This window comes from Maniola hyperantus, chromosome 2, assembly GCF_902806685.2.
Source record: "Maniola hyperantus chromosome 2, iAphHyp1.2, whole genome shotgun sequence".
Classification (NCBI taxonomy): Eukaryota; Metazoa; Arthropoda; class Insecta; order Lepidoptera; family Nymphalidae; genus Maniola; species Maniola hyperantus.
In genome coordinates this window covers 11,309,615-11,419,244 of record NC_048537.1, presented here as the reverse complement: position 1 = coordinate 11,419,244, position 109,630 = coordinate 11,309,615, and the positions used below count along the sequence as shown (strand labels likewise).

Genomic DNA, 109,630 nt, shown 5'->3' with positions numbered 1-109,630 from the left:
CTTCCGCCCTTCACTCCGTATTCGACCAATAATTATGTAGCACTTAATCGTAAGACTATTAAACGATCACAATTCTTTTGGTTTTCCCTTTGATATTTTTTATTGAAGTTCCTTTATAGGGACTAGGACGTAGATACCTAACTTCTTTAAAAAGTATCAAGCAGAAAAAATAGATAAAAAAAGATTTTTATTCAAATAAACTTATACAAGTTTTGTACGCCAGTACGCAAGTAGTGCAACGCACCGCACCGCAGTGCAACGCACTGCACCGTAGCGCACCACACTGCAACGTACCGCATACCGCCGCATCGCACCGCACCGCACGCACCGCACTGCAGCACACTGCACTGCACCACACCGCATCGCAGCGCACAGCAGCACAGCGCACCGTAGCGTACCACACAGCAGCGCACCGCAGTGCACGCACTGCAACGCAGCGCTCCGCAGCGCACCGCACCGCACCTCATCGCAGTGCACCGCACCGCAGCGCACTGTACTGTATCCGTACAATAGTACAAAAATAACACTTTTTGATTTATTGTTATTTTCACGGCGGCCTTTTTAAAATTTATATTCTTTGTCGTTATAACGAAGGCCCAATAGAAATACGCTTCACGAGATCTAGCAGACAGACGGACGGACAGAATACGGGCAGCGGAGGCTTATAGGGTCCCGTTGGCACTCCTTGGGTACGGAACCCTAAAAATGGCATCTCCATACAATTTTGGCTTCGAATAGATACCTACCTACACTAGGGCAGTATTAGTCAATTTCTCTCTTTCTCTTTTTTGTATGCACGCCAGCAATACGGACGTGAAATCATTGTGACGTCACATGTCAATATTTCATAGAAACACGCATACTAAGTGTTGGTTGTTTCAAAAGTTGTGTGTGTTTAAAAAGAATCGTTGTCTAATTACTGTACAAACTGCAATGTTCGTTTTTTCTTGATTAATAATTTGTTTATTGTTTCTTCGCAAATGGGAAAAAATTACTATACAAACCTCGGTGGAAATACCAATAATTATCGACATCGTTTGGTTTAAAAATCTTCGCGTCGGCAAATGCTTTATTTCCGGACTGAACAGTATCGTACAAATTATCTCTCAGTACAGGCCGACAAAAAGGAGATCATTACTAAGCATACTAAGCATCATTGCTATCCATTTAAAATATTTTTATATCGATAATAATAAACACAATTGGGAAGTTTCAGTATTAACAAAATATGTGTGTTTAATCGATGTAATAAGTGAGTGATGGATAATCGATTTTTTAATCACAACACTATTTTTTTCATTAGAAACTGTTAACACTGTAAACGTCAGTTTAGTTCACTGAATTTTTGATTCGACTTTAGTCTTTGATAGTGTTACAAAAACGAAGGACACTTTTAGCCTTTCTTAATGTGATATTATTATTTTGTTGATAATTGCTTTTTAGGGTTCCGTTCCTCAAAAGAAATCTCAAAAAACTCAAAAATCAAAATATTCAAATAATAGATATTGAACAAAGATCGATGGCGCCGTCCTATTGTCATCGCTCGTGTGATGATGCGTGCGTCCGACTAAATGATCTCGCGTCCCGTGCGTTCAAACAAACTGTGTTCTACTGAATGTCCTATTGAAGATCGCGCGATCGTGCGATGCGTTCATATTGTATTTCATCCAAAGAAGTTGGAATCAACGCACGATGAAATCGCATCGCATCATCGCGCGAGCGATGACAATAGGACGGCGCCGATGGCTCAATGGAAATTTTTTGAGCTATCGATTTACAATGTTTGTTACTTTTACAATGTTACCCGTGGCAACTAGTACAGTTTCCTGCTTCCAGGCTTAATCTGTCTATGGATTATTGACAATCAGTAAGTGTTTCCACTTTTAGAGATTTCGCTTTATTTTGGGGTGAAACGAGTGAAATGAATATTCGATACGAGTGGCTCAGGGTTTTTTAATTTTAATAGGAATCAAAGGTGGGGGTAAATTAGAACTCCAGATGGTAATAAAATTATTGTGTTACTAGATGATGCCCGCGACTTCGTCCGCGTGGATTTAGGTTTTAAAAATCTCGTGGGAACTCTTTTTATTTTCCGGGATAAAAAGTAGCCTATGTCCTTCCCCGGGATGCAAGCTATATCTGTACCAAATTTCGTCAAAATCTGTTGAACGGATGGGCCGTGAAAGGCTAGCAGTCAGACAGACAGACGGACAGACAGACAGACACACTTTCGCATTTATAATATTAGTATTGTTAGCGACATTGCTTTGCCTACAGTTGAATTTAAAAAAAGAATTATGAGGAGAGGTAAAAAATGGCGGCAATAAGAGCGGGAGCTATTGATTTGAAGCAGGGAAAATTAGAATTTATAATTATGTCTTGAAGAAGTTAATAGTTTAGAACTAAGATTGAAGTTTATTAAGTATTGTCTAAATGGAATAAAGTCAGTTCCTATAAGTTGAGGATATTTTTATTAGTTCCGAAGTGAAGATTACTCATCGCCCACAATTTTGTGAGTACCTATTTTTATTCGTTTATTAAAGTACCTATGTACTTTGAGTGTTAAATTGAGTTTTGATTTTGTCTCGACTAAAATGCAGAACATAGATATTATAATAATTTATATTTTAAAATATTCAAATGGACTTTAGGAAAAGTCCGGAATAGAGTTATCACTCGCGGAAAATATTATACGAAACCATCAAGGAAATCAGCGCTCCTAGTAGTTGGTGTACGAACTAATTTTCTTAGATATACCCATAACTATGGTTCTGTTGTTCTGCTATATATAGCCCTTATCCTACACCTATTGTTGTTATAATTTTTCGAGGTTATTTTGATACAAGTTTATCTCTTTCATTGTTGTTGCTTAATATTTAACATAGTAACAATGAAAGAGGTAAAACTTGTGTCTAAGTTGAGTGTGAACTATTTAAAACAAAAGTAATATCATCACAATATCTTTGTTTTATTAAACTTAATAAAGTATAACATAGCATTTTAAATTTAAAAAAAAAAAACCAGTAACGTCGTGTCTAGTGTTTACTGTCCAAATTCTGGACGAATCCGAATGAAAAATGTAGTAAAACACACCGACCAAAAAAAAAGGGTAAAAAAAAAAAAAACTGGGTGAAACATAAAATAAAGGTTTATTTATTTACTTTTTTTAGTTTACGGCCCTGGATAACAGTCCTTTAAGGCCTTTATTTATTAACTACACTTCATTGACCACAGATCGATAACTTTTTTTTACTGGTTTTACGGCTCTGGGTTCTAGCTCTTTTGAGCCTACCAATAACTTATAGGATAACAATATACTTAGTAGATAATCTATGGGATAACCTAACCCGGGAGAATCGGGAAGTGAGAAAAGTTGTATGATGTCAAACTAATTAATGTCGATTTATTATTTCATCAAAATGTAGAAATTTAATAATTTTAAAATGAATAGGGCATTAGGAGGCAATCAATCAGTTTATTGATTTATAAAATGTTTATAAGAATTTATATTACAGTCGAAATTATTAAAATAATACACTAGGTATATTTTGATTATTTTGACAAAAAAAATATATATATGCGTGTAGCGAAACGTGTGACGATTCTAGAGAAAAAGTGTGCCGGCATTAAAAAATAATCTTTGGTATTGTTACTACAAATATTATTGGCTGTTGATGTACGGGCTACCTATGTCAGTTCATATTTCCATAGTTTTGTTCGAAGTAGAAAGCACCGTGACATAAACGTCGTTAGCACTTTTCCCGATGATAAAACAGTTTAAAACACTCACTGACGCCTTGTGGTCCACGAACAACGTATCAAATATACCTACACGTAGAATTCGTTCTTTTTATCCATGATTTAAGCAAAATTTTTATTAAAAATGAGATGAGAACAAAATTAAGATCCACAGAGTAAACTAAAATGCTAGTTTGACGTTTCGCATTCTTTAATTTCTTTAGACATTGCAACCACAGACGAAAAATGTATGAATGTTAGGGACCGTACACATCGATAATTCGTTCAGAATCGGAAATTGATCGAGTTATTTAAATCAAATTATTTTAATATAGCATTGTGTACAACAGAATCGGCCCATTGTTTACGAACCATCAATAGATATATAAAGTTATTTTATATTGCGTTCTCGTAATAATGTTTACGGACTTATAAGTTTTGCAAGTACATAAAATGAAAATATAATTCTTTACATCAGAGTTAATTCATTCAAACGTCCACATTCCCAATATAGTTAGTTCAGCAATAGCGCATCACTAGAGGTCAAGTCAAAATAAAGTCACGTGATCAGTATCGCCATATTTGTTATCTTTTTGGATCAATCATAAATTGGAATGCAGCTGTATAGGTGTAGTATGCATATTTCGATTCGTTCCTCGAAAAGGCAAAGGTCGTAGATCATGCAGCCTGGTGAATCGTAGATGACTTAAAATATTTTAATTGTGATATAATTTTTTGTAAAATTAAAAAAAAATTACTAAACAGCACATTAAAAAAAAAAATCTGAAAAAATATATATTTGCGCAAAAAATTATGCGCGGGAATCGTAATAAAAAAATTAATCTTTTACTCTTGAAAGTTAAACGTTTTTAAAACACGACAATTAACAATAATAAATTATGTACCACCTTTTAATGGTGATTTTGTTGCTGCTTTGTTTTTATTTCTGTTTCAGCAAGAATCTGTAATGATGATCAAGATGTAAATGCGGTACAATTTAAAGATCATAGTTTGATAAAGAGATTGATGTCATACAAGAAACAAAATTTATAAGCTATTGAAATATGCAGAAGATATTACTTATAGCAAAATGTGCCATGTTATTGCCAGGACGTTGTGGATAATATGATGACGATCACGATAAGACAATGAGACTATTAGTTTGCGGCCATCAGGTTGGTGAGCGGGCCACCATGGCGTAAATGATATAATTAATTAAGATGATGATTAAGATGATGATTAAAATGATGATTAAGATGATAAGAGAATGAGACTATTAAGTTTGCGACCATAGGCTAGTGAGCGGGCTGCCATGGCGTAAATGATATAGTTAGTTAAAGATGACAATTAATAATAAGTGAGTATATCTCTTAAGTTACACTGCATTTACACATTTAAAGAACTCAGATACTGCTTAATTGTTTTTATTTTGTTCCTTTCAGGCATCATTGACGTAACGATCGTGGATATTTTACTGATGTCATGACGTTGTGGATATGATGACGATCACCATAAGAGAATGAGACTATTAGTTTGCGGCCATCAGGATGGTGAGCGGGCCACCATGGCGTAAATGATATAGTTAATTAAGATGATGATTAAGATGATGATTAAAATGATGATTAAAATAATGATTAAAATGATGATTAAGATGATAAGAGAATGAGACTATTAAGTTTGCGACCATAGGCTAGTGAGCGGGCTGCCATGGCGTAAATGATACAGTTAGTTAAAGATGACAATTAATAATAAGTGAGTATATCTCTTAAGTTACACTGCATTTACACATTTAAAGAACTCAGATACTGCTTAATTGTTTTTATTTTGTTCCTTTCAGGCATCATTGACGTAACGATCGTGGATATTTTACTGATGTCATGACGTTGTGGATATGATGACGATCACCATAAGAGAATGAGACTATTAGTTTGCGGCCATCAGGATGGTGAGCGGGCCACCATGGCGTAAATGATATAGTTAATTAAGATGATGATTAAAATAATGATTAAAATGATGATTAAGATGATAAGAGAATGAGACTATTAAGTTTGCGACCATAGGCTAGTGAGCGGGCTGCCATGGCGTAAATGATATAGTTAGTTAAAGATGACAATTAATAATAAGTGAGTATATCTCTTAAGTTACACTGCATTTACACATTTAAAGAACTCAGATACTGCTTAATTGTTTTTATTTTGTTCCTTTCAGGCATCATTGACGTAACGATCGTGGATATTTTACTGATGTCATGACGTTGTGGATATGATGACGATCACCATAAGAGAATGAGACTATTAGTTTGCGGCCATCAGGATGGTGAGCGGGCCACCATGGCGTAAATGATATAGTTAATTAAGATGATGATTAAGATGATGATTAAAATAATGATTAAAATGATGATTAAGATGATAAGAGAATGAGACTATTAAGTTTGCGACCATAGGCTAGTGAGCGGGCTGCCATGGCGTAAATGATATAGTTAGTTAAAGATGACAAGTAATAATAAGTGAGTATATCTCTTAAGTTACACTGCATATTTTACACATTTAAAGAACTCAGATACTGCTTAATTGTTTTTATTTTGTTCCTTTCAGGCATCATTGACGTAACGATCGTGGATATTTTACTGATGTCATGACGTTGTGGATATGATGACGATCACCATAAGAGAATGAGACTATTAGTTTGCGGCCATCAGGATGGTGAGCGGGCCACCATGGCGTAAATGATATAGTTAATTAAGATGATGATTAAAATAATGATTAAAATGATGATTAAGATGATAAGAGAATGAGACTATTAAGTTTGCGACCATAGGCTAGTGAGCGGGCTGCCATGGCGTAAATGATATAGTTAGTTAAAGATGACAATTAATAATAAGTGAGTATATCTCTTAAGTTACACTGCATTTACACATTTAAAGAACTCAGATACTGCTTAATTGTTTTTATTTTGTTCCTTTCAGGCATCATTGACGTAACGATCGTGGATATTTTACTGATGTCATGACGTTGTGGATATGATGACGATCACCATAAGAGAATGAGACTATTAGTTTGCGGCCATCAGGATGGTGAGCGGGCCACCATGGCGTAAATGATATAATTAATTAAGATGATGATTAAGATGATAAGAGAATGACCATAGGCTAGTGAGCGGGCTGTCATGGCGTAAATGATATAGTTAATTAAGGTGACAAGTAATAATAAGCATTATTGACGAACGATCATGGATGTTTTACTGATGTCATGACGTTGGGGATATGATGACGATCATAATAAGAGACTGAGACTATTAGTTTGCGGCCATTAGGCATCATTGACAATGATCATGAATATTAAACTGATGTCTATGTCTGTCTGATGTGTGAATGAGGACATTCTAAGAAAAGGATGGCCGAAACGAAATAATTGTTCGAATGTAACAATCATCCAAAGAAGTGGTTTGGTTTAAACAAAGATGGTGATTATGAGATTAAGATATAAGTATGAGTTTGATCAAATGAGAACCCCTGCCAAGAAAAGATGAAATTCTTCGAATGCAACAATCAACCAAAGAAGCGGTTTAGTTTAAGCAAAGGTGATGATTATGAGATTAAGATAAAACTATGAGTTTGATGGAATGAGAACCCTTGTCAAAAAAAGACGAAATTCTTCGAATGCAACAATCAACCAAAGAAATAGTTTGGTTGAAGTAAAGATGGTGATTATGAAATTAATATTAAACTATGAGTTTGATGAAATAAGAACCCCTGACAAGTTCGAATGTAACAATCATCCAAAGAAGAGGTTTGGTTAAACAAAGATGGTGATTATGAGATTAAGATATAAGTATGAGTTTGATGAAATGAGAACCCCTGCCAAGAAAAGATGAAATTCTTCGAATGCAACAATCAACCAAAAAAGCGGTTTAGTTTTAAGCAAAGGTGATGATTATGAGATTAAGATAAAACTATGAGTTTGATGGAATGAGAACCCTTGTCAAGAAAAGACGAAATTCTTCGAATGCAACAATCAACCAAAGAAATAGTTTGGTTGAAGTAAAGATGGTGATTATGAAATTAATATTAAACTATGAGTTTGATGAAATAAGAACCCCTGACAAGTTCGAATGTAACAATCATCCAAAGAAGAGGTTTGGTTAAACAAAGATGGTGATTATGAGATTAAGATATAAGTATGAGTTTGATGAAATGAGAACCCCTGCCAAGAAAAGATGAAATACTTCGAATGCAACAATCAACCAAAGAAATAGTTTGGTTTAAGTAATTATGTTTAGGTGATTATGAAATTAATATAAATTTTGATAAAATAAGAAACCCTCACAAGAAAAGATGAAATTTTTCGAATTCAACCAAAGAAGTGGTTTGATTAATGAAAAGTTAGTGATCATGAAATCGAGATAAAACTATGAGTTTGATATAATGAGAATCTCTTTCAATTGAGCCTGAATGTCTGAGGACAGACATGAAGTCAGAATGGCCGATTGTTAGCGACATTGCTTTGCCTACAGTTGAATTTAAAAAAAGAATTATGAGGAGAGGTAAAAAATGGCGGCAATAAGAGCGGGAGCTATTGATTTGAAGCAGGGAAAATTAGAATTTATAATTATGTCTTGAAGAAGTTAATAGTTTAGAACTAAGATTGAAGTTTATTAAGTATTGTCTAAATGGAATAAAGTCAGTTCCTATAAGTTGAGGATATTTTTATTAGTATGGATTTTATTTACCTAATTATTAGTTTATTTTGTGTATTTTAAATATCTATCAAAAGTGATAGGCTAAAAAGGTTTAGAAAAAGGCAGAATAAAAAAGATTCTTTAATATGGTAGTGATTAGTGCATTAATATGTATATAGATATAATTACTTATTCGCTACCTGGTAATTATGAGACTGCGAATTATTATAATATTGAAAATGGAAGAAAAAACAAGCAAATGCCTTTCTTAGCCACTAGAGTCAAAATTTAGGATTGCGTAATAATAAAAACGTAAAATGATGTTCTTTATTACAATAACTAGTTGACCCACCCCGACTACGCACGGAAAGCCTAACTATTCCATCGGCGAAATATGGGTATGAATGTGTTATACCTATTACAATCTACCTAACTAGGTACTTATTAACATTACTTTTGAAATGTTCTGAATACAATGAAATCCGTATTGATTTGCACTGAGAAATTTAGGTGCGTACCAAAATTTAGGACCTATAGATTATTTAACTATTATTGCGCTATTATCTAAATACCTTTTTAAAAAACCAGCCAAGTGTGAGTTGGACTCGCGAACAGGTTCTGTAAAAACTCCAATCTATAAAAAAATACGTTTGTTATATGGGAGCCCCCTTAAATAATTGGTTTGTTCCATATTTTTAATGTAAATATAGTTAATACAATAAAACTTAAAGCTAGCCTTATCTAGTAATTACTATACAAATCATGTCCACATGGAATATTGCCAAGAATACTGGCTGTATTTCCGTGCTGGACGTAGGCTGACCCGTTGCGTAAAATATGAGCCAGCCCTTCTGTCACCAGATGAGGCTATTAATCACCGTGAAGTTTCACCTAAAAAAAATTAGCACTAAAACTCCATGGCACCAGGGTCTCCAAGACAATGGGAACAAAAATGTTTTTAATATTTGTTGTTATAGCGGCAACAGAAATACCTACATCATCTGTGAAAATTTCAACTGTCTAGCTATCACGGTTCATGAGATATAGCTAGTGACAGACGGACGGACAGTGGAGTCTTAGAAATAGGGTCCCGTTTTACACATTTTGTACGGAACCTTAAAAATTATGGTAATTAAGAGCGAATTCCTACAGAAGCTAGAGTAAAACCAAAATTGTAGCTGGAAACACTGGTTGACATGGCATAAACAAAAGTTGTCAGTTGTCGTCTGTCGATATCACTTGTCAGATGTCAAAGTTTTGAATTTGAAGAGTGAAGTGGTTGTGACTTTTGAATTTGACAAAATTCATGAAATTAATTGTTTTCGTTTCGTGAAGAGAAGAGAACTAAGTCTAGAGAATCAGAGAATCTTCGCACGTAAAACATACCTCAAGGAAAATATTTACTACTGCTTAGGCCACTAATTATTATTGCTCAATTTTACTATTCAGTTGGTGTGTCATCATAATTATTGATTATGTTTATTGGACTTCATGAGTGAAAAAAAATCGATTTTTCCTGTGATGTGTTATTGTTGAAATTTGGCAAAAAATGAATCCTGCCATCGGTTCTGCCTCTTTTTTATTTTTGTATTTGATTCCAAAATGCCAAGGGTCGGGAACAGATATAGCACTGGATGCAAAGGCGACTCTCCTCCACCGTATAGATAGTTTAAACCTTTTAATTTATACATGCCTGTTAACGTTAACCGTTTTAACTATATGGGTTTTCAAACATCGTCGTGTGAGCTGGCTGCACGAAACTGGTCTGGCTGTCATATATGGTAAGTTTCTCAATTTAACTGAAATCAATAATACTTATTTATATTTGATGTATTTATTTGATTTGATTGAATTATCATCATGTGATGTTTGATTGTGGCCTTGGTTCAATAAGTACTCTGCTTTTTGTGATATTTTGTAGGAGTGTCTTAGCCACATTACATTAATTCTGAGTTTAGATTATACAGTGTCTGTAGATTAAATAATTTGTATTATTACACTTGAGATGTTAATTGATTTAAGCTTTACTATTTTCAATTTTCAGTAAATAATTAAAATACTTATTGCCTTAAAATATGCTATGAATTGAGAGAAGTGTCAGCCAATCAAATATGATTGCAATATTTATAGTGTCACTGTCTAAGTGTGGTGTTTTGAGCCTTAAGCTGGATGCATACTAGAAATCATAATAGGCTTGCAACTCCTGTGCTCAGCCTCAAGAAAGTCTTTAAGTCTTTTGTAGGAATGAGTGTAATCTTTTATAAAAAAAATCTACAATTAATTTCAAATAAATTATCAAAAGTAGCATACTTTACACCTGAAAAAAGCATAATTAGTAATTACTCAATTGAAGATTATGTAAATGATAAAAGTGCATGGATTTAACTCACAGCTCTCTCCAGTAATTTGCAGGACTGCAATTACTTTTATACCTTTACCAGTTTATACCTGTGACTTTGTCGCGTGAACTAAACAAATTTCAAACCCCAGTTTTACCCCTTTATGGATTGAATTTTCAAAAACCCTTTCTTAGCGGATTTCTACATCATAATAGCTATTATACGTGCCAACGTGCATTGATAGATCAGTCAATCAGTCAGCTTTTCCTTTTATATAAATTTATATATTTTATTTACTTATAGAAGATGGCATAATATTGTAAATTGAATCTTTGAAAAGAGCAACAGCAGAGATTCTTACTTGTTCTTTTTTAGCATTTAAACTACCGTGAGTGATTTCTATTATAAATAATATCTGTCCCGGCTGTACTCACGTGTTTACCCGTTACTCACGTTAGCCCGACTAGTTTCGAACCCATCCGGGGTCCTTTTTGAAGGGAGTCAGTTTGCGCACGCGCTGCGATTTTGACTGCGGGCCGCGCGTGCCGCTGCTTGTAGAGCCCGTGTGAGGGTGGCTGGGGGGGGGAGACAGCTGCCGATCGTCTCCCGACAGTTCTTGCTGATCTTCATCGCTGACGTCGACTAAACACGTGAGTACAGCCGGGACAGATATTACTTACTTGTTCTTCTCAATAGGAAGGCCATTCCAAACCATTTAACAATATAAAAGTACTTCTCAAAGTTAATTTGAATAAAAAATCTGTCTGTTCCTATTTCTTGTTAGATAAAAATATTAATCACCAATTTCATTCCCAGGTCTTATAGTGGGTGCAATCATCAGATATGCAAGCAGTACAAATCAAGTCACCTATATTGATGCTCATCCAGACGCAGATGCCAAATACAACTTGTCTGTTCCACCAGACATTGTGCGATTTCATTTCCCTGACAAAATACAAATATCCTCTGGTGGTGAGTTACCTTTTAAATTACTGGGAAATCATTATCCAGCCAATGCGTATTGTGGCAATAATTTGTACCATACTGCATACAGAAAAATTATCATTATATAATTATATTATTATTATTAAGTACCTGATGATGCCTGCGACTTCGTCCGCATGTCTTTAGGTTTTTAAAATCCTGTGGGAACTCTTTAATTTTCCGGTATAAAATGTAGACTTTGTCCTTCCCCAAGATGCAAGCTATCTCTGTACCAAATTGCATCAAAATCGGTTGAACAGTTGGGCCGTAAAAAGCAGACAGACACACCTTCGCATTTATAATATTATAGTATGGATATATTATTATAAAAGAAATATTTTTGCAGTCTTAGTAATAATTACCATCTTACTGTTGAATTTAATAAATCAATCCTATCTGTAATCTGTTGATAAGTTACTAACTCTACTCGTTTACTACTCGTTTGTTTTTGCAAATAACTGTAATGTTGCTAAGTAACTTTACAAAGTTTACATATTTCAGATAGGTTCACTATCCATTTTGCCTGTTAGTTGCCAGTGAAATGAAATGCCTATTCTACTATTATTAACTGAATATAAATAACCTACAACTACACAGTATTTTATTTCAACAATAATATTATATTTTACTTTGAAAATAGCAAAAAAATGCAACAAAAGGTAATAGGAGAGTAGGAAATTAATGATTAAGTATAATACATAATATTACATGGAGGGCTCGCATGTTATAAATTATCAATGATATTATGCACAAAACAAGTGTTTAGATATAAATAAACATAAGAATAATGATCATTAATTATAAGATGTGAAGTTGTACCATTATAAATGTTTATTTTTTTGTACTAAACTTACTGAAAAATCTTATAGAAGCGCCTGTACCAAACAAGACTTACGCATATATCTTCAGAGGTGAGATAGTCAATCTGGAGCAAAATGAAATTGACCTGAAAGCAACATTTGACCCTGAGATATTTTTCAATATAATCCTACCTCCTATCATATTCCATGCTGGATATTGTCTGAAAAGAGTGAGTTTTTATTATGTTTTTATAGTTACCTTATTTCTGAAAATTTTAAAAATAACGTTCTTTAATTGTTGCAAAGACAATCCGTTGATAAGATTGATATTTCAAATACAAAATCTAGAGTGGAGAACTTAGTGTTATGTAACTTCATATTTATTTTCTTTTCATCAGAAATGATTGAAGACAAGCACAACAAGAACAACAACAAGCCCAAAAAGTAGAGAAATAAACATTTAAAGGCTGATATTTTTTTTCTGATTTAAAAACTATTATTGACTAAATGATGCCCGCGGCTTCGTCTGCTCTTTGCTTTTCCGAGATAAAAAATACATATGTTTGTCCCTGGGATGCAAGCTATTTCTGTACCAAATTTCATCAAAATCGGTAGAACGGATGGGCCGTGAAAAGCTAGCAGAATGACACTTTCGCATTAATATAAATATAGATTAAATAATCTGTTTAATATGAACATTTTATTTCAGAAATATTTCTTTCGCAACCTGGGTGCAATACTGACATTTGCTATGGTGGGCACAGCTCTTTCCGCTCTAGTCATTGGTTCTCTAATGTATGGCTTCGTGCAACTGATGCCAGCATCTCTAGCTGCTAGTTTCACATTTCTGGACACCTTGTACTTTGGTGCTTTGATCTCACCCACGGATCCGTTAACTGTTCTCGCTATTTTCTCGCAGTTGAAGGTAAGTCCAAAAAGTACAGTGTTTATTTAGATGGACTTCAAATGATCTTCGAGATTATATTCTTGCTTTAATTTTCATAGAAAAATCATCAAAATAACCTAAGCTTTCTGGACGCTAGGATATGGAACGCCCTTCCGGTATCAGTTTTCCCCTCCACTTTTAATATGGGTAACTAAGTTAAAGCGTGTTCCATCTTAGGCTGCATCATCACTTGTCAGTGGGTGTCAAGCTATAGCTTGGCTGCAATCAGACCATATGAATGTTTGCAAATGTCATACCTACCTTAATATTGTAGGTAATATTAGTAGTAGTTAAGCTATAAAATAAAAAAATAAAAAAAATAAAAACTGTTCCCTGCTACTGTACGCATGTGGATTTAAGTTTTTAAAAAATCCCATGGGATTTCTTAAAATTTCCGGGATAAAAAGTATCGTAATTTCTTAAGAGTGTAAGTAAATAATACGTATTTTTCTTAGTCTTATATTAATTAGAACCATCATTATCAAAGATTTTATCATCATCATCATCATGATCAACCCACCACTGGGCTCACAATGGGTGTGCTGTCACTATGGTTGCTCAGTATGGGTCTCCTCTCAGAGAGATGGCTTTGGCTATAGTTCATCGTGCTGGTCAAGTGGGAATTGGCGGACTTCATACTCCTTTGAGAACATTATGGAGAACTCTCAGACATGCAGATTTCATCATGATGTTTTCCTTCACCTTTAAAGCAAGTGATATTTAATTGAAAAAATCAAAGGTGCGTGCTCGAACCCTTGACCTCCCGAATAGGAGGCGGACGTCTTCACCACTAGGCTTTCACGGCTCATGAGCATGTAAAAGAACAAAATTGAATGTTCTCATTTTAATACTTATTAAAACAATAATGGTAAGTATAAGTTATGAAATCACTTGGTTACATATTTGCACATATTGAAGTGTCACCTTTCAGAAGGTGAAACAGACACATAAGCGAAAATATAACAAAATGTAATACGACTAGGCTGCAATACGTACGTAATATGATACTTACATGAGCAATTGTTTATATTGTAAATTGTAATCTTTTAACTAAGATAAAACCATAATTGTTATCACTACCAAGGATAATACCTACATACCTACATGTCCTATTCTATACTCCCTCTACAACCTCTCGCTGCCAAGGGTCACTGGTAGAGATCTCACATAGAGATAAGTGCTTCCCTGTCCACTTTACTCTCTTTTTAACCGACTTCTCTTTATTGTAAATGTTTTTGGTACAAATTAAATTAAAATGTCACATACTTGAAAACTTACACTATCCCTTGGTCGTAAAACTACCGTGCACCGTTTCACTGAGACGCTCGTGACGCTCACCCTCACCTCATACAATATCGTTATTGTATGAGGTGAGGGTGACAGTTGACTTAGATATCAAGGCATTCAACATTACTGTCACTCACCCTCAACCTGGAGTACCCCACGAGCCGTCTCAGTCAAGCGGTACCACCATACAAATCTTACTAACGTGTTAACCATCTATAAAATCATACATTCCACAGGTGGACGTCAATCTGTATGCTATGATATTCGGCGAGAGTGTTCTCAACGACGCAGTGGCTTTAGTACTGAGCGGGTAATTATAATATTTTCCATTAGTACTCCTGCTTTTTGATATTATTGACTCAGCTTTATTCTATCAGTCGACTGACTGACTGACTGACTGACTGACTGATTTATCAACGCACAGCCAAAGTGAACTAGAGTGAGGAAACTCTCGTTTTGATCCTGAATCGATGATATGACAAATGTTAGGCAATTTTGACGGAAAATCATAGAAAAATAGGACTTCATTAGGACTGCCTGCGTCAAATGTGCTAACATGTGACAACTGCCAGTGACGTCGAAGCCTCGACATTTTGTTAGAAGTTCTCTAACTGTCGTGAACTTTGGCAGAGCTCAAACTACTGGACGTATCGAGCTGAAATTTGGCATGCAGATAGCTATTATAACGTAAACATCCGCTAAGAAAGGATTTTTGATAACCCCTAAAGGGGTAAAATAGGGGTTTGAAATTTGTGTAGTCCACGCGGATGAACTCGCGGAAATGAGCTAGTCATAGATAGAAATATTTATGAGTAGACTACTCAGATGTTAACGGTAGCAGCTCTCGTCCGTTAGGCATAAGGAAAATATCGTCTATAAGGAAAGTATTAACAAATGAGCAGGTATTTATCGTTATAATATTATGTTGAACTTTTGGAAAACAAATGTTACAAATGTTAATTTTCTATAAATAACCATCCAACAGTTTTCTTCATTACTTGATTGCGTTGATATAATGTAAAGTTCAAAAACTAAAGGACTGCGCGGCAAATAGCCGTGATTTCCTTTCTATATACTACAGCTCATTCGCTTCTTAGTATAAATCCTGTAGATCGAAGTCTCCCAAGGTTTACTGATAATAGTACAAAACAGTTAAAATAAACAATGGATCAAGTGCGAGTCGGTTTCGCATACGAAGGGTTCCGTATCAACGTACAAGACGGTTTTATGGTAGCCATTTTGAAATTTTTATTATTTGTTGTTATAGCGGCAATAGATATACATATTCTGTAAAAAATTCAACTCCCTACCTATTATGGTTCACGAGATTACAGCCCGCTGACAGACAGACGGACGGACAGCGGAGTCTTAGTAATAATAGGGCCCGTTGGCACCCTTCGGGTATGGAACCGTAAAAAGGAAGGCATTGTCAACGATATTTTAATTAGTTCAGGATAAAGTGAAGCCTACTAAGTAATAAGCGTCCCACTTAGATGTAATTAGGAATTATACACCAGCTTTCCCCCTTTTCAAACTTAACCCTTCGTTAAAAAAAATCGAATAAACCGTTGTATTCGCATTCACTTTTAACAACCTCCGATGTCTAAAGAGTAATTGTCTTTCAAGTGTTTGTAAAATTCTTTGATGTCAGGCGACGTTTCAGTTTCAGTACTGAATGAAAATATATATCTCAAATTTCGGCACTGGCAGCAAGTGAACTGTGGCCTAGAGGTTAGGCACTCCAGGCGCGATACCCAGGGAGACACAGGTTCGAACTTCGAATCCTGCTGGTTCTGCAATTTTTAGGGTTCCCAACCTCAAAAAGGAAAAAGAAACCGTTATAAAATCACTTCGTTGTATGCCTGTCTGTCTGTGAGAAACCTATAGGATACTTCCCGTGCACCAAGAATCGTAAAATTTGATCAGGTAGGTAGGTATATAGAATTATATAGCGTATAGAAGGGGAAAAATCCGAAAACTGTGAATTTGTGGTTACATCACAAAAAAAATTAAAATATGTTCACGAAAAATAATGAGTATTTTCGACTTTCAAAGTAAGATTAATATACAAGATGGAAGCTGGCTTTACCTATACATTCTAAAACAGATTTTTATTTATTTTTATGTATAATAGTTTTTGATGTATCGTGCAAAATGTCGAAAAAATACTTTTGTGGTACGGAACCCTCGGTGCGCGAGTCTGACTCGCACTTGGCCGGTTTTTGATATGTATTTAAAACTATATATTAAATAAAGTACGGTGTACCAATTTCAGAGCCATACAAAACTACGAGAAGAGGTACTCTGTCGATGGTGGATTCGAAATAACTGCATTCCTTGCGGCGATCGGCGACTTTATTGGAATTTTCAGTCTCTCGTTGCTGGTTGGCGCTCTAATTGGATGTTTGACTGCATTGATATCCTTTTAATATTTAGTAAGACTGAGGCCACACGATGCGTTTTTGGTGCGTTGTGGCTCCGCACCGCTGTGAATTTGAGTATTGGGTACCACACGGGCACTGCATTGCCGCACCGGCAAAAAGTATGGCGATATACCGCACAACCCGTCTCTCTGCTCTCAAGTCCGTTGCACGTGCGGCGCGGCGCCGCACGACGTAGTCACGCATCGTGTGGCATGGTACAGCGATTTCTATGTAGGATGACGCAGCGGCATCACTCAGGCGCCGCACCGCGAACGTAACGCATCGTGTGGCTTCACTCTAAGTAGTAAGTTTTCAACTGAAGAGTACTTTGAATAAATTAATTTATATCACGACTCACTGACTGGAGATTGAGGGAATTTATCAACTCAAGTACCTATTTAAACGGTTTTTTCTTGGAGTACCTACGTATTTAATAATGAAGAAAAACATCGTGAGGAAACCTGAGAGTCCTCCATAATGTTGTTTGTCAAAAATATGAGAAGTTTGCCAATCCGCACTTGGCTAGCGTGGCGGACTATGGCCTAAACCCTCCTCATTCTGAGAGAATATGCAGGCGATGGGTTGAGGATGACGGTCTACTTAAAAAACCGATTTGCTTAAAAAAACCTTTTAGAAAAAATTTGCATGAGTCAGTTAAGGTCTTATAAAGGTTTGCATTTATCTAATTTGTACTGTATGCGGCAGAAAATATTGTACATCGACGTTTAGAAAGAGATAGCAGTTTCGTAGAGCGTTGTCTCTATCGTTGATACCGACAAAACGTCACAAATAGACCGCAATAAGCTGAGATGACAATCGGGGTATGACGCGGGAGCTGTGCGGGTGTGCGGGGCGTCCTCTCCCCGATTGCCATTGCAACCTTTGTACTATAGGTATGAGTGACAGAGACAACGCTCCACAAAGCCGAAACCTAAAGGTCGATGTACAATATTTGTTGCTGGCTACTGTATGCAATTTTGTACTCCGCTTGCGGTCCAACAGACTGTCTACACCCTACAGTGCTGGAAATCTAGCCATGAAACCCATTACTATGGCCTGATCCATTCATTGCGGCAGTGTGCGATCTATCTAGCTCAAATATTGTCCTTCAATACAATATGTACCTACTAAAAAAATGATTTCTTAACCAAGAAACACATGACTAAATTCACTCATGTGCGAGATTGGCCGCTGCTGGAATCCGCGTTGTTCGTGCTGACGTCATACGCCGCTTTCCTTATCGCCGAAGTCTTTGAACTTACAGGTAAGAATTTCTATATTCACTAGCTTATGCTTGCGACTTCGTCCGCGTGGTCTACACAAATTTCAAACCCCTATTTCACCCCCTTAGGGTTTAAATTTTCAAAAATCCTTCCTTAGCGGATGCCTACGTCATAATAGATATCTGCATGCAAAATTTCAGCCCGATCCGTCCAGTAGTTTGAGCTGTGCGTTGATAAATCAGGCAGTCAGTCACCTTTTCTTTTTATATATTTAGATTAAGCTGTCTTATATTAGAACTTAGAGATGATGCTCGCGGCTTCGCCCGTGTGAATGTAGGTTTTTAAATAATTCCGTAGAAACTCGTAGGAATTTTCCGGAACAAAAACTTACTTATCTATAATACAAACTTTCGTCTTATAATATTAGTGTGATTTCCAGGTGTAGTGGCCGTACTATTCTGCGGCATATGTCAAGCTCACTACACGTACAACAACCTGTCGGCCGACTCCAGGAACAGGACCAAACAGCTGTTCGAGCTGCTCAACTTCCTAGCCGAGAACTTCATCTTCACGTACATCGGAGTGTCGATGTTCACATTCCCGAAACATCACTTCGATCCGTGGTTCATCATTGCTGGATTTGTATCCTTTGGAAATCAACACTAAATAAAACCCGGCCAAGTGCAAGTCAGGCTCGCGTACCGAGGGTTCCGTACTAGTCGTATTTTTTCGAGATTTTGCACGATAATTCAAAAACTATGATGCATAAAAATAAATAAAAATCTGTTTAAGAATGCACAGGTAAAGCCGTTTCATATGATAACCCACTTGATATATTTATCTTACTTCGAAAATTCGAAATACTAATTATTATTTATTAGTGAGACCACAATTAATTTTTTTTTGTGTGTGATGTATGTCCCTCCCTTATGTCTGCTATAATACCTACCTACCTGCCAAATTTCATGATTCTAAGTGAACGAGAAGTACCCTGTAGGTTTCTTGACAGACCGATAGACAGAGACAACAAAGTGATCCTATAAGGATTCCGTTTTTCATTTTGAGGTACGGAACCCTAGAAATTCAACGAGCTACAGTAGCAGGCAGGAAATATTGTACATCGACGATTAGAAAGAGGTTTCGGCTTTGTAGAGCGCTGTCTCTGTCACTCATACCTATGTGACGTTTAGTCGTTCTCAACGACAGAGACAACGCTCTACGAAACCACTATCTCTTTCTAAAGGCCGGTGTACAATATTTCCTGTCGCGTACTATACTTCAATATTCCCACTTAACCTTACTAGCTGATGCCCGCGACTTTGGGTGGATTTAGGTTTTTTAAAAATACCACTAATATTTGTTGAAAGCTTTAATTAAAAACTAGTGTCTTATTTTTAGTTCTGTTGGGTCGAATTTTATTTCTTTAACTATAACGACAGCTCACTTCCTTGCTCGGCCGTGCAGTGAATATCTACCCGCTATCGTTTCTATTAAATCTAGGACGGAAACCACCAATACCCATGAACTTTCAACACATGCTATTCTTTTCTGGTAAGTTTAGACTCAACTTTATTTAGTTTGATTTTCCTCGATTTAATTTATGTACCATTAACCATATTGAAAAGCATGGACCGTGCAATGCTTCTGCCTTTTCTGATTACGACTCATTCTTTTTAACCGACTTTCAAAAAGGAGGTGGTTCTCAATTCGGCCCGTTTTTTTTTTATCCTACAAATTAAAGCCTCCTTAAACCATAACAAGGATTTTGGAAGATGGACTTGATTGTATTAGATCGATTGCGCGAGGATTTTCTTCTACTTAGATAAAAATAATCCATACCAATATTATAAAGACGTGAAGTTTGTAAGTTTGTTTGTAGGATGTAATCTCTGGAAATACTTAAGCGATTTTGAAAATTCTTTCACCAGTAGAAAGCTACATTGTTCCTGAGTGACATAGGCTATATTTTATTTTCAAAAAATTAGAGATCCTTGCGAAAATTGTAATAAGCTTTCTTATAATCACCTCCATGCGGCATGTGTTTCCTATGCGGATCAAGAATTTTTCCCTTTAAAATCCCGGCAAGTGCGAGTCAGGCTCGCGCAACGAGGGTTCCGTACTACAGTCCTATTTTTTCGACATTATGCACGATAATTCAAAAACTATGATGCATAAAAATAAACAAAAATCTGTTTTAGAATGCACAGGTGAAGCCCTTTCATATGATACCCCACTTGATATAGTTATCGTACGTCGAATATTGAAAATACTAATTATTAGTTCATGACCACAATTTCATTTTTTTTTGTGTGATGTAACCACAAATTCACGGTTTTCAGATTTTTCCCTGAATGTCTGCTATAAGACCTACCTACCTGCCAAATTTCATGATTCTAGGTCAACGGGAAGTACCCTGTAGGTTTCTTGACAGACAGACAGACAACAAAGTGTTCCTATAAGGGTCCCGTTTTTCCTTTTGAGGTACGGAACCCTAAAAATACTTTCCTACGCGTTTAAAGTATCGCTTAAAAATATGCAATTTGCAGGTCTCCGCGGCGCGATGTCGTTCGCGCTGGCTATCCGCAACACGGTGTCGGAGGCGCGGCAGGCCATGCTGACCACCACGTCGCTCATCGTCATCGCCACCGTCGTGCTGCAGGGCGGCGCCGCCACGCACGCGCTTGCCTACTTGCGCATACCCACCGGGTAATCTCTTCTCTCTCTCCCTCTCTCTCTTCCACTAAAGTGTAGGCGCCCTTCCGGCATCCGTGTTTCCTGCCACGTAATAACCTAATGACCTTCAAAGCAAGAGTCAATAGGTATCTTCTATATTCCATCATCGAAAAGAAGTTGGTATAACACATCTGGTTGGTGACTCGAAATGATTAACGCCCACTGTGACTTTTGGCTTTGTCATGTGTATAGGCAAGCGCGCTCCAACCTAGACCTCATCATTGCTTTTTAGCCACTTTTTTCCGAAACTATAAGAGCTATGCTGTTGAAACTTGGTAAGTAGATGTATTCTGTGAACCGCATAAAGATTTTCACACAAAAATAGAAAAAAAACCAATAAATTTTGGTGTTCCCCATACTTAACTCAAATTTTCATCAAGCCCATACGTGGGTATCTATGGATAGGTCTTCAAAAATCATATTGAGGCTTATAATATTATTTTGTAAACTGAGAGACACTTCCAAAGTGGTAAAATGTGTGTTGTCCCCCCCCCCCCCCTAAAATAAGAGAATGATAAAACTAAAAAATCTATGATGTACATTACCATGCAAACTTCCACCGAAAATTAGTTTGAACGAGATCTAGTAAGTAGTTTTTGATTTATCGTGCAAAATGTCGATAAAATACGATTGTAGTACGGAACCATCAGTGCGCGAGTCTGATTCGCACTTGGACGGTTTTTTTAAACATGTTGAGGATATCGCGTTCCTCATTGCCGAGGGTCGTCACCCTTTTCTATTAATCACATTAGTAGGAGTTTTCTCAGAATAATAATTCAGTGGACTCCCAGATCCTTTCGCATACGACTCGACCTACGCTTGAAAGAACTAAAAGTAGTTCAATCTGATTATTATTTTTAGTAAAATTATTGTTTCGAATGCATTTATTATTTTTTAGACAAGGGCAGAATGATGAAAACGAAGCGCTGCCTTACCGCGACGTAAGAAGTGTAAGTAATTATTTGTCTTTGACATAACCATAGCAACTACTGGTTACTACGGTTAATTGCACTGTATGCACCACAATGTAGTATGCGATTCCAATGCAGTGGTTGCTTATAGTTACTTTATTTTAGTTTTGTATAACAATGTAAATTCACTTTTGTATACTAATTTTTTCCCATAATATTTATATTTTTGGGGATACTCATAAAAATCCATTTTTAGCGTTTAGTCTGCACATTTTTCTTTTTAGTATGTTCCAATAATATCGTCTATTTTTTAATCCCGGAGACAAAAATGACGTTTCGTGTGTTGCCTGTTTTTCATGGCTCTTTAATAGTGATGTATGTATGTATATACTTTATTGCACCACAGAAACACAAATGACAGGTTACAAAAAGAAATCTTAATAAGTAGGTACAAAAAGGCGGTCTTATCGCTAAATAGCGATCTCTTCCAGCCAACCTAGTGATGTGGTGCAATCGATACTTAACGATAAATGTTTGTAGGTGTGTATGAAACAGCAAAATTGTTGAAAATATGTAATTCCAATTTAAATGAAATAAGTATGGGCTGATTCTCAATTTATAAGTTTCACATACTATTAAAAAAATCCTTGGGGAATTTGTTACTCACTACTTAGTAATAATTATTCTTTAAGTCTTTCAAATGATACTTTTTAATCTCGTAACTACACATTTTGTATGTTTATTTTACTCGCTATGCACAAAATGTTACTTTACTAAATTTTAACCTGAACCGGAACCATGAGCACAACACTATTTTTGTTAAGCTGGTATTATTTCTAAGTTATTTCTAGCTGTCATTTTAGTATCTGGGATTAAAAAATGACTGTAGTTAGGTAGTAGTTAATCAATCTTTTAATACTTACTTTTTTTCAATTTCTTGGAGAAAATGCTATTGGTCCTTACCGCTTTGTTTTTATTGCTTTTTACTAAAACACGCTGTTTTGCTGACGGTAGTTTAGTGACTCAATATAGTAAACAGTACACACATACAATATACATAATATATTATCTTAGGTTACTTACTACCTTTGTACCATTTTTAAGGCTATTACATTAGATATTAAAAAGTTATATTGTTGTGTCGTTTCTCGCAGTTTTGCAAATCATTATTCCGGACATTTTATTAAATACATAAACCTATTATATATTACACTTCCAAATTAGAAAAAAAAGAACTACTTATTGATTGTAATTTACTTGCTAAGTTTATGAATCGGGAAAAATAATGATTTTGAAACAATGGCATTTGAAAGTACATAACACAGATCCGCCTGCTTTAATATTTTATCCTTTATGATCTAAAAAATATTAAGTATTTGAAACTTTGATTTTTTTTTCTACTTTTTGAATGTACCTACATATATTAATTATATTGAATGTTTCTTCATTAAAACAGAATTCTATTTAATTTCATTGGGCTAACTGAAGTCCTAATATTTCTTCATTTAATTATTATTTATATAATATTTGTCTCCGAAATAATGATTTTAAAGAATTCTAAGGATCAGATATCATGGCAGGTTTTTCCCATAGCGTCAAGTAAAGCGTTCGCGTAACCGCGCATGTGATTAATCAGACCTTATTGTGGCAGCTCTACCAGTCCACGGAAACAAGCAGACCGGTATGTATAGACATGTACACGAAATGGCTTTGACGGTTGTTACGCCCTTGTCCGATCCGAGTCCGTGAAAATACGTTCCTTTTTGTTTTGTGGTAGCTTATGACATATATCGTAGATATTTTTATATCCACATTTTCACGGATTCGGATCGGATGAGTGCGTGATCGCTGTAAGTGTCCCATTATGCTTTCATTTTCATCCCCAACCCCAAATATAATCATAATTTCTAGAGATGTTCACGATTTGACCGTTCAAATACCACCACAGACCTGACTTTAACTTATTAACTAACTTGAAACAGCTAAACAAAAGAATATGGGTAGGTAGCAATTTGAGAGGCAAATAAAATTATTGTAAGCCTATGCAGTCCTAAATCGTTACCGATGTTAGAAGATATTATATAGGTACTTAGTTATAACAAAGAACAATAATTAGGCTGATTCTTTTGTACACAATTTCTAAACTAAACTAAATTAACAGGTCTAAATCTAGTGCTATCCTTTTCCACAAGCAACATTATGACAGGGATAGCAATAGATTTAGACAGGCCATTTTAGTTTAGTTTAGAGTTTGTGTTCAACAGAATTAGCCACAATATGATACAATCATAAAACTTGAAAGTTAAAATAAAAATTTAAGTAGACAAGTATATAAATTCGGTACATCGGTTTAGAACCTTGAAGTCCTAAAGTCTGGTATTGGTACTGATTCTGAGCACAACTAAATTTTAGAGTATTCTCATCCTGTTTCGACTAATGCAATATGAAAAGGACAAACACAATTTTACAGGTTTAAAATTAATTTAGAGACGTCAAGCCCCGTGACTTTAGTTAGTCGCGAGCCTACTGTTTAAATGAAGGCGTGCACTAAAATTTAGAGTCTTTAAATGTAAAATTCATGTTCCGTCATTTTTTAGCGATATTAAAAAGAAAAGGATGCAGATACTCTTAATTTAGTTTAGAGAAAGTCAACAGAATCGGCACCAATGTCTGTGTTAATAATCCTTCTAAGTATCCCTTAAATTCTACTTTGGCCATTGCCTTGATTGATGGATCAATATTTGTGTTCAGCCTGCTGATATAAGTTTCGGCCTCCGAAATTTGGACCCCGCTCAATCGCCCATTAGCGACAGAGCATCAGTAAGAAAAGACTTATTAAGCATATTGACATAGTTTTCGTGCTTACTGCACAATGTTGGCACTTATCCTCCTTGCAAATTACTAACAAAGCATGATCTAACTTTGCAATCAAACTATTGGGCACTGATACTTTTAACATTTAAATCTTAATGCAAGATTTAAACAAAGCATGATAAATAACCAGGAACCATTTGCAGGCTGACTTCTAATATGTCTTTTTAGTTTTGAATTTAACTTGTTTATTTTATAATAATTCTCTTTTAACTAAAGTTTAGAACCAAAAAGGCATTTGGATCACAGTTTAACACCAATAGACCACAAAATGTTGCATGTTACTTTATTTTCTTTTTTATTTGGTTTCAATGTCTAGAACGGCCGCATGGTAGTAAAATGGGGCAAAGGCGAAAATGAAGTGGTTATGCCTTGGCAACTTAACTCTTTCGAAGTATGTAAATTATTATTTCTTGCAACTTTTTTTTATAAATGGGATGGCATGATCATAAGTTTGACATGTGAATGCATGCTAATATGCAATTGTAACAATATAATATACCTTAATTAATAACCTTAACCTTTAATTAATTTTCAAATCTCAAACTTAATTACTTACTAATTTCTCTCCTATTTTCTTACATATACTTGAAGCAGATGGGATATTATGTTGTTACAAGCATCCAGTTTATATTTATACCATATGTATGTTGAAATGTGTACATTGTACATATTGAATCCATCCATACTTAGATATATTATAATAAATCTGAGAGTAAGTCTGTCTGTCTGCTAGCTTTTGACGGTCCATTAGTTTGGCTTGCATTGCGGGGAAGGACATAAATTTATTTTTGTCCCGGAAAATCAAAGAGTTTCCACGGTAATTTTCAATAACCTAACTCCACGCCTATGAAGTCGCGGGCATCATCTATTTAGTACAGAAATAACTTGCATCCCGATAAAGGCTATACTTTTTATTCCGGAAAATAAAGGAGACCTCGAAGGATTTTTAAATAACCTAAAGGTACGCGGATAAAATCAAAAATACTTCAAAATTTACCCTCAGAATTTAGCGAACAGGATAGCACATTTTTCCACTATTTAAAAATGTTTAATTGCATACAAAATAAGATTCTATATTCTTAAAATGAATTATTTTGTTGGTAAATAGGACACCCCGCATGGTAGCGGCGACGGGGGCGGGGAAAAGGCCCGACTAGCTCGACTGTGGGGCGCTGTGGACTCCAAGCTGCTCAAACCGCTGCTTACTCACGCTCGCCCGCCGCTCACTGAGACGCTTCCCTCCTTCCTCAGGCCTTTGGGCAGAGTTTTGACCACTACCAGACAGTACACACAGGCTGTGAGTATATTATAATTTATAATGGCTAAACAGACACGCTAATCTAATCTTAATCACAAATCAAAACCGATTGATTTTTAGGGTTCCGTACCTCAAAAGGAAAAAAGGAACTTTCGACGATCACTTTGTTGTCTGCCTGTCTGTCTGTTTGTCTGTTTGTCAAGAAACCTACAGGTATACTTCCCGTTGACCTAGAATCATGAAATTTGGCAGGTAGGTAGGTCTTATAGCAGACATTAGGCGTTAATCTGAAAAACGTGAAATTGTGGTTACATCACAAAAAAATGTGTTCATGAACAAATAATTAGTATTTTCAACTTTTAAAGTAAGATAACTATAGCAAGTAGGGTATCATATGAAATGGCTTTACTTGTATATTCTAAAACTGATTTTTATTTATTTTTATGCTTAATAGTTTTGATTTATCGTGCAAAATGTCGAAAAAATACGACTGTAATACGGAACCCTCGGTGCGCGAGTCTGACTCCCACTTTGCCGGTTTTTTTCTGTATGAGCAGTTTCACCACTTTTCAGCGACGCAGTAATTATTCGCAAACGTTTTCGAAGGTTATTGATTACTTCCTAGACTTCGATTTGTAGGTCTGAGCAATAAGGCTGAATTCTATAGAGCGTACTTTAATTTGCTCATAATTGTTCGTTTTAACTCTTTAAGTGCGCTCTGTTACAGATCTCAGCAGAATTGATCAGTTTATAGCTGTGTTTGTACCTAATCATATCGGATACGTTCTCTGTGGGTTTCTGAAGAAGAAATCACGTTTATCCCTGTTTTCAAATTATTTTCTTGCGTTTATTTCGTTATTAAATCTTAATTACTTTTTTTTTCAATTTTAGGAAAACAGCCTCCGAAGAACCGATTCAGATTCCGATTTATGTATTGACGAACCACAATCAGTCCCAACGACAATTGACCCACAGGTATATTTGTAATTATTTTTAATTGCAACTTATTTGTTATGTTATAAAAACAAAGATTTCCCACGAATTGAGAACCTCCTCTTTTTTGAAGTCAGTTAAAAATCCTTGCTTAAAATGTATTTTATTCTTTTATTGATGCATAAATATGTAAATATTTCACCTTTTTCTTTAGGAGTCATTTGTTTATTAAAAAATCGTTTAACCCCGTCAAGTTAGGGTTTAGGTTGTTGAGGAACCCCTCTAAACTTTTTAAACACATGTATGCGTAGTCCGTAAAAAATGACTCCTCACGCGCCATATTAACTCTATGGTTCAACTGTCATGTCAATCCATAGAGTATTTAAACTAATAGAGAGGAAATATCTATGGTTTTATCGTGTACTTTTAACACAGAAAATGGCGGCGCTTGTTCCTAGTATCTGTCATAACAAAAGATTATGTTATTTATTTACATGAAAAACAAGTACTTACGCTCGCACAGCAAATGCCGGATTGTGCCGAAACCCTGTTTTTATAGTTATGTTGAAATGTAGTGTTGTCTCTTACACACATACGAAAATTTCAATAAGCTTGAGCTTAGTTTCCGATCCGCTATTTTCTATATGACATTAGGGCAACTCTATATATCTCTATGTGTCAATCGTACTTTTGACATGAAATTTGACACAAAAAGTTAAAATGGCGCGTGAGGAGTTAAATTTTATGCGTTATAACATACTTATTTGAGTCGATGAATAGAAAACGAGATTTTTTTATTCATATATCCTCGAGCATTGAAAAAGCATTTCTCCTAATGCCACTAGCTAAAATGCTACCATGCTATGTTTGCCACATGGACAAAAAGGTCTCGGCCCCACGCATCGTCTAGCAATCGTTGTTACATGCACCATAGTATATTTTGTGTTCACATTTGCTTGTAATGTATCCATAAATAATATTTTGTATTACGAAGTGCTTTATTTGCTAATCTTTTTAATTTTAGTTAGGTACACTTATGACTCTTTTTCATTTCGTTGCAGCTTCCATATAATATACGGAATGGATATGGAAATGTCTAAGCTTTGTAGCATTAGTAATCCTCGGCTGTGATAACAGGTCTAGATCTAGAACTCTAGATGTACATAGGATATTGTTTTAATAGGCAAATTGTTTCTTAATCATTGCACGCAGCAACTGTGGCCCGGACTCGTGGACACGAGAATCTCAGTAGAAGGTATCACCGGGAGTAATATATAGATTTAAGTAGGAAAAAGAAATATGTTATAGTCAGAAGCTGAAACTCCGCTCCTGGGGTCGCTGAGTTGAAAGCTCTTGCTTCCTCAGTCCTCAGGACTGACAAGAAGTCATTCAATCCAGTTTTAACTTTTGACCAACAAAGTTTTACTCAATCCCAGGAGTGTCTGAATTTGTAGTAAAACGGCAAAAGTGTTGTACCGAGAGACCCTATGTTTCTTTGAAGAAATTTTCTTTCAGTGTAGTTTATTTTTAATAATGTAGGTATGTAATTTCGACTTTAGCTTTTACGAGTTCTCTCCTACAATTGGCCAAAAATTCGTCAGTTGAAGATTGAAGATTACGTCTTTGACTAAGACCTCTTATCAGACCTGAGGATTGAGTAGTCAAACTTAATGGGGCGGAGCTTCGACCATTAAACTATGATATAAATACCTACTATGCTCTTTGTGCCACGATAAGAAGTGATGCCGCCAAGAATTTAAATGTATTTTGCTATTCCTAGTGTAGCCTGTAACTACAACCATTTAGGGTGGTATTAAAACTAGAGTATCTTAGTAGAACCTACCACGCGTTATCCTTTAGTATTTATTGCTTCGGTATACTTTTGTTTTAATTTTTGTACTATGTAATGCTTTTGTAGCTGGTAATAAATAGGCACGTTTAAAATTTTTCGCCGCTGTGATCAATAGATTCGAGTGTTAATCTAATTGTATAATTGTTATAAATTTTAACAATATTGTTGTGTTGGTCGTGATAACAAGTTCTTAGGGCTTATTAATAAACTTGTAGTTTTTTGTTAGCAAAACCATGTTTAGTTGTAAACGAAATTCAGCTTATGTTATAGCCACCTAAATTTTTGTAACTATACTGTTCTGATATCTCAGAATTACAGTACAATTACTCTACCTACAAATACAAATGTATATTTGGTACAAATAGAATTAATATAATATCGCATTATTCAGTATTTATTCTTGCTGATTTTGAATGTGACATTTGTTTTGGATGTATTTTAAAAAAAACATCATGAAACTTTCATTACACATACCTATTTGGACATGACGTGACCTTAGATAAAAATATTTTTCTCTAATGCAACGTATGACATAAGAATCATAAGATTATGAACCTATAAGTATATAATTATTAATATGATTACCTATAGTAATAGATACATACTACATTTTCTATCTTCGATATTTTTGTAATATTTATGTATAGTTTTTTATACTAAATTGCTATTTTAAAATCTTAATCTAGTCCATGATTTTCTTTCGAATGTTACGAACATTTTGATAATAAGTTTCAAGCTCGGCTCTCATAAAATGGACTTTACACTAAGTCGCTGATAAAGGGTTGTAATTTACTTAGTATTTGAGTTGTAACCTACTATTTATAATTTTAAATTATTTGTAAATATAATGTGACTCCAAGGTTATGACTGGTTTGTAAAACCACAGTTGTTTAAATTTTAAACAATTTCAATTTGTATCCATTTTACACAACTGTTTGTCTTTGTAGTTATAGTATAATATATATATATATATATATATCGTATAAGTATTATACTTGTAATGTAAACCACATATTACTTATTTAGATAAATGCTTATATTTTGACTTTAGGTAAGTATATGTCATTCAGTGATATGTAAAGAACAATTGTTTATCACGAATTTTAAATGAAAACAAAGATTTCTTATATTATATTATGTGTAATAAAATTTGATCCAAAATCGGAAGTTTTATTTTACAAAAGAATACTCCTAAAGCTTTGTCCGTTGGAGTACCTAGTATTGTCTTGAAGCAAACTCAGGTTGCTTCGTAGGAAGAGTGGCTCATTAGAGCCACCCATCCGACCAGCACCACCTCGTCGTTCGGCCGGCGTCCTCTCGTAGTCGACAGGTGGTCCACGAGTGGACGCCGCGTCCCCAGTTATCCTCACGTGGTCAACGATTGAACATCGCATGGTCCACGAGAGAATATCGCGTGGTTCAACAATTTTCGATTAGTCTCAGCGATTGGCACTAGGTCTGGAATATCCCTAGCGTGAATCAATCGCGGGCAGCGCGACGTCCACTCACTCACTCCACTCAGCTCTGACAGACGGACGGACGGACAAGTGCAATTTCATTCAAACAGACTCAGAGACCTCGCTTTGCTCTGTCAAAAAGCAAGTTGGACAATACTGTCACAGAGGAATAATAAAACAATTCATAAGAGCAAATCATAACATTATTTAAACAATGTTTAATTATTTTGCTATACTTTCATCCAGTTGTGATTTAAGAATTTCTCTGATTTCAACAATAACTTTAAACTGTGGTCCATGTCCTGGCACAATCCAATCAGCCAACTGAGCCACTTTTAATCTGTTTATTCTCTGTCGAGCAGGATCCTCACTTCCAGCCTCCAACCATAGACTTGGGTCCTCAATATCCTCGAACTTTTCAAATAAATCGCCTGTTGTACAAGAAAAACATCCTGAGATAGATAATTAAGTTTTATGGGCTTGAACACACTTTTAACAGACTAGCCCACACTAATCAAATCGAATTGTCGTAGTTTTTAGGGTTCCGTACCTCAAAAGGAAAAACGGAACCCTTATAGGATCACTTTGTTGTCTGTCTGTCTGTCAAGAAACCTACAGGGTAGGTACTTCCCGTTGACCTAGAATTATGAAATTTGGCAGGTAGGTAGATATAGCTCATAGCTGACATTTGGGGAAAAATCTGAAAACCGCGAATTTGTGGTTACATCACACAAAAAAATTAAATTGTGGTCATGAACTAATAATTAGTATTTTAAATTTTCTAAGTAAGATAACTATATCAAGTGGGGTATCATATGAAAGGTTATTTATTTTATGTATCATAGTTTTTGAATTATCCTGCAAAATGTCAAAAAAATACGACTGTAGTATGGAACCCTCATTGCGCGAGCCTGACTCGCACTTGGCCGGTTTTTTTACACAAAAGCATAATAAGCATTGTGGTGGAAACACCACGGTGGAACCTAAGTATATAATTATTAATATGATTACCTATAGTAATAGATACATACTACATTTTCTATCTTCGATATTTTTGTAATATTTATGTATAGTTTTTTATACTAAATTGCTATTTTAAAATCTTAATCTAGTCCATGATTTTCTTTCGAATGTTACGAACATTTTGATAATAAGTTTCAAGCTCGGCTCTCATAAAATGGACTTTACACTAAGTCGCTGGTAAAGCATAATAAGCATTGTGGTGGAAACACCACGATGAAATTAATAGAAATATTAACAATAGAAAATATTATGTGCATAATATTTTATTATATAAAACTTTTTATTATATAAAGCTATTTTCTGATTATATTTTAAATTCTATGAGTTCCCAAGGGATTTTTAAAAAGCTAAATCCACATGTATTTCTATTGTCACTATAACAACAAATAATAAATTTCTAAATGATCGCCATGCAAGAAAATTAAAAGTACATATAGTGTTATATCTTGAACTGTGGTATGGAACCCTTCATGTGCACTTTCAGTTTTTAAAGGAATACTAATATTATAAATGCGAAAGTGTGTCTGTCTGTCTGCTAGCTTTTCATGGCTTATCCTTTAGTTGATTTATATGAAATTTGGTACAGAGGTAGCTTGCATCGCGGAAATTGACATAGGCAACTTTTTATCCTGGAAAATCAAAGAGTTCCCACAGGATTTTTTTAAACCGTAAATCCACACAGATGAAGTCGCGGGCATCCTCTAGTATAAAATATACCTGTAATAGCAAATGTTTCCCTATTAACTGACGTAACCAAAACAGTGACATCTGTGAGTGTATGTCCTGGTGTTGGGATGATTTTCACATTTTCATCTATTAAATACTCCTTTCCTGTAATAAATAATTTATAATTTGAAATAAGTTACATATTATATAGGTACTGTATTTGCAAACTATCAGATACTAATTTTTTATCTTTTATAATCAAGTTTCAAATTCAAGTAGAAGTAGGTAGTAATATTTAAGATTATCGATAAAGTTATGTTTGCTTATCATGATTTCACACGAAACAATATATTACCTTCCTCAAAGGGATGTATGTAATAAGTGTCCTTAAATGAGACACTGAAACCAACAATATGTTTAGCCTTCAGGAATAGATTGTTGTTGCCTATGTGATCTGAATGTCCGTGGGTAGAAACAACATAACTGACATCTTCCACAGTAAGGTTTTGCAGCTTCAAGGCTGAAAATTATGGTTGTGATTATTTTGAAGAAAAAAAAAACAATACAGGTAAATAGGATAAAGGCACACACAGACAGAAATTTAGGTGGCCCTTCTTATGCACTTCTCCATACAAATGTACTACGCCTATTATTCTATTCTTTGTTGTTCTATCTGTTACTAATGGACTAAGAGCCAGAGCGTGCCAGATCTTCGGTATTTTATAAAATCTGAAAGTTTCTCTGTGTATTGTCCCCGACACTGAGAAAAATTTGTTTTGATCATGGTGGCTTTGGGAAATAACAGGTAATAAAGGTGTTAAAAATTTACTTATTTACTTATTTTCTTCAGAATAGTATTAGAAATCACGTCGTGCATTGCCAGACACTTAGTATCATGGAAACCCCCCTGCTAGACATCCTCAAAATTTAAAAGTTTAAGGGTGTCTAGCTAGCAGCGGGTTGCCCGACAGTCCGACACAAGTTTTAAAGCGACAAAAGTTCGAGGAAACGGGCTAAACTAATTAATAGTTCGAGGTAGGTACATATTCAATTTATATAAATATTTACCTACTAACCACTTACAATTTTATCAGCGTCCCATGAAGTCATTGTATCTATGATTATATTACTTTGGCCCATTATCAGGGTACAACTACAATTTGCTCTCATTTCGTCTTTGCTTCTTAGTATGGAATAACCATCATACAGTACTACTATATCACACATATTTTTAAGTAAATTTTATAGTAATGATAAAATAGTAATGATAATCTGAGAATCAGCTGAGACTGAGGCACTATTAATCTGTGGACTGAGGCTGAGAATACATCCATCCTACTCTATGCTGAGAATGATAGTATTTCAGTAGGTACCTAGGTATTCAAAAGATTCAAATAGTTCACAAAGGTTTCACAATAGTGTTCTGTGGTTTCACAGATACCTCAAGGCCATAGATTATCTACTATATACTAGAGCTCAAGGCCAAGCGAAGGCCTTATTCATGCCGTGTTCATGCCTTATTCTTATTCAACTGGCTTTACTGCTCTGGGTTCTGACATCACAGACCATAGTCCTATGAATCACAGATAAACAATCAACTCGTGTACCATAGAACAATTCCTCAGAATCTGTGAACTTCTCGTATTGTAACTGAGTATTGTACAATTTGTACATATGATTGTACACCATTTTTACCCCTCTCAAGTCTCACCCCCCGGCATCCCCCTGTTCCTCTATTATTTGCTGTCTCTTTTCCCAGCTGTCTTCGCCGGTTATTTTTAGGTTAAATTCTAAAATAAATTCAAGAAACGAGCAGTGATACCTACTTTGTTATGTAGGTTATTTTAATATTTCGACGTGAGCCAATACAAGTCTATATATTCATGAAAATTGCGCATTTGGACGAATTCACATTCCGTGCCTTGTTTGCAAGTTCATCGTACTCCCATTGTTTACACAGGGTTATGAAACAATAAAGGAAGTATCTTCTGCCGCCTAAAGAGCGTCAGAACATAGCAAATCATGTCAGGTGACGTACAACCAAGAAAACGTAAGGACAAAAAGAAAAAGAAAGGTAAGAAATTGTCTCTAAATATACCTTGAGAATGTGACTCTTGGATATACATATATATGTATTTCTTTCTTCAGATGAATTAGGTGTAGAGGAACCTCGTGGTACGGCAGCTGCGCTAGGCGAGGGCGACGTGTTCATACACACTCAGCAAGACAATGGCACAGGCGGACATTGGTGTGCAAAGATCATATTCTTCTCTCTCTTGGCTATACTAATTACTCTTATCGGATTGATTATACTGGAAAATAGAGGATTAACTGAATGTAAGCATAACAATTTCTGGAACTTCTATAATTTCAGCATTTTATCAAAGTTGTGTGATATTATAATAATATACCTAGCTAACATGAATGCCTCTTCAATACCAAACATTTTATTTCCTTAAGTGCAAATTTTAAATTTAATTTGTCAAAAAAAATCTATTTATTTAGTCATTTTAATGGCTACTTATTAAGATTAACTTACTTAGGTAAGTACCTGAAAAATTCATCTTAATCTTAAAAATAGTTTAAAAAAAATATATTCCATTTTTCAGTGGAAGCCAATTCAGTGGAGTCGCGATATTCTGGCGTTCTGGAAGGCTGGCTAGAAGATGCACCTGACGATGACCATCATGATGAGCATACATTAGATTTGAAACATCATGTAAGTAAAACCTACTTGGTAGCAATAAGATATCCGTTGAATTATAGCTTAATTGAATAATTATACAATGAATACTAAGCTGTTTACATACCCATATTATATAATCTTAATGGAAGATTAAAAATACTTACTTGAAGGCTTTAGCAACAGTCTAAAAAATATTTTTCAGAGAATGTTCTCAGAACAATGATTGAACTTAATTCTTCACTGATTTTGATGAACTGTAAATACACAATTCAGTGTCCACAATGTTTATATTATTATGTAGGTATGATAAATCTAAAACTAAAAAATTAATGAAATTTAATGCCCATCTTGAAGTTATGAATACATAATCATTACTCATTTTGCCTAGCATTCGAAATTGCTGATACAATTTGTTGTATTAAACCATTTCAGAACAACCTTTTGATTTGAACTAAACCTAATCAAATACATTTCACATGGTAGAAACATAAGCCAGATTGATATTCATTCTACTAGCACATCAATCTCATTAACCTATACAGAAATAGTTAATGTACTCATTAACTACAGCTTTACAGTTTAAAGATTTAATATGACATGATCTAAAATTATGTATATTCATTTCAAAGTAATTTTTCACACAGTTTTTACATTAAGGCTGACTGAATCGAATTACAAATGCTTGGTGGTAAACTGAAAGAAAAGGAAATATCAAATAATATATTATTATTATTAAAATGATGTAATTATTTACCACACCCCGATACAGCCCATAATGTTTGAATTTTGAATAAAACAACTAGTGAGTACAAATTAAGTAATGTACAATTTTGCATAAGAAAAAAATTTATAGGGAAATAATATTCTAATAATTGAAATTATTTTTGTAAGTTTTTGTTTATAATTACTAAACATAGGATGATGAGGAAGGCGAGGACGAACATAATATTGAAGAATCAGACCATGAAGATGAAGATGAAGATGAAGACGACCATGAAGATGAAGATCATGACGACGAAGAAGATCATGAAGACGAAGAATCCCTTGAAGACACTGAAGCTGATGCAGATGATGTAGACCAGGACGAATCTCAAGAAGATAACATTGAAGCAGATGAGGATGAAGAAGAAAATGTTGCTAGCAATGAAGTAGATAGTAATGAGGAAGATGATAACCAAAGTGAAGAGAATTTACAAGATAATGAGGTGTAGTGTTCTATAAAGAGTCATATCTTTGTTAAACAGATTTTGTTTCTTAAGGCAATCGCACATGGCTGCAAGGGGTGTGTGTATTTTTCAATACTGAAAATGTGAGTGATGCCAATCGAATCATACATGCAAAAAAATGGAGATGACGCCAGCAAAGCTCTGCGTTGATTTAAACTATTCACGCAACTTTTCTGGGTTTCCAGTGCTGCTGATGCTACTCGCATTTACAGAAATGAAAAATTTGTTGCTACTCTGGTGGCTCTTGTAGCAGTGTCCGATCACCTTAAGAAAGTAATCAATTTTATATTTGAGGGTGGTGTGTTCCAATGGCGACAGCATATATCAATCGATTTCGCCTGTTGCAATGTTGACCCAAGTCGGTAACTGCATGGGCGACTGAACTTTGGACGTTCTATTTTGGCCCTTTTCCTTCCCTCCGTGTCTTGGAGAGCACGTTACCGTTGATCCCGGTTATTATTACTAACGTCCGAATTAACTTAATAGGAAACAAATACTCGCAAAATAAACTTCTCGTTCAAATAGGAAACAAATACTCGCAAAATAAACTTCTCGTTCAGCTTTAAACGGCTGCGGAAAAGTTAATCACTCCGTTAAAAAAAATGGTCACACCTTGTATTAGGTATAATGGTGAAGACTTGAGCAATCAAGAAGAATTTATAAATGTTTATTAGTGCATTTGTAAATGAAAATTTTAAAAAATTAAAAAAAAATTGTAACTTTCAAGTCTAAAATTTATGTACCTATCGATTTATTTTTGAATAACAAAACAATTAAAACAGGATGTTGAAGAAAAAGTTACTTATAAATGGTACCAAGACAACGAAGAAGATGACGAGGACAACGATGGTGACGAAGACGGCGAAATTATTAATGATAACAAAGATGACGATGATGACGATAGCAATAATGAATACTATGGCCAGAATGATGGTGATGATGATGATGATGATGACCAGGATGATGAAAATGATTACCAGAAGGATGACGATGAAGAGAAAAATGATGACCTTGATGAACAAAGTTATAACGACGTTGACCAAAATGATGATCAGAGTGTCGAAGATAATGACCAATACGGTGAAGATGATGATGATAGTAAAGAACTAAATCAAGATAGCGACCTTAGTAATGAAATAACATACGAAAATGATAACGATGATGACGATGATGATAATGAAAGCAATGAGCAGAAGGATAATGAACAGGAAAATGAGGTGCAAACCATTGATAAAGATACGCGTGTGATATTAAAAACGCTAACCGTATAACAAATTGATGTTTTTAATTTGATTGGCAACTAACTTTTCTAAACTTTTAACTGACTTTATAAATGTGTACGAAAATATATTTTTTTATATTGTTGGTTGCTTCTTTTTTTAATCGTTTATGTGTGATATTTTCTAGTATTCTTATTAAATTACTTAATGCATTATGCCTATCCAAATGCATAACAATATGTTGTGTGTGGAAATTGTTGTAATAACGTATGTACGTTAATATAATTTAGCCAACACATGACCTTAATACGCTTTTCTAAATTTCTATACATAATTCTTTATACGCTGACTCGCGATGAAGCAGCGAAGCGGCAGAATATTCTGATTCATGAGATATCCCATCAGTCACAATAAAGCATAATATTATGTATGTGCACTATTCAATGTCCCTTTTGTTTGAACTACTCGCGTGCCGCCTACTGCTCATTGATAATGTTATATTAGAATCTTTCACATAAATGCCAAAAACAACTATACTTCAACTTAGAAGAACTATACACAAACACATAGTTATCATACAGACAGACAAACATGAATTTTTATATAATACTAACTGTTTTGCTATTTTACTATAGAATGTCGCCTGTGAAGAAAATCTTGAAAGCGAATAAAGAACTTAAGTAACTTCCGAATACTAAAAGGCTTCTTAAAATTTAAGAGGCGCTTATGTTTTAATTTAGAGTCAGAATAAAGCTACGCCGCTACATATTTAGAATTCTTTTAACAATTCATTTGTTTGTATAATGTAAAATATTCGGCCGATAGTCTTACATTTTGATGGAACTTACAGGACGAAGAAGAAGACTCACAAGAAGACGACGATGAAGAAATTGAGAAGATAGAAAAAGAGGTCGACGAAGACGATGATTCGAATGAAATTGTTGCTCATACAAATGCTGACGGAGACGAACAGGGTAAAGTTTTATTAATTGCATCTTTGTTTAGGTGTAATTCGGCATAAAATTTCTTTTAGCCGTGAGACTACGATATATTTCTGTGGTAAATAAAAAATAGCTTGACTCAAATTGATATGACTGCCAAATTCTGTCAAGATCAATATTCATCTGTTGAGTCGTCGAGAGAGGAATAACTGTCGTAATTCAGAAACATATAATATTTACATTTAAATACTGTTTAACTCAAATAACTTGGTGAGAATAAATGGTCTAAGAGAACTAGACAGGCAGATTCAACCAAAGTGAAATGCGTGGTTTTTTGAAACTATGATCTTATTTTTGAAATATAGAAGCATCAAAGGAAGATCGAGAAGCCGATGATGATGATGATGATGATGACGACCTTCAGGACCAGGAAGACGACGAAGACGAACCCCCACTCGAACGTATTACAGCGCAGCCGGCTGGAAAACCTTTTGTAGAAGTAAGTGCTATGAAATACTGGATGGGCGGCTTATCTATAATATATAAAAATGAATCGCTGAATGTGTTACTGATCGCGAATCTCGAGAACAGCTGAAACGATATCGCTAACTCTTTTTTCATAATATTCCTTGAAGTACAGGGATTGTTCTTACAGAGAGAAAAATTTAAAAAAAATCCTGAAAAAGAATCGACTGTTAGGCGGTACGAAGTTCGCCGGGGCAGCTAGTGAGATATATTATTAGGTATAAGATTAATACAGAATTAACACTGTCGCCATGGTTCCAGTATTTATTTTCTTTAAAATTGACGCCAGGCATGGCCAGGCTTTCAGTTAAAATTTTTGTCTCACTCACCACTTCCAAAGTTACATTATGTGTATTTAAATGAATATATAAGTAAGGTAACTAGGTATACCGTCTCACTCAAGACGGCTGATGTGGTATGGTACGGATTGCGTAAACCCCGACAGTTGACGTAAAAAGTGTTTGCGTGTAAGTTTAACATTTTTTTCAAAAACCAGTTAAGACCAGTTATTTGGTGGCTGTGCAGCGCTTCTAGACCCTGTATCACGTTGCCCGTTGCCAACGTGATCCAGACCAGACCAGAGAATGTGTTCACGCATAATTTTTCGCAGTAGGATTGTTTTGTAATATGGTTATGTCTATCTCAACAGATAGAAGAAGAAATTATCGAAAAGCCTGTGAACACCTTAGCCGAGGAAGAGGAGTATGAAAGACGCCAGGAACAACTCCGCAGAGAGGAAGAAGACGCAGCCCAGGGTTCGCAAAGTGAGTTGATTTTAATATTTGTTTTATACAGCTTACTATATCCTCATAGTACTAACCGCTTGAAGAAAAGCAACGACTTTGGCTTGCTACTTTAAAAATGTATCTGGTGTGTGTCAGGCGGCAGTCAGCATTTGAACTACAAGATTTGCAATCGAGTACGCGTTCTATTTAGCTGATAACTGCATCGAGACTATCTACCGAATGTGCTAACCGCTCTCAGACAGTATATTAACGACAGGCACGCTTTGTGCATTTTTTGATGAAGTAATAATATCGAACATCGAAATATACTTATACAAGTACGCTAGATGACGCGTGCCATACAAAATGTCAATTTTTTGTGCTGATTCGAAGCGCCTCCCCGAGCGTTGCGGGAAATTAAATTGACACTGCGTCAAATGGTCTCAATATTTACACTATGTTGACCTATGCCTCATCACTAACAGTTCCGCATACGCTCACATGACGCTCACTAATGCTCTAAGCGCACAAAGGCTTCAAAAACAGGTCCAGCGTATCAGTGGTATCGCTACTGTAATTTTATTAAAATACATAATCATAAAAGTGTCAAAGGGAAAATCTAAAACTTTTGCTGAAGTCATGAAGTCAGTGCTTTCTGTTTTTATTATTATTGGTCTATTTGAATTCATCTACTTATTTTGCATGCGCTTTGTGCTTCTACATTTATCAGTAGATGTTTTCTACTATTATACTTCCAACGATTCAAATCCGATGGTGCTAATTCGGTTGTACGCAATCTCTTAACTAAATTGACATGTCTAAAGGTAGAAATAGGAAGGTAGAAATATTTTTATTCTAGTAGAAAAGTTTACAGACGTATCAATTAAAATTACTTCAAAGTTCAGATATTGTGGGCAATTGAATTATTCTTAACATATCCAATTTAACCTTATCAATCTAAAATAGTTTTACAAGTTACAATTTAAAAGTAGCATTGCGGCTCTTTGAATAAAGTTTGTATTGAAATTAAGCCTCTTTTATTTAAACAAAAAATCCTTCTTTTCATGTCAATATCCATTTTCAAATATAATGTCGATATTCTTCTTTATAGCCTTGTTTTATGGTTATTTACTAAGCCACTTGTTGTAAACATAAAGCAACAAGCTTTAATTTTTATTTTAGTAAAACTAAGTGCTGGTGATCCGGAGTTACTTTAAACTGATTTTTTACGGTTCTGTACCTCAAAAGATACCCTTATAGGATCACTTCATTGTCTGTCTGTCGTGTCTGTCAATAAACCTATAGGCTACTTCCCTTTAACCTAGTATCTTGAATTTTGGGTAGGTAGGTCTTATAGCACACGTAAGGGGTAAAATCCGGAAACCGTGAATTTCTAGTTACATCACAAAAAAATAATTAAAATGTGTTCATGAACAAATATTAATATTTTCAACTTTCAAAGTAAGATTAATATACCAAGTGAGGTATCATATGAAAGGCTTTACCCGTCCATTCTAAAACAGATTTTTATTTATTTTTATGTGTGATAGTTTTTGATTTATCATGCAAAATGTCGAAAAAGTACAGAACCCTCAGTGCGCGAGTCTGACTCGCTCTTAGCCGGTTTTTGTTTAGGTAAAAGAACCCTGGTGGTTCTAAAATCTGCCCGAATTTTCACACTTTAAATACTTTTCTTTGACAACTTTACATAATAATTTTAAAAAAATTGTTTAAACACAAATAGTTTATTAGTCACTGTGTGAGGTTCGATTTATACTTTACACAGAGGTGGCGAACAGGTGGTCTACTGCCCAGATACTTGTACCTATTTTATACAGATTTGTATGGCGTGAAGGACACCTCCGTGTCGAAAGTCTGGAACATAAATTATGTATAGTCCACGACAGGTCAAGATGGCAATCGCGGTATAAGGCGGGAAGACACACGTCACCCGCGCACGCCCGCACCGTGTTAGCGCGGGGGCTGCGCGAATGTGCGGGACGTTCCTTCCCCGATTTCTAGCTCGACCTGTCGCGTACTATACCTATTCTTCAGACTTTCGAAGTGGACAGATATGACGTGTCCGCACCACGTCCTCACTACTCCCCGCTTCTGTATAACACGTGTCTAAAAATCACTATCTAACGTATGTTACGTGTACTAAAGCAAAAATATCGTGTCGTAATTTCTCGTCGCCCACGCCTCTTGCTCATTAAACACGCTTATTTGTGTCCACTGCAGCTTCAGCAGTGCACGTATGAATATTTATAATACTTCGCAAACAAACTCGCAAACATGAACTCGATCATTAAAATGGGGTTAGACATGTTGCGTGGCTTCGATCGCTTAGAAGGTAACTGTATGGTGCTCTTACGTAATTTGTTACGCCAGTATCTATGTATATTTTATAAATTGTCTTAATGTTTGGCAACCACGTTACCGGTATTTTCCTAGTTTCGAATTTTGTCTTTTCTTACAAAAATTTAACAGCTCTTTTTTTCTCAGAAACACGATCTGAATCGTGTTTTTCTTTCGGAGCTGAATTCATAATGAACGTTCTTTTCAAATTCCAATGAACATTATAAAATTGCATATTTCATAAACTATCTCGGACCATTCGAATTTTTTTGTTAAGTTTACCGTTAATTAGAATGAATAAAAAATTGTATTTCCATTGTAAAGACTCATATATTATGAGTATGTAAGTACATATATGAATTGCTGATGAGATTTTCTCGATTTCTTGGATAAACTTTAGACATATTCTAAACTACTTTTATGTTTATCATTATGGGGTTATGAGTGGCTTTAACTCTTTCGCCAAATCTATTGTGCTGTTTAAAAGAAACGGATCAAAGATTAGGTACCAGAATTTCTATATCAAGGCTCAATAGCTCAACGGTTTAAGGAGTGGACTGAAAACCGGTCTTCGGTTCAAACCCCGCTCAATACACTATTGTCGTACCTACTCCTAGCACAAGCTTGACGCTTAGCGAAAGGGGAATATTAGTCATTTAAGGCAAGGCTCAAAAAAGTTTGTAGGAGTTATCTCTGGAATTACTGAACCGATTTTGAAAATTCTTTCACCAGTAGAAAGCTACATTATTCCTGATTGACATAGGCTATATTTTATTTCGAATATATTATTTATATATTCGAATATATTATTATATTTATTAATATTTAGATCCCTACGAAAATTGTAGTAAGCTCCCCGTGCGAAGCAGGGGCGGGTCGCTAGTAATAGATAAGAGTTAATCTGATTCTTGTTGTAAGTTATTACTTAGCGTTATGGTTAAAGCGTGCGCGCGTATGTTGCAGTCTGGCTGAAGCTGGCGGTGGGCGGCGCCCTGCTCGTCGCTACGCACGCCGTCGTGCGCCGCGCCACAGCCCCCAGGGGTGCGTATGCCATAATACTAAGTAATAACCTGCCCTACGACACGGTAAACAGAAGGGCCGAATTTCGTCATCCCTTAACTAAAAAGCCGTTAACTGCAAAAAATAATTTTAGTTATGGCCAAAAATATAGAATTCTAACAATAATATAGACGTGATCTATATCTTTATTACTTTCCTAGCTAGACAACCAAATGAAGCAATAGCAATATAACAAAAGATGGTTTATATTACTTCAAACAATTATACATAATATATAGAAAATATTCCAGTATACTTGAACAAAAACACATGAAATAAAAAACAATTTGTTTTTGCGTATTGTTACTTAGTGTATTCCCCGTAACAGATATTCCTGAACCCGAGGAGCATACTAGGGAAGAAACGCCTATAGTTGACCGTCGCATGACTATTGTACCTGAACAGCCTTCTCCAAGAGTGCAAGAAAGTCCACTAACTCAAATAGCCCGTGAAATTGAAGAGGAGGTCTTTAAGAAACCTGCTCCAGTAACTAAATCTGCGCCTATCGTGAAACAAGACAGTGCACCAGTTGTAGAAGTGAGTACATTTCAATCAAACGATTAATACTACATAACATTCACCTTATAAACTTCTATATACAGTTTCAAAATGCCCTGAAAATAAATTGGTAGGTATATAAATAGGCTACTTGACTCATATCTAATTTCATCCAATAAATGATTATTTATTATAGTATTTTGCTTAAGACAACGAAATATATCAATAACAATTATTAAAAACGCAGGATGGATATATAAATCCAATTTAAAAAAATACAGTTTTTATTTTTATTTGAAACGCAGAAAACGCTGTCAGCCATGATGTGACGTCATTAAATACGTAAACAAAGAAATGTCATCTCTATGTCACGCGGGGACTAACGTAGTATCCATATTTATAAAATTTAAAGTCCTGACTAACTTATATATCAACGCACAGCCTAAACATCTAAACAGCTGGTCCTAGATACATGAAAATTTAGTGGGTGTGTTCTTTGTAGGTAAAGAGAAGGTATCCACTAGGAAAAGATTTTTTGAAATTCCACCCCTGAGTGGGTTAATGGGGGTTTGAAATTTATGAAGTCCACGCGGGCGAAGTCAAGAGCATAAGCTAGTTTTTATATATTTCTAAAAACTCATAGTAAACGTAAAAAAATATCGTTTTCTCTTTATAAATTGAATAAGTTATTAAGTAAGACTTACAACAAAGTGATCTTTGCAAAAATAAATTTGGGTTGAAGTCGTTAGTCATATAGGATCCCTTTAAGCAAGTCTTCGCGTGTTACGTATATTTATTTCACTGGGCACTCTAATCCACAACTTTCCTGTGGTCTTTATCGATGCGTTTTTACATTCTCGGATGATACAATAACGATATTTACTATATTTTTCATGTAAACTAGTATAGAAGTCATGTTTATTAAACTTTGGGAGGTTATGCTGTTGTTTACAAATGCATGACATCAGAGCACAGATAATCTATCGGTCAAACATGGCCGACAGTGTTTTCAGCTGTCTAAGAAAAATATATTTTTAAATTAAAGTTTTACGGTTTTTAGGGCGCAAAAAAATATAGTGTTAATTTTTTTGATCTAATAGGACAAATATTAACCATTTAAGACCAACTTAAAAAAAGTGTCAACTAGCCTATTGCATTCTTAGATCAGGCGCATTTGGAACCCGCGAAACTTTAATTTTAAGTTGGCAAAAATAGTTTTCACTTTGACCTAACTACAATGTAAAATTAATGCATTTTTAAAAGTATTTTAGGTACCTATTTTTAATATTTTTTACGTATCATAATAAAAGAACAATATTATGTTAAAGAATTTATGAGTCGCAATTTTTTGTTTAGAAAGCTCCAGTGGATCACACTAAAGATGAAGAAAAAGAGTTATACAGTGAAGAAGAAGAAGCTGAAGACGAAGAGGAAGAACAGGAAGATATTGAGGAACCCCTAAAAGAGTTTATTCAAAAGAAATCACTCCCAGTTGTGGAACAAAAACCCAGTGAAGATTCCGAGCCTGAGGATGTAGAAATAGTAGATGATGAGCAAATTGAAGAAGAACTAGAGGACGAAGAAATTGAAGATGAAGAAGAAATATCAGACGTCGATGACACGGAGCTATTAACCCGACTAGAAGCTAAATATGGTCGTCTACCAGAACCAGAGAGATTTGGCCGGAAACCAGATATGAGTAGTTTCGGACCGAAACATAGTAAACAAGACTTGTTGGAGTTTATGTTTGATTTTTCCAATTTAATAAAGCAAGCATGAGTGAACTAAACCAATTACTACTAATAGTTGGCATGACTAACCGAGTGTGAGTGTAATAGCTAACTTTATTCATAATACTTGTAGGCTTTAAAAACCGGCCATGTGCCAGGCTGGCTCGCGCAATGAGGGTAGTTATAATAGTTTATTAGTTTTAGCGTATCCGCAGGCCTAGCGCCAGAGACGAGATTATCAAATAGCGATTATTGCAATTTGCGGTAGATAATCTTGTTGCAAATGTACATTTTAAATTAAACAAAAGTATATTTATAATTTATTTATCTAACCGATATCAGAAAAGTGTCAACCATCGAAAGAGATTGCGTTCAGCACAGTGGTGATGTTTGCTATGGCTGTTTCCTACGTCTTATGCTTATTTCACACTACGGGATATAAATTATTATATTATAGTCCGGTCAATATTGGTGTTCCCAACATTCGTACCAATTTTCAGCTCTAAAAATTGGTATGAATGTTGGGAACACCAATATTGACCGGACTATAATATAATAATTTATATCCCGTAGTGTGAAATGAGCTTTAGAACAGTTTTCTTGTGTGGTTAATTAAATGCAGTTGGGATAAGATTTGAATGTCATATAGAATTGGAGCTCTGTTCTGCTTGTGAGCTAAATCGTACTTCTTTTCTATAGAAGACGGTGGGAACAGTATAGAAGATGACTGGCCCGGTGAGCCCAGTGAAGCCTATTGGCGTACAGAACTCAACGTCGCCCAGGAAGAACTCCGCCAGGTATATTACATAACTTGATAGCAACAGCAAAATAGAAATTATTATATTATATTATATTATATATATTATCTGTCTGTTTCGCTCACACTTACAGGTCGTAGGATTAGTTAACTTGCCGGACCCGCAAGTCCCAAAAATAAAAACCGGTCAAGTGCGAGTCAGGCTCGCGCAATGAGGGTTCCGTCTGCAGTCTTATTGTTTCGACATTTTGCACGATAATTCAAAATCTATGATGCATAAAAATAAATAAAAATCTGTTTTAGAATGCACAGGTGAAGACCTTTCATATGATACCCCACTTGATATAGTTATGTTACTAAGAAAAATGAAAATACTAATTATTAGTTTATGATTCACGGTTTTCAGATTTTTCCCCGAATACCAGCTATAATACCTACCTACCTACCAAATTTCATGATTCTAGGTCAACGGGAAGTACCCTGTAGGTTTCTTGACAGACAGACAGACAACAAAGTGTAAGGGTTCCGTTTTTCCTTTTGAGGTACGGAACCCTAAAAATGTACAAAGTTTCAACTCAGTCGGATGAACGAACGCGAACGCATCTATACTAACATTAGGTATAAAGAGATTTATTTGTTTGTAATCGATAACCTCTGAAACTTCTTAATCGATTTTAATAATTCATTCATAAATTAGAAAGCTAGATACTTTATCTTTACTTTACTTTACTAAGTTATAGTTAAATTAAGTTAATCATAATCACAAATTACAACAAGTGCTGCGCGCGCCGATCGCAACAAAACTGATTCAATACGGAAAATTTAATGACGTCAGTAGCGAGAGATGAATAGGTAAAGTACGCGACAGGTTGAGATGGCAACCGGGGTATGATGAGAGGGGGGGGGGGGGGGGCACACCCTCACGTCAACCGCGCTCGCCCGCACCAGAATAGCGCGGAGGCTGTGCGCGGCGGTGTACGGAGCGTTCCTTCCCCGACCATACATGACGTTTTTTTGCTGCAAATAAATAATACAAAAAAACTCCCGTGTGATGTTAGTAGTAGGTAGGAACTGTATTTATCGTGGACTCATGCTGTTGATCTTATATTTTTAGCAATAATACGTGGCGTCCGGCACGTGCGGCTGGTGACTCTCTAGTGGCACTAATTTAAACAATTATTCTTCCAGGATTGGCTCGATTAACTTTTAACTAATTTTGTAGTATCTTTGCTCGTTGTGCCATTTTCCCCCCAAATAACTCTTCGACAGAACCGCTAGGTCGAGTTTTGCGCCCGCACCCTGCGTAGATCTCCCCTGGCGATTTTTCGACGACTTTACGATTACCTTAATTATTCGGTTTCCTCTTTTACACACCCTAAATAATGAACTTAATTAGTTTTCATTAGCAAATATTTATAATAATTGCCTTGATAATTTATAGTTATTAATTATTACTTTTTCTAATTTGAATTGATGAAAGCATGTCTAATAATACTTAGTTGGAATATTGATTTGTTGTTGATGTCTGTGAACACTTTCCCCCTAAAACCAGTATTGCAGGTTGCTGGGGCAGGAACCTTACTTGTTCCAAAGCATGTGTTCTTTAAATATTTCGTGAATAAAAAAAATATACCCTACTACCTACCTATTTACTGAGTGTGTGTTTGTGTGAATTTTTGTGTGATCGTTACTAACTTGCGGAGGGTGATTGGAGTTCCTGCGAGCGCCGCGTCAGTGCAGCGGCGCTGGCTGGCAGCGGGCGCGCGCGGTGGCTGGCCGCGCGCGCCGCCGACCTGGCCGCCGAGGCCAAGAGGGACAACAGCCTGCTGTCCCGCGCCATTGCCGCGTACCTGCATCTCCTCAAGATGAACGAGCGTCTGTCGGACAAGAAACTCCTGGAAGTTGCCCAAAGAGCCATCGATAGGATTCAGTTCAGAGGTACGGATCACTTAATTCCATTAAATAAGTATTTGGTAAGAAGTATTATATACAAAAGCAATAAAAATAGATAGGTGTAAAGTGTTGTGTGAACACTGTTTTAAAAATTGTATCTTTTCCAGGTACTTATCTTAACGCGGAACCGATTTATAGACTTTTAATAAGAAGGTTCCCCGACGATGTCCACTATCGGAATAACTTGACGGTTTCGTTTCTAATGGCAAACAGGTAAGCCACTTCATAATTCCGCGGACGATACTATTATTTGTTATGCCGTATATATATTTGCGCTAATGATGCCTCTGTACTATTTCAGAAGTATCATTAGCGCAAGTATATCAATATGTGTAATTAAAATTTATTTTTACAGAGCAGACTTAGCAGATGAAGTTCTAAAAGAAACGCTTCGTCTATGGCCGAATGACCGTGTAGCGTTGGCTCATCACGGATTCGTGTTAAAAACTCAGTACAATAAACTAGAGGAAGCGGTGAAAGCCTTGTATAAAGCTCTCGAAGGAGACGCGGGGCCCGCAAACGAGCCTCGCTTCTACTATCATCTGGGAGACGCTCTGTTGCTGCTCGGTCGGCCCGAAGAAGCTCACGAAGTGCACAAGCGAGGCGCGGCGCTCGGGCACTTTTTATCGCCGGCGCAACGCTCGCTCTACAACGTGCCACGATTGAGAAGCCGGCCTTGGTGGCCGGTAGAGGAAACGCCGTACGTGAATCTAGCTCGAGCACTGGAACGCTCGTGGCGAGATATATTGAAAGAGGGCGAAGCGGCGAAGGAGCTGTACGAGAAAGAAAAGGAAGGTCTGAAGGAGCGCGGCGAGTGGACGCAACTGGATGTATTCGTCCGGGGCGCGGAGATCCCCGGACGCTGCGCACGCGCGCCGGTCACGTGTTCGATCGTACGGAGCGAGGCGGCGGCGGCGCGCTGCCGGCGCGGGCAGGTGAAGTTCAGCGCGATGGAGGCGGGCACGCACGTGCGCGCGCACGTCGGCCCCACCAACTGCCGCCTGCGGATGCACCTGGGCCTCAGCAACACCAAAAATACTTACATACGAGTGGACAAGGAGACTAGGTGAGTTCACTTTTGATTGTGATTTCATAGTCCCAGTTATACTTGGCGGTATTACAAATTTATAATTTACGCCTGTAATAATTTTAAAATTAGGCTTTCCTGTTTTTGCAGGCAGTGGCAGACAGGCAAGACGTTCATTTTCGACGACAGCTTCGAGCACGAGGTGTGGCACAACGGCAGCGGCGCGCGCCTCGTGCTCATCGTCGACGTGTGGCACCCCGACCTCAGCGCGCACGAAAGGCGCACGCTTCCCGCTATCTGATACCGAGGTATCAGAGGTACCTTTAGTGCTGCGGCCCACTAGACTTGACGGGCGGGCGCCGGGAAAAAACCGGCAACTGTGTCGAATGTGAGCGGGAGAAGAGGAAATGTCTCGTCCGCAACTTGTGGTGGCAACGACTAGTGGCTCAGTGTGCAGGAATATCTAGTCTTGAGTGCTCGCTCTAGCTGAGCGTTAGGCGGGGCGGAGCGTGCAGCGTCCGTGTCAATCACGTTCTTGTGTCAGGCATTCTGAGTGGCTGACGCTTCACACTCTCTTGCTGGTCAGCCCGCACGCTGCACGTCTCGCCCAGAACGCGTCTCATTCAAGCATGTTACCCTTCTGGACACATAAGTTGTCTTTCTGTTAAGTCTGTAATTTGAAACGTCTCGAATAGCTGATATTATTAATATGATGATTTTGAATTATCAATATTTCGAACCAGTTGCATAAGTCGTGGTCACAACGGGACCTGCAATTGCATTGAGCGGATGGCAACTGGATTGAAAATCAAAATACATATTGATAATTCAAACTCATCGTAATATTAATCGTGGTACGTACTGCTATTCAGATATTTGTCCACTCAAAATATGAGCAATATTTCACTTTGTATTAAACAGTTTCCTTTAAAAATATTTTTATGCACCAAATTTTTGTGATAGTGGAACTCATCACAAAAATTCATCTGTAATCGTAATCAAAATAGACTACATATCTCTCGATCATCACTACTAAAATAAGGTAAATGTGAAGTATAGTCCGTACAGAATGAGAACTCGCCCGCCATTTTAACTATACGTGTCAACCGTCATTTCAAAAATACGGTTCATCTTTAAAATATGGACTTTTGACATTACAGTTGACACAAAGTTAAGATGGCGAATGAGATATCATTTTGTACACATTATACAATTTAGAAGTAAGTAGTCATTAAGAGTTCATCAAATCAATACACAGTAGAACGCGTAAAATTTAACTTGTCTCGCGCCATTTTAACTTTGTGTCAATTGTCATGTCAAACGTACGACTTTAGTCCTTATTTCAAGGGTGAACGTACTTTTGACATGACAATTGACCCATAGTTAAAATGGCGCGTGAGAAGCCAATTTGTACGAATTATACCCAGCAGTAATGATTACGCATCCAACTTTAGAAAAGATTTCGGTTTCGTAGTGTCTCTGTCACTGTCTACGTGACGTTTCGTCTGCCGTAACGACAGAGACAACGCTCTACGAAATCGTTATATATATCTATCTCTCTCTCTCTCTCTCTCTCTCTCGCTCGCTCTCTAAAGTTAAATGTGTAATCTTTCCTGTCGAGTACTGAAACGGTTTTTAACATAAAATGTCGTTTTTGATGGCAACCACTATGAAAAATGTTGAGTATGATAAGTTTTCGAAATTAATTCAGACTATCTCAATATCAGCTGCATAATACAGGTCCTACTTTACAAATCCATTAGAAATATAGCTAATACCGGCTGTACTCACGTGGTTAGTCAGGCTTACTTCGACCAACCGCCGTTAATAATAGCTATATTTAAATAACAAAAAATTATGCCTCTTATATTGCAGCTACAGCTTTTATTGAAATAGACTTAAAGTGATCTGATATTTTGCATTTGTTATATAAAGACTGTTATCTTGTCGCGTTGACGTCAAAACAGAGGATAAGAAAAGACGTAACCCTCCCATTCCCACTTGTCGTTTGTCGCTTCATATTATTTTGACACTTTCCGACAAGTGTGAATAGCATCATATAAATTGTTCTGCTACTGGAACATAATCATCTTAAATCTGGGCCCGACAAACCACGAGTGGGAACGGGGGGTAAGGTATAAGATCCTTACAAGATTTGCCATCTTGCGACATACTGAAATGTCAATTCGACAAGATAATTGGATCAGAAGAACTGGAGAATATTAATATTATGATTGAATGTTTGTATTGATATATTGTATTGATAGTTTTACAAGTTTTAAGTTACCTTTTGTTACAAGTATTAAGTTAGTAATAAAAAGTTACAACGCTTGAAAGCTGTGGTTTTTTTAGGGTTCCGTACCTCATAAGGAAAAAAGGAACCCTTATAGGATCACTTTGTTGTGTCTGACTGTCTGTCAAGAAAACCTGTAAGGTACTTCCCGTTGACCTAGAATCATGAAATTTGGCCGGTAGGTAGATCTTATAGCACACGTAAAGGAAAAAATCCGAAAATCGTAAATTTGTGGTTACATCACAATTCATGAACAAATAATAAGTATTTTCAAAGTAAGATAAGTATACCAAGTGGGGTATCATATGAAAGGGCTTCACCTGTACATTTTAAAACAGATTTTTATTTATTTTTATGCATAATAGTTTTTGATTAATGGAGCAAAATGTCGAAAAAATACGACTTGCATTGCACGGAACCCTCGGTACGCGAGTCTGACTCGCACTTGGCCAGTTTTTTTAATAAAAAGCAATCTTGTTTTCGTTGACGTGTATTTGGTATAAAATTTCCCAAAAATTCTAACTAAAATTATCTTAATCTAATAAAGCTCATTTTGGATACTTAAAAATATGGGCGGGCCTGTATAAGTCACTAGTCACTGAGAAAATAATCTATAGCTATATATAAAATCTTGCCCGCAGAAAATAGTTATTCTGGACACATACTCTTAAACTAAGGAACGTTGCTGAATGTAACTGTTCAAGTTAACGTTAACTGTGCTCGAATCTACCAAGATTGTGTGGTGACAAACACGACTTTTTCCCGTCCATACTAAATGAGAGATTAACGCACAAGTAACATTAATATTAAAAGTTACTAAAGCCTCGGAGCCCTAAGTATATAACGTAAACCGTAATAAACTAATATACGCGGTCCGCGGAAAGAAGTTAGTAAAGAGCTCTCTCTGTTACGTAATCCCATACAAATGATAGAGGTAAAAAGCTCAGTAGGCGTTAACCATTTTAAGCCACCAATCAATCACAAACATGTATTCGAAATTCAATTCGAAAATATTTTCAAAAAATATTTGAAATACAATAGGAAAACCTGAGGGAGCGTTATACTAACTTCTTTCCGCGGATAGAGTATAGTAAATGGCAGTGACACTAACGCATACATATGTCAAGTTACTCACGAGACTTGCCTATTGTCCATTTTCCTTTGTAAAATTACTGGAATGTAAAACTGCGCAAATATTTACCGCGACCGCGAGTGATTTTATATCTTAAATTTGTACGTTTTTGCTAGGTAAACAGGTATAAAATATTAAGTAAGTTAGTAAGTATATATGTATAATAATATCTAATTTTAGTATACTAGGTTAATATATTTTATACTCTATGGACGGATTAATTTACTGTAGTCAAATAACTGTTCATTTTCAATTTTACATGATAATATTCCTCATGACAACACTCCTTATGACCGTAGTTTCATAAGTAGTACAATTACCTAATATTAACAACGCGACTGCGACTACCTATTAACGAAACGAAATTAAATTAGTAAACTTAAGACTAGGTCCCTACTACAAAAAATGTAAACAAATGGAAAATATAACAAAAATATTAAAGCTTACTTTCTAAACCCTCAAGAAGGAATGTATTTTATACAACCGCATCATCAAAAAAAATTCTATTAAAATACTCCTATAATTATAGGTAATATAAAACGATCCTAATTAAGCGTAAAACTTAACAACCGATTGGGTGAAAATTTAAAGAAACTTCACACAAGATTTTCAACATTGAGCTGCAACTTGAGCATGGCTCGATAAGGCACATAATGAAATGGAATAAATTAATCCCATTGTAACCTTTTCAATTTAGTTTTCTAACCGTGACGTTGTACAACGAGCTTAAAAATTTTTCATATGTGATTTTTAGCTACGCAATATTACGTGTAAAGTTGTAAACATGAGATTTACATAATTATTCGAGGTTATCAACCGGTTCGCATAAATGATTTGTGATGAAGTTAGGACATTTTGAGAATGCTCACAACTTGTATCTTTTCATAAGAACATTCAATCAGGCCAATTCCGTTGTACACAATCTCTAAACTAAACCAAAATAATACGTCCAAATCTATTGCTATCCCTTTCATAATTTTGCCTGCAGAAAAGGATAGCACTAGATTTAGACCTGTTAATTTAGTTTAGTTTAGAGATTATGTACAAGAGAATCGGCCCCAATGTCTTGATAAGACTAAGCGCATCGACCGAGCAACTGAACGCGTTACGGAACGACATTGTAGTTATCAGCAGCGGGTTGGTACGCGGGCGGGCCGGGCGCCTGCGGCGTGGCGCGCGAACACGGCGGCGGCTCCCAGTCGCTGTACCCGCAGCCTCCGGAGTACGCTGGCGATTCACATCCCATCACTGCCTCCCTGTTCTCATAGTTCGGGCCACTGTCGTAACCGCGACTGACGTCATACGAGGGTGAGGCCTCGAAGGTTCTCGGCGGATCGTACCGGTTCGGTTCATTATAGGGGCCGACAACATCGCGACTCACCATCTTGCTCCTTCGTATTGTATCAGATCTGTTAGTGATTATCGGTATCGAGTCGGGAGGTGGCGGCGGAGGGAAGACTTCCTGGGAGCGAGTCGTCTCTCGGTCTGCAGCGTGGTACGACAAGGGCCGAGCCGCGTGGAAGTTGGAGTAGGACGAGTGCGCCGAGGTGGGCCGCGACGGACGGGAGTCGCGAGGGAGGGACGCGGTGGACGCCAGGTAGCCCGCGTTCCGGTAAGAGCGACGCGAGCGCCGCACGGAGGAGCCGGCACCTCTGGAACCGGATCGACGTTTAACTCGACGAGGAGTCATAGGTTTTAAGGTGCTTTCACTTACGTTTGTTTCGGTGGGGCTTAGTTCTATGGTATAAACTTGACGGCGGGACAACGTGCTTTTATCTGAAAATAAAATAAAGTTATTTAAAAAGTAAAATAAGGCATAGTTAAGTCTAATGCACATTGTAAAAAAGGGGACAATATGCAGAAAAACTTTTAGCTTTTACAAAATAACGAAGGTCTGGCATGCGCTGGCTCTCTCTCTCTATAGGTCTTTAATTAAATTTTCATAAATAAATTCTCACCTGAAACAGCTTTGTGTTTCCTAAATGATTTATATGCTAATAGTATAGTTAACGGCAAGGCTGTGGCGGTAAGAAGTGCGGCTATGGCAGACTGGCCCAACTCAACATAGTGCCATTGAAAGAAGCAGCCATCCACCCGAGCTGGTCTCCACGTGCCGGGGCCATCTGCTTCTCCCCAAATAGGCTGGCAACCCCAACCATTTCCCTCCCACCAACTCACACTTCCTGTTCCTAAGGATAGCAATCCACTTTCCTGAAATATTTAAAATATGTTTTGAGTTATTACTAATCTAAATATAATCTCAATCCCAATATGTTATAGACAGGGTCGGCTTTATTATTTTAATGGTACGTAAATCAATACAATTGGACTGTTCAAAAACAGTTTACTTGAATAAAAAAATTCTATTACATTCTAAATATAATTCAGAGGCCTCAAGTTTTTACTTTAGGTACAAAATCCTAACAATTTCTTTAAAATACTCTACATCTTTTTGTAAACTTATATTTTTTCTGCCTTGTTGACTCACTATGGCAGTGAATCACTTACAGACATTTCACTGTAGTGATTCATTAAACTACATAGTGTGGCTAATTCCTTTGTACACAATCTCTAAACTAAACTAAAATATCACGTCTAAATCTATTGCTATCCCTTTCATAATGTTGCTTGCGGAAAAGGAAAGCACTAGATTTAGACCTGGTAATTTAGTTTAGTTTAGAGATTGTGTACTAGAGAATCGGCCCCATTATCACAATTGTACAAGGTTCTAAACATCTTTGGTTATTAATAAAAGCAAGGCCACTAAATACTTACCCTGTTAAGGATGCCAAGATTAAGGTAGTAACATATAAGAAATATATTCCATGTTAGCCACATAAAACTCCAAATTGCATACTGAAAGAATTTTTTTTATTAATTCAAACATGGTAGTTACTCCATGTTAAAAATTAGTGTCAGTAATTTTAAGAACTGATCTCTAAACTAAATTAACAGGTCTAAATCTAGTGCTATCCTTTTCAGCAAGCAACATTATGACAGGGATAGCAATAGATTTAAAAGTGTCATTTTGGTTTGGTTTAGAGATTGTGTACAAGAGAATCAGCCCCAATATTTAAAAGTACAATATTAATATTTTCACCAATAGACAAGATATTTCACTGAAATACATGCAATTTAGCTATAATTCAATAAATTAGAACATTGATAAAACACTTCCATAGGTATATGAAGAATACTTACAGCTAAAAGATATTTTGTAACATATTGTACTGCACCAAAAGAGCCAAATATAATCAGAAGAATATTAACAAAGTTTGCAATGATCGGTAACCACATGTATCCTAGGAAATCAAACACTTGTCTCTGAATTGTAATTATCTGAAACAAATAACAACACTAAAATAGGTAGGGAAAATTGTGTTTGCTAACTTGCTTAGCCTGTAAGCAAGTTACGCACACACACACGCCTGATATGCCTGATACGCCTTACTCACAACCTTGAATGGGAAGCTGGAAGAAATCTCTGTTTAGAGATAAGCATTTCCAATGTAACTTAATTTATTATTACTTTGTAACTACAATTTTGGTACATGAATAATAAAAATAAATAAATAAATAAATAAGCTCTAATCTCAGAAAAAGACTCCTTAGCTCAAAGCTATTATGTCACTATGTAAATGTCAATCAGTCCTTTATCAATTTACCACCAAATCAGAAATAACTATTAGTAAAAGGAAACAAGTTTTTTATATATATTGTTATATACAATACGTTTCATAATATATGTGTGATCAGATTCTTGATTCATGGCTATTGAACAAACAAAATGCCACCGATTCAGTGGTGCTTTAGAACTAATGCCACTCAGTGACGTCTTCATTTCAAACGGGTTCAAATGAGTTGTTCATTAGTATCTAAGAGGTGGGGCTGATTTATTTGGTTCCAAAACTGAAAAATTTTGTTCGCTTGGGCATATCTTGTCATTTATATTGATGGATTCATACAGAAGTTCTATTATTAACAGTACTTTGACTATTTACTCTTTTATTCTCTACACTAATATTATAGAGGTAGTTAGTAAGTTTGGATGTAGGATGCAACCGCTGAAACTACTCATCTGATTTCAAAAATTCTTTCACTGATAGATTAGTCATGCCCAAATACCAACTATCTTATAAATTTTCGCTGGTAAAGTCCAAAAATAAAATTAGGATATGTAAGGTAATTATGGTAAGTGAATCTACATTAATATTACTAGTTGACTAGATGTTTCTGTTTTCCTATAGTACTAAGATATTTTCCAGTCAAATGTAGACAGACATGTATCTCTAGGATGCAAGCTATCTGTATACCTAGTCAATACAAAGTTTCAAGATAGATTCAGTTGAGCATTTGTATAATTAATGCAAGATCAAAATTTCTACTGCTATTTTTATAAAAAGGAAATACTATGAGACTTACTAGCTATAAAATAATTTAATATGAAACATTTTAGGACTGGGAGTAGGAAAAGCCTTTGAAAAGCAAAATAACTTATTTAAGTAAGTATATCATTTATGACATATCTATATCTAAACAAAAAAGCTTTACAATTATTAATAAAACATAATTTTTTACTAACCAATTCTAAAATGCACACTACTAACAGTAGCGTTCTTAAACCACAAACAGCCATTTTGAGAAAAATATATAACTTTCATATATCACGATGGATATATTTTTAACATTAAATTTTGATAAAAAGTTCATTGTTTTCTATGGGAAAGAAACTAGGCATGAACTAGGCCAACGCTACAACTTCCAAGTTCCATTTGCATTTCGCCAATCGCCATCATCGAAGTGATTGAAACGAAACTTGAAACATTGAAAGTTGAAATTGACATTTGTTTTTTTTTTGCTTCAGTAGGTTGCGTAGATAGAGTAATAAAGGTAGATTGAAGTACATTCCTTTTCATGAAAGAAGTCTTGCGGTGAATTTTGGAACTAAATTTGACAATACAATTTGAGAGCTTATATAAGCAAATACAATTTAAGAGCTTATATTGTTTCATCGAAGTATGCAGGAAATAGTATTATTTGATTTACATATGCTAAATGTAAAATAGGTAATTTTTTACGACATTATGTCACGCGAGTACAGCGCTGCGTCTGGGGGACTTCTTTCATGAAAAGGACTTTACTGTGTAATCGTGTATGAGATAGCAATAGCACGACGTAACGATGAATACCACGACAATTATTACCATTGTTTAGAAGTTAATATTTGTATTAACCGATCAACAATATTTGTATGAAACGTTTTTTATGTGAAAAGAATCAAATAACTAGTTAATGAGAAATACAATTACAATACGAATTCTCAATGTTTGTTTTGCAACTAAAGTTGCATTCCATGTATGTATTCTTGAAAAAAATCAGTTACACGATAAGGGACAAAAATAGGTTAGCTGCGTCTCTGTTTATCACATTAGTAACTTTATCTGTGCTCTCTTTTTAGTGTGAATGAGAAAGCAAACATTCCTGTATCTACCTTTATTACTCTATCTACGGTAGGTTGATTTCATAGGTCGATGTCGAAAAACATTTCGTCAATCATTATTACAATCTCAATTGTTGTGATTGGCTGAATTTGTGCGATTCTTGTTGCAATATTGCATTGTAGCCAATCGTGAGCAAGTATTGACCAATTAGAAGTGATTGCGATTGTGACATTGTAACTGTCATTCTACCGCAATCGACTGGCTGACTGACATTTGACACAAACATAGGGATCTCAGAATAAATACCGATAGAGATCATAGAGATACAGTGCGACAAGTCTCTTTTGGCGTGTGGCGAAAATTGGAACTAATGCCACCATCTTGTGAAATGTCACGCTGTCCGCATACCTCAGAACAAGGACTATTAGAAGTAGCCCTATTGCACTGGTATACCTATGTCAGATTTGCAACTAGCGTGGCCCCCTCAGTCCCTCTCGCTCAAGCAGATTTTCTTACTTGTGAAATGTCATTCCTTCTACACTTCACGTTGTTTGTCAAATACTCACGTACAAATACATTTTGACAAACAAAAAAAAGTGGCCACAGTGATAAGGACAAAACATAATCATTTTGTCACGTTCTAACAAGAGCTTAAATGCATTTAGCTATCTCGCTCTAACAGTAAGTGTCACAATAGGGCTACTTCTAATAGTCCTTATTCCGAGTCCAATTGTGACACTTACTGTTAGAGTGAGATAGCTAAATGAATTTATGCCACAGATATGTCCAGATATGCAACTAGCGTGGCCCCCTCAGTCCCTCTCGCTCAAGCAGAGGTAAAATGTGCTGCTTGTGAAATGTTATTCCGTCTATTTTACGTTCGTTTCGGCTATTGTAGCCTAGTATACTGCAACCTACCATTGCACAATACCTTCAAAAACAAAAAGCAACAAAATGAATCAATTAGTTACTTATTTCTTTACAATACTTGAGTCAACATAACCTCACTTCACGTTGTTTGCCAAAATCTCACGTACAAATAGATTTTGGCAAACAAAAAAAACAAACCTTTCATACGTAAGTATGATTTCTTTAGTTGTTTTGTCCCTTTCGGGTATACGCGTCTGACAAGTCTCTTGATTCTTAGTCTGAGGCTGGCAGCCTTTGTTTTGTTCTACACTCAATCACACATTCTATTTCATATTCATTCAGCACCGACCAGAAAAAAAGGTTCATTCACAGAGTACATTACATACACTGGATTCATTCCTTTTATTTATTGGTCTGTGGATGACTTGTAAAAATTTGGAAATTTTACCGGCAGCGTCGAGTATTGATTTATTTTTGAAGAATTCTCTCGAATCTCAACTCTGAATCAGATACGTGTAAGCTACAGCTATAAGATTTCACTTAGATTACTTCGTTTCTAGTCAGAAAGACAAAGGAGTTTTCAGGTACGAAATACACTTTCTTTATTTTCATTCAGTTATAAACGCCGGTAACCTCGACTGCTAATTTTTAGATTGAAATGGCGACTGAAACTTTGATCCCCTTGGAATCTAATCCTGAAGTAATGAATAAATTTCTCCAAAAACTCGGTGTACCGAATAAATGGGGGATTGTAGACGTGATGGGTCTCGAGCCTGATATGCTATCTTGGGTACCAAAGCCGGTGGTAGCAGTGACTCTCCTCTTTCCAATTTCGGAAGCCTATGAGCAACATAAGCAAAAGGAAGAAAATGAAATATTGTCCAAGGGTCAAGAAGTTTCCGGCAATTTATTTTATATGAAACAGAATATTAGCAATGCATGTGGTACCATAGCACTTGTTCATGGAGTGGCAAATAATATGGACAAAATTGAATTAACAGAAGGTCATTTGAAACAGTTCCTAGATGAGGCTAAGGGTTTGGATGCTGCTGGTAGAGGCAAGCTGCTGGAAAATAACAAGGGCATTATCAATGCCCACAAGGAATTAGCTCAAGAAGGCCAAACCAACACTCCCAGTGCTGAAGATCCTGTTAATCATCATTTCATAACTTTTGTGCATAAAGATGGAGCTTTGTATGAGTTGGATGGACGTAAAGCTTTCCCAATTAATCATGGGCCAACTACTGCAGATTCCCTCTTAGAAGATGCATCCAAGATTTGCAAGCAATTTATGGCACGTGATCCAGAAGAGGTCCGCTTTACTGTAGTAGCTTTAGCTGCTTCTGAATAAGTCTCTGTCATACATGCAACATTATGATACAGAGTATCATATTATCGTGACTGTCAAATGCTAACTGCTGCTTTTAACTTTCAAGCAAAAAAAAAGTATTTTCTATGTATTTGTAAGCTGTGCAAGCCTTTGTGATAATAAATTGTTTAAGAAATTATTTTTCTATTTTTATCCTTGAATTATTATTCCCTTTTCCTTACAAAAATATTGAAAGTAAAATGCAGATAAAGTTAAAATATGTTTATTTAGGTATTTTCTCATCTTTATATAGGTAGATATAAAATATGGTTGATAAAAACATGAACATAAAAACTAATGATTTTATTACAATCCAGCGCACTACGCGGCCACAACCACGGCCAGTAGCCGCAGCATCCAGGTAAAGCTGGCTGGTGGTTGCAGCCAAGTGCGCGATGTATAATGCGTTAAAATACTTATCTGGACGCTACAGCCACTGGCCATGGTCATGGCAGTGTAGTGCGCATCAAAAAAATATTATGTAAAAGTTTTAAATATTATTATTACAAAATATTCTATATTTAATCACGTTTAGGGTTCTGTTCCTAAAGGTAAAGAAAAAAGAACCTTATTGGATCACTTTATTGTCTGTCTGTTGTCCATCTGTCATGTTTGTCAAGAAAACCTATAGGGTAGTTCCTGTTGACCTAGTTTCTAGGTCCTAGAATCATGAAATTTGGCAGGTACTTAGGCCTTATAGCACAAATAAAGGGAAAAATCCAATAACCGTGAATTACAAAAATTATTACAAAAAAAAATTCAAATGTGTTCACGAAAAAATTAATTTACTAAATCAAGATGGCGCTGTTGCAGTGTTGCACATAAAATGTTAAAATACTATCTTGTACGATGATACGGAACCCTTCGTGTGCGAGTCAGACTCGCACTTGACCGGTTTTTAAATATATATATATAAATGAGAACAAGACTAAGAGATCTGTTACAGGTGCTTACCGTAATATTTGAGCTAAACATTTACTTACAAAAATATCTTATGGCTACAGTTATACATCTACCAATATCACAAAGCTTAATGTTTTATTAATCTTGTAACATTATTTCATGAATCATTCTTCTTTGTTAATCATAAGATTAAAACTTATTGCAATAAGTACATGCTACATTTATTCAACTGTTAGCTGTTTTATTCCCCTGATATAATCACAAATATGGGCATTAATTACAAGTACGTTACAACAACCGAACTACTGCCGTCATCATTATCAACATCAGCGCCAAATGGCGATGATGACGATAATCAAGTGGATTCAAAAACAGGTTGGCAATAGCAAGTCCAGCGTACTTGTAGTAGAGGTTAGTGCTTGATATGCATTAATACTCATAGTAGGTACATATCATGTCATATATTGCCTACACCATATAGAATATAATGATAATATTATGACCAAGCAGTAACTATATATATTTTATTAACATTATTATATATTTATAAATAATAACATAATTATTGGCATAAATAAACATTTTCAAATTGCAACAGGATACATATTTTATTAAAACGAAACAATAATACAATTTATACAATAGCTTATTGCAAATTTTTTTATAAAACTATTTATTTATACTTATATCTAAATATACTTTTTTATATATCTATTTATAAGTTAAAAAACACATGTTTATTATTAATGTTAAGTATTTTTAAAAGTTCAATATCTTTTTCTTTAGGGTTCCATGCCTGAAGGTTATCAACGGGACTTTATTACTAATGGGCAGATTACACCTACAGAGTAGTGAAGCGAGACAGTAAAATGTCACTCGGCCGAGACAGTGCTGTGGCTGAGAAATTGCGGCGAAATTGCACTCGAAAGTGTTTATACCAACCGAGTACTCGGCCGAGGACACTGACTCGCCACTGTACTCGGTAGGTGTAATCTGCCCATAAGTCTCCGCTGTCCTTCCGCCTGTCGGTCAGCAGGGTGTATCACGTAAACCGTTATAGGTAGAGAGTTGAATTTTTCACAGAATATGTATTTCTATTGCAGCTATAACAATAAATAAAAAATTCAAAATGGCCGTCATGAATTTATTATTTCTTGTATGATTTCGCACTTGACCGATTTTTTCTGTTATAAAAGAATACTAAGCATTTTAAAAATTTACTAAAATCCGCCTTTATTGGGATTTGACCATTGAACTTTCGAATTCGAATTGGCCTCCTAACCAAAATTGAGCTATTGAGACATTTGTCGAAGGAATGTTTTCGTTTACCTATGAATATATAGTACGCAACAGGACGAGATGGCAATCGGGGAGGGAACGCCCCGCACATCCGCACAGCCCCCGCGCTGACCCGGTGCGGGTGACCCGCGTTTGTAAAGTTCGTCCCACCGCCTCATACCCCGATTGCCATCTCAACCAGTCGCGGATTATAGTTACATATATATAAAAAAATATTTACAAAATTTGCTAACTCTTATATATGTGGTGATGCTTCACCAACTTCCTCGGTATTTACTGATGGATTAGCTGAAACAAAATGCATACATTAGTTTCCAAATGGAAAAATATAGACCCTTCTCAAAATATTTTAATTTCATCCCGATCCCCACTAATATTATAAAGGCGAATGTTTGTATGTGTGTGTGTGTGTGTGTATGTTTGTTGCTCCTTCACGCGAAAACTACTGGACGATTTGGCTAAAATTTGGAATGGAGATAGATTATACCCTGGATTAACACATAGGCTACTTTTTATGCCGGAAAATAAAAGAGTTCCCGCGGGATTTTGAAAAACGTAAATCCACGCGGACGAAGTCGCGGGCATCAGCTAGTTTTACCATAATCATCAGTTGGGAATCAGTTTATTTACAAATCACAATGTCTTTAATTAATTTTAATTTTGGCTTTATCAAAATCACCACTCTGTTGCTCCGTTGTAACGTGACTGAAGAACAAACCATCAAACAAATACACTTTACACTACTTTACTAACATCTACATCTATACTAATAAATAAAATTGAAGTATCTGTCTGTAATTTCGACATAACTTCCAGAAATTATAAGCTCATGGTTATTTGATCTGAACCTATTTTGATGGGACCTTCACAGACAAGTAGAAGATTAACCAAGGAGTAACATAGGCTACTTTTTTAACCGACTTTCAAAAAGTAGGAGTATTGCTATTGTGCTATAGCTATTGTGTTGTGATTTCTGAACCGATTTGAGTATTTTTTTTTAATCAATAGAGAAACTTTGCAACACTGGTACCGATTCCGTTGTCTTTCTCTAAACTAAATTTAGAGTATCTGCATCTTTTTAAAAATGCTAAAAAGGGACAGAACATGACGAGGGTATTCTGGGAGAACCGGATAAGTAGCAATACTGTTATATTGAGAAAAAGGCATTTAAAGTTTTGCATGATCATAGGTCCACGACGAAGCCCAATTACAGAAAATTTTCACTACTTGTACTTAGATACATTATTTAAGATTATTTTCATACATTAATTTATGCAAAAATTGACATTAAAAGTTTAGAAAAGGGGAAAATTGGCGTGAAGGTATTGCAGTTATCTTGTTTTACCTGAAATACGTAAATAAGCTGTAAATCTCTTAAACACAGATTAATCTTTACATACTATACTAGGAACAGTTCACTGTCCCGTATTAAATAAGTTGATGTTAAAATAAATTGAAATAACATTCCAATTAAGGCGGTAGAATTTTTTTTTTCTCAGTTATATGTTTCTACCTGTATTTTTTTTGGGAATCACTGCATTAGAAAAGCAAATCGGCGATATTTATTTTATTTAATGTAAGCTTTCTTAAGTTTGAACAAATTGACCCTGCAGATAAAATAGCACTTAAAAATATTATCAAGAAAAAAGTAAAACTAAACTAAAAACTATTACGTAATTTCCTTAAATCGTAGTTAAGGAAATTATGTAATATTTTCCTCGCAAGACATCTCATCCTCCTCATCCTCCTTTTCAGCCTCTTCAGAACCACTTGCTGTCTTTAGATTTTTATACCAAGGTTCCAATTCCTCTGGTATTATATTTTTTTAAATTAAATTTAATAAATTCTCTTTTTTGCTTCGGATATAGGTCGGATACAGGTATACATTTTTTTAACTCAGATGGAAATTCATCATGGCCCTTTCTTTTTGTTCTTGTACGAGTACCTCTAGTTTTTCCTTCTTTACCGGTAACGTCAAAGTAATTAAAAGTCTCACTCATGTCATAATTGAAGTAAATTATGAGTAAATTCCTCAGAATAATGACTGTGTAAATTCTTTTGTCCCCCTTTACAAACTTCAGTCGTTTGATTTTAAGCCACTGCACTTTATTTCCTTCTTTGTCCTTATCTTTGTTATGAATAATCTTAGAAGCTAAATCTTTTAAATCATAAAACTCATGGTATTTAAACTCTTTTGTTTTGTATGGCTCCTTTACTATCTTCTTCTGTTGAACAGTATGTATTTTCCTACGCCTTGCACGTTCGCATATTGAAATCCAGTCTTGCATTGAATAAACTGATGTTTCCTTCTTTTATGATTCAATAGGACTGTGCATAGAATCGGCCTCCATGTATGTATTTCCGGATTCTAAAAATGTTTACTCCATAATCTGTAAATGATCAATATTCTGAACAGCCCACAAAAGAATTGCTGCCACATATTGATTCCTATTTTGACCTAAACAAGTATCAGAAAAAAGGCTTATTTCAGTTACATTTGCTGGAATACATTTAGTTAAATAATGTAAGAAAATTGTTCCAATTTCGCAGCTACCTTTTTTTACCATTCAGTTCGGACCATAGAAAACAGTATGCATTATTGGGCAGACTTGCCTCATAAACAGTGAGATTAAGCACGCACAGTTTTCGAGAATAATACAACAGAGCCACTTTGCAATGAGGGATCTGAAGTACAGCCTGCAGATCAAATGAAACCGAAAGAAACTTAGGATCTTTGTTAGCTCTTTCCTTGACTTTTTCCTTTTGCGCATTACAAACATTTTTCCTCTGTCACATGTGACATGTCACATGTCACAAGGACATCCTTTGGAATCCTTGCTGGCCGCTCTTTAGAGCGAGACTTGTTGGGCAAACCATCAGCTCTTCTTCTTTTTGCTACGTTTACTTTACTGCCCAACATTCAGGATTAGATTTTCTCCACCTTTTCATGGGTTTAACTTTTTTCCACATTTTATTTAAAATTTCCTGCAATATTGAATTAGCAATTTCTGATGACTCTTTTTGTCTTTTATTTTCTTCCCGTAGTAATTCAATATTATTTTTTTCTAACAAACCATCGATTTAATCATTATTTGGCTGTAAACCTTCTCCTAGTAAATCTTGAAGGTAGGTAGGTAAGTAGAAAATCTTTAAGTCACCATCGTGATTTATGTCTGGGTTGGGAAAGGGAGGTAAATAGGTAGGATCTTCGATATCAGATCATCGCCAAATAAGCTTTCCATAATATCTATTTCGATTTCGTCACTGATATTATATTCATTCTGTAGAACTCTTGATACTGGTTGACGACCTGAAAAAATACCAGAATTTGTAAAACTAGACAATAGACATGTTTATTTAATCATCGTAAAAATATGCTTACAGTTGGTAAAGTAAGAGTAATCTCTCGGCTTGTCTTTCATACCGATACATGACAATAGGTATGCATGACTATTGAGGAGACCTATTCCCAGCAGTGCTGATATTATGAATATCTATAAATTATCATAATAAAAGTATGTACTTATGCAGAAATACATACCTGATCGACGTCTGGCAAGTCCATTGTTGTTTGTTTGATGGATATCAGCTACTACAACAGTATGATGGACATCAGCTGCTACTACTGTATCACTTTCAGAAGAAGAATGTTGCCCTAGAAACATAAACCAAGCATTTACTTAGCGCCTAAACAACATTACAATCTTTTATTGAATAAAACAAAATTATCACCTCAAAATTAAATTTACGTATATAAATAAAAGTTACCTTGTATTGCACTGTCATTGATTATCAACGATACAATCTGCTTTCCTCTCGAAACCATTTTACACTGATTCACATAATAAACACAGTAATTACTCGAATTAAGATCTCGATGAAGTAAACACGTACGCACGTGACGACTGTTAAACTCACACTATATACAAAAATGTTAGCAAGCAAAACAGTCTAAGTAAGCCTTACTTCTATAGAAGTGGATCACATTGCATTTCTTGTAGCATGTAAAACAAAACAAACTCGCTTATTCTGTTCTGCCTGTCAATAAAACAAAGAACTCAGTTCGTTTTACCAATGAAAAACAAATAAGTACCAATATTTTGTTTTACCTGTTAATATAAAATACCATTATCTACAAGTGTTTTTGTGGGTGAAGAAAGTAAATTGTTTTATTCCGTTGTCACTGTAATAAACATTTTATTTTGTTTTTTAAGAGTCCATATCAGTTTTTGCTTTTAAATTTATTCCAAAAATATGCTAGATATTTTGTTTACCCAGAAAAAAAAACGGTTGTGAAAGCTTCGGCAGTTATATGGTTTTGCCAGATAAAAAATGCAACGAAAACTAAGTATCCTATGTTTCTAACTAATTTTTTAAATTTTTGCACTTATTTGGTTCTGCCAGAATACCCTCGATGAACTTTACATTTAAAGACTTTTTAGTGCACGCTACAAATTTAAACAGTAGGCTCGCGACTGTACGCTAAAATCACGGGTTTTACCATCTAAAAATTAAATTTAAAACTGTCAAACTGCGTCTGTCCTTTTCATATTACATTAGCAAGAAGAGGATGTAAATACTCTAAAATTAGGCTGTGTTCAGAATTAGTACCATTGTCCCATAAAAAATTTGGATTCCAACTCTTCAATCCTGATGCTGCAGGGGACCTGATCACCAAAACTTAATAGATTTAGAAACTGTTGGTTTTTAAATTGATATTGGAGCCTATGTGTCACTCCTTTAACTATATCCAAGCAATAAATCACTATCAAATAGTTGTTCAGTTGCGACGTGATCCAAAGCCAACAAACACAACTCCGGCGGAAGTATGTATGTGTGTGTGTTAAGTGCGGAAACCTGTCCAGAGAGAAGATGGAAAGACTCACTGCTCAGTAGAAGAGAGTCGTGTGTGACGCTGGGCAAGGCGAGCGTGAGCGCGAGGCCGAGCGCGGCCGCGACGCCGCACACGCTCGACAGCGCGTAGCGGTAGTAGGACACGCCAGCGTCATCCGCGCTGCAAACAAGAAATATGTTAATATCACAGAGTAGGGATGGCATGTACCAGTACCAGAGATGCGACGAGCGCCGTCTAGGCAAAGCAATCGTGCGGTAACCGGTAACGAGCGTCCCAGCATCTCCATAGTAATGCCGGTACATTTACTACGAAATCAGAGGCATTTGTCGAAAGTTAGAAACTACATAAGTACTAAATACATAAGAGCCACCAAAGTCAGTTCACCCAAACTTTTTTTTATAAAATTGGCGAGCAAACTAGCGGGTCACCTGATGTTAAGTGATTACCGCCACCCATGAACATTTGAAGTACCACAAGAACCACCAATGCGTTGCCAGCCTTTCAGGAATTTGTTATAACCCCACTTGAGTTGTTCACTCTAATAATTATGACCTCCCTTTCGAATTTCAGCCACGGCAGCCACAGAGACTAGCCATCTGCGCGACAAAAATTATAGTGAAAAATGTGTGCGCAAACACAGGTGCACTCTCTATTCCCTTACTTTGATGTGACGGAAGAGGGAAAAAGAACGACCACCTTCTAATCGGAGGTCGGCGGTTCGAGCTCGGGCACGCACCTCTAACTTTTCAGAGTTATGTGCGTTTTAAATAATTAAATATCACTTGCTTTAACGGTGAAGGAAAACATAGTAAGGAAACTTGCATGCCTGAGAGTTCTCCATAATGTTCTCAAAGGTGTGTGAAGTCTACCAATCTGCACATGGCAAGCGTGGTAGACTATGGCCAAAACCGTTCTCACTCTGAGAGGAGACCCGTGCTCTGTAGTGAGCCGGCGATGGTTTGATCATGATGATGTGACGGAAATCCGACACGACCGGAGAGAGATCAGGCGCAGGCACAGCTTTAAGTGTTCTTAGAGGCACGGCAAAGGGGTGAAACATCTCCAACTTCCTAACTCTGGGCTAGTACTGAGAATTTCATGACAGAAAAAACTAACTAACTATTTTTTGGCTCGACCCGGGAATCGAAGCCTCGTCAGCCGCAATCGAACATGCTAACCACTAGTGACTAGAGCAACGCGAACGAGGACCAGTTGCAGTTTACTCAGATAAGTACTCACTACATCTGTATAAGCGCAATGGCAGCGCCGCAAGACAGCTTGTCCGTGAAGCTCATCAAGCCGTAGACGAAGGCCGACGCGTCCGTGGTGGCTCCCACCAGGTCCGCCGTCAGCGACAGGCTGGTGACCAGCATCTGCGCTCCTCCGAAACCTGGGATCAATTAGGTATCCATGATATTAGTGTACTCTCTCTGCATCGTATTCCGCATTGCTCATATATACCTAAATCGCAAACACTAGTCTCTTCACTGTTATGCCAGTTTCACACTATCGTATTTCTGCGCGATTAACGCTTATTTTGGCATAGGTAGGTACGCGCGTACACAAGCGCCATGATATCTTGATCCCATTCGTTCCTGTTTTAGTTTTTATCATTAAATTTCTGAAGTTAGTCATAAACTCATAACGATTGTCCTCATGCTGAACCAAGTACTGAAGTTTATTATGAATCATCAAAGATTATGAATATTTGCTTGCTTTTCATGACAGTGCTTACTTGCGATTTAATTTGATATGGTAATGCAGCCAAAATAGCGCGCTTACGTATGCGAAGGAACACGGCAGACTCGCCCGAAGCCTCCAAGCAGGCATAACTTAAATAATAATTTAATATTTTATTTATTCTTCAAACTTACATAGAAACTTATACGCTAGGGAAACGATAACCGCTGTGTTAGATAAAAAACTGTGTTACAGCTATTAACGCCCACCTCCGGATTTAGGTATTTACAGAAATACATATAAATAGAGTAGGTTAGTACTTTAGTAGTAATTACTAATAAGATAATCAGAAGTAATTTAATGCACTTAATAATGCGTGTTTGTAAGTTATTAGGTGTGTGCATTGCACATGCTATAATGGTAGTGCCTGTATGTCTTTGTCACGGAACAGAAAAACTGTTCCGTGGTCTTTGTACATAGGTAGGTACATTATTTCAAAGTCACTATTTTACAGTCGTTATTTTAAATGAGTTATGATATCAACTTGTACTAATTACGTTAGTAAATAAATGAAAGTGCAACTCATGAGGAACTGATAAGCGTTTGTGAAATCAATATCTACACAGCTGCCTAAATGATTTAAACACATTACTATGCTAATCTGTATTACTATGTCACTAACCTATTAACACGGCAACTACGTAGATGAAATACACTTTGAATATATCATCAGATTCGAAGTAAATCCAAAGCAAACCACTGATTGCGCACGCACAACCCAATAGATAGCTTAGTTTTCTCGTAAAGGACCTCGGAGCCAACCTCTGCAGGCCAGCTGCGGCCAGGCTCCCGATATACATGGCCAGAGGCACCACGGCCAGTGACCGTGCCGCCAGCCCTAAAGTACGGTGCAGGTACAGGGGTATGAGCACTTGGGATATGTTCACCACGAGCCTTGTGCTCATGTATATACCTGCAACCTGAAAATATATATTAAACTAGATGCCCGCGACTTCATCCGCGTGGATTTAGGTTTTTAAAATCCCGTGCAGGGAACTCTGATTTTCCGCGATAAAAAGTAGCCTATGTCCGTCCCCGGGATGTAGGCTAACTCAGCACAAAATTTCATCAAAATCGGTTAAACTGTTGAGCCGTGAAAAGCTAGCGGACAGATAGACAGACATACAGACAGACACTTTCGCATTTATAATATTAGTATGGATAATATGTACCATGTTTTGTAGTAAAGATTCACATTTCAGAGATCTGTAGTCGGTACCTCAAAAGAAAAAAGGAACTCTTATATATGACCACTTGACACTTCGTTGTCTGACTGTCAGTCAAGACCCTGTATCGCAGGGACGCGCATGGAGGTATCAAGTTGGAATTCATGACAAATACTTAGGTCTACAGGCCCTTGGAGCTGTAAAAAAGGTGAGCTTCAACGCAATAAATAAAAATGGCCATTTATGCTGAATTATATCCATTTCCAAATTCCGTCAACCGCTTTCACCGCGAAAAATGTCTAGCAGAGAGACCGACGGATGCGTGTCGCAGTTTGTTCATCAGTTTACATTTCTTTTCCCGCGCAGTATCCAACAAAACAGTATCTATGCATAAACACAATATCTCCTCCACTGTCATTCAGAGCTCTTACTTACATAAGGTGAACGCACACTTTTCCGAGCCGAACGCGTCGTACGAGTCGAAGAAACGAATTTTAGAATTCTGTATATTAAAATCTCATGAAACCTCGCACACTTCTCCACGTCGAATCGTCCGAATCTGCAAGAACCCCAGAAATCCTAGACGAATTCGGATGACGTCATCAGATTCGACGCGGTTTATGCGGTCGAATCGACCGATGTGCTTGCATTCTATCAGTTGCGTACATTGATTTATTAACTACCTAAGATGCACCATCAACACGCAAAAAATGGCACGGCCCAATTGTGCTCGTTTAGAAAACGAGAACAGTTTTGCCCTCAGTCGCGCATGAGTCGACAAGGTGAAACTATGCCGACGTGCTCCGTGAAAAAGTGCAAAAATAAACCAATAAATGTGAAAAAAAAGATGGAATATCATATTTTCGGTAAGAAATATACTTTATTTACATTAATACTACGATATAGTAGTGAAATAATGTGAAATTCTTACGTAATTTAATTATTTTGTCATTAAAATAACAATATTTCTGCGGCGCAGCTATCTCCTTCACACGCTTACCCAGGCTTACGCGCTAAAAGAGAACGCGATAGGGGCGTGTTTGAATCACGTTTGAACAGAATGGATACAAAAATATATGGAGTAGTTTAATTATTTTTTTGGTGATGGTACCATCAGATTTTTTCCTTTACTTGTGCTATAATAATGCCTTCCTACCTGCCAAACATGATTCTAGGTCAACGGGAAGTAGGTACGCTATAGGTTTTCTTGACAGACACAAGGATTCCTTTTTTTATTTTCAGGTACGGAACCCTAAAAATTAGATAATTCAAATCCTAGGTGCCAGGTCATTACACAATTCCAATTACTGGCGGCTACAGCATGCAAATTTATACGGATACGTCATGCAAAAGAACATTAAATTAACTTAATTAATGTTAATTAACTTAGATAATATCACTAATAGGTACTCCGGTCCTAAATGACATAAAATCACCTACGTGTAGAATATTTCCTACGCGGACAAAAAAAATTATTAAAATAATAATAAAAACGCGACTCCACATTTGGAACATAGAAAATACTGCGGTGTGGTTCGCAAAACATCGTACTTGTCGAACATTCATTACAAAATTGAATCTTAACGCTAAGTTGATATGGTTGGTTTTTGTGATCCGGGTGGAGCCTCGGTGTATATTATCTATAGCTGCGTTTGTATAGATGACTGTGGACGCTTTTTGCATCTGAATTTGTAGGTGATGTTGTATTTAAGGTAGTGTCAAAAACCACATCTCCATGGCTGCCATCATCATGAGGCATCCAGACTTATACAATGGATTGATTGTTATTTATATCTGGCGGGAATGGACTATGAGTCATATTTAATTGTTAACTATTTGAATCAACATATTTTGTGTCATGTTTAACATCTAGCTGATTTAATTGTTACGTTAATGATTTGTGACGTCACAGGAAGTATCATAGTAGTAGGGGATTCGCCGGTTCTGGCCCACCTCCTGGGCCCCCTCCCAACCTCGGCCCCCTCCGCCGGTCGGTCAACTTTGAAATCTAAAAAAAAAAAAAAAAAAAAAAAAAAAAAAAAAAAAAAAAAAAAAAAAAAAAAAAAAAAAAAAAAAGGTTTTGGGGTGCGCTGAATCGTTTGCGCTAACTCCCGTCTTCGTATCTCTAACCGTTTAAAAGTTAGCTTTTCGTCAAAATTAATCCCTAGTTCGTTATCTACTTGCTAATGACCTACTAATCACCCTCTATTGTTCGCATCCTCGCTGCTTCGTTTCAAAGGAATTACAAAGGAAAGTCTTATCCATAGATTATCTACTATATACTAGAGATAGATGTGCGACTCTAGATTTCTTTTTCAAAGTTACGCGTGTGCTCACATCTAGAGGGCACTAAAAACGCGCTAGGCGTGCGAGAGCGCGAAAATTTAAATGCTATTTAAATGTACTTTACTAGAATATTTTATATTTTTGAACATGTTTTAAAAAAACATCAATAATTCCATTAACGTTTGTTTAAAACATGTTTAAAAATATATATTACAAGACTGACTCTTTAAGATACTAAATTATAAAACACTATAGAAATAAAAAGGTTTTAAGGTTTTGTAAAATATTTTATTTTCATAAATTCGTAACTAGGTACATAAAATACATACCCAAATTCAAGACCCACGAGATTGTGAAATAGGTAACGCTCAAATCCAAAATTTTTGGTTATTTACTTTTCATAACTTTCATATTACTACCACAACTGGTGTATATCAACGATCTTCAAACTGGTGATTGCAAATTTGATAATTCGTAACTATAATATAATATTATTTCATTATCAGTCTTGCTTTCTAAATGTTGTCCTACTATCTCTTTTCATTGTTTAAATGGTTTCAAGGAGAGGAGTAGCCAGGTTTTGGAAAGCCATGCAAACATCTGAAAAAGTAATAACATAAAATATGCATTAGTCTATACTTACTTATTGTACTTAATTAGTTGATAGCTGATACCTATAATATAAAAATAACTTAGTCAATAAAGTTCAAAACAAATGTTGTAAGCACACTTAATTACAAAACAAACAATTTACAGAATTAGTAGTTAATAATCCATAGCAATATGATAAATGCAAAAGTGTGTCAACCTGTCAGTATGCTAGCTTTTTTCAGTAAATTTGTGTAACCGTTTATGATGAAAGTTAGTACAGAGATAACTTGCATCCAGGTAAGGACATAGGCTTCTTTTGTCACGGAAAACTCAAACAGTTCCCATGGGATTCCCAAAAACCCTAAATCCACGTAGACAAAGTGGTGGTCATCATCTGTTTGGTACAGAGATAGCTTGCATCAGACGGTTGTAACTTGTAGGCCACATTTATCCCGGAAAATTGGACTTCTCACGGGATTTCTAAAATAGTTTTTTCGAGCGGACGAAATCGCAGGAACTATATACCTAGTATCATGATAAAATACCTAATGTGCTAATGGTGCCTTAATGGTGCACAGAGTTTGACTCATTGAAGTAATTTTGAGTTAGATTACGAGTAAACTGATTTTATACTTACCGAATTAGTCACATCCAGACACACATCGAGATCTCCGTGGCATTTTTCTGCACAAATATATTCACAGAAAAATCAGAAAGTCCGTAATCCGTAGCCGTGGTCAATCGTTCAGGCATGAATCGATTCACTAAATCAATCCTTAGAATCCAGACTACAGAGTCCTGTTATTAAAGCAGGGTCAGATAAATTTAACAGAAATATAAATATTTACTACAGCACACGAAAACATGAAAACTTGGTTATAATTTATTAATGTCATTAAAATTACACCAATGTGCCCGCCATCTATTGACGTCTTTTGTAAACTGTTCTCTATTTGTTTAGCCGTGCTCGCGCTTAGATGGCACCACAAGCGATTTTTAATTTGCGATTTTTTAATGTTCTAGAGTTGCACCCCTATGGTCTTATCTCTCATAAGTACTGTTTATTGGCCTCCAAATATTGATTTAAATAATTCTAACAAAAACATATCATTCTCTAGTGTATTTTTATTGAATAAATCTAAAAAATCTGAACTTGTATAGTAGCCCGTAAACATGAAATATAAATACATTATACAATATTCGCCGCAAACTGCTGTATAATCATTTTTAATCCTCCTTGTATTGAAAAACTTTGAACTTGTATAGTAAGTAACCAGCACCAATCAACCTGACTGGACATGGGCCTTCCCAAGAGTACACCACCACACACGATCCTCTGCCTTCCTCATCCACCCACTTCCCGCTACCTTCACGCTGAGCGACTTTGAATTGCTAATGACCTACTAATCACCGGTCTATTGTACGCATGCATGGGGATTTCAAAGGAAACTTCTTATATGTCATAACTACTGTTTATTATTCTTCAATATCTACCACAAAACAAATCATTCGGTACAATATTTTTATTGAATAAATCTAAACAATCTGAACTTGTATTGTAAGTAACCAGTACCAATCAACCTATTTAGCGTTCACAGCTGGACATAGGCCTTCCCAAGAGCGCGCCAACATACACGTTCCTCTGCCTTCCTCATCCATCTACTTCCCACAGCTTAGCATATTATTTTGATGACATTTCGTACAGACTTAGCTTACATCCTGGGATAGGACGCTACTTTTTATCTCGGAAAATCAACGAGTTCTCATGGTATTTTTAAAAACCTAAATCCATGCGGATGAAGTCGCGGGCGTCATCTACTCAGAAATATATTCGTATTACACTAACGATTGCTTTTCTGCATATCGGGCATAACATTTTATCCAATGATAAAGCACATTTAGTACACGTTATAGCATGACCACATGGTCTATAACACATGCCTACTTCTTCTACAAGACAAATTTTACAGCAAAGTTTAAATGTTTCTTCAGCATTTTCTACACATAATATGTTTCTGCCTGCAAATTTAGAACTTATTGTATTGTTATTTACAAATTGTTCAGAGTCTTTTGATGTACCACAAACATCTTTGGCAATAGTTTGTATGTATGTTTCACCCATCACAAGTAAAACATAGGGGCAGGACGGAAACCAACGAGCGTGCTCCGACCATGGAAGATCTTCGATGTCCCAATCTTTGAGTCCACCATCACAAAAGTAACAAATCACTCGATCACTTTTTCCTGTATAAAAAAAAACCAGCGTCTGCCATTTCTTGAGGTTTTTGATTTAAACCTTGAGGCCAGGCATCAAAACTTCGCAATCTTGCGATTTTAGTTGCATAACTAGGATATTTGGGATATAGAAACTCCATTTCGATCTACGAACAATGGATTTCGATGTTAATAAAATATATTATAACAGATTTTTAGTAAGGTTTGCAAGCTTATTACACATTATTATTTATTGAAAATTAATTCTTTAATAACGATTTTACACACATTTACTGCTATTTAAGTATATTTCGATTTTTAACATTTTTAACATTTTATATCTACCTATAAAAAAAAAACATATTTAAGGTGATGGTGGATAACTTAAAATAAAACAAAAAATATCTTTTAGCATTGTTTTATTACAAACCTTAATGAAAATGTAGATACAAGTTTTGGCTTAATCTATTTACTAGATTTTCTTAACTGCTAGTATATAATATGATAATTTTTAAAGTTGAATGAGTTTCCTTGTAAGAGTTCCTTACATTCATTTTAGCCATTTTTTTGATTTAATCATTCTTTAGTTTTAATAATTTATCAAAGCTACTAAACCGAACAGAGTGTTTTTGGTCATAATATTATTCATTTCTAATAAGGGGTCCATTTTTCCCAATCAATTTTTTTCTTTATTTTTTAATGTGTTTATCACCACTACCCTTTGGAGTCTTTAAAGTTCCTTCGTTAGATGTAAAATTCCCTTCGAGCGATTTCATCTGCAGTTGATGAATAAAATCAGACCTTTTAGAATTTCCGATGTAAGTCAAAGGTATTTTAATTGCATGTAATGTCTTAGCAAACTTTTCCCAACCTATTGGATCACTTTTTTTTAGAGGTCTCAATGTATCATTAATTAGATCAACAATATTACTGCCGGGAATTTTTTCATTGTTTATTAACACTGTACCATCAGCATGATCCCAATAAATTGCATTTTTACTCAAAGAAATCGAGTTTAATAACAACTCACCTTTTTTCAAATATGATTTTGGTATCAGACTTAAAATTTGAGTTGTTGTGTAACGTGGTTGATTATTTTCTTTTCTGTTACATCATCTGTCGGTGTTTTGAATGACATTAAGTTTTCATTTTCTGTGTCTTTATTTTTGTAACTCTTATTTTCATTAATACTGTCAGTAATAATTGGTAACAAGATAGGTTGACGTTCTTCCTCGGTGAAATGTAGATATCTTTGTAGAATTTGTAAATATAAAATACATTTTTTACGATCTTCAATATTACTATTTAAAATCTTTTGCATTTCTACATCTAATCGGGACATGGGATTTTCAACATTGGTTTGCTGTTTGAGTCTTTCTATAAAACTAGGCTCAACAAGCAACATTTTTTTGGCATTTTCCATATTAAACTAATCCACTCAAAATAAACTCCAAAATGAAAGGTAAAAATGCTCCTACTTTTTGTATCAATATATTTTTCTTTAGTTTTTTTTTCCCTTGTGATACAAAGTGCGAAGTATACTTTTAAATTTTTTTAACTTTTTCTTTTGTACATTCACAAATGCAATTTATCTCTTCTTCTCCACACGATTTTAATAATGCTTTTTGACATTTAGGTTTAAGTATATGCAATGCGAGTAACAACTTTTTATGTGTCTTCAGACTTCAGTGCATTATTTGTAAATAATAGGAATTTGACGATTCTTTAAACTTTTACTATTCTTTGTTGAAATATTATATTCTACACAAAATTCATCACAGGTAAATATTTTGATTTAATTGGACACATCATTTGCATCTTGTTTAAGATCAATCATTAAATATCCATGTGCTTCTTTTGTTGCATCCTTATAGCCATCCTCAATGAATTTTAAATTATCTGGTGACACTTGTCTTGATAAGTATCGTATTTGGTTTTATGATATCACGAGGATTTTAAAAATAAATAATGTAGCTTTAATTCAAAGATATAATATCTATTTAATCTTTTCCATGATGAAAAAAAAATTTCAGTAAAACAAAATGACTTCCTTTAGTGAATTTGTTTTTGTTTTTAATTATTTTTTAAATAAGTTTTCAACTTTTATTTCATTCATTGAATTTTATGGAACGTGAAAACAAAGTTTTATCTCTAAATATTTTTTTGTGTTTAATTATTTTTTTAAATAAGTTTTCGACTTTTATTTTAATCATTGAATTGAATTAAATTTTAACTTGTTTTACAGAACTTTTATTTCTTCATAGAATTTTATGGAACGTGAAAACAAAGTTTAAATCATATAAATTTAAATTTCTCCAAACACATTATATTGTTAGAACGAACATCGCAAGGATTATTTCAATAAAATAAAATTTAATTCAATTCAATGATTAAAATAAAAGTCGAAAACTTATTTAAAAAAATAATTAAACACAAAAAAATATTTAGAGATAAAACTTTGTTTTCACGTTCCATAAAATTCAATGAATGAAATAAAAGTTGAAAACTTATTTAAAAAATAATTAAAAACAAAAACAAATTCACTAAAGGAAGTCATTTTGTTTTACTGAAATTTTTTTTTCATCATGGAAAAGATTAAATAGATATTATATCTTTGAATTAAAGCTACATTATTTATTTTTAAAATCCTCGTGATATCATAAAACCAAATACGATACTTATCAAGACAAGTGTCACCAGATAATTTAAAATTCATTGAGGATGGCTATAAGGATGCAACAAAAGAAGCACATGGATATTTAATGATTGATCTTAAACAAGATGCAAATGATGTGTCCAATTAAATCAAAAATATTTACCTGTGATGAATTTTGTGTAGAATATAATATTTCAACAAAGAATAGTAAAAGTTTAAAGAATCGTCAAATTCCTATTATTTACAAATAATGCACTGAAGTCTGAAGACACATAAAAAGTTGTTACTCGCATTGCATATACTTAAACCTAAATGTCAAAAAGCATTATTAAAATCGTGTGGAGAAGAAGAGATAAATTGCATTTGTGAATGTACAAAAGAAAAAGTTAAAAAAATTTAAAAGTATACTTCGCACTTTGTATCACAAGGGAAAAAAAAACTAAAGAAAAATATATTGATACAAAAAGTAGGAGCATTTTTACCTTTCATTTTGGAGTTTATTTTGAGTGGATTAGTTTAATATGGAAAATGCCAAAAAAATGTTGCTTGTTGAGCCTAGTTTTATAGAAAGACTCAAACAGCAAACCAATGTTGAAAATCCCATGTCCCGATTAGATGTAGAAATGCAAAAGATTTTAAATAGTAATATTGAAGATCGTAAAAAATGTATTTTATATTTACAAATTCTACAAAGATATCTACATTTCACCGAGGAAGAACGTCAACCTATCTTGTTACCAATTATTACTGACAGTATTAATGAAAATAAGAGTTACAAAAATAAAGACACAGAAAATGAAAACTTAATGTCATTCAAAACACCGACAGATGATGTAACAGAAAAAGAAAATAATCAACCACGTTACACAACAACTCAAATTTTAAGTCTGATACCAAAATCATATTTGAAAAAAGGTGAGTTGTTATTAAACTCGATTTCTTTGAGTAAAAATGCAATTTATTGGGATCATGCTGATGGTACAGTGTTAATAAACAATGAAAAAATTCCCGGCAGTAATATTGTTGATCTAATTAATGATACATTGAGACCTCTAAAAAAAAGTGATCCAATAGGTTGGGAAAAGTTTGCTAAGACATTACATGCAATTAAAATACCTTTGACTTACATCGGAAATTCTAAAAGGTCTGATTTTATTCATCAACTGCAGATGAAATCGCTCGAAGGGAATTTTACATCTAACGAAGGAACTTTAAAGACTCCAAAGGGTAGTGGTGATAAACACATTAAAAAAATAAAGAAAAAAATTGATTGGGAAAAATGGACCCCTTATTAGAAATGAATAATATTATGACCAAAAACACTCTGTTCGGTTTAGTAGCTTTGATAAATTATTAAAACTAAAGAATGATTAAATCAAAAAAATGGCTAAAATGAATGTAAGGAACTCTTACAAGGAAACTCATTCAACTTTAAAAATTATCATATTATATATACTAGCAGTTAAGAAAATCTAGTAAATAGATTAAGCCAAAACTTGTATCTACATTTTCATTAAGGTTTGTAATAAAACAATGCTAAAAGATATTTTTTGTTTTATTTTAAGTTATCCACCATCACCTTAAATATGTTTTTTTTTTTATAGGTAGATATAAAATGTTAAAAATGTTAAAAATCGAAATATACTTAAATAGCAGTAAATGTGTGTAAAATCGTTATTAAAGAATTAATTTTCAATAAATAATAATGTGTAATAAGCTTGCAAACCTTACTAAAAATCTGTTATAATATATTTTATTAACATCGAAATCCATTGTTCGTAGATCGAAATGGAGTTTCTATATCCCAAATATCCTAGTTATGCAACTAAAATCGCAAGATTGCGAAGTTTTGATGCCTGGCCTCAAGGTTTAAATCAAAAACCTCAAGAAATGGCAGACGCTGGTTTTTTTTTATACAGGAAAAAGTGATCGAGTGATTTGTTACTTTTGTGATGGTGGACTCAAAGATTGGGACATCGAAGATCTTCCATGGTCGGAGCACGCTCGTTGGTTTCCGTCCTGCCCCTATGTTTTACTTGTGATGGGTGAAACATACATACAAACTATTGCCAAAGATGTTTGTGGTACATCAAAAGACTCTGAACAATTTGTAAATAACAATACAATAAGTTCTAAATTTGCAGGCAGAAACATATTATGTGTAGAAAATGCTGAAGAAACATTTAAACTTTGCTGTAAAATTTGTCTTGTAGAAGAAGTAGGCATGTGTTATAGACCATGTGGTCATGCTATAACGTGTACTAAATGTGCTTTATCATTGGATAAAATGTTATGCCCGATATGCAGAAAAGCAATCGTTAGTGTAATACGAATATATTTCTGAGTAGATGACGCCCGCGACTTCATCCGCATGGATTTAGGTTTTTAAAAATACCATGAGAACTCGTTGATTTTCCGAGATAAAAAGTAGCGTCCTATCCCAGGATGTAAGCTAAGTCTGTACGAAATGTCATCAAAATAATATGCTAAGCTGTGGGAAGTAGATGGATGAGGAAGGCAGAGGAACGTGTATGTTGGCGCGCTCTTGGGAAGGCCTATGTCCAGCTGTGAACGCTAAATAGGTTGATTGGTACTGGTTACTTACAATACAAGTTCAGATTGTTTAGATTTATTCAATAAAAATATTGTACCGAATGATTAATTGTTTTTGTGGTAGATATTGAAGAATAATAAACAGTAGTTATGACATATAAGAAGTTTCCTTTGAAATCCCCATGCATGCGTACAATAGACCGGTGATTAGTAGGTCATTAGCAATTCAAAGTCGCTCAGCGTGAAGGTAGCGGGAAGTGGGTGGATGAGGAAGGCAGAGGATCGTGTGTGGTGGTGTACTCTTGGGAAGGCCCATGTCCAGTCAGGTTGATTGGTGCTGGTTACTTACTATACAAGTTCAAAGTTTTTCAATACAAGGAGGATTAAAAATGATTATACAGCAGTTTGCGGCGAATATTGTATAATGTATTTATATTTCATGTTTACGGGCTACTATACAAGTTCAGATTTTTTAGATTTATTCAATAAAAATACACTAGAGAATGATATGTTTTTGTTAGAATTATTTAAATCAATATTTGGAGGCCAATAAACAGTACTTATGAGAGATAAGACCATAGGGGTGCAACTCTAGAACATTAAAAAATCGCAAATTAAAAATCGCTTGTGGTGCCATCTAAGCGCGAGCACGGCTAAACAAATAGAGAACAGTTTACAAAAGACGTCAATAGATGGCGGGCACATTGGTGTAATTTTAATGACATTAATAAATTATAACCAAGTTTTCATGTTTTCGTGTGCTGTAGTAAATATTTATATTTCTGTTAAATTTATCTGACCCTGCTTTAATAACAGGACTCTGTAGTCTGGATTCTAAGGATTGATTTAGTGAATCGATTCATGCCTGAACGATTGACCACGGCTACGGATTACGGACTTTCTGATTTTTCTGTGAATATATTTGTGCAGAAAAATGCCACGGAGATCTCGATGTGTGTCTGGATGTGACTAATTCGGTAAGTATAAAATCAGTTTACTCGTAATCTAACTCAAAATTACTTCAATGAGTCAAACTCTGTGCACCATTAAGGCACCATTAGCACATTAGGTATTTTATCATGATACTAGGTATATAGTTCCTGCGATTTCGTCCGCTCGAAAAAACTATTTTAGAAATCCCGTGAGAAGTCCAATTTTCCGGGATAAATGTGGCCTACAAGTTACAACCGTCTGATGCAAGCTATCTCTGTACCAAACAGATGATGACCACCACTTTGTCTACGTGGATTTAGGGTTTTTGGGAATCCCATGGGAACTGTTTGAGTTTTCCGTGACAAAAGAAGCCTATGTCCTTACCTGGATGCAAGTTATCTCTGTACTAACTTTCATCATAAACGGTTACACAAATTTACTGAAAAAAGCTAGCATACTGACAGGTTGACACACTTTTGCATTTATCATATTGCTATGGATTATTAACTACTAATTCTGTAAATTGTTTGTTTTGTAATTAAGTGTGCTTACAACATTTGTTTTGAACTTTATTGACTAAGTTATTTTTATATTATAGGTATCAGCTATCAACTAATTAAGTACAATAAGTAAGTATAGACTAATGCATATTTTATGTTATTACTTTTTCAGATGTTTGCATGGCTTTCCAAAACCTGGCTACTCCTCTCCTTGAAACCATTTAAACAATGAAAAGAGATAGTAGGACAACATTTAGAAAGCAAGACTGATAATGAAATAATATTATATTATAGTTACGAATTATCAAATTTGCAATCACCAGTTTGAAGATCGTTGATATACACCAGTTGTGGTAGTAATATGAAAGTTATGAAAAGTAAATAACCAAAAATTTTGGATTTGAGCGTTACCTATTTCACAATCTCGTGGGTCTTGAATTTGGGTATGTATTTTATGTACCTAGTTACGAATTTATGAAAATAAAATATTTTACAAAACCTTAAAACCTTTTTATTTCTATAGTGTTTTATAATTTAGTATCTTAAAGAGTCAGTCTTGTAATATATATTTTTAAACATGTTTTAAACAAACGTTAATGGAATTATTGATGTTTTTTTAAAACATGTTCAAAAATATAAAATATTCTAGTAAAGTACATTTAAATAGCATTTAAATTTTCGCGCTCTCGCACGCCTAGCGCGTTTTTAGTGCCCTCTAGATGTGAGCACACGCGTAACTTTGAAAAAGAAATCTAGAGTCGCACATCTATCTCTAGTATATAGTAGATAATCTATGGATAAGACTTTCCTTTGTAATTCCTTTGAAACGAAGCAGCGAGGATGCGAACAATAGAGGGTGATTAGTAGGTCATTAGCAAGTAGATAACGAACTAGGGATTAATTTTGACGAAAAGCTAACTTTTAAACGGTTAGAGATACGAAGACGGGAGTTAGCGCAAACGATTCAGCGCACCCCAACACCTTTTTTTTTTTTTTTTTTTTTTTTTTTTTTTTTTTTTTTTTTTTTTTTTTTTTTTTTTAGATTTCAAAGTTGACCGACCGGCGGAGGGGGCCGAGGTTGGGAGGGGGCCCAGGAGGTGGGCCAGAACCGGCGAATCCCCTACTACTTATCATTTAGTTCAATCACTTTGCAATTTGTAAAATACTGGAAGTTAAATAATACCAACCTTTAAAATATGTCAGTTTTGCTGTCCTGTCAAATTAGTATAAAAAGCGTAGGTTTAATAAAAATGGCGGTCAATTGTGAGAATTAAGTCGAAGGCGCAAGCTATGCTTAAAAATACAGTGAAGTGAAATTGGAAACTGACTATTATTGAAGACCATCCCTATACTTCTGCAACAGTAGTTAATAAATCAATGGTTGCGTATGACAGAGCAATGCGCGAGTACTATTTCTTAATTGTTTAAAAAAATGAGTGATTCTAATTTGAGTCGATTCTTTCGGCGCGGTCGATTCTTCTGGTGCGGATATGTGTGCGAGGCCTCCTTGACTTCGATTCGTTCGACGCGTTCGGTTTGGATAAGTGTGCGTTCACCTTAAAACCAACTGTAACAGCCCTTTCACACGGCGTCCAGTTTTTTGCAGGATCCCGTTTGATGGCGAATATGTTTGTATGTAAACGCTAGCATACAAACACATTCGCCATCAAACAGGATCCTGCAAAAAATTGGACTGCCGTGTGAAAGGGGCGTAAGTTGTTTTAAATGTCACTCGTACCTGATACAACAACCCCTTGCGCAGTATATCGCAGTGTATAGTACTAGTTTCACTATCGGAAGCCAGTAATGGACCCCTCTGATGTTTCTCAGCCACGGTGATGTGGAACACAATGGAAGCCAGTGTACCCACGGCCAGGACTATGAACATTATATGCCTGAACTTCCATACATCCGCTGGTCCCACTTGCTGTAATAACATTTCGGTGTTAGTATCTACCTCTGGCTGTGTGTTTTATATTGATATCAAATTGTTTTTTACTTGATGGAAAAGTAAAATATCCTAACCACGATTGGGCGTATATTTGACCTTTAGGCGATTTACACTTAATTTTTTTCTAAATAAAGTAATAGAGAGAGCCAGCGCGTGCCAGACCTTCCTTTTTTTATAAAAGCTGAAAGTTTATCTGTGTACCCCCAACTCTGGGAGGAACATTTTTTTGGATCATAGTGGCTTTAGGAGATACAGGTAATAAAGGTGTAAAAAATCTTACTTCAAAGTATAAAGTCTAATTTTTTTAATTTCCTTGGAGTAATATTAGAAATCACGTCATGCGTTGCCAGACACTTAGTGTCGTGGGAACTGGGAACCCCCGCCAGATACCCTTAACCACTAAGCTATCACCGCTTCCCAAATTAACATAAATATAAATATAAACAACATACTTCTTTATCGCACTCTCCAGTCAAATGCAGTATTATCCAGGTGATTAAATAGACAAATAAATTGGAGAAAACTGTAAATCCATATCTGTAAAATAAAAATATAATTATTATATTAGGTACTAAATAAGTAGTAACTGATTTCCACAACTTCATCTGCATAGATTTAGTTTTTAAAAAATGCCATGCAAATTTCTCAAAATCCCTTCTTAATGTAGGTCTACAACTTGAGGTTCTAGAGGGAACCTACATGCAATCTATTGACTATCAGTATTTAATTATGTGAGAAAATTCTTAATTGTTTTCCAGTTGTTTTTACTTTTATATTTTTAGTTTATTTCATTAAAGAAAATTCCATGGTGTTTTATTACCTGATAGCAGTGAGATGTGTCCTTATGTGGGGATCCTCAGCCAGCTCTGGGATTAAGCTAAGATGTGATATCTGCACAGATGCCCATCCAATTTGAAATATTGTTATGAAGGCGGCAAAATAAAACATCTGTGCCCACTTATGTGATGTGGAACATCCCGTGCATTGCATGAAGATGAATGGAAATGACAACAGTACACATATAGTACCTAAAAAGTTAATTAATATACAATTATTAGCTACTACATGAATTAAATTTTAATTTTATTAACTAAAATTGTCTGTGGTCTTGTTGGTTAAGCTTTAGTATTACGCCTGCAGCAGATAGGGATGGGAGGGTAGGGGCAAGGGAATGAAATGAAAGGACAGGCGGAATTCTTCTTAGTTGAAGGGGGAGGGAGAGAATAGTTGATAGGGGGTTCCCTAGCCCCGGACCTCCTCATCCTCAACTTAACTTACATCAAGGTTTTCTGAATGTTTATAAAAATAACCCCGAAGGCTGTGCCTTCTGACCAAACCAACAGTAAGGATTTATGATAGGGTGGTTTAGGTTTTCAACGATCCCGTGGGAACTCTATAATTTTTCAGGATAAAAAGTAGCCTATGTCACTCCAGGTCTTATACTATACCCATGCAAACCAACCAACAAACACACTTTCACATTTATAATATGGTTAGTGATTTTTAGCTTTAACACTTTAAATGAACTACGCCAGAAGACTCGCTCCATCACCCCTTCATTCAGGACCTGCTTCGCGAGCTTCTGGCTTCACGATTTACAAAAACACTCTAGGGGTAGGACAGACAAGACTGCTTGGGGAGTCAGGGTGATTACATTTAGTTCTGGGATATTTTTTATTCTTCTGCTGAACTCTTCTTAGTTAAAGGGGGAGGGTTAACAGTAGTAATGCTCCCCCAGCCCCCCAACACCTCGCACCTTAACTACAAAAAATTTAGCTCTAATTTCAATCGAACCAACTATTAAGAATCACCGTTTTTTTTCTTGCAGGGGGAGTACCAGTACACCCTCTCGCCTCCTACCAGCGACCTCCTCCCAGGCCCTTCCGCCTCGGGCACAATACTAAAGCTGAGCCCTATGGAAACTGATGGTTGGCCAACCATCAGCTAACCAACTTATGCAGCTATTTGAATAGGCATGTGAACTTACCAAAAAGATGCCACAGTTTTCTCCTCCCATATCGTGCACTTAAATAGTTATTTGTGTTATCAGAATGATATCCAATAAAAGGTGTAAACAAAGCATCTACAACCTGTCCTATTAACATTAAGTATCCAGCTTGAGAGGCTGAAAATTCTAGCACAAGATGAAAAAATACTAAAAAATAGGTAAACCACAAACTAGCACAAACATCGTTTAGTATATGACCAATCCCATATCCAACTTGAAGTCTTATACTAGTTGAGATGTCTAAAAGTTCATTATCCATTCTGAAAGTACAATCCTCCCAGTCTCAACTTTTAAGTGTTATGAAGTTAAAACCCACATAATAAACTGTGAAGCGATTTCAGTTAGGGCGACAAAGATTTTATAACTTCAACATAGGACTTAATTTCTATACCCTAGACACCTCAATAAAAATAATTTAATTTTTAGTTATTTTGAGTTTGAAAATAAAATAAATCATCAGCCCGACGACCAATTAATGACAGCTACTAAAACTGTCAAGTGTCAGTTAAACTTAAAATAGATAGCTTAACAAAAATAGTTAGTGTTGTCCTCATGGTACCGGTTCAGATTAAAATCGTTAATAAAAAATAATAAATCTACTAGTCGGGCTAACGTCGACGACACACGTGAGTAAAGCCGGGACAGATAGTATTTATAATAAAAATAATAAATGTTAACTGTGGAATCAACTCCCGTTGCTGACAACTTGAAGCTGTGATAGCCTAGTGGTTAGAACGTCCGCCTTCTAATCGGAGGTCACGATCGACGACGAATCGGGGGGCACGCATCTCTAACCTTTCGGAGTTATGTGCGTTTTAATTAATTAAATATCACTTGCTTTAACGGTGAAGGAAAACATCGTGAGGAAACCTGCATGCCTGAGAGTTCTCCATAATGTTCTCAAAGGTGTGTGAAGTCTACCAATCCGCACATGGCCAGCGTGGTAGACTATGGCCAAAACTCCCTCTCACTCTGAGTGGAGACCCGTGCTCTGTAGTGAGCCGGTAATGGGTTGATCATGATGATGATGATGCATTGGTGTTCCTCTGGTATTGCAAATGTTCATGGGCGGCGGTAAGGTGACCCGCTTGCTTGCCGCCGCGAGTGTAGAGCCCACATCTGGGCTCTACACTCGCGGTGCGAAAGCCCGCGACAACTGCGAATCACGAGTGTAGATGTTGTTCACGCCTTCGCGTTCGCGTTTCGCGTCTTTCCCCGATCAGTGCGGTTTTTTGGTCCGCGAACGTGAACGCATAGACTACACTATATTCCTAGTCACGAACAAGACTGTGAAGAACATTCACGGCGTGAAATAAAGGCGCGACTTCACGTGCGAGTGTAGAGCCGACTGATGCTGTATATACATCGATGGCTGATCGTTTCTCTCAGTGTTGGGGACAATGCGCAGAGAAACTTTCAGCTCTTATAAAATAACGAAGGTATCTTATAAAATATATAGCAGATCGAGGTGCCGAAAAACTATTTATCGGAAATGTAAGGTAGGTACGTAGCTAATTAGTTCAAGGCAGGCATTCTAAACTGAATATGCGTGATTTAATTAAAAGATGCATTAAATACTTATAAGGAACTTTATTAAAGTAGACGCGTATCATAATAAAGTAGTATCGGTGGTTTCCTAAATCTACAATTACATGTTGCAACTGTGGCTTCTGATGCCACTGTGCGTAATGGAGCACGGACTGGGCGCGAGACTATAGTCGTAAATTTGTCTGAACTAGGACATGGCTGAGTAAGGCGTAAGCGACGCTCACGTTCTACTCGAGCCCGCTCAACTCTTTGAGCAAAAGCGACACTATTCTGAAGAGCTGCCAAACTATCAGTTCGAGCAGGAAATCTTTCCAAACTGTTTGAAACTTCTCCTACTTCTGCAGTATCCGTATCGACAATTTCTTTATGATCCAATATCATCCCTAGGTTTATTTTAAGATTAGTCGACCCGTCTCTGAAAATTAAATATATGGTAGCTTGGTCCAACACTCTCAAGGAAAAATGTTCGCTTATTTTCAAAGCCTTCATTTTTATTTGAAATTTTTTAAATTTCTGAGACAGCTTTTTACTCTTCTCTTTTATAAAGTTGTCGAACTCAATAGCAAGCATTTCTTCGTTATCGGGTCGCGTTGTACTCTCTGCGGGGCCGCCAAGTTTGACGATATCAGGATCTTTGTGTGCCATTTGCGTATCTATCATAACCTGTTGTAGTACTGGAGGGTCGTTTAAAGTGTGCCATTTCCAATGCGATACAGGCCCGATGCTGCGGTCGAGGACTACTCCTTCCGTCTGATTATATTTGAGTCTACAAATGAATTACGGCAATATAGAATTGTATTATTTTAAAAGTTTCTTGCGATGGATCATTTTGCTTAAGTAACTACCTTATTTTACCAGTGTGATCGAACACGATACCATTGCCAAGGTAATCAAAAGTTGCGAGAATAGCTAATGGACGTGAACAGCCACGCGCATCAGCCTCTCCGCTGCTGTGGATGACAAAGCGCTGCTGCGCATTAATTTCTGAAAAACACGAACCGTTAGGTAACTTTCCATAAAGTGAGTTCTGCGCAAAACGAAACCAATCAGACGAGGCGTACGACTATTATACGAACATTGACCTGCAGATAACCCTAAGTGTACCTATGTTACAACTTTATTGGACTACATCTTGTTTAGCGCGCACTCTACCCAAGTACCTACTTTTTCTTTTACACTTCACTTGAAAATACCTAGGTATGCTAAAATTAATCTTCGATTTATTTGTGTCATAGTTTTGTATAAGTACCTTCTGCATTATAGTACTCTAGAGCTAAAGGGCCGCTCCTGTAATATAAGCGGCCCCGACCGTTATCATCAAACTCAGCAAATTTTTCGCCAGTATCGTACTGCATTATTTTCTTGTTTTTATTATGTTCAAACCAATCAAATTCGGGATGCGCCGGTCGCATGCGATACACATTCATCTGTTATCAAAATAAATTAATAGTTTATCTTTTTATTAATGCATGCGAGGGGGTTTAAATCAATTTAAATTCGCTCTCGCTCACAGAGCACTAGCCATTAGGATTCCTAATGGCAACAGGCTAGTGCCTCACTCTTTGAGCAAGAGATTTTGAATTATCTCTGTAAAGTATATTATATTAGAGTCTGCCTAACGAAAGAAAAGACTGGAAACGAGCAGCAAATTAAAAACTAAATTTCAGTATGAAAGCTCTTAAATTACTATGACAGACCTGGAATAAACTAATTTGATAGAACAGAAATAAAAATAAGTAACTCTAAAGTATCAAATTAGGTTATTCCAGGTCTGCCATACTGAATTTGGGACTGCCATGCTGATATTTATTAAACTTAGCGCGCTTTTCCAAAGTCACCTTTCGTACCTATACCTTCAGTAGATATAGGTATTACATGGTACTTAAAACATAAGTATGTCTGTAATAACTCCTATTTTGCAGATGTGTGATGCGAGTTTAAACAAAAACGAGTACTTAGTATCATATTCGATAGGTACCTAAAATTTACGAATATTAATCGACTTCTCGTACCTTTCTAACCACTTTTTCTGTTGGTAACATTGTCCAACCCTTTTCAATGAAAGTACGATCAGATAGCGCATAACGTATTATACCTTTTGGTTGTTGATCTTCGGTCTGAAAATGCAAGGTTACATGCTAATAAACTGAAGAAAAAATAATTATTATTTCTGTGACCATATTATAGGACAGCGCGAAGAGCAAGTTACCACAGAGCCTCACCTCTCTAATCTTCCGACTCCAGACTGCATTTCGGCCACGACGCCGATGGTCAACCTCCATTGAGATTATCCAACTAACTGCGCGAGAGCACAGAATATAATATAACAAGAGATGTTGAGAGTGCACAAGTGTGTGCGCAAACACAGGTGCACTCTCTATTCTCTCACTCTCCCGGAAATCTGACACGTCACACGATCGGAGAGATCGAGACGGGCAGTTTTTAAATTATTAAATAGGTAAGTAAGTGGTACTTGTATTTTCGTTATTTGTAATCATCATCATCATCCGATAAACGTCCTGTGCTGGAAATAGGTCTCTTGTAGGGACTTCCACACGCCACGGTCTTGCGCCGCCTGAATCCAGCGGCTCCCTGCGACTCGTCTGATGTCGTCCGTCCACCCTCTACTAGGTGGACGGACGACATCAGACGAGTCGCAGGTCGCAGTCTTCCAACGCTGAGTCTTCCGATGCGAGGTCGCCATTCCAGCACCTTGGGACCCCAACGTTTATCGGTTTTCCAAACTAGGTGCCCGGCCCATTGCCACTTCAGCTTTGCAACCCGTTGAGCTATATCGGTTACTGTAGTTCTCCTACGAATCTCCTCATTTTTGATTTGATCACGTAGAGAAACTCCAAGCATAGCTCTCTCCATCGCCCGCTGAGTGACTCTGAGCTTTCTTATGAGGTCAATAGTTAGAGACCATGTCTCGGATCCATTTACGTCGTCACTGGCAACACGCACTGTTTGAAGACTTTGGTGTTCAAGCACTAAGGAATTTTGGACAAGAAGACATCTCGAAACTTCCTGAACGCTGCCCAGCCGAGACTAGTCGATTGTCAAATATTTGTAATACTGGAATATATATTGCTGTGAGTGTTTGTTTCGCTTAGGGCCATTGATTTAAATGTTATTATTTGCGAATTTGAAGTAAATAATTTAATTCAAGGAAGGCGTTCATTCAGAAGTTGTGAGGCTCTAACAGTCGGACAAACGGACGGACAAATAAGTACCTATCCAAGTAGACTTGGAAGCAGACCTCATTTCGCTCTGTCAATAACTAGATGTTTGATTTGGAATGCAACCTACAGAACTCGGCTTAGCTTTGATTGCTTTTGCCTATGACCGAAAAACTTCCGCCGCTCCTCGTATGAGTGAGTCGGTACTAGGCACCTACTTAGTTAATATTATAGGTACTTTTCAATTCTCGTCTTGCAAACATAAACTTTGAAAATGTAAAGGTTCAGGGCCAAAAGCCGAACACTCGATCTTTGACTAGAAGGACGAAAAGTGGAACTTCTCTCATATTCTGTCTCTAGTCATGAAATTGTAAGTCTTCTACTTAATTAAATAGTAATTTAAGCGTTACTAACCTCAAGTTTGTTGCTCTTTGACATGGTTTACGAAAGGTTTAAAAAATGACTATAAAATTAAATATAATATATAACAAATATACCTAATAATTTTTATGAACTAAAGAATACAAAAGTCTATTTTCTAAATATTTGACAATAACGGATGACAATTGAATAAAATATAAATAATATTTATTTACGAATAATAATTAAAGAGACGGCCAGTCATCACCCGACAGTTATTAATAAAAAAATTGGTCAAGACTCAAATCAATAGACTTATACAGAGTGTAACCAGAACGCTAGCAAAAACTTCGTTATTGTAATACCACCTAAACACAATCCAATACCAATAACCATTTACCTCGTTTTGTACTTTTTAGTGATTCAGAATTTTTCAAACCCGCAATGTATAGCATGCAAAACTCGGGTCAATGCCCCACCTACGACGCGGCATTGACTCCGAGTGGCCTACATTCGCAATGTTCGTTGACCTCTAGCGTCAGTCAGATGTATTATTTGCAATATATCGTAAACTTTTACAAAATTATAGGATTTTTTTAATATTTTTATTCGCGTTTTTTTTGTGGTATCATATCAGTAAACATCAGTACTATCACCTATCTTCGTTTTTGCCAGCGTTCTGGTTACACCCTGTATATTACTATGGTCAAGTCATAAAAAAACATAGTGTGCAGTTAGAGCACATGCGGTAAAAGTAAAACCTTCAAAAAACTAAACTTTTATAAAATAAGACTAATGCAGAGTATGTAGACCTATCAGGAGCAAGATGTATTTATAACTTTTTAGTATTTTTTTATTTTTATTTACTATTAAGTAAGTAGGTAGTTACTTACCTTTATTAATTTAATTATTAACTTAATTTTTTATTTATTTAAGGTTTATTTCTTTTGACAAAACCCTCACGTTGGCATAGGTACATGCTTTAAGTTTTTATTGTTTCCCCGACAATGGGAGTAAAGCACTATACAAGTCTCGGCCGAAATAGCAATTACCGTACGCGGCAGAAAATAATGTACATCAACCTTTGGAAAGAGACAGCGGTTTTGTAGAGCATTGTCTCTGTCGTTGAGACCGACAAAACGTCACATAGGTATGAGTGACAGAGACAACGCTCTACAAAGCTGAAATCTTATTCTAAAGGTCGACGTACAATATTTCTTGCCGGCTATTGCTGTATCACACTAATAATATAAAGGTCAAAGTTTGTGAGTATGTATGTGTGTGTGTATATTTGTATTCATTTGTTGCCGGCTACTGTACTTACATATTCTCCAGACACGGCTGGCGGTTTTCGTTCTAATTGTTCAGATATATTATTATCAATATTGATTTTGGGTACATTGATAAGATCGTCATTAAATGTTGTTATAAATATAGGAAAAGTTTGTTTTTCTTCAGACTTTTCTGTTAACGGTTGTTTATATTTGAAGATTTTTTGTCCTATAATGATATTATTTATCTCAGCCCTTTTTGCTTTATCTAATATTATCTCTTCAATGTCGAGCTCCAGTTCGGAATCATTACAAATAGCACACGTAGCCATTTTGGTACATTTATGATCCCTTTTATGATCTGCGATAAGCGTCAGAGGAATGTGAATTTCCGATATATTTCTGGCTCGATCTCTCTTTTTGGCAGATTCTGATTGTTTCAATTTAACTAATTGTAAAATTAAATCATCATTTGAAGGTCGTCTAATCTTAACTTGATTAATGTTCAACTCTTTGATTTTTGGTTCCTCACCCTTTTGTACTGGTTTTAGCTGTTCTTGTGCACTTTCAGTTTTATATCCCATTTCTCGAAGAGCTTTTAATTTTAATGCAGCGTCTTCTTTTGCTGTTTTCATATCTGCCGAAACTTTATTCTTTTCTAACACTTTTTCTTCGGCACTCCCCTTTTTAATTTTCAAATTTTCATCGATATCCTTTTCTTTTTCAGACTTTTCTTCTATTTCTTTGGTGTATTTTGGTTTTTCAATTCTGTCTATTTCATTTTTTTCATTCTCACGTGTTTCACTTTCTTTCTCAGATTGTTTTTCTTTTTTACGTGTTTCTTTGTCTGTTACTGGTTTTTCTTTTTTCCCTTTTTCAGACGGTTCCTTGCTTTCTTCTCCACGAGCAGATTGTTTTTTAAACTTTTCACGTGTTTCTTTCTTAGATTTGTCTTCCTTTTCTCGTTTCAGATTTTCTTTTTCTCTCAGCTCTGTTACTGGTTTTTCTTTTTTCCCTTTTTCAGGCGGTTCCTTGCTTTCTTCTTCACGAGCAGATTGTTTTTTAACTTTTTCACGTGTTTCTTTCTTAGATTTGTCTTCCTTTTCTCGTTTCAGATTTTCTTTTTCTCTCAGCTTACGTTCTTTCTCTAATTTTAAACTGAATTCTTTAACTTGTCTTGCCTCTTCGTTTTGAGATTTTTTAGATTTCAACACTGCAGTTTTATCACTTTTTGGCTCAGCTTTTGTCCCACTTTTCTCTGACATTGCTCTTACATCTTTACTTACTTTTCCTATATTGATCGTTTTCTTGCTACTGACATCCAATTTGTCTAAAACATTTTTTTCTCTTTCCTGTTCCTGTATATCTTTTTCAAAAACTATTTTGCTTTCTTCAAAATGCTTTTTCTTCGCTTCACTGGTTTTTCTTTTTTTCTCATCCTCGTTTAATCGACGGATTACTTTTTCTTCATTTCTTCTTCTTAAATCCTCTTCTCTTGCAAGTAACATATCTTGAGTGTCTTTTATTAATTCAGAAGAACTCTTATGCTCTTGGAGAGGTTGCTTTATTGGTTCAGCTTCTTTTATAAAAAAATAACTAAAATCTTTCTGTAACAATTCTTTAGTTTTAGCTAAAAGAGAAGAAGAAAAGGCTTTATCGGAACTATATTTTGCAAGAGTGCCAGGTGACATCGTTTCCTTTTTATATTTTAAAATGCCAGTTCCCACATCTGACATTATAGAAGTTCTTGTTTCAAATTCATGAGTTTCCTTTTTCATATTTTCATTTCTAGGGCGATTTTGTGCCGCTATTAAATCCAAAATGGACGGTTCTTTATCTTTACCAAGTTTGGTTTCTTTCTGAACGTGCGTAGGAGGACGAAGAGAGTCTAATTTTGGCCGTGGTTGTTGATCAGATTTTTCAATTAAATCATGATAATTAAAAAAAAGAGATTCCTCAGAAATAGAAATTCGTCTCAGTGGATATTCTTTACCTGTGTTTGCGTATGATTGAAAAGGCTTCGCATCATATTGAGGCCAATTACTTTTTTCATACGAACGAAGTGGTTTTTTAAATTTAATATTGCTCTCATAGCGATTCAAATTAGCGTCTAATTCTGCTAGCTTAGAATCAGAATAGTTTTTGGGTGTAAATCGAATTTTTTGGTCAGTTTTAGGAATCGGAATTCTTTTTCGTTGAATTTCTGTAAGACTTGCTTCACGTAATTCCTTTTTACCTACAGTTAATTGGTTTACTTGAGGCTCACATTTCTGTTTTGAATTCAGATGGCTCATAATATTATCTAAATTTGATTCTGATCTACGCACATATAAAGTTCTAGACTCTCCATCTTTGTTAGTAAAACGATGTTGCAGCTTAGATTGTCTTTTGATTGTCTCTGTAGCTTCTTTTTTGAAGGATTTTTTGATTGCAATAAACTTTTTAATGACTTCACTACACTCGCAGGATGAAATACCTTTACGGTCTTTCGATCGACACTTATCACATATACCAAGTACATCGAGCTTATTAACTGTGGGGATATTGAGCAATATTTTTTCTGCATGTTCAAGGATATATTTACAGCGTGGGCACTTCATATACTGACCTGAAAAATTAATTTAAAAAGCATACTAATTTTCCAAATTAGGGAATCTGTGTTGTGAACCTGATAAATTATTAATTACCTATTACACGTCATATCGGAAGATGAAGGAAGAATGAGGTGCAAACTACGTTAGAATGCTGCTTCAAAATCACTTAACGAGTGATTTTGAGAAGGCAAAGTACCTACCGAGAAAATGCGCACCAGTATTTTAATGATATGAATCGAAGCAAGCATTAGAGCCTCTTATGAAGTAAGTAGGTAGGGTAGGTATGCCGTATGCGTAATTAAAATTAACTTTGTGGGTAACTAAGAGGTGGTTCAAATAAAAACAAGAGTTATGTACACCCTATGATATAATAACCCCACATTATTTACAGTAAGTTGTGTACATATAAAGAAACGTAACTATTTAAATTGGACGCAGTTATTATATTTATAACGCGATTCATCCGTAATGGGGTGCAAAGTTGCCAACTTAGTAGGCTAATAAGAACAACTAGACATGGGGCATTGAAATCATCCCCTTTTATAGACATGCCTAAATTCCCTACGACGCAACGCTTTCGAGAAGATACTCACACTGTAGTGCTATTAATAGGTAAACAGGTGCTAACTGTAGGTGGTGTTCTCAGAATTGTTGTTCGCAAATTATCACCATTTAGCAATAATACAGCTGTTAAGAGTCGCGACATGACAGTTTAACAACCATACAGTTAAGGGTCGCCAGGCCACAACTTAACTAAAATAGGTAGGTACTTACTTAATTAAAATGTAGGTACTTAGGTAAAATAATTAAATTTAACTTAGGTAGACATGTAAAAAAATAATTACCAAGTTGGGGAATCAACTTCTCTGAAGCAATATCACTATTTTTTGTATTTTGTAAAATAAATATTTCTCTAGAACTTTCATTTTTTCCCGTATAAATATTAACCTACAAGATAAAAATGTGTTTCTAAAAGAGTTTACTCTGTATTATGAAAGCTGAGAGTGAATAATTTTTAGCGTTTTTTTAATACTTTTGTTCTGACAACTACAAACTACAAGTTAGCTCTTGACTGCGACCTCACCTGATAGCAAGTGATAATGCAGTCTAAGAGGAAGGGGTAGGTATAGTATCATTAAAACCATACACCTGCAGGGTGATTCGCTAACTCAGCTTCTAACAATGAATGATAGGCACGGGGCTCATTTTTAAATCCGTTGAAGGTTTTCTACGAAAAAATATTTTATTATCATCTAGTGAAGCAGCAATGTAGAACTAACCAACCTCAGTGGCTATCACAGTGGCTGTTAGACACTGAGTTAGAGAATCACCTAGCTGATCTGTTTCTACACAGCATCGTACCGGAACGCTAAATCGTTTGACGCATTTCTAGAAACCTGCAAGTTCCAACACTGCGGAAAATGACACTTGTTGTTTTTATAATGATTTCACCTAGTTTTGGTACCTACTAGATTTAATTAATAGGTAGAGTAGCCGCAGGAGGAAGTGGGGCAGATATATGCAAGGGGCACGTTAATACACCAATGATTTTTCGTTTTGGATTAGCGATATTTGAATCGTGACAATGCTTAAATATGGCTTTACATGTGTTGCACATACAGTAGCAACCTCAGCAACATCCAGTTAGTTTTTGAATTTTAACACCTGTAAACGTGTTTTGAGTAGGTACCTACCTACATCCAAGTTAAAAATAAAAATATTATAGCGATCTCCTATGAAATCTTACAAAGATTTATATTATACGAAATGTTAATTAATGGACCACGAATGTATTTTTCAGTTTTAACCTATTACCTACGTTTTTTGAATATGTCGTTTTTGGGGTACCTAGTGATAAGTAAGTCTGGGGTCCAATACCTACATTATTTATAAAAATATTGGAAATATTCAAAATCATGGAAATAAAGAAATAGGTACATTCAAAAACAGTTAGAAGCAGGATTTACTGAAGGAAACTTGGACGTAGAAATCCTGAAAGCATAGTCACTACTCGTAACTTAGCCTCAGACAGCCTGAAAGCTAAAAGCGCTCCAAAAGGTTTGCATTGTAGTTTTAGAGAAATAAGAGAAGATATTAACATATTATTCCTAAAATACAGCTATATGCCGTAGGCCCCAAGCGGCATCCTGGCTTTAAAATTTTAAATTGGAATATTCAGCTACTTACGCCTTGTGCACAAAAATAACGGTAAATAAGCAGACCGGCACTCTTTACGTTGACAACGTTCTGAAAATATGGACATTCTTCGCAAGTCCTGCAGCATGGGCACCTTTGTCTAGGTAAATCATAAGAAATATTAAATTCGTCAGGTAGATAGGTAGGTACCTTTTTTTTTTTGTATACAATTATGCTGAATAATGTAATGCTTACATTATATCTCCCATGATTCTTATTAATACTTTTGTTCAATGGATTTTTAGCGAATAAATACTACAAACAGATTAGCAAAATATATAGTAGGTAAATTCTTAATTACTTAAAAATGAAACAACAACAAAATACAATATAATATTTCTCACAATGTCAAATTCAATCAAATCATTTGACAAAAATCCTTGAATTTCTTTTCAAGCTTTTTCTTGTTACCTCAGAATAAATACCTGCCACATACCTGCTTGTTATGCTCATATGCTAAAAATAAGCCAAATATTGGTCAAATCCAAAGATTTATTAAAGAAAGAATATGGTTCAAGATTTCACTGCCGCCAGACGTGCCTTATTTTCTGAGAAACAAAATATTTGGGATAGAGTAGTGCTAGTGTGTACTTTTAATGCACCTACTCATATTTGCTAGCTTGTACCTTGCCATTTTAAAGATATCAGTTGCTGAAGGCACGTAATAAACATTACTCACGTTTCTCAATGCCTGAGTCCTGGTACTTATCATACCCATATTATGAATGCGAAAGTGTGTTTGTTTGTTGGTTTATTTGTTTGTTAGTTTGTCCTTCAATCACGTCGCAACGGAGCAACGGATCGACGTGATTGTTTGCATAGGCGTAGTTAAAGACTTGGAGAGTGACTCTATCCCACACATTTTGTTTCTCAGAAAATAAGGAAGGTCTGGCGGAAATGGGATCTTGCTCTAAAAGAAGAGATTTATAAAGATGAAAAAACCGGGTAAGTGCGAATCGGACTCACACACGAAGAGTTCCGTACTATTGTAAAAGAAATCTCAAGACCAGTAAAATCAGTAGGTACCCTTATTATAAATGCGAAAGTCTTTTTTTGTGATTTTCTGCATGGGTAGGTATAGATAAAGATATGGAGAGTGACATAGGCCAGTTTCTATCCAGGAAAATCAAAGAGTTCCCACGGGATTTTTAAAACACCTTATTCCTCGCGGACGAAGTCGCGGGCATCAGCTAGTAATAATAATATAATTGCTCCAACAGTTGTACCACATTGCAAGGTAATGACGGATAGTGCCATCTATAACGTGATATAGTAAACATATTATTTATTTGTGAATATTTTTTAATTTTTAGGGTTCCGTACCTTAAAAGGAAAAACGGAACCCTTATAGGATCACTTTGTTGTCTGTCTGTCTGTCTGTCAAGAAACCTACAGGGTACTTCCCGTTGACCTAGAATCATGAAATTTGGCAGTTAGGTAGATCTTATAGCTGACATTTGGGGAAAAATCTTAAAACCGTGAATTTAGGTTAGATCACACAAAAAAATTAAATTGTGGTCATGAACTAATAATTAGTATTTTCAACTTTCGAAGTGAGTGACTATATCAAGTGGGGTATCATATGAAAGGTCTTCACCTGTACATTCTAAAATAGATTTTTATTTATTTTTATGCATCGTAGTTTTTGAATTATCGTGCAAAATATCGAAAAAATACGACTGTAGTACGGAACCCTCATTGCGCGAGCCTGACTCGCACTTGGCCGGTTTTATTTTGTGATGTAACCACAAATTCATAGTTTTTTTATATTTTTTCTTTACATACCTATAGCATATGAGATTGCTACCTGGCACCTGCCTTTCTTGATTCTATGTATACTCTCTCCGCAGAAAGAAGTATAGCACTCTGTCTGTGACTTAATCACATACATAAGTACAGTACAAATAATTATAGAAACAAAAATCTCAGTGAGCACCAAACAACCACAAACATGTTGTCAAAAAACATTCGAAATTCAATTAGAAATTAGAAAACATAGTTTTTCTATTACTTTTCTAACATCCACATAGGGGTGTACTACGTAGTAGTACTTCCAACTTCTTTGTTTTCTAATGATACTACTCATATCTAATCTAACTATAATATGAAATGAATCACTAAATGCACTCACTCACTCACTCATCGCAAATCTCGAGAACCGCTAAACCTATTTCGCTAATTCTTTTTTTATAATATTCCTTGAAGTACGAGGATGTTTCTTATGGAGAGAAAAATTTAATTCAACCTCCCCCTTATTTTTCTAAACTCCACCCGAGCGAAGCCGGCGTATCAGCTAGTATTCCATAATTTTCATATTATGGATTATGGAAATCAGAATACACCATAACGACGACCTTCATTACTTTAATGTTCTGTAATAAAACTAATATTAAAATATTTAATAATTTAATATCAGTTTACATTAGTCTTTCTTTTTCTTAAAAATATTGAAAATTTTCTGTCTAAAGGATACAGGGGCACCAATAATTTTTAAAACTACTTCTTTGGTACAAATATTGTTCAGAGGTCCAAATGCTAAAGCTACCACAGTACAAGCCAGACAGATAACATTGTACGGCATGCTAAAGTCTGGTGTTGGTAAGGACACCATAGCTCCATTTGTCCGTAAGACCATGGGATACCCTGCAACAAATACAAAATAATATCAGTACCTTTATTATAAATGCAAGTGTGTTTGTCTGTTGGTTTTTCCTTCAATCACGTCGCAACGGAGCAACGGATCGAAGTGATTTTTTGCATGGGTATAGTTAAAGACCTGGAGAGTGACTACTTTTTATCCGGGGAAATCAAAGAATTCCCACAGGATTTTTAAAAACCTAAATCCACGCGTACATCTTTTTTCGGGATAAAAAGTAGCCTATGTCCTTCCCCGGGTTGCAAGCTACCTCTGTACTAAATTTTGTCGAAATCGGTTGAACGGTTGAGCCGTGAAAAGCTAGCAGACAGACAGACACACTTTCGCATTTATAATATTAGTATGGATTGGATATACTAAATTATGTTCAGATTTGTTAAGAAGTTTTAGTGTGAAGCACGCCTAGACAGACAGATAACATAAAAAAAATACTGTTTTGGGTTTGTATCGATAAAAATGCTTCCCCTGATTTAAATTTTTAAAATATATTTGATGTGCAGAAATCATTCAGTCACAATTTTATTACAAGTACATATATAGTATTACAGTATTTATACACTTACATGGCTTTGATGCGTTTATGATAGAATCTAAAGTACTGCCAGTAATTGGAAGACTGGTATAATTTTTAGCAGTTGGTAGGTTTGCAGAAATTAATGCAGATCCTATATAGAATCCATGATTTGCGTCAGGTGGGTATTCTTGCCATTTGAGAAAAACAAACTCAAAATCTATAGTTATTCTAGTTGTAGTTTTCGGTGGCAATTTAAGTAGTAGTTCTAAGTGATAAGGTTTTTGCCTGCTCCTTCCAGGTGAATAATACTGTGACATTATTAATTTACTCTCTGCCTCACCGTTAATCCTTAACGTACTAAGCTGAATTGGTAACCACCATGGAGCATTTTCTAGTAGCACTATGTCTATAGGTGCCCAGTAATTATTGGTTAATTCTGTAACTATCCCACCAAACTCTTTGCCATACCCCAAAACATATCTATTGAAAGTCAGTGGTGGTGGAATATTCACAAATATTTTATTCTTTATTTCATATTTTGCACCAATGTTCATCATGTTATAATGGTTGACATCGTATACTGCCAGTTCAACTTCACTGCCACCTCTATGTGATAACACAACACTGTTTGGCTCAGGCTGAAGCTTAAACGGGTATGAACTATTTGAGGTAATGTCAACAAATATCTTGCTGGAAGATGAAAGTGGACATGCTCCTGGCAAACCTTGGCCGAACAACTTTCGAAGTGACCAGTCCATGGTGTTTATAATTTTAAAATCGTAGACGAGTGCCACAGTTTGTTTAATTTCTAAATTAGTCTCTAGGCAATTACTGTCCACACACATTCTTCTTATGTGAATGCCAATTGAATGATAGTTTGTATTGTGAATCATTCTAGAGTTGAGAAGGGAAGAAAAACCATGACTGGATTCACATGGCAGTAGCTTTTTCCAAGGAGTTAAATTTTCAGTGCATACTATTTCTCGTGGCAATGAAGCATATCTCAGCTGAGAAGTAATATTTTGTCTTGATTTACTATTCACTCCCATTGGCCACAGAGCCATTTTTGGTGTTATAGTATTAAAGCTTTCAATAAAATTTAACGATGCACAAAATAGGCCAGATAAAGTTGAACTTAGCTTCTTCCATTGAGTATCAACATCTACAACATCGGGCGAAAACCACACATACAGTTCAGCACCAGGCGCAGCATCCAGCACAGGATAACCCCATTCACTATGTCTCCATTGTCCTTCAGTCAATGTCAAGTGTAACTCTTCTACTTGATATCTGGACACAATTTCTCCCAAGGAACGTGGTGCAAGATGTGAATGTTCAACTACATAAAGATGAAAAAAAGTTGACAAAATAATTATCAAAAGTAACCTATTCAAATATCAGTAGGTATATTATATTCTGTGCTACTACTTACACGACTTTTCTCCATTTGCCAGTGTCAGGAATTGTAAATAAACATAAAGGTGAGATGGTGGCATTGGTTTGATAAACATTTCTTCCTTAAAATCATCACCTTTTATATGAAGAATTGGACTCAAAAAAGCAATACAGCACAGTAATAACTTCGACTTTAACATTTTATAACATAAATTCAATAATTATTTTCAACTTATCGAGTTAAATCGTAGTTCAGTACAAAAAAATATGTTTTTTATGAAACAAAACACTCCATAGTTGTTCTTCAATTAAATTTTTATTTTTACCCAAGTTTTTACCATATTTTTACAGACTACCATCAATATTCAATTCAATACCAATACCAGTAGGGCGATTGTCTAAGACCTGCATCAATCATTATTACAATCTCAATTGTTCTGATTGGCTGAATTTGTGCGATTCTTGTTGCAACAATGTATTGTAGCCAATAGTGAACGAGCATTAACCAATCAGAGATGATTGCGATCGTGACATTGTAGCTGTCATTCTCCCGCAATCGCGCACCTGGTACATTATATAGGTACCTATACTGCCAATACCGTCACCACCACAACCACAACATTTGACAATGTTTGACACATTTTTTCAACTGGGCTTTACGGCTCTGGGCTCAAGCCTAATGACTTGATCAAATACTACAAATAAAATTATTTAGCGATTTGAGAGTAGAGCCGATTTTTTGGTGGTTGGTGATTATATGGTGATTTTAGATGTTGAATCTGGTGGAGAGTTCATACGTAGTAGTACTTGCAAATTCTTTGTTCATAGTTCATTAAACTGTTGGCAGCACTGCTTCGACCAAACCTTTTTTTTCTGGTCGGTGCTGTGCTCAGCATGGTCTGTGGTGCTCAGCTCGTGCTCAGGGGAACGTAGGTAGGTACCTAGTGATTATGTGGTGATTATATTCTCTTTGCTCAGGGGTGGGTGGACCAAACTTTGACAAATGATGACAAAGACAAATGAACAAACCCAACAAAGTACAATGTTTCATTTAGAAGATATTACTTTCATACGTAATTAGATCCATTAGATCATTTAGGTATTGTGTTTTTGAATGTTCTTCATATTAGAAGGAAATGTGAAAGACGTTATGGTAAAACTAAAAACTTTCATACGAGTAAAATATCTTTGAACATGGTAAGCTGATAATATTAATTTATTGTCGTCCTAATAACATAACGTGAGTTACCTACATACTTATCTCCCATTTGTACAGAGTTATCAAGATGAATACGTGGGTTCATTTCCAAAGGATTTTAGCTACGGTCCTTTTGAACAGAATGGAGATACCGACAATGCCTCTCTCCAGGAAGATCACAAGCCTCGTATACTTCTCATGGGCCTCCGACGGTAAAGTACTCTTCAGCTACTTACGGCACTTGTTTTATATAATATACGACTATACACTATACAGGAGTTTATAAAAATAGTTTTAATATTGGCATAACTTGTTACAGGTCTGGAAAATCATCAATTCAAAAAGTTGTTTTTCACAAAATGTCACCAAATGAAACCTTGTTTTTAGAATCAACCAACAAAATTGTCAAAGATGATATAAATAATAGTAGTTTTGTGCAATTTCAAATATGGGACTTTCCTGGTCAGATTGACTTCTTTGATTCAACATTTGATTCTGACACAATATTTGGAGGATGTGGTGCTTTAGTGTTTGTCATAGATGCGCAGGTACTTACTTATTTTTTTCTTATTTATATGGCAATGGAATACATATTATTTATGGTGGCCCTTCTTACACACTTCTCCATACAAACATATTATGCCTAATATTCTATTCTCTGTTGTTCTTGATCTATAACTAAGCCATATATCTTTATTAACCTCACCATTATCTATGGCCTAAAACAATTAGTAATCTAAATTGTATTTATTTTAAAAGTTATGGCCCTTGAAAAATCTCTATTTTTGGGCAAATTTTGTGGCAACTTTGTGTGTAATATAAGAAACTAGAAAATTAATAACTTCATGTCACAATTTAGTTCATAATAATTTCAAATTTCTTTATTCTGAGTAAAAACAATGTTTTCTTTTGCTGAAAAGTGTAATTCCAAATGTTGATTTGCAACTTTCAATTTTTGACTAAAAATTCTTGTATTATTCTTGTATCTTGTATTATTGTTGTCAAGCAAAATTCATTCACCCAGTCTCTCTCGGGGTGAGGTGTACTAAGAGGGAAAGGGTGACACACCGATAATGTTGTTTCCGTCACCTGTGGAAACAGCACCCACCAACGAGCTATCACTTCGATGAAGCACCCTCTTAAGTAAATCTAATCCTGTAACCAAAACATTTTTAGGATGATTATCAGGATGCACTGGATAAGTTGCAGTTGACAGTGACCAAGGCATATAGAGTAAACAGTCATATAAAGTTTGAAGTGTTCATCCATAAAGTAAGTTGTACTCCTTACTTCCTTTTTTATTTAAGAAGATATGAAACATGGGCATGAGTAAATTAACTAAGCAGGATATGTCTGTTTGAAAGTTCTTTTCCAAAATGACTGCATACAACATTCCCTTGTGTGTATAGTAACTAAAATATGTACAATAATTTGTAGTGTACTATAAAATAAAATAATTTTTATTTTATTCAATTACTACTTTTACAAGTACTATTAAACTTATGACCTAAAGTATTCATTTTGACTTAGATTTTAATAATAATTCGTTAATAACAATTAATATTTAATCAATTTGTAATAATAACTATTGGAATTTTATTTATTGAAGTGGAACAATTTTGCATGCCAGAAATGGCCGATTACATTGATACTTACTTACCTTAAAAAATTTACTACCATTGTTACATGTGTTCTAGCAAAATAAAGGATTTATGATTTTAAAATAATTACTTCATCATCATTATTATGATCAACCCATCTCTGACTCACTACCGAGGATGGTTCCCTCTATAATGTGAAGGACTGGGCATACTTTACACACCTGTAAAACTTTCAGGCATGTAGGTTTTCTTACGATGTTTTTCTTCACAATTAAAGCAAGTGATATTTAATTGTTTTAAATGCACAACTCCGAAAGGTTAGAGCTATGTGCCTGGAATTTAACCCCTGACGCCTCGAAAATGATTACTTAATGATTTTGATTGATAACTTGTAGGTAGATGGTCTCAATGATGATTACAAGATGGAGTCACAAAGAGATATACACCACAGAGCCACTGAAGACTTGGCCGAGGCTGGCCTGGAGCATGTACATTTGTCATTTCATTTAACCTCCATTTATGACCACTCCATATTTGAAGCGTTCAGTAAAGTGGTCCAGAAGCTGATACCACAGCTACCTACTTTAGAAAATCTTCTAAATATACTCATATCAGTAAGTATTGTGGAAGTCTAAAAGGCATTTCTACTTTTTACTGTTTAACTAGGCTACTTCGTCCACATGGATGTACAATATAGAACTCTGATATTCTGAGGTAAAAGTTAGTCTATGACTGTCTCCCAAGATGCAAGCTTCTTCTTCTTCTTCGTTCTGGGCTGGTTTCCGCACTTAAACGTTTCCGTCTGTTGTGCGTGCATTGCCTCTCCCCGGCGAAGTCTTCACTCCAGCCATCCAAGCTTGCACCAGAAGCCGAGTAGACAGCCCAGGTTGTCGAGGGCTTCATGGAGTGAGGTCGGGGAACCCAAATGGTGTTCGCATTGCTCAGCTCTGCTACGCCTGTGCACTCTAGGAGCACGTGCGTCGGTGTTTCATCGACCTCCATGCAAGCTTATCTCTGTATGAAATAGCAAATGTCTGCAACTTCGTATACATGGTATATTTTTAAAAATTCCATGGGCATACCGTCCGTCCTTGATGTCACGGGTATGTAAGCTAATTCTGTCTAAGAGTGTTTGTACCAAGTGTCAAAATCTAGTAAATGGATGGGCGGTGAAAAACTAGCAGACAGGCAGGCACACTTCTGTGCACCTTTAATCGGAGGAAGCATAATTTTCGATATATACCCAAAAACAGCTTAATAATCTACAATACCTAAGGGTGCTGTATGTATGTAAATATTTATATTTGTTATATGAAATAAAAAATCGCGATCAGTGTAGTAGCTTAGTAAAGGTATACTTTTAACCACCTGTGTGTATTTGTTGGTTTGTCCTTCAATCATGTTGCAACGGAGCAACGGATCGACGTGTTTTTGCATGGGTATAGTTAGAGATCTGGAGAATGACCTAGGCTATTTTTATCCTGGAAAATCATAGAATTCCCACAGGGTTTTTAATAACCTGAATCCATGTCTTTTTTATTCAGATACAAGTTAGCCCTTGATTACATTCTCACCTGTTAGTAAGTGATGATGTAAATTGTAATCTAAGATGGAAGCGGGCTAACCTGAAAGGAGTATGGCAGTTTTTACTAAAACCATACCCCTTTGGTTTCTACATGGTATCATACTAGAACGTAAATCGTTTGGCGGCACGGCTTTGCCGGTAGGGTGGTAACTAGCCAAGGATGTCACACCCAGACCAGACCAGAAAATTAGAAATTATGAAATTCCAAACCCCTGCCGGGTGCCACAGCGCTTACTACTGCGCCAGGGAGGTCGTCAATCTGGACAAGGTTGTGGGCATTAGCTAGTAATAACATAATATTATCCTCTGGTGCTGCAAATGTTCATGGGCGGCGGTAATCACTTAACATCAGGTGACCCGCCTGCTCGTTTGCTCGCTTTATCTATAAAAAAAATAAAATATTATAACCTCATGAGTATACATTTCAATTTTCATTTCTTCCCTATTAGTATTCTTTGAACTACTTATTTGTACACTTATTAACATGATGTTAAATGATCCTTTTTTCCAGAACTCTGGGATTGAAAAGGCATTCCTCTTTGACGTAGTTTCTAAGATCTACATAGCAACCGACAGCTCTCCAGTGGATATGCAGAGCTACGAGTTGTGTTGTGATATGATTGATGTTGTTATTGATATTTCATGTATATATGGGTAAGTTAAACATAAGTGCAGTTCGATAAATATAACATACTAGATGATGCCCGCGACTTCGTTCGCGTGGATTTAGGTTTTTATTTCTGTGGGAACTCTTCAATTTTCCGGGATAAAAAGTATCCCCGGAAATGTCCTTCCCCGGGATGCAAGCTATCTCTGTACCAAATTTCGTCAAAATCGGTTGAACGATTCAGCCTTGAAAAGCTAGCAGACAGACAGACACACTTTCGCATTTATAATATTAGTATGGATAATATACAGTTCTTATGGCCGGCGTATGCGATGACAACTCTACAAAGCTTCAACTCAATCGGATGAATGATGTGCGATATGTCGAGCGAGGTAACGAACACAGTCGGATAAACTGGTGAAAATTCTAAAAAAACTCATAATTTTTTTTTTTTTTTTAAAGATTTTATTTACAGCTCTATCTGTTTTGTTGTGTTACTATACCTTGTTAATTGTCCAAGACGCCACGACAGAATGGTAATAAACAGTTGTTGTATTACAGCTGTAATACCTACATCTGGAGATTATAAGTGTTGACAAAAGCAGAGAAAAATTCTTTCTCTATCGAAATAGTTTTTTTCCCATTTGAAATTGAACTTATGTTACTTGTTCAGCTTTGGGCCATTGATATAATATGTAATTTGTTTTGAATTGAAGTAATTAATTATGTACTAATAATTCAGATAAATGGAAATTTGACGCAAGTAGACTCTAAGATAGATAAAGCTAATTTATTTATTTTTCTAAATATTTTTCAGGATGGTAGATGAAACTGAAGTAACTACTACATTTAACAGTCAAAGTTCAAGCCTAATAAAGCTGAACAATGGAACTGTTCTTTACTTGCGTGAAGTTAATAAATTCCTTGCTCTTGTGTGCATTCTCCGTGAGGAAAACTTCCAAAAACAAGGTAAGTACATTTCTTATCCTAATCACACTAATATTATTAAGGCCAAAGTTTGTACAGTACATTACTTTCGGTCGCGTACTGTATGTGTCTGTTTGTTACTCTTTCACGCAAAAACTACTGGACGGACTGGCTGTCTATTTTTATCCCGGAAAATCAAAGAGACCCCACAGTTATTTCAAAAACCTATATACTCACAAGCTAGTAGCATTATAAATTTGAAAGTAAGTTTGTATGTTTGTTACTCTTTCACGTCACAATGACTGAACCTATTTGGCTGAAATTTAGAATGGAGATAGCTTATACTGTGACTTATCACATGGGCTACTTACTTTTTATCTCGGAAAATGAAAGAGCTCCCCACAGGATTTTTAAAACCTAAATCCATGTGGACAAAATCACAGGCATCGTATAGAGGTCCTCCCATAGGTCGCCAAAATAGTTTGTATGTACGAATTTTATATTTACACTAGCAGTTGCCCGCGACTTCGGCCGCGTAAAATTTCTTGTTTCTCATGATCAGAAATTTTTCCACTGCAAAAGGCCTCACTTACCTACTCACTCACCTTAAGGCACGGAACCCAGAATACCTAAATGCCAATTTTCATATCTCTAACGTCAAAAACATAGGATTTTCATATAACCTTAGGAGTGGATTTTCGCCAAATCTTTTTTTAGCAGATACTTACCCCTTACAAAAGCTTACCTTCCAAATGTCAAGTTAGCAATAATTGAAATTTTCCCTAACAAACTTTCATCCCCTATTTTACCACCTTTAAGAGGGGATTTTCTAAAATAACTTGAGCTTTGTGGTGATTTTCATACCTGTAACTTCAAAAACTTTCAACCCCCAGTTAGGGGTTTGATTTTCATTAAAAAGATCTTAGCTGACACCTACCCCCTAGAAGTAACCTACAAACTTTTCCCCCCTATTTAACGGCCCTTAAGGGGTGGTTTCCAAAATGACATACAGATTTTTATTATTTAAAGCTAATAACCTAAATGTCGATTGTCACGTCTCTAACTTCAAAAACATAGGACTCTCATACAACCTTCGACCCCCCCCTTTCACCCCCTTAGGGGGAGAATTTAGTTAGATCCTTTCTTACCTGATACCTACCCCCTAGAAAGAACCTACGTTTCAAATTTCAAGTCAAAATAAAAATATTTAAAACTTTGCTATAAAAACTTTTCCCCCCTATTTTACCACCATTAAGGGGGAATTTCCCAAACTGACCTATACAGATTTTTATTATTTATGATTTAAACCTATTAACGTAAATGTCGATTTTCACGTCTCTAACTTCTAAACATAGGACTTTCATATAACCTTCCACCCCCATTTCACCCCCTTAGGGGGGATGTTCTCAAAACCGTTTCTTAGCTGAAATCTACGTTCTAGAAGGAACCTACCTTCCAAATTCCAAGTTTGTAGGCCTTATAGTTCCTGAGATTTCGTGATTAGTCAGTGAGTGAGTGAGTGGTATTTTCACGGTATTCCTCTTTTTTCTCTTTTATATTTTATTAGATTTTATTAGTTTTATGAAATTACAGGTGTTATTGATTATAACTTCCTGTGCTTCCGTGATGCTATAACTCAAGTGTTTGAACTGCGGAACAAAGCTCAAAACGCAGCTAAAGATCAGGCAGATGTTGATGAATTACCCAATGGCTCAGGAGACTCGCCGGAGAATGTAGCTGATCATTCACAGGCTCCTATCCCATAGCACAACATACAGCATCATTATTTTCTTGTATAAAGTATAAACTGTAGAAGAAATAATATAATTTGTATAAACTACAGCTTATTTAAATTTTATCCATATAATTTACTGTAAAAAAAAGAAACATTATTTTACTGTATACTACCCAAGTTTTATTTATTTTATCTACGCCAAGGCCATATTACTTATATTCTCATAAAATTATTGTATTTAATGATATGATATTCAAAAATAATTGCATACACAAACCAAGCATACAACGATACAATGCGCTGTTGCTGTTGGCAATATAATATATTGCCAGCAGCGCTCCCCTGTCAATGTCATGCAAGTGCCTGATGGCCTGGCCAAGAGAGCCTTGTCGCCTGAGCTCACAGAATACATTTACTCCAAGGAGCCTGAGCTTGAAGGCTCTCTTGGCACTTGAATGACATTGACAGAGCGCTGTTGAAGAACATTAATTATATTAATCATTAATATTCAAACAAGAACAAAAGGGACATTTGACGGCAACGTTAGTTCCGATTTTCGCCACGCGCCAAGATAGCCTTGTAGCACTGGATATAGGACAGACAACTCTCCTTTGCTCTATGGTCCAAGCAATGTCAAACTGACTCAATGTGTCAAAACAGTGTTTCCACATATGG

General features: G+C 35.7%; 9 protein-coding genes across 28 annotated transcripts; 4 read left to right on the top strand and 5 right to left on the bottom strand.

Moving 5' to 3' along the window:
• The first annotated feature begins 9,655 nt into the window (after positions 1–9,655).
• Nhe3 (Na[+]/H[+] hydrogen exchanger 3) lies at positions 9,656–29,924 on the top strand. Of its 13 annotated transcripts, none has more exons than XM_069506607.1 (16): positions 9,656–10,196; positions 11,571–11,726; positions 12,608–12,768; positions 13,248–13,463; positions 15,008–15,081; positions 17,047–17,190; positions 18,355–18,458; positions 18,857–19,059; positions 19,857–19,968; positions 20,964–21,123; positions 22,049–22,100; positions 23,713–23,742; positions 25,252–25,326; positions 26,044–26,232; positions 27,085–27,168; positions 28,339–29,924. In XM_069506607.1, exons 1-16 carry the CDS (start codon positions 9,965–9,967, stop codon positions 28,402–28,404), a joined length of 2,058 nt encoding a protein of 685 aa, XP_069362708.1. In that variant the 5' UTR covers positions 9,656–9,964; the 3' UTR covers positions 28,405–29,924. The 13 variants fall into 13 exon arrangements, with proteins under 13 accessions (XP_069362708.1, XP_069362723.1, XP_069362717.1 ...); XM_069506622.1 differs by lacking the exon at positions 25,252–25,326 and adding an exon at positions 24,813–24,881; XM_069506616.1 differs by having other exon boundaries at positions 17,047–17,193; positions 18,358–18,458.
• Positions 29,925–30,014: 90 nt separating this feature from the next.
• LOC117989703 (metallo-beta-lactamase domain-containing protein 1) lies at positions 30,015–33,450 on the bottom strand. Of its 2 annotated transcripts, none has more exons than XM_069504234.1 (4): positions 32,962–33,118; positions 32,480–32,644; positions 32,176–32,289; positions 30,015–30,866 (listed from the first exon to the last, which is right to left on the bottom strand). In XM_069504234.1, the coding sequence occupies exons 1-4, from the start codon at positions 32,999–33,001 to the stop codon at positions 30,658–30,660; spliced, it is 528 nt and encodes a 175-aa protein (XP_069360335.1). In that variant the 5' UTR covers positions 33,002–33,118; the 3' UTR covers positions 30,015–30,657. The 2 variants fall into 2 exon arrangements, with proteins under 2 accessions (XP_069360335.1, XP_034833010.1); XM_034977119.2 differs by lacking the exon at positions 32,962–33,118 and adding an exon at positions 33,201–33,450 and having other exon boundaries at positions 30,016–30,866.
• Positions 33,451–33,841: 391 nt separating this feature from the next.
• Positions 33,842–51,165, top strand: Asph (Aspartyl beta-hydroxylase). 3 transcript variants are annotated; one of them, XM_069506508.1, is made up of 17 exons: positions 33,842–33,958; positions 34,085–34,198; positions 34,273–34,461; positions 34,734–34,843; positions 35,728–36,015; positions 36,819–37,253; positions 38,107–38,230; positions 38,563–38,696; positions 39,372–39,486; positions 42,769–42,846; positions 43,193–43,401; positions 44,719–45,082; positions 45,792–45,889; positions 47,553–47,787; positions 47,910–48,015; positions 48,158–48,868; positions 48,980–51,165. In XM_069506508.1, the coding sequence occupies exons 2-17, from the start codon at positions 34,147–34,149 to the stop codon at positions 49,128–49,130; spliced, it is 3,399 nt and encodes a 1,132-aa protein (XP_069362609.1). In that variant the 5' UTR covers positions 33,842–33,958; positions 34,085–34,146; the 3' UTR covers positions 49,131–51,165. The 3 variants fall into 3 exon arrangements, with proteins under 3 accessions (XP_069362609.1, XP_069362623.1, XP_069362615.1); XM_069506514.1 differs by lacking the exon at positions 36,819–37,253 and having other exon boundaries at positions 33,843–34,198; XM_069506522.1 differs by lacking the exons at positions 42,769–42,846; positions 43,193–43,401; positions 44,719–45,082 and having other exon boundaries at positions 33,842–34,198.
• An 816-nt stretch (positions 51,166–51,981) lies between these two features.
• On the bottom strand, positions 51,982–57,063 carry NKAIN (Sodium/potassium-transporting ATPase subunit beta-1-interacting protein). Its single transcript, XM_034977093.2, has 5 exons — positions 56,837–57,063; positions 55,456–55,593; positions 55,030–55,110; positions 54,213–54,465; positions 51,982–54,030 (listed from the first exon to the last, which is right to left on the bottom strand). The coding sequence occupies exons 1-5, from the start codon at positions 56,888–56,890 to the stop codon at positions 53,360–53,362; spliced, it is 1,197 nt and encodes a 398-aa protein (XP_034832984.1). The 5' UTR covers positions 56,891–57,063; the 3' UTR covers positions 51,982–53,359.
• A 1,895-nt stretch (positions 57,064–58,958) lies between these two features.
• Positions 58,959–60,073, top strand: LOC117989697 (ubiquitin carboxyl-terminal hydrolase isozyme L3-like). The gene is made up of 2 exons (XM_034977107.2): positions 58,959–59,149; positions 59,218–60,073. Exon 2 carries the CDS (start codon positions 59,224–59,226, stop codon positions 59,914–59,916), a length of 693 nt encoding a protein of 230 aa, XP_034832998.1. The 5' UTR covers positions 58,959–59,149; positions 59,218–59,223; the 3' UTR covers positions 59,917–60,073.
• Positions 60,074–60,141: 68 nt separating this feature from the next.
• LOC117990068 (major facilitator superfamily domain-containing protein 12-like) lies at positions 60,142–86,071 on the bottom strand. Its single transcript, XM_069506185.1, has 8 exons — positions 85,569–86,071; positions 84,402–84,609; positions 84,034–84,118; positions 83,369–83,557; positions 69,354–69,651; positions 68,231–68,381; positions 67,023–67,150; positions 60,142–62,424 (listed from the first exon to the last, which is right to left on the bottom strand). The coding sequence occupies exons 1-8, from the start codon at positions 85,846–85,848 to the stop codon at positions 62,372–62,374; spliced, it is 1,392 nt and encodes a 463-aa protein (XP_069362286.1). The 5' UTR covers positions 85,849–86,071; the 3' UTR covers positions 60,142–62,371.
• Positions 86,072–87,095: 1,024 nt separating this feature from the next.
• On the bottom strand, positions 87,096–99,026 carry LOC117990060 (axoneme-associated protein mst101(2)-like). Of its 5 annotated transcripts, XM_069505895.1 has the most exons (8): positions 97,174–98,494; positions 96,729–96,837; positions 95,387–95,489; positions 92,001–94,555; positions 89,150–89,254; positions 88,387–88,564; positions 87,983–88,121; positions 87,096–87,903 (listed from the first exon to the last, which is right to left on the bottom strand). In XM_069505895.1, exons 1-8 carry the CDS (start codon positions 97,188–97,190, stop codon positions 87,183–87,185), a joined length of 3,927 nt encoding a protein of 1,308 aa, XP_069361996.1. In that variant the 5' UTR covers positions 97,191–98,494; the 3' UTR covers positions 87,096–87,182. The 5 variants fall into 5 exon arrangements, with proteins under 5 accessions (XP_069361996.1, XP_069362007.1, XP_069362003.1 ...); XM_069505906.1 differs by lacking the exons at positions 95,387–95,489; positions 97,174–98,494 and adding an exon at positions 98,523–99,026 and having other exon boundaries at positions 87,097–87,903; XM_069505902.1 differs by lacking the exon at positions 95,387–95,489 and adding an exon at positions 98,523–98,538 and having other exon boundaries at positions 87,097–87,903; positions 96,729–97,285.
• A 100-nt stretch (positions 99,027–99,126) lies between these two features.
• Positions 99,127–101,680, bottom strand: PIG-T (phosphatidylinositol glycan anchor biosynthesis class T). The gene is made up of 3 exons (XM_034978398.2): positions 101,340–101,680; positions 99,957–101,246; positions 99,127–99,380 (listed from the first exon to the last, which is right to left on the bottom strand). The coding sequence occupies exons 1-3, from the start codon at positions 101,500–101,502 to the stop codon at positions 99,160–99,162; spliced, it is 1,674 nt and encodes a 557-aa protein (XP_034834289.1). The 5' UTR covers positions 101,503–101,680; the 3' UTR covers positions 99,127–99,159.
• Positions 101,681–102,273: 593 nt separating this feature from the next.
• On the top strand, positions 102,274–109,124 carry RagC-D (Ras-related GTP binding C/D). Its single transcript, XM_034978410.2, has 8 exons — positions 102,274–102,499; positions 102,579–102,712; positions 102,820–103,048; positions 103,677–103,772; positions 104,497–104,715; positions 106,198–106,340; positions 107,111–107,262; positions 108,814–109,124. Exons 1-8 carry the CDS (start codon positions 102,497–102,499, stop codon positions 108,984–108,986), a joined length of 1,149 nt encoding a protein of 382 aa, XP_034834301.1. The 5' UTR covers positions 102,274–102,496; the 3' UTR covers positions 108,987–109,124.
• The last annotated feature ends 506 nt before the right edge of the window (positions 109,125–109,630 follow it).

What these genes read in the sequence shown, in the direction of transcription:
- Nhe3 (XM_069506607.1), top strand. Translation starts at nt 9,965, where the DNA reads ATGAATCCTGCCATCGGTTCTGCCTCTTTTTTATTTTTGTATTTGATT. An exon ending in AATACAAATATCCTCTGGTG is followed by an intron (nt 11,727 to 12,607) that starts GTGAGTTACCTT and finishes AAAATCTTATAG; the next exon opens with AAGCGCCTGTACCAAACAAG. An exon ending in CTTACCGCGACGTAAGAAGT is followed by an intron (nt 22,101 to 23,712) that starts GTAAGTAATTAT and finishes TTATTGTGGCAG; the next exon opens with CTCTACCAGTCCACGGAAAC.
- LOC117989703 (XM_034977119.2), bottom strand. Translation starts at nt 33,351, where the DNA reads ATGTGTGATATAGTAGTACTGTATGATGGTTATTCCATACTAAGAAGC. An exon ending in CATACATCCCTTTGAGGAAG is followed by an intron (nt 32,290 to 32,479) that starts GTAATATATTGT and finishes TATTTATTACAG; the next exon opens with GAAAGGAGTATTTAATAGAT. An exon ending in GGAAACATTTGCTATTACAG is followed by an intron (nt 30,867 to 32,175) that starts GTATATTTTATA and finishes CTTGTACAACAG; the next exon opens with GCGATTTATTTGAAAAGTTC.
- Asph (XM_069506508.1), top strand. Translation starts at nt 34,147, where the DNA reads ATGTCAGGTGACGTACAACCAAGAAAACGTAAGGACAAAAAGAAAAAG. An exon ending in ATAATGAACAGGAAAATGAG is followed by an intron (nt 37,254 to 38,106) that starts GTGCAAACCATT and finishes TGGAACTTACAG; the next exon opens with GACGAAGAAGAAGACTCACA. An exon ending in TCGTTTCTAATGGCAAACAG is followed by an intron (nt 48,016 to 48,157) that starts GTAAGCCACTTC and finishes TTATTTTTACAG; the next exon opens with AGCAGACTTAGCAGATGAAG.
- NKAIN (XM_034977093.2), bottom strand. Translation starts at nt 56,890, where the DNA reads ATGGCTGTTTGTGGTTTAAGAACGCTACTGTTAGTAGTGTGCATTTTA. An exon ending in TAGTGTGCATTTTAGAATTG is followed by an intron (nt 55,594 to 56,836) that starts GTTAGTAAAAAA and finishes TATTTGTTTCAG; the next exon opens with ATAATTACAATTCAGAGACA. An exon ending in GAAACACAAAGCTGTTTCAG is followed by an intron (nt 54,031 to 54,212) that starts GTGAGAATTTAT and finishes TTTTATTTTCAG; the next exon opens with ATAAAAGCACGTTGTCCCGC.
- LOC117989697 (XM_034977107.2), top strand. Translation starts at nt 59,224, where the DNA reads ATGGCGACTGAAACTTTGATCCCCTTGGAATCTAATCCTGAAGTAATG.
- LOC117990068 (XM_069506185.1), bottom strand. Translation starts at nt 85,848, where the DNA reads ATGGATAATGAACTTTTAGACATCTCAACTAGTATAAGACTTCAAGTT. An exon ending in CTGGAGAGTGCGATAAAGAA is followed by an intron (nt 83,558 to 84,033) that starts GTATGTTGTTTA and finishes ATGTTATTACAG; the next exon opens with CAAGTGGGACCAGCGGATGT. An exon ending in GCAAGGGGTTGTTGTATCAG is followed by an intron (nt 69,652 to 83,368) that starts GTACGAGTGACA and finishes ATATATTTTCAG; the next exon opens with GTTGCAGGTATATACATGAG.
- LOC117990060 (XM_069505895.1), bottom strand. An exon ending in CAGCCGTGTCTGGAGAATAT is followed by an intron (nt 89,255 to 92,000) that starts GTAAGTACAGTA and finishes TTGCATTTTCAG; the next exon opens with ACCGAAGATCAACAACCAAA. An exon ending in CAGAAAAAGTGGTTAGAAAG is followed by an intron (nt 88,565 to 89,149) that starts GTACGAGAAGTC and finishes TTTTGATAACAG; the next exon opens with ATGAATGTGTATCGCATGCG.
- PIG-T (XM_034978398.2), bottom strand. Translation starts at nt 101,502, where the DNA reads ATGTTAAAGTCGAAGTTATTACTGTGCTGTATTGCTTTTTTGAGTCCA. An exon ending in GGCAAATGGAGAAAAGTCGT is followed by an intron (nt 101,247 to 101,339) that starts GTAAGTAGTAGC and finishes ATCTTTATGTAG; the next exon opens with TTGAACATTCACATCTTGCA. An exon ending in CATAAACGCATCAAAGCCAT is followed by an intron (nt 99,381 to 99,956) that starts GTAAGTGTATAA and finishes TATTTGTTGCAG; the next exon opens with GGTATCCCATGGTCTTACGG.
- RagC-D (XM_034978410.2), top strand. An exon ending in TTGAAGTGTTCATCCATAAA is followed by an intron (nt 103,773 to 104,496) that starts GTAAGTTGTACT and finishes GATAACTTGTAG; the next exon opens with GTAGATGGTCTCAATGATGA. An exon ending in GATATTTCATGTATATATGG is followed by an intron (nt 106,341 to 107,110) that starts GTAAGTTAAACA and finishes AATATTTTTCAG; the next exon opens with GATGGTAGATGAAACTGAAG.